Source organism: Ursus arctos, unplaced genomic scaffold (assembly GCF_023065955.2).
Source record: "Ursus arctos isolate Adak ecotype North America unplaced genomic scaffold, UrsArc2.0 scaffold_1, whole genome shotgun sequence".
NCBI classification, from domain to species: Eukaryota; Metazoa; Chordata; class Mammalia; order Carnivora; family Ursidae; genus Ursus; species Ursus arctos.
In genome coordinates, this window is record NW_026622763.1 from 91467616 (window position 1) to 91602519 (window position 134904).

General features: G+C 51.5%; 10 protein-coding genes and 1 pseudogene across 48 annotated transcripts; 5 read left to right on the top strand and 6 right to left on the bottom strand.

Moving 5' to 3' along the window:
• The first annotated feature begins 9426 nt into the window (after positions 1 to 9426).
• On the top strand, positions 9427 to 17443 carry ZFAND2B (zinc finger AN1-type containing 2B). 3 transcript variants are annotated; one of them, XM_044381146.3, is made up of 11 exons: positions 9427 to 9512; positions 9635 to 9707; positions 9987 to 10081; positions 10322 to 10453; positions 10585 to 10736; positions 10990 to 11082; positions 11161 to 11221; positions 11319 to 11386; positions 11709 to 11781; positions 11987 to 15199; positions 15668 to 17443. In XM_044381146.3, the coding sequence occupies exons 2-10, from the start codon at positions 9653 to 9655 to the stop codon at positions 12029 to 12031; spliced, it is 774 nt and encodes a 257-aa protein (XP_044237081.1). In that variant the 5' UTR covers positions 9427 to 9512; positions 9635 to 9652; the 3' UTR covers positions 12032 to 15199; positions 15668 to 17443. The 3 variants fall into 3 exon arrangements, with proteins under 3 accessions (XP_044237081.1, XP_026347691.1, XP_026347690.1); XM_026491905.4 differs by having other exon boundaries at positions 9429 to 9512; positions 9632 to 9707; XM_026491906.4 differs by lacking the exon at positions 15668 to 17443 and having other exon boundaries at positions 12091 to 12378.
• ABCB6 (ATP binding cassette subfamily B member 6 (Langereis blood group)) lies at positions 12515 to 19962 on the bottom strand. Its single transcript, XM_026491894.4, has 19 exons — positions 19064 to 19962; positions 18612 to 18749; positions 18176 to 18362; positions 17922 to 18023; positions 17548 to 17731; positions 16805 to 16926; positions 16169 to 16278; positions 15749 to 15814; positions 15444 to 15569; positions 15223 to 15299; positions 15070 to 15133; positions 14868 to 14953; positions 14618 to 14675; positions 14308 to 14412; positions 13707 to 13881; positions 13469 to 13581; positions 13130 to 13224; positions 12987 to 13055; positions 12515 to 12795 (listed from the first exon to the last, which is right to left on the bottom strand). Exons 1-19 carry the CDS (start codon positions 19610 to 19612, stop codon positions 12693 to 12695), a joined length of 2529 nt encoding a protein of 842 aa, XP_026347679.1. The 5' UTR covers positions 19613 to 19962; the 3' UTR covers positions 12515 to 12692.
• A 354-nt stretch (positions 19963 to 20316) lies between these two features.
• On the bottom strand, positions 20317 to 29602 carry ATG9A (autophagy related 9A). Of its 26 annotated transcripts, none has more exons than XM_048214082.2 (17): positions 29416 to 29582; positions 29078 to 29138; positions 28367 to 28421; positions 27846 to 27977; positions 27681 to 27724; positions 27082 to 27146; positions 26123 to 26284; positions 25786 to 25927; positions 24783 to 25531; positions 24539 to 24692; positions 24254 to 24433; positions 23597 to 23845; positions 23206 to 23384; positions 22981 to 23098; positions 22005 to 22227; positions 21663 to 21808; positions 20317 to 21370 (listed from the first exon to the last, which is right to left on the bottom strand). In XM_048214082.2, the coding sequence occupies exons 4-17, from the start codon at positions 27946 to 27948 to the stop codon at positions 21365 to 21367; spliced, it is 2520 nt and encodes an 839-aa protein (XP_048070039.1). In that variant the 5' UTR covers positions 27949 to 27977; positions 28367 to 28421; positions 29078 to 29138; positions 29416 to 29582; the 3' UTR covers positions 20317 to 21364. The 26 variants fall into 26 exon arrangements, with proteins under 26 accessions (XP_048070039.1, XP_026347672.1, XP_048070036.1 ...); XM_026491887.4 differs by having other exon boundaries at positions 22981 to 23104; XM_048214079.2 differs by having other exon boundaries at positions 28367 to 28424.
• A 169-nt stretch (positions 29603 to 29771) lies between these two features.
• Positions 29772 to 35940, top strand: ANKZF1 (ankyrin repeat and zinc finger peptidyl tRNA hydrolase 1). 3 transcript variants are annotated; one of them, XM_026491895.4, is made up of 13 exons: positions 29772 to 30360; positions 31110 to 31222; positions 31449 to 31551; positions 31674 to 31867; positions 32248 to 32360; positions 32456 to 32603; positions 32893 to 33121; positions 33281 to 33427; positions 34116 to 34605; positions 34769 to 34880; positions 35012 to 35179; positions 35314 to 35399; positions 35610 to 35940. In XM_026491895.4, the coding sequence occupies exons 1-13, from the start codon at positions 30213 to 30215 to the stop codon at positions 35731 to 35733; spliced, it is 2175 nt and encodes a 724-aa protein (XP_026347680.2). In that variant the 5' UTR covers positions 29772 to 30212; the 3' UTR covers positions 35734 to 35940. The 3 variants fall into 3 exon arrangements, with proteins under 3 accessions (XP_026347680.2, XP_044237074.2, XP_057160946.1); XM_044381139.3 differs by having other exon boundaries at positions 33063 to 33121; positions 33281 to 33372; XM_057304963.1 differs by lacking the exons at positions 29772 to 30360; positions 31110 to 31222 and having other exon boundaries at positions 31463 to 31561.
• GLB1L (galactosidase beta 1 like) lies at positions 35883 to 45725 on the bottom strand. 4 transcript variants are annotated; one of them, XM_044381141.3, is made up of 17 exons: positions 45495 to 45725; positions 44180 to 44306; positions 43842 to 44008; positions 43449 to 43599; positions 43218 to 43278; positions 39430 to 39524; positions 39152 to 39326; positions 39009 to 39067; positions 38785 to 38906; positions 38649 to 38689; positions 38337 to 38455; positions 37919 to 37993; positions 37714 to 37803; positions 37458 to 37571; positions 37028 to 37159; positions 36683 to 36898; positions 35883 to 36323 (listed from the first exon to the last, which is right to left on the bottom strand). In XM_044381141.3, the coding sequence occupies exons 2-17, from the start codon at positions 44246 to 44248 to the stop codon at positions 36054 to 36056; spliced, it is 1956 nt and encodes a 651-aa protein (XP_044237076.2). In that variant the 5' UTR covers positions 44249 to 44306; positions 45495 to 45725; the 3' UTR covers positions 35883 to 36053. The 4 variants fall into 4 exon arrangements, with proteins under 4 accessions (XP_044237076.2, XP_044237075.2, XP_026347685.2 ...); XM_044381140.3 differs by having other exon boundaries at positions 44180 to 44448; XM_026491900.4 differs by lacking the exon at positions 45495 to 45725 and having other exon boundaries at positions 44180 to 45468.
• Positions 45726 to 45734: 9 nt separating this feature from the next.
• On the top strand, positions 45735 to 49218 carry STK16 (serine/threonine kinase 16). Of its 2 annotated transcripts, none has more exons than XM_026491879.4 (8): positions 45735 to 45788; positions 46162 to 46351; positions 46941 to 47160; positions 47425 to 47558; positions 47721 to 47841; positions 47969 to 48064; positions 48483 to 48604; positions 48720 to 49218. In XM_026491879.4, exons 2-8 carry the CDS (start codon positions 46266 to 46268, stop codon positions 48856 to 48858), a joined length of 918 nt encoding a protein of 305 aa, XP_026347664.1. In that variant the 5' UTR covers positions 45735 to 45788; positions 46162 to 46265; the 3' UTR covers positions 48859 to 49218. The 2 variants fall into 2 exon arrangements, with proteins under 2 accessions (XP_026347664.1, XP_026347665.1); XM_026491880.4 differs by having other exon boundaries at positions 45782 to 45956.
• A 1459-nt stretch (positions 49219 to 50677) lies between these two features.
• On the bottom strand, positions 50678 to 54499 carry LOC113250431 (tubulin alpha-4A chain). The gene is made up of 4 exons (XM_026491878.4): positions 54409 to 54499; positions 52426 to 52648; positions 51969 to 52117; positions 50678 to 51722 (listed from the first exon to the last, which is right to left on the bottom strand). The coding sequence occupies exons 1-4, from the start codon at positions 54409 to 54411 to the stop codon at positions 50751 to 50753; spliced, it is 1347 nt and encodes a 448-aa protein (XP_026347663.1). The 5' UTR covers positions 54412 to 54499; the 3' UTR covers positions 50678 to 50750.
• Positions 54500 to 67493: 12994 nt separating this feature from the next.
• On the top strand, positions 67494 to 69882 carry LOC113248004 (tubulin alpha-1B chain-like; annotated as a pseudogene).
• A 6181-nt stretch (positions 69883 to 76063) lies between these two features.
• On the top strand, positions 76064 to 83941 carry DNAJB2 (DnaJ heat shock protein family (Hsp40) member B2). Of its 6 annotated transcripts, none has more exons than XM_044381134.3 (10): positions 76405 to 76576; positions 76843 to 76943; positions 77596 to 77705; positions 79045 to 79098; positions 79271 to 79393; positions 80093 to 80185; positions 80418 to 80520; positions 80711 to 80781; positions 81641 to 81847; positions 82978 to 83941. In XM_044381134.3, the coding sequence occupies exons 2-10, from the start codon at positions 76879 to 76881 to the stop codon at positions 82986 to 82988; spliced, it is 837 nt and encodes a 278-aa protein (XP_044237069.1). In that variant the 5' UTR covers positions 76405 to 76576; positions 76843 to 76878; the 3' UTR covers positions 82989 to 83941. The 6 variants fall into 6 exon arrangements, with proteins under 6 accessions (XP_044237067.1, XP_026347658.1, XP_044237069.1 ...); XM_057305008.1 differs by lacking the exon at positions 76405 to 76576 and adding an exon at positions 82740 to 82768; XM_044381132.3 differs by lacking the exon at positions 76405 to 76576 and adding an exon at positions 76064 to 76131 and having other exon boundaries at positions 81641 to 83941.
• Positions 83942 to 85588: 1647 nt separating this feature from the next.
• On the bottom strand, positions 85589 to 104137 carry PTPRN (protein tyrosine phosphatase receptor type N). The gene is made up of 23 exons (XM_026491871.4): positions 104008 to 104137; positions 102515 to 102565; positions 102171 to 102284; positions 98981 to 99077; positions 97791 to 98052; positions 97350 to 97704; positions 96790 to 96921; positions 96153 to 96187; positions 95197 to 95471; positions 94887 to 94973; positions 94446 to 94525; positions 94206 to 94270; positions 93257 to 93475; positions 92633 to 92833; positions 92384 to 92531; positions 92150 to 92223; positions 91833 to 91910; positions 91628 to 91747; positions 90530 to 90696; positions 87461 to 87514; positions 86728 to 86792; positions 86447 to 86520; positions 85589 to 86231 (listed from the first exon to the last, which is right to left on the bottom strand). The coding sequence occupies exons 1-23, from the start codon at positions 104120 to 104122 to the stop codon at positions 86160 to 86162; spliced, it is 2940 nt and encodes a 979-aa protein (XP_026347656.1). The 5' UTR covers positions 104123 to 104137; the 3' UTR covers positions 85589 to 86159.
• A 10320-nt stretch (positions 104138 to 114457) lies between these two features.
• Positions 114458 to 120505, bottom strand: RESP18 (regulated endocrine specific protein 18). The gene is made up of 6 exons (XM_044381646.1): positions 120469 to 120505; positions 119894 to 120028; positions 118058 to 118162; positions 116719 to 116845; positions 116237 to 116324; positions 114458 to 114508 (listed from the first exon to the last, which is right to left on the bottom strand). The coding sequence occupies exons 1-6, from the start codon at positions 120503 to 120505 to the stop codon at positions 114458 to 114460; spliced, it is 543 nt and encodes a 180-aa protein (XP_044237581.1).
• Positions 120506 to 134904: the final 14399 nt, after the last annotated feature.

Here is a 134904-nt window from a genome sequence, read left to right on the forward strand (position 1 = left end):
AGGCACGAGCAGGACTCAGCTTGGCATCTTCCCTGTAGGGTGGTTTGGTGGGGACAACCATTTTGTTGGGAACCCCCAAGTGCCTCTATTTGTGGATCTTTTCTCTTAGGCTGGTCAGTTGCCCTACAGAAGACTGCAATTTCCAGGCTCGGGAATATAAACTCGGCTGCCAGTGCTCTGGAAGGGAGATATAATCAGGGTGCAGTTTCTGCTCTCCCCCATCAGCTGCCTCTGATGACCCTAATCCCAGAATCCCTCTGGTCTATTCCCAGGAGAGCACACCGCCTGCCTTCTGTCGGGGTGAGAGGGCCGATCATCCGGCTGCCCGGGTCAGAGGAGGGAATCAGGAAATCTAAATGCTCCTTATACAGATCTTCAACTCCTCCTTCTGTTTTCAGCCTCAGCCTTCCATCCTCCCTTCAGAGTTACCTGCTGCTTCCCGTCCCAAGCCTTTCCAAGGCCCTGCAGCCCAAAGTGGCTTGTTCCCTAATCATTCCTCTTTTGTAACCTTTCCATTTGCCAAGATGTTTTTTTTTTTAAGTAGGCTCCACGCCCAATGTGTGGCTTGAACTCACCACCTTGAGAGCAAGAGTCCCACATTCTGCCGACTGAGCCAGCCAGCTGCCCCCATTCTGAGATTTTTTTTCCCAAGATTTATCTATTTATTTTTAGAGAGAGAGAAAAGTGTGGAAAGGGACAGAGGGAGAGAGAGTCTTAAACAGACTGCATGCTGAGCACGGAGCCTGATGTGGGGCTCGATCTAACCACCCTGAGATCACAACCTGAGCCGAAACCAAGAGTCGGATGGTCAAGATGGTTTTTTAAATTCATATCTCCATGTATTCTTTCTTCCGCTCTCTTTATGTCTTTATTGTTATTTTAGTGGAGTTTGAGAAGGGAACAAACATAAAGCGTGTGTGCTCAATCTATCATATTTAACAGAAAGTCTCTTTTCCACCTCCCTAGACTCTTGTGCACTCAGTCTCCTCCTTTCCCTGCTCGTGGGGGTGGTCTGTAACATTTGCAATGCCCTTCCCATGCCCTTCCTGTGGCTGGAATACCTTTGGCTTGTCTGCCTGGAGAATCCTCACCGTCCCTCCCCAGCCCTGCTCCTGAGCATTACTGGCACCCTTCTCGGTGTTCTAGAGCCTATGCACATTCATTGGAGCATGGCTACGTTAAGGGAATCTTAAATAGCATTTATTTTATATTTCTATCTATCGGGATGAGGCATAAAATATATTTCTTGGTGTAGGTCAAGACTGAATAAGTTTGAAAGCCACTGTATTGGGGCACTTTTCACTTTGAATTAGTTGTTTATGTGTCATTACTACTAGACATTGAACAGCTAGGGGGTAGAGACCATGAGTTAGTTATTCACCTTCTTTATGCCCAGGGTATTATTAAGATCCGACCAATAATGCTGGTCAATATTTAGTGGACTGGATCAAATATATATAAGATCGCTGTGCAACCCATAAAGTCATATGAATTTGAACTGGGAGTCTCATTAGCTTACAGGAGAGCCAGGGCACTCGAAGAAGACAAGTGACGGTATTGTCACAAAGATTGTATGTATGTCACACACCTGAGGCAGGGAGGCCAACCTCAGTGAAGGCAGAGCCGTGCTGCTCTACGGATCTCCTGGGATCTGAAGCCCATTCCAAAGAGGTTCCCCATCCTGGTTATCTCACTTAGATATTTAAATCCCTTGCTATGATAGGGCGTTTGATTGTTAATAACCCATGAGGAGATGTGGGATTTCCCACAAACATTCTGAGAAAACCACCACTTAAGATTCCTCTTTTTTAGTTGTTCAGAAGGTCACAGAGTAGATTTCAGGGCGGCCATGTTGTATCATGATTGAGACAGCATGGGACTTAAGGCAAGACAAAAATCTGGCTCCAGATCCCATCTCCATAAGCAAATAACTTACCTCACACTCAGTTTGCTCATCTGCGAAATGGGAACACGTAAGATCTACTTCAGAAGGTTTTCATGCAGGATTAAATAAACTAACACATGAGTAAGAGCAGGACAGTTAACAGAACAGTTTCCCTTTCCCTTCGTGTATGCCCTCCTTCTCTAAGAGTCGATTGAGGAGCAGGAAAACCACTGAGCAGATACCACTGAGCTAATATTTGAGCCAAATTGGGCCGCAGACATCCTTGCTGACATTCTCACTTTGACCTTGTCTGCTTTAAACCTGCTGACCCTGCAATAAGAGGTATCTGGTCCCGACCCCACCTGCTCAGCTGTAGAGTTGCTGATTTCTGCTGTTCCAGGGTGGAGGCTGTGGCTCAGTTACTCACTGATCGGGTCCATGTGGGCTTTGTTGGGTTACAATAAGAGAGACGTAGGCAGTGCTCAGACTGTTAACCCCTAGCTTCTGACGCAGCTTGGTCAAGGTAGAAATGTTATTGGATTTCTCTGCTTTATTCCTTTATTCAGGAAGCAAGGAACCTACATCCAAACTCTGCATCAGGGAGTGGTGACTTTGATCTGCTCATCACCCTTTTTAGGTCTCGGTGAGCTCCTGGCCGTTGATCTGCACGAATAGCTTAATCTAGACTGTCACCCATCATTTAGGAGAAGTCTTGCCCGAGAAAAGAGAAGACCCAGAGCTTCACTATTTCTTGTGGTCTCTGCGGTGTCTGAAGTAAGTCTTGTGGCGGTTAAAACATTTTGGCTCATGCCCAAGTAAGAGTTCCAAAGATTTTATTTTTAGGGTTCTCTAAGCCTTTGGTTATCTGAGCATCGTGGAGCAGGAGCAGGGAGAGAGACAGTGTTTATCTTTGTTTAGTCTGTTCCAAACAAGGTCCCAAAAACTGAAAGCCTACAATTCTAAATCCACCGATGAATGTAGAGAGAGAAAAAAAAATTCTTGAAACCAAATGATTATGGTTTAATATGAAGAGGGTGATTTACAATCTGACAGTTGTATGTTAAAATAAAAGCACTTATAAAGGGGCACGTGGGTGGCACAGCGGTTAAGCGTCTGCCTTCGGCTCAGGGCGTGATCCCGGCGTTGTGGGATCGAGCCCCACATCAGGCTCCTCCGCTATGAGCCTGCTTCTTCCTCTCCCACTCCCCCTGCTTGTGTTTCCTCTCTCGCTGGCTGTCTCTATCTCTGTCAAATAAATAAATAAAATCTTTTTAAAAAAAAAGCACTTATAAAGCCCTAGAAATTATTTGAAATTAAAAATTAGGAAACAATATTAACGTACAGATTATAATGTCAGTCTATCGCGGAGTCCTACCAGAGCGGTGAGGGGAGGGGCTGTAAGGTTGGTTCGGGTGCTCAGAAATCACTCTACTGCTACCACCACAGCCAACACCATAAATAGACAATACACCAGCAGAAAGTTCCAAGTGAAGGCATCAAATGTTCATTTTTATTAATATCAGCTTCCATAACAGGTACATCACAAAGGAAGCTTTGGGCTTCAAGATGCGGAAAACTTTGGGGGCGCCTGGGTGGCACAGCGGTTAGGCATCTGCCTTCAGCTCAGGGCGTGATCCCGGCGTTATGGGATCGAGCCCCACATCAGGCTCCTCCACTATGAGCCTGCTTCTTCCTCTCCCACTCCCCCTGCTTGTGTTCCCTCTCTCACTGGCTGTCTCTATCTCTGTCAAATAAATAAATAAAATCTTAAAAAAAAAAAAAGATGCGGAAAACTTTGTTTACAGGAACACTTACTCTCATATAACAAAAGGCCAGATGTGGTGCTCAGGGTAGTTAATTTACCAATGACCCCGGGTCTTTTCCATCTCTCTTCTCTGCAGTCTTCAACATGTTGGCTCGTCCTCTCTGCTTGCTCCACTCACGGTCACAAAATGGCTGCATAAGTCCTGCATGTCACAGGTCAGGTTTAGAGCAGAAATAAAGTGTCATCTGAATAGATAGTATAGGGACACCTGGGTGGCTCGGTTGAGTATCTGCCTTTGGCTCAGGTCACGATCCTAGGGTCCTGGGATTGAGTCCTGCATCGGGCTCCTTGCTTAGCAGGGAGACAGCTTCTCCCTCTGCCTGCCGCTCTCCCTGCTTGTGCTCTCTCTCTGACAAAAAAAAAAAAAAAAGGGAAAAAGAATAGATAGCGTGTGTGGGGCGCTTGGGTGGCTCAGTAGATTAAGCGTCTGCCTTCAGCTCGGGTCATGATCCTGGGTCCTGGGATTGAGCCCCGTGGCTGACTCGCCGCTCGGAAGTCTGCTTCTCCCTCTGCCACTCCCCCTACTTGTGCTCTCTCTGTCAAATAAATACAATCTTTAAAAAAAAAATAGTATATGCATATAAAGGTTTTATTTAAATCATGAAGGAAGGAACTGGTAAAGAATACAAAATTTGGTGTTTTCAAGGAAGAAATATGTATATCAATAAATGAACAAAATTACTAGGTTGGTTACAAACTGATTAACATTCCACAGGGCAAAAAAATAATGCTTTGGGGGTTAGTTTCTTCAAGGCTATATATGAACAACACCTTATCAATTTCCACAGGTCAATGCTACAAACCGTAAACTGTGCTTTTATCAGTAGTGGGTTGTCAGCGAAATATAACAACAGTTATATTTCCAAGAGCAATAGGTGAAAGTCAAGTAGGCTTCTTAGAAAAACTCCAGCATTATATATTTTTAAGAACATGATAACCATTTTGTCTTTTTCAAAGTTAAGGATACATTTTTCTTTCAGATACAAATTGTGTTACGTGCTTTAACCAAGGGGAATGAAGGCAGCTTAATTGGCTTAGAGCAGTTGGGCTTCCCCCACCCCCACCAAAGTTTGCAAACCATTAATGGGATGGTGGGATGGGAATCAACATAGTGAATGGGCAACCAGATTTTTAAAAAATGAAATAGAATAGAATATCAGAGTGTATCCAACATAATAAGGTCAAGTATCAGTTTTGGCCTCTGTGAGTGTGTGTTGGGTTATAAAATGGGTATTAAATGTTGGTAGTAGTTAAAATTTTGCAAAACATTGACTTAGGCCATTTAAGACTCATCCTGGGGGCTGCAAAGGGATCCATGTAAAACACAACTGTTTGGAAAAGGGTGATTAAAATCATGGCTTTGTCCTCAAGGAGGGAGACGGGGAGAGGCTGCTGGGTAGGCAGCGACAGAGTGGGCTACAACAGGAGACTGGCCGAGTGGTGCTCAATCCCGTCGTTCTCATCCTCAAACCACAGGAGCTGAGAAACCTTCTGCCACGCGGGTGTAGCTTTTGACCCAGGCCCTTTAGAAAGAACATGTTGAGCCTGCCGTTGGTGAGCTCCCAAACTCCGTATCTGTGAAATCCAGCTTCAGTTCTGCGAGATTTGTGACGTTAAGTGACCCACCCCCTGCTTCACTACTTCAAGCTCAAGATGGTCCACATATCGTAAAATGTATCCTTTATTTCCCCCTTGTGACACTACACTTCTCCCAAATACCTGTTTTCCTTCACTGACATAATAACTGAAATGTGATCTGGGCACGTGGCCATCCAGCTAAGGACTACATTTCCCAGCCAGGGAATGAGCGTGACGGAGCCAGGTATGATCACGTGACTAGGTGCTGGTCAATCCCAAGTGCACAGAAGTGATGTATGCAAATTCAGGGTCATACCTTCACATCACTGGGGGTGCCCTTTTCCTCTCCCTCATTCTGCTGCCTGGAGCAAGGACTCATTTGGGACCACATGGACAAAGGCAACAGCTTAGGATGGGGGAGCCACAAAATAGGAGATCACTAGGTCCTTGACAGGTGCTTTCATACCAGCCCTGGGTTTTACACAAACAAGAAATTAAACTTCTTTCTTGTTTATGCCACTGGTTTTGAGTCTCTGTTATGGAAGCATAACTTGTTTCCTATCTAATATCCTCTTCTTACATATGATTAGTAGAAAATAGAAGTTTGAAGGGCAGGGGTACATAGACATTTGGCACATCTGTTTTTAAGGTGTGTGGACTTAAACCATACTCTCAGACAGTAACTGTTTGCCTTCACGTCTGGGTTCAAAAACCCAGCAGGCTAAGGATTAGATAGAAGGTCAGAGAAAAACAATTCTTGCCCATGATGTATGCTGCTTAGATTAGATGAAATCATATCCAAAAAATTTTTTTAAAGATTTTATTTTTTTAAGTAATCTCTGCACCCAATGTGGGGCTCAAACTCACAACCCCAAAATCAAGAGTCACGTGCTCTACCAACTGAGCCAGCTAGGCGCCCCATATGAAAAAATTTTAAGTAAAAAAAAAATAGTCAAATATTAGCCCTTTCATAAGTGTAAATCTCGCAGAACTGAAGCTGGATTTCACAGATACGGAGTTTGGGAGCTCACCAACGGCAGGCTCAACATGCTCTTTCTAAAGGGCCCGGGTCAAAAGCTACACCCGCGTGGCAGAGGGCCCTTACGTGTATACCTGTATCAGAAGCCTCCGCACCGTCATCAGCCTGACTCCAGGTTGTGATCAGAAATGCTGACAAGGGGCACCTGGCTGGCTCAGTTACTAAGCTTCTGCCTTCGGCTCAGGGCGTGATCCCGGAGTTCTGGGATCGAGACCCACATCGGGCTTCTCTGCTGGGAGCCTGCTTCTTCCTCTCCCATTCCCCCTGCCTGTGTTCCCTCTCTCGCTGGCTATCTCTGTCACATAAATAAATAAAATCTTAAAAAAAAAAAGAAATTCTGACAAAGTCTTGAGAAATATCCTGAATCTAATGGGATGACTTATAACTATCTCAAAACAGACAAAGTGAAATCAAAGAATAATAGCAGTTAGCCATAGTTCTGTTGGGGTGTAGACTTCGGGAGGAGGCAAAAGAATTAGGTAATGAGATGACTTAAGCCCATATATGTGAGCTACAAGATCAACCTCTTTTTATGAAGTTCACTGTGTCCCACCGCGGAAAACAGAGTATTGCAGATAACAATCTCTTTTCCTGTCCCCCAGTCAGTATGACAGTACGGAAGCCTGGCAGATGGCCAAACTGTAGGTTATATGTTACTGGATCCGTGGTTTTATGAACACTGATTCTCTTGGCCTCGATTCCAAATTCTTGGGAAAGAAACTGATTGGCCAAATATTGCCCAATATATCAGATGCTCCTGGAGCCCTGTGCCATATTTGCCCGGTCCATCTATGACTTCAGCTGCCGCTGTGGACAGTTCATATAAGCCCTAATGGCTTCCCACCTCAAAGCCCAGCCTTGCCATTTCTGCCTCAAGGCAAAGCCTCCATAGCTCAATCAGCTTGCACACGTGTGCAGACTGGATGTGCAAAGTGGGCGTGGAGAGTTATCACCACTGGCAGCTACCCCCAACTCGCGGCAGACAAGAGTCAGCTCCGCCTTCTGTCCTTTAGAAAGACAATTCTGAGGTGCATTCTGTGTGGTTTCTCCTATGGTTCCCGGTGGAATTGAGCTCATATTACCACAGCAGTAACCAGCTCCGTAACATTCTTTATTGGCTTTCCTTCCTTCCTTGTCTCTCTCTCTCTTACTCTGGCTAGGATTACCTCCCACATGAACTACCTGCGCCCAATTCCTTGTGTCAGGCTATGCTTTTGGGGGAACACAAACCTAGACACCCAGTACGTGTCAGATGATTACTCCCAGACCAGTCATCTTTGGAAGGGCAGAAACATGGCTGTCCTGAGCCACCCCAGAGTGACCCAGGGTGTGAGGGTGGGTTGAGGGAAGCAGCTGTCAGAATTTCCCTGAAAGAATGGCCAAAGGTGTTCCATACATGAGCCCAATGTTTGGCTGAACTTTTGCATAGATGTAAGTCAAAGTGTTTCCTGAAGATAAGGTTGGAATTTTTCTTTTAAAAAATTTTGAGTACTTTATAATTGCTCTGGGAATAGAATCACCCCCCGCCTCCATTTTATCCCTTCAGTGATATGTTGGAAAGTGACTTATTTTAAAATATCTATGTCATATCTAAACTCTCTACTGAGTTCTCACTAATTCTAAACATTGCCCCCACTCTGGTTCAGGCCATCATCATCTCCTGCCTGGATTACAACTTCCTACCTGGTCTCCCTTTTTCCAATCTCACACTTCCCCCGATCTCTTCTCCACGCTGAAGCCAAAGTGACTTTCCCAGAATACATACCTGATCATGTCACTACCCCAATCATGTCACTTCCCTGCTTAAACCTATCTCTAGTCTCTTGCTATATTTATGTTGAAATTCTCAATACTGCTGTGGCCTCCACTATCTGAAATAATTTGGCCCCTGCTACGTCTCCAGCTTCACTTCCTGCCAGACTGCTTTTTATACCTAAGATCTGGATGCCCCAAGCTTTCTTTTTGTTTTTATTTAAATTAAATAAATGTTTTTACTTAAATTTTAAAAATTTAAATTTTTATTTAAATTAGCCAACATATAGTACATATTAATTTCAGATGTAGTAGTGTTCAGTAATTTATCAGTTGCCTATGGCCCCAAGCTTTCTTAAAGCTCATCTAAAAGACCTCCTTCTCTCTCTATCTCCAGGTCTTTGTCCCTGCTGATTCCTCTGCCTGGAATACCATCTCCTTCCACTCTGTTGCTTTCTCCCTTGGCCTTCACCTAGCCAACATCCACTCACCCTTCAGGTTTTGACTAAAAGAATACTCGTCCATCCTAGACTAGGGGTACCTGAAAAATATATATATTGCCCTGTAACTCATGTCTTTGCACATAACATCCAGTTGCATCTTCATATGTTTTTATTAATAAGCCCCCAGGGGCCCCTCAGCGCTGAGCTACTGAGTTCTCACCTGTGAGAACAGATGAGATGATGACATCCTGACACAACTTACTTCATTCTTAACGTCAAAACAACTTTACTTGTAAAAACAACCTTTGAAATCACATCAAACCCACATAAAAAACCCCACACAATTCTAGGCCCTGCGCTGGGTGTTAGGGACCCAGAACAAGATAGAGGTAGTCCCTGATGTCCCAGTACATTTATGTGCGCGTGTGTGAACAGCTTATTACAGTAAGGTGATAGGGGCGCTAGTACAGAATCGGGGAGATCATACAGTAGGCGCTCCTAACCCAGACTGGGGAGGGTCTGGGAAGTCTTACAGAAAGGGTATCAGAGGTAAACCCGGAGGAAGGATCAGCAGATTCGGGGAGAAATCTGCACTTGGAGGAAATATGGGAGTCGTCAGCTCGTGGACAGTGAGAGCAGCCGTGGCAGTGAACGAAAGGGCGAGAGCGAGAGAGAGGAGTGGGCGAGGGATCCAACTGTGAAGGACCCCAAGCCACCCCAGGCCTCCTTCCTCGAGATCTCATCTATCCTCGCCCTCGCCGGCGCCTCGGCCACTCTGAAAGCTTAGCCGGCGCCCACCACCCCGCAGCCACTCGCAACCACACCCTCGCCTCACCCAGCAGGGGAGGGCGGGACTCGGCTCTGCAGGGGAGGCTCCTCCCGCCGCCCAGAGACTGCGCGGGACGAGCCCGCCCTGCGCGATGACGTCAGCACGCCCGCGCGCGCCGGGGGAGGAGTGGGAGTCGCTGTCCGGGAAGGGCTGAGGCTCCGGTAACCCCGGCAGGGCGGGGGAGAGGGAGGGGCGGGGCAGGAGCCCCCTGGAGTGCGGGGTCGTGGTCCGGACCCGGAGCGAGAGCCCTAGACGCGCTCAGCACCAATTCTTCTGCCAGCAGGCCCCGCCCGGCCCGGCGATGGAGTTTCCGGACCTCGGGGCTCACTGTTCGGAGCCGAGCTGTCAGCGCTTGGGTGAGGGGCGGAGCGCGTGGGGGCGGGGCCGGGCCGAGCGGGGCTGGGAGCTGCAGGTGGGGCGAAGGGTGGGCTCCGGGGCTGGCAGTGCCAGAGGAGGGCGGGGATCGAAGTTGGGGGCGGTGGCTAAGGGGGCGTGGCTAAGAGATAGTGGCCTAGGACTGGGTGCAGTTTGTTGCAAACCGGGCGGCGTTTTTCCTTCCCCTGAGTGGAAGGCTCGAGTGAGTGGGAGCGACGTCGAGGTCCCGCTGGACCTGCAATCCGACCCGCTCCCTGCAGATTTTCTGCCGCTCAAGTGCGACGCCTGCTCCGGCATCTTCTGCGCAGACCATGTGGCCTACGCCCAGCATCACTGTGGATCTGCTTACCAAAAGGTGAGGGGGCGTTCTGAGGGTGGGAGGGGGCTGGTGGAGGATGCTTGCAGCATCTCCGGAAGCCCTCTGCCTCCCATTTCCTCTCCTTTATTGTTTTTCTGAGGCTCAGTGCTGGAAACATTGTTTCCTTGTGCGTTTATAGGGGGCATATCCAGGTTTTTTCAGGGAGGCTGTTTCAGGACCAGAGATTTGTTTGGACTGGGAGCGGGTCACAGACTGACCCCTACTCCTTAACTCTAGGATATCCAGGTCCCTGTATGCCCACTCTGTAATGTGCCTGTGCCTGTGGCCAGAGGGGAGCCCCCTGACCGCGCTGTGGGGGAACACATCGACCGAGACTGTCGGTCAGATCCAGCACAGCAAAAACGTAAGGTAAGCGTTGGAGGGGTTAGTCATGACCTGGCTGGTACCATGGATGCTTGCAAACCCGAACAGCTGTTATGATGGGATTGGAGAACGGGGTCAGAGTCTCAGCAGAGACAAACCTTCCCTCTGCACCTCAGATCTTCACCAATAAGTGTGAACGTTCTGGCTGCCGGCAGCGGGAAATGATGAAACTGACCTGCGAGCGCTGTGGCCGAAACTTCTGCATCAAGCACCGTCACCCACTGGACCATGATTGCTCTGGGGAGAGTCACCCAACCAGCCGGGCAGGGTAATTGCAACCAGGTCCAGTGCTTGCCTTTGGGATCACCCCATCCTTTTGGAACTGACTCAGCCTCTATCGTTACAAGTTGGGGAGCTTCAAACCTGTTGCATTTGGCTGGAGGAGTCTTTTAGCTTCCTATTCAAGTGTGTATTTTTCCAGACTTGTTTGGAGGAACTCCCCTCCTGACTTCCTGGGTAAGGCCTGGGAGAAGCATGCAAGCTGTTCTTGGAGGCATGCCAAGAGTGTCTCTTCCCTACAGACTTGCCGCCATCTCCAGAGCACAAGGTCTGGCTTCTACAAGCACCGTCTCCAGCCCAAGTCGGACATTGCCTTCATCTACCTCTCCCAGCAGGTAGGCAGGCCTGCCTGTTTCTTCTCTCCCTTTTTTACCTTCGCTCTCTGACGTCAGCCTCTTGAATGTCTGCCGTAGAGCAACAGCCCAGTCTCCATTCCCGACAGCCCCTCCAGTGATTGCCCTGCAGAATGGCTTGGTGAGTTGGGTGGAGCTTGGGCGGACCAAATCAACACCCCCCCCCCCCCCGGAAAATAAGGTCCAAGGCAACTGGTCTTCTTTCTCCTTTTTCGCAGAGTGAGGATGAGGCTCTGCAAAGAGCCCTGGAACTGTCCCTGGCAGAGAACAAACCCCAGGCCCCAAGGTGCGTCTTCTGGTGAAAGGGTGGGACGTGGGCACAGGCTCAGTTTGGAGGGAGGGCAGTGGGACTCCTCCAACCCCATGTAGGATAATAATTAAGAACCTGGGCTCAAAATTCAGCTTATTAACCATACGACCTTTGACAAGTTCTTGAATCCATAAGGGTTAACTTTCTCTAAAATGGAACAGTACTCCTACCTATGTTGTAGGGTTGTGTGAGGACTGAGAGAATACTCAGAAGTGCTCAGCACAGGGATGCCTAACAGGTCAGATGCTCACGTTTTAGACATTATTGTCACCCAACTTGTGCTGTCCCTCCCTCCCAGTTCTCAGGAGGAAGAAGACCTAGCTTTAGCACAAGCACTGTCAGCCAGCGAGGCCGAGTACCGACGGCAGCAGGTATGAGGACTGGGGAGAGCTCAGGTCCTGCACTGGGAGGGGAGGTGGGGAGGGCTTTCTTCAAGTGGTAGAGCGTTTTGGAATGGTGGTGAGCCTTTCGTTTTTGGTGTGACTCCAGCTCACACTGGACTCCGAAGTGAGGACTGGCCCTCATTTCCTTGACGTCGCACCCTGTCTTCCCTTCCTTCCCCTTTCCTTGCTCCAGGCCCAGAGCCGCAGCTTGAAGCCGTCCAACTGCAGCCTGTGCTAGGGCCCTGGGCTTGGGGAGGGAGGCTCAGCTGAGGAGGACTGTGGCCCCCACACCTCTAGGGTACACAGGGAGAGGAGGCTGGGAGCAGCCAGGAGTGAAGACGAGGAGGCCACCTCCAGGGAGCGTCAGGAGCAGCAGCTTGTGGAGCCGAGCCTACAGAGGGCCCTGCTGGCCTCTCCAGCTGCCTGGGAGAGAGCAGCTAGAACCGTCCGGTGGGTGGGCCCTCGGCGAGTGCGGGCCAGGCCCCGTACAGCCCCCTGCATCATGTCATCCCCTTTACACTGAGGCTGCCCCCATGTCTAGGAGGCAAGGAGGGGCCTAGAAGGAATAAAGGATCTTGGCAGTCACTAAGACCTCCAAGTGGTGTGTTTCTTTCTCCTGTCCAACCGAAACCAGAGGAGTCCTGTCAAGAATGCTCCCCTGACCTAAGGGTAGAGGCCCCCCCCCCCCCCGCAATACCCCACACCAAAGTCACAAGGATCCTAGCATAGTCCACACTTTTATTTCCCCAAAAAGTGCTTTTCTGAAAGGTTCTTTTCCCCAGCTATAGCTAGCACCATAACCCAACAGCGGGATGAAATGTGCCAGGAAAAGGGATATGTCTTATTCCCTTCTGAGTTATCCTTCAGGAGGGACGTGGCCACAGCTTTGGTCACTGGTCTCAGTCTGGAGGTTTGGCGTCCTCAGAGACTTCTTCCTGTCCCCGCTGCTGCAGCTGCCACATGTCCGCATACATGCCGCCTCGGGACAACAGAGCCTCGTGCCTGGGGCAAGGAGGAGGAGGAAAGTGCGAGAGTCTCAACTACCCGTTTAACCCCGAGAGTCCTCACCACCAGCCCACAGAGAGGAGAGGGATCGGCAAGGGAGCTCCCTCTCAGACACGCCTCGGATTTCACCTTTTCCTCAGGCCCCCGGTTCCGAGGCCTTGCCCTGTTTATCCTGCGCTGTTCCTTACCGTCCTCTCTCCACAATGCAGCCATCCTTAAAGACGAGGATTTGGTCAGCGTCGACCACAGTTGAGAGCCTGAGAAATCAGAGCTGAGTTATGCACCACACACTGCAAGTGGGTGCCCGCCGCCCGCCACCCCGGTCCCGTACCTGTGCGCGACCACGATGGTGGTGCGGTTGGCACAGACTTTGGCCAGAGAGGCCTGGATGGCCCTCTCGTTAGACGTATCCAGCGCTGACGTTGCCTACAGAAAGGATCTGGGTAAACCTGCCCCTGCCACCCAAAAGCCCCGTGGAAGGAGGAGGATACCAGCTGCTCACTGAGACTTTGAGAATCAAAAAGAACCTTCTCTTCACCTTGAGAACTGGAAGGTGTTTTTATGGAGCACAGATTCATGCTGTCCATCCGCAATGGGACACTGCCCAGCAGCAATGGCCTGGGCATAGGCAAGGGAGGAAGGAGGGGAGCAGGCTGCCCAGGGCCCTCACCTCATCTAGCAGAATGATGTCTGGAGCCTTGAGAATGGTGCGAGCGATGGCCACACGCTGCTTCTCCCCGCCACTCAACTTGAGGCCCCTCTCGCCCACCTGCGTCTCATATCCTGTGAATATTGCCCACCTTCTTCAAGTCACATGTCATACGTTTGGTTTCTGTGGCCAGATGGGCAGGAAGGAATGGCAGGACTGAATCGGGCAGGGGACAGACTCTCTCTGCATGGAAGCTCACCTTCGGGGAAAGTCAAAATGGCCTCGTGGATGCCTGCAGCCTGAGCAGCAGCCATCACCTCCTCGTCCCCAGCTGTGATGCAGCCGTAGCGGATGTTGTTGGCGATGGTGTCATTGAAGAGGACGGTGTCCTGGGGCACGACTCCGATGTGAGACCGGAGGGAGATCTGGGTCACCTGGAGTCAAAAGACCATATGCCCCAGGCTGTGAGACTGCCCCAACGCCCGCTCCCCCAGCCTGGGAGGTAGGATGGGCTGGGGTGGGGGGAGGGGAAGCACATGAGATGAGGTATAGGAATCCTGTCACCACCATCCCAAATCCTAGCTGTGTGGGCAAAGCACTCAACGTCCCTGAGTCTGTTTCTCCATCTATAAAGAAAAAAGATGCTTTTTATGCCCATGACTACTTTACTTGGGTAGGTCACATGGTGCTAGGTAGGCTGAGATCTCCAGCTGCAGCTTTTTGCAGGGGTGACCTCTCCTTCTCTCCCTGGAGAGTGGCCGGCACTTCATAGAGAGCCATTCTTTCACACACTAAATCACCCCTCTCCTAAATCACCTAAATCCGCCCCTAAATCACCATCTCCTCCCTAGCAACCTTACCTGTGAGATGTCCTGCCCGTCTATGCGGATGCAGCCGGAGCTGATGTCATAGAAACGGAACAACAGGCGCAACACTGTGCTCTTCCCTGCTCCCGATGGGCCTACCTGGTGCATTGGAAACGGAGGGAAAACATTTTCAGGCCAACTGGCTTTTTAAGGCTTTGCTCTCCAAGAAGCCACCAGTGTCCACGGAGGCCGCTACATTCAATCCTGTGGCCTGTCGTGACAGGATTCTGACTCCACAGCCTGGGCCACAAACTTCCATGAGCACCGGAGTAGGGAAACTCAAGGAGTCTGGGCCAAGTCTCACCAGGGCCAGCGTCTGTCCCGGCATGACGGTGAAGGACACATCCTGCAGAGTTTCTCGCCTGCAAGGAAGGGTGGGCATGGTCAGCAGGCCTGCTGCACTCCCAGTGACTCCATCCACCAGCAGAGCTACTCCTGGGCCCTGCCCCTCCCCTTCCAGGCAGTGGTGGGCTGAGAAGCAGGGATGGGGGGGTGGCCATGTGTAAATGGATGATGGGACAGGGGGCTGAGAGGTGCCAAAAGGGGAGGCTCACCCACTGGTATAGCTGAAGTGCACATTCTCAAACTCAATCTGGCCCCTCTGGAAGCGCAGGGGCCCTGCTCCGGGGAGGTCCTTCACCTAGGAGAGTGCCATCCCGTGCGTGCTGCCACCATAGGTCTGGTATTCCCCAGACACCGGGAACACCATGCAGACTCCCGCTTCCCACAGCCCCCCACTCGCCACGCCTCACTCACTTCCGGCTTCTCTTTCAGCAGGTCGAACATGTTCTCCATGTCGATGAAGTTTGTCTGGATCATCCTGCAAGAACAGTGCTGGCTGGGGCTCCTCTGAGGAGCTGGGGAAATAACCGCGTGCCCCGGACAGGTGAGGGTCGGAGATCAGGTTACCTGTAGTAGGTGCCAAACCAGTTGAGGGGCATGTACAGCTGGATGATGTAGGTGCCAAACAGCACGAAGTCCCCGACCTGCGGCGATCCGAGGAGGAGGAGGACAGAGTCACAGGAGGCCCGCCCATCTGCTGTCACCTCGCCCACTTCCCACGCAGGCACCTGGGGGCCCAGACACGGACCCCGGGCCCCTCTTCCCTGTCCCCAGTGCGATTCCCTCACCTGTAGCTTCTGCTCACTGACGAAGTATGCGCAAAGCAGGGAGCCAGCAAGGAGCCCGAGTCCAATCACCAGGTTCTGGGTCTGATTTAGTAAAACCAGTGAAGCGGTTGACTTCCACTCCAAATCCTGGGGCAATGATTGGGGGGGGGGGGGGAGGGAATGTCACATACACACTCTCACCAAATCCAAACCTGAGCCAGGCGTCTTCAACTTCACTTTTTCAGCCCAAATTGTACTCCCCTGGGCCCTGGCAATGCCGCAAGCTAGGCCGCCGCTCTCAGCAGACGTCAAACGAGCACGCTCACCTGATACTTGAGGATGGCCTCTCGGTAGCGGTCCACTTCGTAACCTTCGGCGTTGTAATATTTCACCTGACAAAGCCAAGCTACTGTTGTGAGACACGGCTGCAGCTCGAACACCTGGATCATTTCTTCCAGATTCCCAATGCCTCCTTCCTCATTTTGTATTTTCTTTCTTTATTTCTTTAAACTTTTATTTTTAAGTAATCTCTACACCCAACGTGGGGCTTGAACTCACAACACCGAAATTGAGTTGCATGCTCTTCCGACTGAGCCAGCCAGATGTCCCTCTGTCTTCCTTTGAAACAGCACCCGCCCACCCCCCTGCCCTCCCCGCCCCTGCAGCTTCCTGACAGCCCCGCTAGTCCCAGCCCCGCTGCTTCACATCTCCGTGCCTCACACTACTGCCACCAAGGCCTTCATTACCGTCTCAAAGTTTAGCAAAGAGTCCACAGCTCGGGCCCGGGTAGCATTCTCCTGTGTGTTCATTGCACGTCGAAACTTTGTTCTCCACTCAGTGACCACAATGGTCACAACTGTAGAGTGACAGGAGGGGGAGGAAGGAGAAGAAGAGGTCAAGACATCGCTCCCGACAGCAGAGAACACGGGGGGATGTGTGCTGCCTGCCACATACACACAAATCTGGAGCTGTAGACCAGGGACCCAGCTCCCCAAGGGAGAGAGGTGAGCTCCCCGAGGGCAGGGGCTGTGCCCGAGACATGCCCGCAGCCTGCACAAAGCCTCGTGTGTGAAAATGCTCCTGGTGACCAAACGAAGGCCAGCAGCATCTGGTTACACAAATGACGTTTCTCCTTGACTTGAACCCACAGCAGGCCCCTAATGTGACCAGGATGCCCTTCCCTGGCCCTCTAGCCGGGCTGAGCTCTAGCTCCCCTGGCAGAGGAGGAGGCCAACCCATCACGGTGGGGAGCAGCAGGAGCTTATTCAAGTGCACTAATCTACAGCCTCCCCTAGCTGGGCCACCTGAGTCAGAGGCAGGGCTCATGCCCAGGGAAGTCCCCAGAACACTTGGGGGAGACACGTCCACCTGGCAGCACTCACTGAGGTAAAGACTCATGCAGAGAAACACGATGAGGCCAAACCAGGCGTTGAAGAACATGCTGAAGTAGATGATGCCGATGGTGATGTCAGCCAGCGTGGGGAGGATGTTGAACACCAGGTAGCTAGGAAGGCAAGTCAGGCCGCGAAGGAAGGTGTAGGGGCTTGGAGCCAGCAACTCTGCCCCCAGGAGTTTCAGTTGCTGGTGTGTTTCTCAGTAGCAACAGACTAGAAGCAAGCGACACGCCCCTCAACAGGTGGATGGCTAGATAAAGTCAAGCATGCCCCCGGTACAGAATGCGCCGGGTCGGTTATACGGAGCAAGGAGGACCTTCGTGCAGGGCAAGAATGTATCTCCGTACCATTTTTCTCCTAAGGCAATTCTGAGAATGACACCTATGCTATGATCCCATGTGTCTTAGGAAAACCCTCCCCAATACCCCAGGAGTGCCGTGAGTCTGCACAGACATATGTCAAAATGTCTAGGGCAGAACTCAACATCCTAGATGGGGTGGGAACCTCTGGAGAAGTGAGTAGAATTTATAAGGTACTTGTTCCATTTTATTTGTGTTACTATGACAACACGGCTATGTTTATCTTAAAATAAAAAAATAAAAATAAAACAAAAATAAAAATAAAAAAGAGGACGGAGAGGCAGCTGAAGCTGCGTGCTTTCTCCTGCCAGCCCCTTCATTCCTGCTTCTCCAGCCCCACTGTCCCACACTCCATTTCCACTAGCCTGGCACCTGAGCAGCCCTGTGACACTGGATGTGCCCCGGTCCACAATCCGTAGCACCTCCCCTGTACGGCGCCCCAGGTGCCAGCGCAGAGAGAGCTCGTGCAGGTGGGAGAAGAGGCGCAGCTCCACCTGCCGCGACGTGAACTGCTGTACCCGGATCCATAGGAACGTTCTCAGGTTGCTCACAAAGCCTAGGGGGAGGTGGGGGAGGCCTCGGTAGAGCTGGGGGGCCAAATGACATCAGCCCAGTACCCCATATGACAGGTCCAAGAGCACCATATGACAGGTCCAAGAGCACCAAGGGGCCAGGGGAGGGATGCTTCGGGAAGGAAGAGGGGGTGAGGCCAATGCCAACCAGGGTGACAGCAGGGTCCCTCATACCTGTACTGCCAGTGCCACCCCCCTGGAGGAACTTGAGGATGACATAGGTGGTAACGGTCCAGGCCAGGGAGCTCCAAGGTGCCTTCTCAGTCAGCAAGTTCACTACGGAGAAAAAAAGTCAAAGCCCACTTCTGGCCCCTAGGACTCTCTTCAGGACCAACTGTTCCAGGCACCAGCCACAGCCCCTTTCTGATCCTCCAGCTCACATGGCCAATGAAGGACCAGAGAGCTGAGCTGGCACTTCTTCCCCTCACCTATGTCCCTGTAGAAGATGGGGACCAACACATTCAGTCCCCGTTCCAACCCCATGAGCCCCAGGCAGAGGAGCACAACCAGCTGCAGAACTGGACTCCCTCGCGGCCACAGGTAGCCACTCAGGAGGCGGAGCTTCCTGCCAAAGTCTCGCCATGTAGATCTTGGTGGTGCCTCTGTTGACTGAACCTGGGATGGTGAAACACATAGGGGAGGGGAGCTCAGAAATCAAAAAGAAGTGCCCTAGCTGAACCCCTCTGGGGAAAATGGATGGGATTACAGCTCCCAGTTATCTCAGACCCACAAGTGATTCCCAGTGAGGTCAGAAAAGCTCACAGGGCACAAACTGAGATTTGGGAAAGAAATATCATGGTGGGAAAAAATAAGGCCAGGCAAGGAAATTCAGACAGACCCTAAGGTTCAGAAATTCAGGTATACCTCGATCCTCTCTACGTCTTGTTCCTCTTCATTAACCTTCAAGGCATAGGACTGGGGACGAAGTCCGGGGGCCCAGAGTCCCAGGATAAAAAGCCCTCCAGAGACCACATACCGCAGCACCCACAGGCTAAACTGAACCTAGAATAAAACGTGTCCAGAGAGCATCAAAGAAGACCAAAATGCCTTTGTTACCACTTATAACAGGGCTGGGGGTTGGGCTAGGGCACACACACAGGTCAGGGGCCCAGCATCAAGCAGGCTTTAAAAAAATCTAGAGTGACTCAGCACAGACACACCCACCAGCTGGCTATCAGCAACCAGGCCAAGCAGGCCTCCCCCTTCTTCCCTTTCTTAGAGGCATCCCAAAGTGTGGAAGCACTGTGACCAGACATACCATCTTTCTTCCCAGCCCCTGCCACTCATGATTCTCCTCTCCCCACGAGGTCCCTTACCTGCTGGCCCAAGTCTGCCCGCGCCCACCACCACAGTGGGTTGTTCCAAGACACAAGGGCCAAGTTCTCAGCTGTAAATGCCACAGTCCACAGGAGCAGGAGACCCGAGCTGTGCCTGAACTCGATCCAGATGCCCATTGCTAGCTTCTGCCAGGCCTGGTTATGTTCCACCACGAGCAGCCCCAGGCCACAGGCGCCGGCCAGAGTACCCAATATGGAAGCCGGCAGTAGGTAGCCCGGCAGCGGGGCGCCCCCGGCAGTGCCCACCCGGCCAACCAGGGTAGCTAGGGGCAGCGCCACCTGAAGTATGGCCAGGAGCAGCTGCAGCACATAGGGAGCGACAAGAGGGCCGGCGCTCCAGGACACCTCCCGGGCGCCAGCTGGCCGCTCCCGGCGCTTGCAGGGAAGGGCTAGCACCACGGCCAGAGCCCCCAGGGCCATCAGTATCGAGGGCATAAGCGTGAAGAAGAAGCAGGGACTCAGGCCACCCTTCACCCATGCCGGCCCCAAGGGCCCCTCGGCCTCGCAGTAGTTGCCCACAATCACCATGGCGATGCGTGGCCGCCGGCCGAAGCTGCGGGGCCTGCGGGATCTGCAGGAAGGGCAAACGGGACCGGCGGCTCGGGGCGGGGCGCGGATGCTGGGGTGTTTCCGGTCATGGAGCCGAGGGGCGCCAAGCCGCGGGGGTCCCGGGCAGGGACACAGGTGGGCCCGGCCACACTTCCCACTCTTCGCGCACGCGCCACCGCCACGCACTCACGCAGGGCACGCACGCCGTCTTCGCCGTCCGTACGCCCCTCGCTCGAAGCCCGGGACCCTTCTGCCAAGTCGGAGCCCGAAGGAATGCTGGGTGTCTGACGGGAGCAGCTCCCTCGCGCAGCAGCCCCGCCCACCAGGGCGGCCCCAGCTCCTACGTAGGGCCCCCATTGGTCAACCTCCCTGAAGGGGCGGGAGGGGGAGGGTGCACGCGGGAAAGGCAAAATACCAACGCGGAGTCGGCTTGGTCACGCGCTCAGGGCGCGAAATCTGACCGCACGTCCGGCCAGACCCTGACCTCCACGGAACCACAGCTAGGAAATGACCCTTCTGCTAGCAGGCTAGCTCGGTATACCCGAGTGACGGCATAGACCCACTTTCCTACAGGGCCCGGCCGGTGTCCAGCCGTCAGGGAAAATTACACGCACCCCACTCCGCTTGTTCCCAGAATCCTAGCCGCGAGAGACCAGCTAGCGGCGCGAGACAACAAGCCGCGACCTGGTCAAAGTCCCTTTTTTATTAAGGGTTATCAAGCTGTACAGCTCCTACGCCGTCCGCTGGGAGCTCGGGCAACGCAGTTCACCGTACCCGCAGTGGACCAGACCTGGGCGAGGGGTGGGGCGGAGAGTAGGCGCTGGATCCCAGCATGCAATGCGGCAACTCAAAGCCTAGGGCGAAGGCCTCCTGTCGCCCCTCCATCCCCCTCTGGGGAACTGCGGGAGGCAGGCCAGAGCTCTCCTGCTGGGAGGTAGACAGCCGAGGGCACAACCAGCCCAGTCCATCCTATGTGCAGGCGGTAAGGGGTATAATAAGCAGCGATGGGGGCCAGGTCAGCCTCAGTCTCCCAGGGGCCCATCCTAAAAGTTGGGAGAGGGCAACAAAGAATTTCCATCCTGCTCCTGCAATTTAGAAACCGTCCTTCTTAGTGTCAAAAGATAGCATGAGAGAAGCTGGGAGCTAGGGCCTTCGCACCAATGCAAAGCGAAAGCTGAACAGAATGGGGGCAAGCGGCACACATGCCAGTCATGTGCAGGAAGCAAGAGAGAGGTGAGCAGGCTGCAGCACTGGGGAGAACTGGGGGTGAGGTAAGGGCCACAGCCTGAGCTGCTCATCTGCTCAGGGTGAGGGAGGGAGGCGCAGAGGTTGAGGGTCCGGGCCCAACCTCCCCACTCCACAGTTGGCACAGGTTCTCCCTGCTTGGCAGCTTCTGTGGTGGGCAGTCCTCTGGAGACTTGCAGGGGTGGGTGCAAAGGTGGCAGTACTGGGGCTGGGCTGGGGACCAGTTTCTAGCACCACACTCTGAGCCAAGGGGGATCCTGGGGGATGAGGCTAGAGTCCTGTGTGCCTTGGTTCCTAGGCCCCCAATTTCTCTCCTGGGGCTGTGGCAAGCCTAGCATTGGCACCTCCCTTGGCCAGGCACAGACACACAAACACCACACACGTGGAGCCAGGCAACACTCAGAGGAGCCCTCCATGGCGGGCGGACGGGATGGCAGGGCAACAGCGGCCTCCATCCTGGGACATAGCGACCGTCCTCAGCCTTCTCTATACCTGTGGAGAAAAATGCCTTAGTAGTGGAGATAATCTTCTGCTACCTGCTTACCCAAAAAACAGCTTGGGGATAAAGGAAAAGGAAAGCTTGATTTCTGGGGAGGCAAGCGTAGGGAAAATCAAGCCCTGGATTTCAGAGAAGGTGAGGCAAGAAGGGGGAAGTGTATTTTGGAGGGGGAGGAGGAACGGTATCTCTGTACGAGAGGCCTGCCTTCTTTCACATGAGACTTTCATCTCGGCCTGGAAGTTACTACTTCCAGTAGCAGTCGTTCTCCAGTCCTGGAGCCCTTACCTTGTGCACCTGAGGGGGAAGCTCATCCTCCGAGCCCTCCTCGGGCACCGGCTCTGGGTGCCTTGATGCTGACTGCCCGTCTTCAGCCCACCCTCCAAGGGGCAACCGAGAGAAGTGAGAGGGAGCCCGGGGTACTGTGCCAGGATCTAGAGACACAAGTAAACATACTCTTAGAATGAACACAAACACAAATGTGGAGAAAGGTTCCTAGCCTGTTAGGGGTGGGGGTGAGGGTTAGTCTCTTTGGGCTTGATGGCTCTGACCTCTTTCCTCCCCAAGAGGCCCCCCAAAGAGCCACCTCTCCCTGAAGGGTCTGTACCCTCCTGTACTCCCATTGGATACCTGTGATACCCCCATAGCGCCTCTGGAAGCCCCCCTGGAGTGCGGTGGTCTCAGGTGCTCCAGGCCGGGCTGCAGCACATGGATAGCTGGCAGAGCGGGGGATAGGCTGGGAGGCCCGGGAGCCCTCTCCCCCCTCTTCAGGGGCGCTCTCCCCACTCTCATCGCTCTCCCGGCGGTGCCACACGTGCCGCTCAGGTTCGGCCTGGGCCTGCTGTTTGTGGAGCTGAGAAGTGGGGGGGATGAGGGGAGCTCATTAGTTGGGGATAGGCTATCTGAAACAGCTGCCTCCCCCCATGCTACCCTCCAGTTCCCATTTTTACCACCTCACCCGGAATCAACGACCCAGAGTAACTACCACATTAACAGTGTGTACCACACATATGACGTCTTACAGGTTACATTCCCAGCAGACCCCTGGAACCTAGTCGTTTGAGTCAAGACCAAACTGGTTGCACATCTAAGTGCCAGGCAGTCTTTCAAGGTTCTGGAAAGACAGCAGTGAACAAAATAGACAAAAATCCCAAGCTCTGTATGGCTTATATGCTGGGGGTGGAGGCAGGGGATTATAGCCAATAAAATAAAAAAAGGGGAAAATGGAATATGTCAGATAAATCCTGTGGAGAAAAATAAAGCAAGAAGATTCAGGAGGGTGGCCAGGAGAGGCTCTTTTGGTCAGGGTGGCCAGAGACGGTCTCATGGAAGAGGTAAGAACAGACAGGGGAAGAAAGGAGGGAGCCATATGCCTAGCTCAGGAAAGTGGATTCTTGGCAAGGGAAATAACAAATGTGTAAAGGCCCTGGATGACAATAAGCTTGGCTAAAAAAGATGGTAAAAGGGTATATGCGGGAATGGAGATCAGAGTAGGTGAACGGTAGAGAAGAGTTCCGAACCCACGTCTTGCTTTCCCACACCTAAAACCCTCTATTTGTCAGCGGCCACCTTGATTCCGGGGCTCTGCCCCTTCCTGCCCACTCACCTGGTGCATATAGAGGGCATGCAGGCTCATCTCGGTAGACGCGTATTCCGACAGCACCAGGCTCTGCAGCTGTCCTTCCCATACACTGCTCCCGGAGCTGGCAGTCCTGGCATCCACCCTGTCCCTTCCCGCACAGACAGACAGCAGCCGTCAACATTTCTAAGACCCGCAGAAGTTGCTGGGGGCTACTGCCATGCCCTCCCATTGCGGCCCACCTCTACTCACCCAGAGCCTGTCATGGTGCTGGGAGCTCGGCCTGTGGGCACCTGACCGGGGTGCAGGGGGGAGAAGGAACGCAGGGCAGAGGCGACTTCCGCCCTGTGCCTGGAGCCCTGCAGGTCTCTGGGCAGTGGGGGGCCCCGGCAGGACGAGCCGGCTACCACATTTGCAATAAGGCTCAGTGGCTGTGAAAGAAAAGGGGTAGGTGGAATTCCCAGGGCAGGAGAGAGGCCGCAGGATCCCTCAGTATTCTGGATGTCGGGACCCAAGCACAGACTGAACAGACAGAAGGAAACCGAGTGGGTAGGTACGTCCTTCCACCCCAGGCCCAGTCCTCAACTCCCAGCACCTGGAGTCCACTCTGCCCACTGTCCTCTCCCAGTCCCCAGGAACATACCTCAGACTCAGATTGTAAGGACTGGATAGACGTAAAGAGGGCATTTTCAGGGAGCAGACCCCCTTGGGTGAGGCCGGCGGCTGCTCCGTCCCGCTGAACCTGCTCCTTGAGGAAGCCGAGGAAGGCCGTGCTCTCACGTGGCGGCTGCCAGCCGGGGTTGGTGATGGCAAAGTGCATGAGTGACAGCTCTGTCTTCCCGTCCTCAGCCTGCTGGTACACTGAGGCCTCTGTCTGTCCACCGGACAGCCACTGCACAAGGGAGGCTGCAGTGAGCGGGACTGTCCTCTGACAGGAACCCTTTTTGTACCTTTCTTGCTAGCGGGGAGGCCTTGCCTCTGGAGGACAGAGATGGCAACACGCTCCTGTATGTTGTCCGGGGCCCCGGGGCCCACCCCAGGAGCAGTCACTGCTGGGCTAGTTTGTGCTCGGTTTGTGCCTTTCTCAAGGGAACTTGGCCAAAGGTGCAAGCTGAAGGCTAAAATCCAGCCCAAGCTGCTAGGGACCCAAGCAGCGTGTACCCCGGTGCCTGGCTGCCCAGACGCAGGGCTGCCTCTTTGCGATGCGCTGGCTCAGAGGGGTGTCTTTCTGCAGTCTCCCCAAGGACACCGCATGTGCCAGCATCACCCCTGGCCACCTGCCCCCGTCCTCTCCCGGTACCTGGGGATGCCCATGCTGGCGAACATCCATCTGAGCAAAGGAGCAGGTATCCCCAACACCTACGACCTCCACAGTGAAATTGCGGAAGAAGTCTATGATCTCCAGGGCCCGCGGACGCAGGCAGAAGATGAGGATGAGGGGTGTGACAATGGGGCTCAGTAACTCCTCCAAGATGAACACCTAAAAGAGAGGGGCCCCAGGTCATAAGAGAGCAGGAGGGATCCCCGCCCTCACCACCGAGCTATCAGCCAGTCTCTAACAGGCCCTAACTCCAACTCCACTCACTGCCTTGTACTGGAAGAGCTGGGCAAACTCGTCCCGGGTCTGCGAGCGGTGGGCATTACCCTGCCAGTGGTCGGGCATGTAGTGGATGTGAGCGAGGATCACGCGGAGCAGCTGCTCAGGGCAGAACACCATGTGCTGGTCCGGGATGAAGGACCTGGCAGAACCGGGGTCGCCGAGAGGTAAGCCTTCCCCAGGGGCGCTAGTCGGCAGCCCGCCCCCTCCCCCACCTGCCGCCCAGGCCCACCTGCACACGGTCACGGTGACCCCCAGGAGTGTGACGGTGGTGAGGACGTGTTCCACGGCCAGCACGTCTTCGTCGTAGATGGTGAGGGCAATCAGCACGGCCAGGATGGAGCCGGCGAAGAAGGCGCCGTTCTTGGCCAGCAGCGTCAGCAGAGGGGACAAGAAGCAATTCATGTACTTGGAGGCGGGCTTGTAGCCTCGGTTGAGGCGGGACTGCAGCTCGTGCTCCAGCTCGTTGAAGTGGCGGAGGTAGCAGCGACCATAAAGGGACCAGCAACGCGCCCCCAGGGCCCCAGGCTCCCGCTTCAGCACCTCCGCGTAGCTGAAGAAGGCGTAGAGGATCTGCCAGATGAGGATGAGGGGGCACAGCAGGAAGTTGGCGATGCCGATCCACAGGATGCGGTGGCTGAGGCGCTGGGCCAGCTCTAGCCGTTGCCCCCCGCGTTTGTACTCGGCCTTGAGGCTCCATTCGTTGAGAAACAGAGAGCCAGGTCCCCAGAAGAGGATCAGCTCGAAGTTGTACTTGAGGCCGCGGGTGAAGAAGACGGCCTCCCCAAGGCCGGGCAGGCGGAAGCGCAGAGGCAGGAGGGACTTGTTAACCAGGGCGACCATGTAGTTCTGGAAGCGGAGGATGCGGTGGTAGATGTCCAGCTCCGTCAGCTCGCGCTTGTGGATGCAGATCTGGTGCTCCTTCTGAGTCTGCACAATCCGGGCCTGCACTTCCTGCCACGTGCAGTAGGGAAGGGCCGACTGCGGGCAGGAGACAGACACGGTAGGGACGGTGGGCTCGTTGCCCGGACCCCTCCTCACCCTGCGTTAGCTGCAAGGCCCTGTGCTCATTTGGGTGGGGCCTTCGAGCAGAGGCTCCGGGACCTGCCAGGGACGGATGAGGATGCTCGGGGCCCAGCCAGACGCCCCACCCTTCCTAAGCCGAGATGCCCCACCCTTCCTAAACTGCAAGTGTGTCGGGCTGTGGCGCTAACTGCCCACCTTCCCAGTCTCACCATGGGAATACGCAGAGCATGCAGGTAGAAGGAGTGGATCTCCCAGTAGCAGCAAATGTTATAGATGAACTTGATAAGCCGATGGATCCAGAATACACCAGCGATGACCAGGATGGTGATAAGGGAGCCATTTTCCTGAATCCTGGTGGTTTTGGAAAAAGAAGGGGAGCGGGTGGCCCTTGAGGAGTCTTGGCAGACGAGATACTATGCTGAAGGGGACGGCGAGGCTGAGCCCGAGTCTGTGTTCTGGGGAATGTGCTACTGCCTCATGCTCCACTCCATTTCCCACCTGCTAGTGGAACTCTGGCTCTGGTGTCCTCCAAGCTTCGGCCCTTACCTGGCACTACAGACCTGGGCGGGCAAAAAGGCGTCTGGCAGAGTGACCTTGACAGGCTCTGTAGGGTGAAGACTATGGTTCACCATCTTGTTGGCAAAAAGGATGTCGTAGTCCACACAGCTGACCAGGAAGGTGGTAAAGGCAACCACAAAGAGGAACTGCCTGGGGAAGAGGGGCCACAGTCCAAGAGTCAGAGAGGCATCCGTGAAATAGTGTGGGAAAAGGGAAGAGTCTGGAAGCAGCAGAACAAGATTGGAGAGCAGCCTGTGGGGACACAAGGGGGCTGGAGAACTTCCAGTGGGCTCTCCGCAGCTCAGCCCCAGGGACCTTAGGCCCAAACCAGCTCCTCCTTTTTCCTCTCAGCCTTGGGCGTCAACACAATTAGCCTGCTTTCCTCACCTCGTAGTAATCTCTGCCACCACTTACTAGACTAGCTCAAAGATTCTGTTGATTGTGGTCTCTGCTACCCAATCCCTGATTTCCTTTTGAGATAGTATTTAAAAGCCCTAAGGGGATTTACAGTCTTTTCTGATTGAGCGAGGGTTTCCCAATCCCATCCTCTTTGGCAAGGCCTTATGGCTCCTTTTTAGAAAATGCTCCGCCTTCCTCGGTGTAACTAAGGCAGAACACACTTTTCTTAAGTGGCTGGCATCTCTGAGACCTCCTGACCGAACCACGCCCATTCCACCGGAGCTCTGACTGAACTGTCAAGTCTGACTTCTCTTCATGGAAGAGAGAGAATTTGGAAAGAATTCCTTATAAGAGAAATAAAAAAAAAGAGAGAGAGAGAGAGATTGTAAATTTTGGTGCCGCACCCAGTCCCCGAACTCTAAAATTAGTCTACAGGGTTTTGAGCCGGGAACTGAGCCGCATTGGCGGGTATGGCCAGGGCTGAGCTCAAAAAGAGGAAAGACTGAGATGCGGTCCTTCCCCACATCACCGTCCCTTCTTAGACTTACATGAGCTCAAAGATCTCCCCGATGAGCATGCAAGTGAAGCCATTCTTCTGGTGTAGATTATAAACGTACAATTGTCAAGAAAAATGTGGTTGATAGAGACAGCAATTAGAAGCACAGACTGTGGGAGTCACATGCCCCAACTTATGACTCTATGACTTTCTAGCTGTGTGACTTTTGCCAAAGTTACTTAATCTCTCTCAACTTTTGTCTGCAGTGGTACTTTGGAAATAATAGCACCTGTCTCAGAGGATTATTAAGTTGGAGATAATAGGCGTAAAGTATTTAACACAGAGCTGACATAGAGTAAGTCAAAAGATATTAATTATTATAGTTATTAGCGTCCCATCAAAAAGAAAGATCACCTTTAGAGAGGTTCCTTACGAACTGACACCACCAAGTGAAAGGCACGTAGCTCTTGGGAAACGCAGGGTTATCATTATCTATAATGATCATTATTTCCCCAGCCTCTTTCAGCCTTAAGAAGAGTTCCATCTCCCTTCCAGGGATTAAACTCAAACCCACCCCAATTTCCCATCTGGGGTCTGGCTTAGAAAGGGGCTAAAGGTCCCATAGCTCCAACGCAGAGACACAAAGGATATTCGAGAGAAGAAGAGATCAAGGTTTTCGATGTGGTGCCAGGGTGCTGTGGGCACAGGAGCAGAGATGTCAGAGCCCTGAAGGAACAGGAGCCCCTTGCTCCCTCGGTGTTCCTCCACCAGCTCTCTCCCCAGGTCCCGCCTCTGTTGTCGGGTCCGAGAACTCACATTTACTCCCCTCAGGGACGTGCACCAATAGGTCCTCCTCCCCAGGGGGTGAATCACTGTAGGAGGCCTCAAGGCGCTGGTATTCAGTGTCAAACTGCGCCATCACCACCGTCCCCTGTCCACTTTGTCCACCTGCCGGTAATGACGAAGACATCCAGGTTCAGACCTTGGTGCTGCTTGTCTCCTGCCCTGCCTAGTAGACCAGAAAGAATCTCTGGGCTTGATCTCTACTCCCAGTCTTCTGGCTCAAAGGCAGAGGAGTAGTTACCAAAGGAGAGCAGTAAGCTCAGGGCCTGGGAGGTCAGTCATTCCCAGAGCCTTTACTGAGTGTCTACTGAGGTCTTGCTGGTCTGAAGCCAGGCTCTGCCGCTTTGGGGGGGGGGGGGGCGCTGTTTCATCTTCTATTCAGTGGAGATAAGGGGACTTCCCTCTACCCTCCTGGAGAAACCCAGGTCTGCCAAGAGACTAGCAGTCTGGAAGCACTTTGTAAACAAAAGTTTGAGATAAGCACATGGCCCTACCAGCTCCATGGACAGCATCTGCTCCACTCCAGCCCTTGATGCCCTGGCTCTGCAGCTGCTGGAGGAGAAGGTGTCAGGCCCCAGAGAGTGGGGAGCAGGGACAGAAAGAAACCCAACCCTCCTACCCACCCACCCTCCACTAAGAGGAGGCCAAGCATGAGGCAGAGAGGCTGCAGTGGGGAAGGCACTAGGGCTAGATGTACTTCCTCTGGTTGTACTATACAGGGCCACTCATCCAACTCTAGGATCCCAAGAAGTGGCTTGTTGAACCTGTAAAGACTTGAGTCAGTACACGCCTGGAGAAGGTCAGGCAGCTCCTCGGGACTATTTTTCCATCACCTCACCTCAGCTTCAGAAATTAGGCCTCTCGGGGTCCTCAAAGCCCCAAAGGCAAAACCCAAGAAAAGAGGCTTTTCTGAAAAGGACCTTTCTGGTCAACCTTCCCCCCTGGTTCCCCAGCACCAAGGCCCACCAGGCAGGCATAGTTCCTGGATGGGACATCCTGATTGGGTCAGTGCACACCCAGAGCCTGGGCAAACTGTGGGGTCCCGAGGTCCCTGGAGCCAGGCATGTCCAGGCGGCACTCACCCAGTCGGTGCAGACCCTCGGGCCGTGGAACACGACCCAGCCTGGCCCCAGTGGGACTCCCTGGGTTAGCGAGAGCCCTGGGTCCAAAGGAGCTGACAAGCCCTCGGGGAACTCACCACTCACCGGGTCAGTGTGGACCCAGGGTCATGGAGCCCCGGCTGGCCCGGCCTGGGCTCAGGGGTTCCTGCGGATGTTGGAAGAATCGAGCCAGTCCGACAGCCGATCGCCCAGGTGGGCTGGGTTGCCTCCCCACACCCACCGCCAAGACCCGAGCCCAGCGCGCCCGAGGGTCGCCCAGCGCCAGGCCAAGGGCTCGGCTCCCAACAGCGGACAACCTCGCGCGCGGCCCCGTCGCCCGCGCGCGCCCGCGCCCGCGCGCCCCCGCCATCAAAACATTCCGGCTGCGCGCTTTCGCCCCTCCCGCGGCGCCCCTTCCCCCCCGTTACTCGCCGTGAGCTCACTGAGGGCTCCGCAGGCACCCTCCGTCAGGCCCGGCCCGGGCCTTGAGATTCCTGTAACCGATCTCGCGTTTCACCTCAGGAACCGTGACCCGAGTGATTCCAGGGGCTCGGTCGGCTCCGCCGGGTTCGTCCGGACCCAGAGCCCTAGGCCCGGCGCCTGCCACTCACTGTCACCCGCAGCCAGTCTGGCCAATGAGCATGGGGGGTGGAGATACGACGGCCAATTCTTGGCCTCGGGGGCGGGACTAAGGGTTAGAAGTGGGTTTTGGACAGTCAGACGACCAATAGCGCGCGCCATGTGGGGAGGGGCTGAGGTGCGGGAGACGCCGTTTGTCCCCTTCGCTGCTCCGTAGTGACGAGATTGTGGTGTTGCAGAAATCCGGGCTTGGAATTGTAGGCGTGCGTGTCGCTCTGCTCCCCGGGACCTTTGGTGCCGCTTCTGAGGGCAGGGGCGAGTCCACACGGTTTAGTCATTGCTGGAGCTCATCCCACGGGTATCGAGGAGAGGTCAGGGAACCTCAGTGATTTTAGCTCTGCTGAGCTCGATTTGGGAGCTGGACGCTTTCCCCTTTCATTCTATGTGGTCCGAGACGGTCGATTTGAGAAGCGGCCTGGGGTCACGTATTAATCCCCAGAGCGGACTCCTGTACCAGAGCGAGGCCTGAGGTGCCTTGCAGCGTGGAAAAGACCAAGTCAGGCAGGCAGGAGACCGGGCGGTAGGATCGCACTCTGGGGAGCTCTGTTTCTGTCCCCTCTTTCTGCTCCAGGAGCGCCTCCTAAAGAATTTCTGCTCAGCCATGTCGCCGGTTTCAGCTGCAACCCAGGTTCCTGCGTTGGTCTCCCTGTTTGACCTCAACGCGGATGCTCCGGTCCTCCAGGGCCTGAGCCTGGTGAACCACTCTTCTGGGGAGGCTCTGGCCCAGGCCCTGCGGACTTCCTATCCAGGTATCTGGGAAGGTGTGGGGAGGACCCACGAGGAACGTGACAGGCTCTTTAGAGCTTATTGCTCGTCCAGGGAACACATTCTTCCTGATATTCCCCGGTTTAAGAGCCCTTGTTGACATCTCTTTCTACTGGATAAAATTTATCTTAAATTCACTCAGTCTCCGGGCTCTTTCCAGCACAGGCCCCTGGACTGTCTCCAAACAAGCCTCTTGCCATTGGTTATGTCTGGTTACATTTACAGCACTGTCTGCAAAAAACTTCAAAATTCCTAGATACAGTCCAAATTTACCTGGTTTCCAATCAAATCACTCGTTCTTAATGAATGCAAAACAATTTTTTGGGGTTTTTTAAACAATCTTAATTTGTCTCTGGCTGTTTCTCTTGAACTTTTTTTTTTTAAACAAACCCCACTGTAATTGGAAATGCCAGCTAGGGCATTTGGGAAGTGGTTTTTGCAGTTAAAAATAATTAACATTACCAAAAATCACTTTCTACAGGATTCCTTTAAACAATCCCTTTAGTTAAAATGTGTGATATGTACTTGTCTCATCTTTTCAGAAACATATTGATTGTATAAAGTGATTACTGTGCCATTGATCTCATGATTCCTAGATTATAAAGTATTTGAAAGAATGGATGTGCCGTCTTTTTCTTTTGTATCCTCCTTTGTATATTAGATACTGAATGTAATCCCCGGTACTGCAGATTTGGACTCCCTTTCCACCTCTAATCACCCTCCCCTTATTTAGGTTCAGGGGAGGGAACAAGCCCAGAAAGAAAACCACTCCAGGGTGTGCTGGATATTTCAGAGAAGTTATTTTGTTCCACTTGTGACCAGACCTTCCACAACCACCAGGAGCAGGTAAAAGCCTAGGTGCAGAGCTAAGTGGTAGAAGCAAAAGTATAACGGTGGGTGAGGAGAGGCAGACATGTGATTTGTCTTTAGTTAATAAAGGTCCACGTTTTGACTGAGGCAGTTGGTATTACCTAGTCATACTTCCTGGAGTTCTATCACTGGTCTCGGGTACCACAAAGGGCCAGGCTAGGGCATATTTCCACATTCAGCCTCTTTCTTTGCCTCCTACCAGAGGGAACATTATAAGCTTGACTGGCATCGGTTTAACCTAAAGCAACGTCTCAAGGACAAGCCTCTCCTGTCTGCCCTGGATTTTGAAAAGCGGAGCTCCACAGGTGATGGCCGGTAGGAGACCTGTGTTGAGTAGGACATGGGGGTGGAGGAAGGCCCTAGTTTAGGAGCTTGAGGAAAGATCAAAGATGGAACACCAAACTTGTGCGCCTCATGTTGTTTTCAGGAGATCTTTCCAGCATCTCAGGATCAGAGGACTCGGACTCAGCCAGTGAGGAGGATTTGCAGATACCGGATGAGGAGCGGGCTGAGTTTGAGAAGCCCAGCAGACCCCAAGGCTTCCACCCCCATCGGGTTCTCTTCCAGAACGCTCGGGGCCAGTTTCTTTATGCCTATCGCTGTGTGCTAGGCCCTCGCCAGGCAAGTGGCGGCCCAGATTGTGTGGCCAACTGCAGCCTTTGTACACTCAGCCTAGGTCTCCCCTAAGAGGGCCATTTCTTATTTTCTTCCTGTTGGGTGTGGGTATCACCACTGACAGCACAGTCTTGGATTGAATTGGCCAGAATCTGGGGTCAGGTGTAAAGGAATTAGGTTTGGAAACAGACCAATCTAGGTTTGAATTGTTCCACTACTTGATCTTGACTACCTCTACAAGCCTCAGATTTCCTTGTCTGTAGAGACAAGCCTCAGGATGGTTGTGGGAAATGAGGTCACACATGTAAGACACTTGGCACTGGCACTGGGTTTCTTCCTGTCAGTGAGTGCCACGGGCATGTTTGTGCTGTCCCTCTGTCATCCAGATGCCCCCAGAAGAACCCGAACTTCTCCTACACAACCTGCAAAACGGAGGTCCCGGACACTGTGTGGTGCTCATGGCTGCAGCTGGGCACTTTGCTGGAGCCATTTTCCAGGGGTGAGAGGGTGCTGCCTGGGGTATAAGGACGCATTGGGTTCTGTTAGCCTGGGCGTATGGGCTGGTTTCCAGCACTGAGTCTGTGTTGTCTACAGAAGAGACGTGGTGACCCACAAAACATTTCACCGCTACACAGTGCGGGCCAAGCGGGGCACAGCCCAGGGCATTCGGGATGCCCGGGGTGGGGCTTCTCGTTCTGCTGGAGCCAACCTGAGGCGCTATAATGAAGCCACGTTATACAAGGTGAGTTCAGTGTCTCAGATCTGGTGGTCTGCTAATCTACTTTTTTTCCCTCTCATCAAATGTGACAGTGGGGAGCTTGACGCCTGCATCCTCCCAGTCCTTCATTATTTCTGGGAAGGGGAAGGTAGACTAGGGATGGATCCATGAAGAGTCTTCGTCCTCTCATTCTTCCTCCCCTCTACTATCTCCTATTTCCCATTCCTTACACATCATCTGTGGGCCGGTTTTTGGTTGGAGATTGAAAAATAGCAAGAGAAGATACACGGGGCTGAGTTACTCTCTTCTCTAGGATGTTCGTGAGCTGCTGACAGGGCCAGTCTGGGCCAAAGCGCTGGGGGAGGCTGGGACAGTACTGCTGCGTGCTCCCCGCTCTGGCCGGTCCCTGTTCTTCGGAGGCCAGGGGGCGCCCCTGCAACGGGGAGATCCCCGACTTTGGGATATCCCCCTCGCTACCCGCAGACCCACCTTCCGAGAGCTACAGCGTGTGCTCCAGAAGCTGACCACCTTGCATGTCCGTGGTGAGCTTTCGATCCACATGGCCGGTCTCCCTACATCTTCCTGTACCTTCCAGCCCAAGCCTTGGGTTCTCACTTATATATCCAGACATCTTCATTTAGAGAGACCTGGGCTGGCTTCCGCTCAGCTAAACTTGAGAAACGCCTTTTGTTTTATGGCAGGAGAAGACCCCCGGGAGACAATCAAGTTGGACTCACCTCAGACACACTGGAAGATGAGAGGGGGGAAGAAGGCTATGGAGGCAGAAAGAAAGGTCTCCAGTGATGAAAATGAGGCACTTGGGCAGAAAGAGGAATCTCCCAAACAGGGTTTGAGCGCCATCGGGCAACTGTCAACTCTCTTTCTGGGTGTCTATCCTGGAAATGCAGTGTCAAATCTACTGTCGCTTCTCTCTTTATAATGAGCCCTTACACAACACACAGATTGTCACGTACACGTATAGGGCTGTTATGATAAGGGGCATCCGGTAGCAGTTACTGAGACGGGTTTAGTGACCTTTCCAAACGTCCTGTTCTCTTTAGTTCACTGATGTATCCCCAGTACTTAGAAAACATGAAATGGTAAGTGAAAGATGCTTGTGTGGCACGAATCTCACATAATTGCCCTGTCTTACCGGACACTGCGGTTTGGAGCTAAGGCCTGCTTTCCCGGCTGCAGACTCCTAGCCTGCATGGCTGGCACTGCTCCCGTGCCCTCTCCTGTTGTGTACCGTCCTAATGCGACTCAAGGGGAGAGTCTAAGGATGCTTGTCCCTCCATAGCTCCTGCTGGGTCTTTCCCATCTCAGCTGAGAGCCTCATTTCTGCATGGGATACTGATGGATTCAGCTCCTGACATGCTACTTGATTTTGGGTGCTAAAATACAAATACTTATTTTCATTTCAAGACAATCTGGATTCTCTTTTTATGTACATTCTTCTACATCGGGGGCAGCCCACATCCTTCCACCCTCTGCGTATTTCTTCAGATGGACCTAACGTGTCCTATTTTTCCCTAGGTTCAGGGTCAGACGGAGAAGACAGCTTCCAGGTAGAGTTGGAGCTAGTAGAATTGACAGTAGGGACCCTGGATCTTCGTGAGTTTGAGGTACTGCCAAAGCGGAGGAGGAGGAAAAGGAATAAGAAAGAGAGAAGCCGAGACCTGGCAGCCGGGGCGCATGTGACTCTTGCCCAGCAACCTCAAGGAGATGATGAGACCACCTCACAGTCCACCCAGGCACATGCAGGCCCTTTGGGGCCTTCCCTGGATGAGGCTGAGACCCCCGATCAGTCAGAGCTCTGGGATGTGCTTCTAGCCGCTTGCCGAGCCGGAGATGTTGGGACGTTGAGACTGCAGCTAGCTGCTGGCTCCGCAGACCCTGGAGTTCTGTCTCTGCTCAGTGCCCCCTTGGGCTCCAGTGGCTTCACCCTCCTGCATGCAGCAGCTGCAGCTGGGAGAGGCTCAGTGGTTCGCCTGCTGCTGGAGGCAGGTGCCGACCCTACTGTGCAGTAAGTAAGGGTCCCCAAGCCGAGCCCTTTGGGGTATAGAGAGGATCATCTGGAGGCTAACACTGGTACTGGCTACTTGACAGTATTCCCCTTGATCTGTCTGGGTGAGGCTGGGAGATGCAGGAGGCAAGTTGAACCCATATTTGGGGCTTTTCGCACTCAGGGACGCCCGGGCCCGGCCACCATATACGGTTGCAGCTGACAGGTCAACGCGTAATGAGTTCCGAAGGTTCATGGAGAAGAATCCAGATGCTTATGATTACAGCAAGGCTCAGGTCAGCTGGAAAAGGAAGCCGCAGCACAGTAGGAAGGCAGCCTGGATCCTGGCTAAGATCTTTTCTACTTATAGTTTTCTCAAGGACAGTTTGTATGGGTCTTACCTTACACCTCCCCCGAAATCCTCCAGGTACCAGGGCCACTGACGCCAGAAATGGAGGCACGGCAGGCCATGCGGAAAAAGGAGCAGAAGGCGGCCCGGCGGCAACGGGAGCAGCAGCAGCTGAAGCAGCGGGAGCAGGAGGAAAGGGAGCGAGAGGGGCAGCGGCGCTTTGCCGCCCTCAGCGATCGTGAGAAGGTGAGCCTGGAGCTCCTCTCTTCCATGGCCCCGATGTCCTTAGAGGTCTGACTTCCCAGCGTGCAGCTGTCCCTTCTTGGGCACCCTGTCCACCACTGGGGCCTTGCCCTTAACAAGACTTCTCTTCCCCTCAGAGAGCTCTGGCCGCAGAGTGCCGGCTGGCCGCCCAGCTGGGAGCCCCCACCCCACATACCCCTGGCTCTGCAGCCCTCAGTGCTCCGTAAGTGCAGGGGCAGGCATGATGGCTCGGCCTGGCGTGGGCAAGTAGAGTGAATGCTGCAGTGAGCTCAGAAAGGCTGGGGGTGGGGGTGGTTGGAGATGTTCTGGGAACCCTCTGGAGCAAAACCGGAAACAGCTGGAGGGGTGGGGAGAGCTCGGATTGGAAAGTTTCTGGGGTACCTGTTCAGCCATCTGTCTTCCTCTCGTTCAGACGCTGCTGGAGTTGCGGGACATCCCTCCAAGGCCTCACTCCCTTTCACTATCTTGACTTCTCTTTCTGCTCCACACGCTGCCTCCGGGATCACCGCTGCCAGGCCGCCAAGCCCTCTTCCTGATCTCTTACGGCTGCGCCTGGAGCCAGCTCGGCCCTGAGAGGGTGCATTCATGCTAGCCCTAGGTTTCTTCTTTCCCGTGAAACCGGAGTATTTGGAAGATTAGGAAAGACACTCAGGAACCAGGGCAAAGACAGGGCCACAGAGGGGTATGGAGCTGCGACTGTCTCTGGAACTTTAATCACAATAAAGTTTGGCAAGGAAACTGCACTTAGACTTGCATTCAGGCCTGTGGCCTTTGGTTCCTTGTGGTCACCGTGACCAGCACAGCACCAAGGGTTCCTGCCCACTTTATGTCCCAGGTCCAAGGGGTTTCCTTTCTTTCAGTGCCCACTTAACTCCATTGGTTCAGAGGCACTTTGTGTATCAGGCGAGAGGGAATAGATGTATGTCTTATGCAAGGTGCTATTGAGGATAGGCCTGTCCAGAAACTGGATTTGGGGCTGAGGAGGCACGTTTTCTAGCTCCAGCAGTGTGATTTTGTTGAGGGCTCCCCTAGAAAACAACAGGGGTCTTGGCACATAGAGGGTCTCTTGTGGCCCACGCTTTGTCCAGTACCGGCCCAAGTTAAACCCATTGATCCAGACTTGGCCCTGGGAAAGAGAAAAGAGAGCAGAAAATAAAAGGGTCAGCTCTAAGGGAGGTAGAATCATCCCCTTTTGGTTTCCTTCCTCCCTCCCTCCCTTCCTTCCTTCATTTGAGAGAGAAAAAGAGAGAGCACGGGGGGAGGGGCAGAGGGAGAAGGAAAGAGAGAATCCCAAGCAGACTCCCCGTGCTGTGCATGGAACCCATGACCTCGGGATCACAACCTGAGCCGAAATCAAGAGTCAGATGTTCAACCGACTGAGCCACCAGGCACCTCTCCTTTTTGGGTTTCTAATCAGGAATAATTTCTGCTCCCCCTCTTTCCATAATTTTTCTCTCATCCTTCTGACCCCACTGTCAGCAGTACCTTGGTCCATCCAGGTAGAAAGAGAAAAGTGTCCCCGCCTTCTCCTAAAATTGGAAATGTCGTAGAGTAGAAGGTGGGGCCAGAGGGAACTTGAGGGTGTGACCTTTTCATCAACTGGAGGGGAAACCACCACTTTACAAGTTTATCAACTTTGAGAGGGAACATCAGCCACTGGGTGAGGACTCTTTGCCCCAGAATTGGCGGCTCTAATAGGCCCTGTGAAGAAGGCAAATGAAAATTCATCATTATTTAAGCCCTTGTTTGTCCTCCATTAGGCCCCTGTTTGTCCAGGGGAGTTTGGTCAGTAAGAGTCTGGAGGAGAAGGGGTGGGCAAGACTAGCTCACCTTGAAGTCACTGCTGTTAGACCCGAAACTGAGCCTCCCCATGTTCTCCAGTAAGATGTCCAGTTTGGCCCCTACTGTCCCCATCAAAAATAGTTGGTGTTTCATGTTTCGTTCCAAAACACCCTGAAACACCTGTGGACAAGAGGAGCTGTGAGAGGAAGGGCTCAGCATCTAACTCATGGCCGTGACACAGGAAGCTATGTTAGCACACATACTTGGAGAGCAAAGAGAATGCAGCCCATCTGTCAGTTACCCATGCATTCTGGAACCTTAGCCTCAAGTCAAATTCTTCCTCATTCTAGCTTATCCGTGGCCCCCCTGCAAATGTGGGCAGACAGTGGGAAAAGGCAGATAAGGGGAACTTAAGGCTAAAGGGTGCTGGGGAGGAGAAGAGACAGGCTCACGAGGTAGCCTAGAATTAGGTCCTTACCCCATCTACCATCACGTAGGCACGGTCGTGGACTCCATTGTTAGGCACCCAGAACTGTGTTGGCTCAGAAACAGTATAGGTCAGATAGGTCCGGTACAACACAAAGCCACGGTCCTGGGTATGGAAGAGCAAGTACTTAAGATGAACTGAGAGGTTAAGAAAGGATACTATGGGGAAGATCTACAGCTGAGAGACCCTTTGGCTAGGGCTGTTGAGGAAGGCTGGCATGCCTACCGGATGTGGGATTATGCCTTACCTGTTTGACAGCCTCAAAGGACAGTGGCAAGATTGAACGGATGGGCCCTTGGGGGCATAGGAAGTCTAGGAAAGCCAGCAAATCCCCATCCTGTTAGAATAAGGGGAAGGTATTAAAAGGGAAGTTCTGGAATAGAGGGCAGGATGGGCTGGGCCATTTAGAGAACAGGGGGGTAGAATCAGAGAAAAGATAAGGAAGAGCTTACCAGATGCAGGGTCAAAGGTCCAAGCATCATCTTGGGGCTGGGGGGAGGTAAAGGTCCCAAGGGAATTTCCTGGAACTGAGCCCAAATTCTCTCAGGAGCCATAGGAAAACCACACAAACCACCCTTATTCCGATACCCTGGCACATACACTAACAACCCCTATTCCGAGACCCTAGCGCAGGGTTCTCAACCCGGGGTCCAGGGAAGGGCTTCAAGGGGTTACGAAGATCCTGTAATTCTGCACATGCTTGTGTGTCTCCTCCCAGGCAATCCCATCTGCGTAGCTGGGAAATGGTTCTGTGGGCTCCATGGCCCAGACAACACCAGTGATTTATGGGACCCCATTACAAACAACTTAGGTACTCCCTTTCCCCCAAATTAATGAAAGCCTTTGGTGCTTAATGAAGTGGTAGGGCACCTCGCTGATGACGTTTCGAAGAGCAAAAAGCTTAGGTGTGGGGTCCCCTGCTTCGGATATTGGTGCATCGTAGTCATAGCTGGTAGTAATTGGAAGAAAGCGTCCCTTCTCATCAGCACCTGGGGTCAAACCAATTTCCTTAATTCAGTGTCTCAAATGACAGGCACTAAGCAAAGACATTCATGCAGAGAATTTTGCCATGAGAGGGGGCAGTGGTGGCCACATCCAGCTTCTAGACCTAATGTGCCCAGCCCGCGGCTTCTAATTCCTTGATGCCTCCCTGCCTCCACCCCAGGGACCATCTGGACTCACCATTCCAGTATCCAAAGTTGGTACCTCCGTGGAACATGTACCTGGAGCGGGAAAAGGTGGGGGGAAAGGCAAAAGCTGACCCACTGAATCATGTTCATCCCCAACACCCCGTTAACGGCTTCATGTTGGCTCTTACATGTTCACACTGGCTCCCAGCCTCAGCATGTTCTCTAGGCCTGTGGTCACAGCCGAAATGGACCGCGTGGAGTGATTCTGGCCCCAGTAATCCAGCCAGCCTGTGTAGTACTCGGAGTTCACCTAAAATGTGGAGTGAAAGCAGCCATAAGCGGGATGGCAACTGAGCTCAACCCTTCCCAACCGTAACTCCGGCTTTGATTGCCCTCCCCTCCAGCTCCTCACCAGTGGCCCACGGGGTTCATACTTCCGAAGCAGGGCAAAGATTTTGGTCATGTTGTCAGCTGCCAGAAGGAGGCAAAGGTGAAAGATAAACATGGAAGAGATGCCCCCTTCCCCAGACTCCACTCCACCCTCACTCAGGAGACCTGGGCCAAAATCCACAGTGGTATAGAGTCCCTGGAGGGAGCCACATTTGAGTCCTTCAGGCCCATCCGTGGTGAAGAGCAGGATCCTGTCTCCTAGCAGCGCGCGGAAGAGCCCAGCCAGGTGCCTCATGTAGCTGAAGTCACAGGCTCTGTAGCTGCCATATTCATTCTCCACCTGCCCGGGAAAAGGAAAAGTGGAGCTCGGCTCTGCAGCAGACATTAGGACCCCCGGCACCTCCTTTCCCTTGCCCGGTCAACCTGTACCCGGTCACTTGTACCTGAATGCTAATGATGTTGCCCCCATTGTGGTAGAGCCATGGATATAACCTGGGCAGCAAGACCTTGAACCAGGAGTCCACTGCGGCAAGAAAGTCTAAAGGAAGGAGCGGGGGGCGCCTGGGTGGCACAGCGGTTAAGCGTCTGCCTTCGGCTCAGGGCGTGATCCCGGCGTTATGGGATCGAGCCCCACATCAGGCTCCTCCGCTATGAGCCTGCTTCTTCCTCTCCCACTCCCCCTGCTTGTGTTCCCTCTCTTGCTGGCTGTCTCTATCTCTGTCAAATAAATAAATAAAATCTTTTTTAAAAAAATTAAAAAAAATGAAGGAGCGGTGTTCTGCTCATTAGGACACCACCACCTTCGCAGCCCCTACCCATAGCGTCAAGGCCAGCAACCTTTGTGCTGCCTGACCCTGGGCTGCAGTTCGCACCCCACTTGTCCACAAATGAACCTGAGCAGCTGCGACTCTGAACCCTGACCACTGGTGAATTTGCATGGCGAGGACATCTGAGAGCAGGAAACCTTAGAGCGGTGTTCGTAAATTTAATTTTTAAACGTAAGAAAAATGTTAGGGACACCTGGGTGGCTCACTCAGTTAGGTGCCTGCCTTCGGCTGAGGTCATGATCTCAGGGTCCTGAGATCAAGTCCCACATCCGGCTCCTTGCTCAGCAGGGAGCCTGCTTCTCCCTCTGCCTCTGCTCCCCCTGTTTGTGCTCTCTCGCTGACAAATAAATAAAATCTTTAAAAATCAAACAAAAACATTGAATTCCTTTACATTTTGTGTTCGGTATAGTGTCCAGATTTAACTGCCTCCTTTAATGCAAGCACATGCTAAATGTCACTCAACAAAGATCTATGGGTGCTTACTGTGCACCAAGCAACGTTCTAGGTGTTAGGGGTACAGAGTAGAACAAAACTGATAAAAATCTCTGCCCTTGTACAACTTCCTTCCCACTGAGGAAGGCAGACAATAAACAAACAGTTAAAATATATAGTATGTTCGTGCCAAGGAGAAAAAATAAAGCAGGGAAGAAGGATATAAAATGTGGGGGAGCTTAAATTTTAGAGAGTAGCCCAGGGCAAGTCTCACTGAGAAGGTTATTCTGCAGGAAGATAGCGAGAGCACAGAGTGCAAAGGCCTCAAAGGAATGTGCCTGGTGGGTTTGAAAAACAGCAATGAGGCCAGCGTGAACAATGAGGAAAGGAGTAGAGGTCAGGGAGGTGACAGGGCCAATTAGGTAGGACCTAATAGGCCATTTTAAGGAATCCATGGTTCATATTCTGAATGAGATGAGAACCTACTGGAGAGGTTTAAACAGTGAAATGGCATGATCTGAGATATGTATTTAAACTTCTGTGTTAACAGGATCACCCTGTACTGAGAACAAAGGGGTAGGAGCAAAGGGAAACCAGTAAGTTCTTAAGACAGTCCAGGTGGGAGAGGCGGTTTGGATTAGTGAGGGTGATGAAAAGTAGCTGAATTCAATATATTTTGAGAGTAAAGCTGCAGGGTTTTCTGATAGGTTGAATATGAGGTGGGAAAGAGAGGCATGAAGAATTAAACCACAGTGCTTAGCCTGATCGGCTGGAAAATGGAGTCACCATTAACTGAGGGGATCATAGGAATAGCTGGGGGAGCGGCAGGCAGGGGGAGAAGCAGGCTCCCTGCTGAGCAAGGAGCAGCCTTGATCCCAGGATCATGACCTGAGCAGAAGGCAGACGCTTAACCAACTGAGCCACCCAGGTGTCCCCTGACTGGAGATTCCTATTTCAGAGTCGTTAGCTATTAGATGGGATTGAAAGCCATGAGAATGGATGAGATTATCTAAGGAGTGAACACATAGAAGAGAAGCTTCCGAGGACTGAGACCAGCAACACCCCAGCATTTAGCAGAAAGAGAAAGGGAGCAGAACCAGCATGAGACTAAGTAGGAGCGCACCTGCGTGGCTCAGTTGGTTAAGCGTCTGCCTTCGGCTCAGGTCATGGACCCAGGGTCCTGGGATGGAGTCCTGCTTCAGGTTCCCTGCTCAGCTGGGAGTCTGCTTCTCCCTCTGCCCCTCCCCACCCCGCTCATGATCTCTCTCTCTCTCTCAGGCTCTCCCTCTCTCTCTCAAATGAATAAATAAAATGTTTAAAACAAACAAAAGAGACTAAGGAGTGGTCAGCAAGGCTGGAGCGCGGGGAAGGAGCTGGGACCAGATAAAGGTGGTTATATTGGAAGCCAAGAGAAGAGGGGTGGGGAGGAGAGAGACCTGGAAAGGCGCTGTGGACTCAGCAGTGAAGAGGTCACTGGCTTTCTTGAGAAAAGCGGACACCGCATGCTGGTGTTCCAGCATGACTTTACCATTTCAAATGTATTTCATGGCCAGCTGAGTTGGGGAATTGTTCTGAGGGGCATAAAGCTCTTCAGCGCCTTCAGAAGCGGGACAGTCCCTGCAGGGTCCCCAGAAGATACAGAGCATTTTCACCAGAGTGATCTTTTTAAAAGATATACATCAGACAAAATCACTCCCCTGCTCTGATGACTTCCTAGTTACACCTGAAGTAAAATCCAAACTCCTTGAAATGTTGGGCATTTCAGAGCTTCATCTTGAATTCTCATCTTTTCTCTCCCTGTGCTCTTTCCTCAGGCAATGTCTCAATAGCCATGGATCTACATGCCATCTTTAGACTGATGGGCCCCAAATTTATCTCTCGCTCAGACCTCCCCGTGAGTGCCACACTCACACAGCCTGTGGCTTACTTAACATCCTCACTGGAGTGTGATGGGACAGAAATTTAACATGACCAGAAAAACTGTTTTTCCCCCAAAAAGGTGGTCCTTTGCCACCCCTAGTCTCCTCCACCTTCCCTATGTCAGTAAATGGCACCGCCATCTGGACTGGCAAGAAAGGGGACCCCTTTCTTTCCAGACCCTACCCGTGCTGCCCCCCACTTCTCCTTCCCATCAAAATCTATCAACAAGTCCTGGTGATCTGGATCTCCAACCTACATCTCACTTCTGCCCTCTTCTTCCTGTCTCCACCTCCGTCATCTTAGTCCGGGAGCCACTGCCTCCCTCCTCAACTACAGTGAGAGTCTCAACTACAGCCAATTAGTTTCTCCACCTCCACCCTTGCCCCCCTCCCTCCATTCTCCACATCCAGGCTAAAGTAATCTGAAAACAAATCAAACCTGTCTGGTTAGGCTCTTTCAATGGCTTTCTACTGTGCTTAGAATCAAATGCAAACTCTTACAGTGGCCTACCAGGTCCTGCATGAACAGTCCCTATCTATCTCCAATTTCCCATCACATTCCTCTCTCCCTTACCCACTAGGCTCCAGCCAAGCTGGCCTCAAGCAGGCCATGTTCCTTCCCACTTCTGGGCTTTATAATATACTGTTCCCTCTACCTGGTCATTGTCACCTTTCCCTTCCCTAGAGTCAAGTGAAATGTCATCATCTCAGAAAGCCTTTTCTGACCTCCCTACCCCCAAATACGCCTTCTCTGTTACTCACAATCTCAACTCCTTGTCTATTTTCATGTGTGGTATTTTTACACCTTGCACTAATCTTACAGGTCTTGGGTTTTTAAAAAACTGTTTCTTTCACCATAAGCTCCACGGCACAAGGGCTGGGTCTGTCTGGTCCGCCAGTTTGTAGCATCTTGCTAGGCATGAAGGAAACACTCAAATATCTGCATGAATGATCTCCAGTTTGGGGATGGTCTTTTCGGTTTTGAGCACTCAAAAGACCCATTTTGTTGCTGTTGGTTGCTTTTTTTCTGTTAAAAATGTTGTCTCAACTCACCTGGATCTGAGGTTCTCAGATGTATATCAGGTTTTTGAAGCAACCAGGCTGGGAGGCCCCCCTGAGACAAACATAAAGACAGCAGGTTTTGTTGTTTGGGAGTGGGGAAGGGGAGATTAGAAGGGAGTATGTTTAGTCTAGCACTGGACGTGGCCCTATAGTGCGGGCAGATGGGAGGAGTGGAGGAACTGCACAGGAGTGGCTCTGGGTCTGTCCCTTCTCCTAACTCACCATGTCCCACTCTGCACAGATGTAAGGTCCTGGTCTCAGTATGACCAACAGGTTCGCTACAGATGCCTCGTTCAGAAATGCAAAGAGGTCCCGGCTGCCATTAAAGTTATAGACCCCAGGCTCTGGCTCATGGTAGTTCCAGGGCACATAACTGAGAAAGAAAGAGGTTAACAGGGCACAAGGCAGAGAGGTGCTAGAGAGGCCTAAGGGCTCAGGCCTTGCAGGGCATCTCCGGGAAGCTGTCGGAAGGAGGTCCTGGCCCACCCTTCCCCACCCTTGGCCTGACAGCCCTGGAGCTCTCATACCCAGCTAGGCTTCCTGTCCCAATCCTTCTTACGGGGGTGGTAGGAAGGGTAAATCCCACCCTCCATGGCTCTCCTGAGCACTTCTTACAACTGTACAGTGTTGAGGCCACTCATTCGCATCTTGAAAAGCCGGTCTGCCCAAAGCACCCGTGGTACCCGAAAGTAGTGCAGGCTGCCAGACACGTAGCGGAACGGGGCCCCATCCAGGAGGAATCTGTCATTTTCCCGATCCACTACGAACGACCGAGTGCCTGCCTGCAAAAGAGACTATGCTCAGCAAAGGTCTGGAGTGGGGGCTCAGTGTCCGTTGAGGAGATGGAACTAGCCCTGCCCACTGTTCTGTGAGTTTCACTTTCTTTCTCTCCTGGGCTAGATCTCGTCCCGCCTCACCACACCCAGCCTGCTGATTAAATCCTGTCATTTTACCTGGGGCAGCAGCAGCGTCAGAAGTGGCAACAGCAGGGCAGGAAGGCAAAGCGGCTTCTTGGGAGCCATGGCGCTAACAGGGCTCCTCTAGTCTGAGAGGGCGGTCCGATTGTCACGTGGCGGATTCCTGGGAGGGAACCTCAGCGAGCAAGGGGGCGGGGACCACCGCAAGTTGCCTGGCGGGTAGCCTGGACTTGTCCACCCGCTACTCTACTAGTTTGTAAAAATCCTCTACATGTTGAATCCGCTTCATCAGTGTTACCTAGGAGCTTGTTAGAAATGCAGAGTCTCAGGTCCTACCTCAGACCTATAGAATCAGAATTTGCATTTTAACAAGATTCCCAGGCGATCCCCAAGACATTCAAGATTGAGAAGCACTGTCCTACTAAACTGAGCTCCCTGAGGGTGGAGAGTACCTTGTCCATCTTGAATCCTCAGCTTCTAGCACAGGGCCCGGCACATAGCGGGTTAAATCTAGATGAATGAATGTCAGAACCAGGGGGCTAAAACAGGTTCAGAACCAACGGAAACCAGATCTTCCCAGTGGTGTGAAAGTGGGGGACCAAGTTATAAGAGGGATCTTTTTCCTGGTGGCCCTGTTATAGCAAAAGAGACCACCTCAGCCATTCTGTCTTCTTTGGATGTGCACTGCTCAATTTATCCCTGCCTACCTGTGTGACAGATGTCAAAGACAACTACTTGGTGCCAGGGCTTGGGAATTTGTGAATTTCCATGGCTCCTGCCTTCACAGTCCCAAGCCCGGGATGTAAGGACCAGAATAAGAAAAATAAAATAATAATAAAAATAACAGTAATTTGTTTATTGACACTAACTGATGGCTATGTCAGATATTGTGCTTAGCACGTTACATCTCATTTAATCTTCAAAAAACTCCGTACAGATAATTATCATTCCCACTTTACAGATGAGGAAATTGAGACAGAAATTTTAAATAACCTGTTCGAGGTCACACAACTAGTTTAGCAGAGCTGGGATTTGAACTAAGCAGTCTGGCCTCACAGTACATGCACTTAATTTTAGGTACTATTATATCTTGTTTACAATTAGGGAAACTGAGGCTCTGAGACGTTAAGCGGTCCAAGGCCACACGGCTAGTAACTATGCTATTAAGACAGGATTTAGAACCTAGTCCGGTCCCAGAGCCCAAGCTCTTAACCACTGAAACTAGGGTAGTGGAATACAGGCCAGAGCCCCCAAGGTTGTACTGATCAGAGCTGTAGGGGGTAGGGGTCCAGGCAGCCAGCACGCGCCCCAGCACCCGCCCCTCGGGGCTGGACTGTTGTCAGCTTCCTACCTCCGGCATTGGGAGATGGAGGTCCTGGGGGCCTCGGGCCGAGCCCGGCTTTGCTCCCCTTTGGCGTGGGTGCCTGCGTCTTGACCACTACTGAAGGACAGGTGTGGAACCCTCACCCGGGTCCTGGGACCCGTCCTCCCCCAGGCTTAGCCCGCCCCCGGCCTCTCAGCTCCGCGCCCCCACATTATCCTGATGCCCAGCGGTTGCTAGGATAACGCGGGCCGTTACGCCGGCGCGGCCTGATGACGTAGCCACTTCTTCCGGTTCCCGGCGCTTCTCTCCAGCCCGAGCCAGGTCAGTGGGGAGTCCCGGCTGGCTGTCCGGGGGCTTCTGCGCGCCGAGGCGGGGGGTGGGCTCTCCCAGGGGTGGGCCCTGCCAGGGGTGGGCCCGGACCTCGCATCCCGCGGAACTACCCTCTGCCCTGCAGGCGGCCCGACGGCCGTGGGAGCGGGCGGCTCAAAGGTGGGCTGGGGTTGGAGGAAGCGGCCTTGCAGTCTCTGCGTGGCTGGAGGCTTCAAGGCACCTGACCCCAGCCTTCTTGGAGCTGGCGTCGCTAAGTCCCGTTTTCTCTACGTTCCGAGACCCGGGCGCCAGCCCACCACATTGGTACTTAAGGGGTCGTCTGGATCATGCCTGACCCACGACCCTGCTGTTCTTTTCCTTCCAGCATGATCCGCTGGGCCCCCAGCTCATCGCCTGGAAGAGACCACCCAACCTGGACGAAGCCGTCGGCAGCCTCAGACCGCCCTTGAGGAGGATGACTGAGACACTATGGGCCACGCGCTGTGTGTCTGCTCTCGGGGAACTGTCATCATTGACAATAAGCGCTACCTCTTCATCCAGAAACTGGGGGAGGGGTGAGTGTTTGGAAATCACTAAGTTAGTCCCCAGGGTTCTGGTGATTGAAGGACAACCGTCTGCACATGATAGGGACACAAACGTTTTATTCTCTTAACCTATCCTTTAGCTCATCTGACAGAGCCTAGTGACATGGTAGTCAAGAAAGTGGATTCCGGAGCCAGGCCTCCTGGATCCACCTTGTGTGACTTTGAAAAGCCCTGATTTCTTCATCTGCTTAATGGAGATAATTGTCTTTTGTCGCTGCTGGAGTTGTGAGGATTAAATGAGATAATGCGTATAAAAAACATCTCACCCAGTGCCTGGTTCCCAGCACTTGGTAAAAGTTGACTGTTACTCATGTAATATTTATGGAACATTTGCCATGTGTAGAGCAGTGGTTATGACCAAAGTACCTCAAAGATTATTGTGTACCTACTCTTGAACTCAAAGTGTAAAATCTTCAGCCTTCTCTTGAAGCCACATCTTGGGAGGGTTTCTTGCTAACTGGGAAAGATACCCCCCTCCCCTTCTCCCCCAGGGAGTTCCTCTGGGTCCAAGCAGTGTGGGAGATGACCGTGGTCCTTCACTGACCCCTTTGGCCCACAGTGGGTTCAGCTATGTGGACCTAGTGGAGGGGTTACATGATGGACACTTCTACGCCCTGAAGCGGATCCTGTGTCACGAGCAGCAGGATCGGGAGGAGGCCCAACGAGAAGCAGACATGCATCGCCTCTTCCATCACCCCAACATCCTTCGCCTTGTGGCTTATTGTCTGAGGGAGCGGGGCACTAAACATGAGGCCTGGCTGCTGCTACCCTTCTTCAAGGTCAGAAAGTCTCCTAGCAATGGAGGGGCTTGCAACAGAGTCATCTACCAAGGGCTGTGTGAGTAGTCAAGCATGTTAGGAAGCAGAGACCATGTCCTGGGTTTGACCGCTTCAGATTTGGAATTTAGGGGAACCCAAGGAGGACTGTGAGGTGTGTAGTGTGGGGGGGGAAAGAGTTGCTAGGCTGTGATGCAGGGAAGGGATCAGGCCAAGGGAGGAGAGACTTAGAAAACATGTCCAACCGTGGGGAAACTTGTGTTGCAGAGGGGTACGCTGTGGAACGAGATAGAAAGGCTGAAGGACAAAGGCAACTTCTTGACTGAAGAGAAAATCCTTCAGCTGCTGCTGGGTATCTGCAGAGGCCTTGAGGCCATTCATGCCAGAGGTTATGCACACAGGTCAGTGGGAGGGGCCCTGTATGCTTATGGGGTAGAAAGGAAGAGCCTCAGGAAAAGGAATGAGAGGTCTCTGCTCTCCTCCCAAGGAACAGTCCCCATGATTCTTTTGCCCCCAGGGGTTCTAGCCTCCCTTGCTCATGAGCCATTTCCACTTCCCTACAGGGACCTGAAGCCCACCAATATCTTGCTTGGAGATGAAGGGCAGCCGGTTTTAATGGACTTGGGTTCCATGAATCAAGCTTGCATCCATGTGGAGGGCTCCCGCCAGGCTCTGGCCCTGCAGGTAAAAGAGTGTCCAGGTTCCTTTGCCCTCCTGTTCCCCGTCCTCAGCCTTTTCTCTTGCATCCCCCAATTTGGTCACATGAGTATGACCTGTGCCCCTCGTTTGAGCTGTGGGGCCACTGTTCCAGGACTGGGCAGCCCAGCGATGTACCATCTCCTACCGGGCCCCAGAGCTCTTCTCCGTGCAGAGCCACTGTGTCATCGACGAGCGGACTGACGTCTGGGTGAGGAGCGTGTGGCTGGGCACGTGGGTGGGGAGGAGCACTGCTCTGCACCTGCTGCGCGGCAGAGGAGCAGGCCTTTGGTTTCCTGGGCATGGGGCCCAGGAACCGTGTATGTCCCCATCCCCCTCAACTTCCTGCCTGGGAACTGTCACTGACACTGTACTCAGTTGTTCAGGAAGTGGTATAATCCTGCCCTGTGAACAGAGCGAGTACAGCTAAGTGTCAGGGCTGAAGGCAGTGGCTAAGCAAGGGGTGCAGAAGCCTCCAGCCAACTGGTGGTTGCTCTGGACCCTAGTGGTGGTGTGTGGCCGAGGTCAGTGTACTCTTTAGCTTATGTAGTCACCTGTCACTACAGAATGAAGAGGAGCGCTATCCCCTCCATTGGTGTCCTGTCAAGGAATAACCAAGTTATGCTCAGTCCCTAGGCTGCGTGCTATATGCCATGATGTTTGGGGAAGGCCCATATGACATGGTGTTCCAGAAGGGTGACAGCGTGGCCCTTGCTGTGCAGAACCAACTCAGCATTCCGCAGAGCCCCAGGTGAGCAATCAAAGGGGCACCAAACATTTCAGACTCCTCCCTGACATTCGTGGACTTGGAACCTTAGCACGGGGAATGGGGATCCTCCAGTCACCCTGCCCGTCTCCTTCCACAGGCATTCTTCAGCCTTGCGGCAGCTGCTGACCTCAATGATGACCGTAGACCCCCAGCAGCGCCCTCCCATTTCTCTCCTCCTCAGTCAGTTGGAGGCACTGCAACCCCCAGCTTCAGACCAGCACACCACCCAGATCTGAACAAACCAGTGGCGGCGTTGGGAAGGTGGCCCTTGTGCCTTGGAAGGAGGCCCCCGTCCCTCATTAGAATCTCCATCCAGTCTCTCCAGGACTGCTGTCTTGTCGTTGGGGACAGGTGGATGGGGACAGTCAACTCAGTCTTATTTCTCTGCTTCTTCTCTCTTCCCTCCAAGAGCAACAACTGGACAGGGGAACTGACTGAGTTGGGGTGGACGAGGGTGGGAGATGGGGAATGGGAAACTGATAGAATCTAGAAAGGCTCTGAGCAGGACTGCTGAGCTTACATCATGGTCTGCCTTCACATCTGGGAGCAGGAGAATGTATAAATAGAAGAATAAAGTGAAAGCAGCTTGGTGTGGATCTTAGTCTCATCGTTCCTGGAGTGAGAGAGAAGAGGTGCCAGGGGCCCGAGGTCTGGTTGCCATTTCCAAGGGAACAGACTGGGAAGAGGGACTGGTGTAGTGAGGAATGGCATGACATCGGCAGTCCGCCTAAGGAGGCAGGTGTCTTTACCTTCGATCTGGCTAGCTGGGAGGAGGCAGTTCTGCTCTAGCTTGTCTTAGTCAAAGACTTAAAGCTGTTCTGGATCATCCTGGCTTCTATGCTAAGAATTGGGACCAGGGCCCCCCCGAAGCACATCCAATTTGTTCTTTCCTTCATTCCCAGGAGTGGGTCGCTGAGTCAAAGCAGCCCAGCCGGTTTGCCAGGCAAGGGCTTCTGGGTGGAGACACCTGAGGAAGCTTTTGGACAGCAACTTCACAAGTCTCTCCCAGCCTCAGCCTGGGGGCAAGGGGAGTGGCAGTGGCAGCCATTTGGCCCACAGTTTCTCCCAGAGGGTTCTAGCACACACATGGTTAATGATTAATGAGGCCAGTGTGGTGTGGCAGTATCCAGCTGCCACTTCCTGCCCTACTCTGCTGAGTAAACAGGGGCCCTGCCTTTGCTGGGCTTGAAACCTGTTCCCTAGGGAAGGGCACTGCGTCCCTGAATCACCAGGGAGGGGAAGGGAAGGGCAGGGCTGACATCTCCTGCTCCCAAGTTTGAAGCTTCTTCCCCCCCTCCCCCACCCCAGCCACGCTCACCCCCATGTGCTGACGTCGATGTGGGTCCTGGGGTGCCTATTAGCAATGTTGGAATTTTCCCGAGGGCCCCGGCGGGAGGCTCCCCCCGCTAGCATAGAAGCTGAGGCCAGAAAGAAAGAACAAACAGAGGGGAGACGACCTGACTTTTAATGGCACAGCCCTAGGCCCCAGCAATGCAGCAGGAGAGACAGCTGTGCGAAGCTACTCAGAGGTGCGGTGACACAAACAACTCTAGGAGATGGCCCTTGTCCCCTCCCATCCCCCAAGCTCATGACTAGGCTCCATGCCCAGGAACTGTGGGCCAGCCCAGCCCCACTCCCAGGCCCTCATCTCACACAGAGGTGCCCGGGCCAAGCTTCCAGAGTCAGTGAATGCAGAAGCAGCAGGAAAAACAGAGTAGCAGTCTCACTCAAATACAGAAACTGCTGGGCTTAAACTCCTACTTGGAAAGGAAGTGAGAACTTGTATCTTTCAACAGCTTGTGGCTGGACGACAGGTCCGGGAGTCAGTCCTCATTTCCTCTCTACCATCCTGGGCACCCCTGGGGTCTTACATCAAGGTCCCTGGGGTCACGTTTCCTCCGGCCTGGCAAGGACCCCTTGGCAGGTCTCACCTTCAGCCACGGAAGGGAAAAGGGTCATAGGCAGCAAAGAATGAGGGCAGCAGCAGAAGCAGCGGGCGGCAGCAGCACAGAGAGGAAGGCAGCAGAAGCTCAAGCACTCACAGAGGGGACAAGAAACCGTGCAAGGAGACTGTTTATTTCGAAAGGATTTTGCAATAAACATAGTGAGTGGGCTCCAGGCAGCTGCTCTATTCTTCTCCCTCATCCTCGTCCTCATAGGAGTCGATGCCCACCTCCTCGTAATCCTTCTCCAGGGCAGCCATATCCTCCCGGGCCTCTGAGAACTCCCCCTCCTCCATGCCCTCGCCCACGTACCAGTGCACAAAGGCCCTCTTGGCATACATCAGGTCGAACTTGTGGTCCAGGCGGGCCCAGGCCTCGGCGATGGCCGTCGTGTTGCTCAGCATGCACACGGCGCGCTGCACCTTGGCCAGGTCGCCCCCGGGCACCACGGTGGGGGGCTGGTAGTTGATCCCCACCTTGAAGCCCGTGGGGCACCAGTCCACAAACTGAATACTGCGCTTGGTCTTGATGGCGGCGATGGCGGCGTTGACGTCCTTGGGCACCACGTCGCCCCGGTACAGCAGGCAGCAGGCCATGTACTTGCCATGACGGGGGTCACACTTCACCATCTGGTTGGCAGGCTCGAAGCAGGCGTTGGTGATCTCTGCCACCGACAGCTGCTCGTGGTAGGCCTTCTCCGCTGAGATGACCGGCGCGTAGGTGGCCAGGGGGAAGTGGATGCGAGGGTAGGGCACCAGGTTGGTCTGGAACTCGGTCAGGTCCACGTTGAGGGCCCCGTCGAAGCGCAGGGAGGCCGTGATGGAGGACACAATCTGGCTGATGAGCCGGTTGAGGTTGGTGTAGGTGGGGCGCTCGATGTCCAGGTTGCGGCGGCAGATGTCATAGATGGCCTCATTGTCCACCATGAAGGCACAGTCCGAGTGCTCCAGGGTGGTGTGGGTGGTCAGGATGGAGTTGTAGGGCTCCACCACAGCTGTGGACACCTGCGGGGCAGGGTAGATGGAGAACTCCAGCTTGGATTTCTTGCCATAGTCAACGGAGAGCCGCTCCATCAGGAGTGAGGTGAAGCCCGAGCCGGTGCCCCCTCCGAAGCTGTGGAAGACCAGGAAGCCCTGAAGTCCTGTGCACTGGTCAGACTGAAAGGCAGGAAAGAGAAAGAACAGTGTAGGTAGGCCAGGGGCCTGAGGAACTCTACCTTCTGGCTCCACAAAGCCTAAAATCTTTCAGGAGTCAGGGCAGAGACTAGTAAGTATCTCATAGCAGCAGCATGCTCTGGAACCCATAAAATTAGAGATGACTCCCCAAAATGGATCCTGAAAAAAACTGTTCCTGACCATTAGCATCATCTCAAAAGCCCCCTCCCTTCCATCCCAAGTTCTCACCAGTTTGCGGATCCGGTCCAGTACTGGGTCAATGATCTCCTTGCCGATGGTGTAGTGACCACGGGCATAGTTGTTAGCAGCGTCCTCCTTCCCAGTGATGAGCTGCTCTGGGTGAAAGAGCTGCCGGTACGGGCCATTTCGGATCTCATCTGGAAGGGCACAAACACATCATTAGGGCACAAACCACAAGGCTGCACTCAGCAGGGATCTCCCTCCCCCAGTGCGGTAGCTGCGGTCAGATGTATGGAAGAGCTCGTCCTTCTGCAAGCCTGTGATACCAGTGTGTGAGAAACCCCGACCCACCACCCAGGCTAGCCCACAGTCAGCCTCCCTTCCTCATCTGCAAACAGGGCAAAGAGTTTGTAGGGCCAGGAAAGCTGGTCTAGACACGAACTCTCCAGAGAGAAGCTTAGAGTCACTGTCTGCTCCCTTCAATTCCACCCCATCTTCAACTCACCAATTACAGTGGGCTCCAGGTCTACAAACACGGCCCGGGGCACATGCTTCCCAGCACCGGTTTCACAGAAAAAGGTGGTAAAGGAGTCGTCCCCTCCACCGATGGTCTTGTCGCTGGGCATCTGCCCATCAGGCTGGATCCCATGTTCTAGACAGTAGAGCTCCCAACAGGCATTGCCCATCTGGACACCTGCCTGCCCCACATGGACTGAGATGCATTCGCGCTGAGGGATAAAGAGAGGGGACACAGCATAAGCACCACATCTGCAGTCCTCCCCTCCTGAGCCTCTCTTCCACCCTATCACCTACCAGCTAGGATGGCAAAAGTGGAGGCCTGGGGCTGGGCAGAGGTCAGAGGAGGCTGGCAGCCTGCCCAGGCTCCCCCACATAGGACTTAACGACTGGAGGCACCCAGTAGGGCAAACCAATCCCTTATTAGTCCCCTTCTCTGTGCAGACCTTGTCAGGTAAGAGCTGTGGCTCCACATGACCCTGCCACACTCACAAGACACTCAGGGAGGACAGAGAGGGCAAGTGCCTATGAAAGACAGGCAGACACTGCAGTAACAGACAAGGACACGACTTCTCGGCTGTTTCCAGCTTTCTACTCCCAAAGCCACCTTCTCAAGCCTGAAAAGGAGCAGGTTTTCCAGAAGCATGAGTTTATAGCTAGAAGCCCTCTTTGAAGGTGAACGACTAGAATTTCTTATAACCCTCTCCCCCTTTCTTTCCAGTGGGCTGCAGGGATGTCTCAGCCTTCTGGTCTGGCATCAACTGACCACACACACTGGCCATCAGGATGCCCTCTCCCCCACCTTTAAATCCCATCTGGCTCTGGGGATCAATCCCAGCTGGCTCCTCTCCCCGCCTCCACCCCCGCACTCTGGGTGTCTTCACCACCTTCATCCACCGTGCAGCCCTCACAGAAATAGCAGAGAGTGCAGATGGCAGGCGCAGGCAATAAGGGTTGTGGGCACTGGGGCACTCGCTGCCTTAGGCTCATCCCTGCCAGTGTGAAATTAACCCCTAAAGAGCCAAAGTGGTGCTGCGCAGGGGCCGCGCAGCCTCCCTTCCCAACACCGAAATGGCGGGGTGACGGTTTCCAAATACCCAGAAAAGGAAGCGGAACCTGCGGTGAGGCCCCAGAGGTAACCCGCCTTGCCCTGCAGAGGGTGAGCGCCATCCTGCACCCGGGCCCTGCAGTCGCCCCCCTTCTAGATTCTTTCCAGTTACATCCCAGCCGAAAGTGAAGATTGGATTTCGGCCCCCGTTCCTGGGCTATAAATACCACCCCCCTACACACACCTCTTTCCCCTCCCCCCAACCTGGCCTGGGCCCGCGCTCTCGCTCAGCGCCAGCTGTCTCTGCCCGTCCGTTCACTCGGCTCCGGCTGGAGAGCGGCCGGCTCGCCTCACAACTCCGAACCCCATTCCCGCCACCCCTCCCGGCTCAGAAGCGGGGTGCTGAGTCACTGGGGGGGTGCTGTGAGTAGGAGGGATGCACACACAGTCGGAGGAAAAGGGGACGCTGGACCAAGTAATCTGACCCCCTACCACCTTCTTGGGCTAAGCACGTGTTCGCTCAGATCCAGGGAGCGGGGGTCGGGGTCGGGGTCGGCTAGGGGCGGAGGGCAGCCCAGCAGGTCTCCCTCATCCGCGGAAAGGACTGGGCGCGGGATCGCGACTCCCCTTCAGGAGGGTTAGGGCACAAATGCCTGGTGGAGCAGGAGGCGATTTCCAGAAGGATTCCTCTCAGCTAAGCGAAGAATCCCACCCCACTCCATCCCCCTTCCCCAGCCTCCAAAAGTGGACAGCACTGCTCGGCCAAAGTCACCAGAAGAGAGTGGGGGTGGGGGAATGCACAAACCCTCGCACCTCCTCCAGACCCGGAACGTCGGACGTGGGGTCCAAGCATCCCGGGATGGAGGGTCCCGAAGGAGAAGAGCAATAAGGGGAGGGGCGCGATGCCCGCGGGACCGCACTCACCATGGTGAGTCCGGGCGGTGGGTCTCACGTAGAGTCCGGGTGACGGGTCTCAGTGAGAACTGCGCTAGCTGCAGTGCCGCACCGCTCTTATAGGCGGGGGGCGGGGCCCGCGCGCTGCGCTCGCCCACTAGGGGCTGAGCGGGCCCGGAGGCCACGCCCCCGAATGGTTGGCAGCCTCCCACCCCCCCGAGGGGTGGGGCCAGGGCGGGTCCCCTCCCCCTGCCCTGTCCTGGTCTCTCACCTGTCGGACTTGGGTTAGGTGTAGCAATCCGGCCCTAACCCCTTCGCTCCAGATTTTGAGCCGACACCCTGGGCTCCCGATCTCCACTGCAGGGGCGCAGGGAGCGGTGCCAGGGCGCATCTCGCCTGCACCTGAGTCATGGAAGTGCCCATCGCCCAGGTGTTCTGATTTAGGCCGGGTGCTGTAGAAGCTGTCCTTGCGAGGTGGCAGCAGCGGGCCTTCGCCCGTCCCCCCCTCCCCTCCCTGACTCCCTGGAGGCTCCGGCCAGTCCCGGGGGAACCCCTTACAACGGCACACGGCCTGCTGGTCCTCGGCCGGGACGGCTGGCCTTCGCCAATGCCTGTGGGCGGCCGAGGACCAGGAGCTGCACAGTCTGAGCCCCCCGGTGCCGATCCCTCAGAATATCCCACAGAGCCAAGCCCCGCAGCCTGTCTGCCAGGACCGACCCCAGGAATCTGGCACGGCTCGCTGGCTGCACGCGGGTCAGTGGCCCCGTCATCAACGCCGTCACTATTAGAGAGCCCTCGCCACCGCCACCTGCCCGCTTCCCCGCTGCCAGAACCACCAGAGCTCTGGGCGAAAGCCCTCGGGACTAGGATTCGCATCCGGCCTGCCCTATGTGACCTTGGGCAGGTGACCTAACCTCATCGAGTCCTTGGCATATTCATCGGTGAAAAGGAGACGATGATTCCATACTGAAAGCATTGTTGTGAGGTATCAAAATGTGTGTTGACTCTGAAGAAGAAAAAAGAAAGTGGAGATTCTGATATGATAGCTGATTTTGACTTTTCCATCTTCTGTTCGCCGGCATGGCCAGGATCTGCGACCTGCATCTTAACGCCCTTAGCGCTCAGGCAGAGGCCTCCACAGCAGTTATTCCTTCTTTCCACATTTCATTTCCATTTCTTGCAAGAATGGGCTTTTCCCTATACTTTTTAAAAAAAAATATGTTATTCATTTATTTATTTGAGGGAAAGAGAGGGAGAGAAAGCACAGAGGGAGAAGGAGAAGCAGACTCCCTGCTGAGGAGGGAGCGTGATATGGGGCTGAATCCCAGGACCCTGAGATCATGACCCCAGCGGAAGGAAGCCGCTTAACCAACTGAGCCATAAAGATGCCCCTTTTCCATCTACTTCTGCTTTCCCTTACACGCCTTAAATTTTCTAGCTGTCTCCCTCCCTTCGCTGGAGAAATCATCAAGAAGTGCCCCGTGAGCCCATTGGCATACCCTGAAGAAACCTGTCTCCCAGGCTAGTCCCTTGGAAAAGATTCACCTGCCTCTCCTACCATAGTGTTTCCTAGGACCAGGTTGTCTGACATGACAACACAGTAGGCTAAAATAATTAGCAATGGCAACTTCCTACCAACAAAATAGCTAATTGACACCTTACTTGGGCAAGGAAGGCATGGAAAGGAACACAGTGAAGCATGACAAGGTCTCTCTTCCCTATGCACTTGCCATATGGTTGGGAGAACAAGACTCATGCATAAACACGGAAAGGGGCAAGGACATAGAGTGAGGCTGCTTTGGGAAATGGGGTCATGGTCTCTACAGAGCAAGGACCCTCCGTGATTATAGAACCTATGGTCTCTTGCACACCTTCCGGGGCCCTCCTTTTCCCTTGTGCACCCCCAATCCCAGCAGAATGAGTATGGTAAAAAGACCTGAGCTCTTTCAGGCAAAATCCTAAACTCTTTTGACCTTCAGGCTCAGGTTCTCCCTTTGTGAAACAGGGATAACTTCAGAGTGTGAGGACCAGATGAATTTAGGGATGTGCACATACACATCAAAGTGCCGCGTAAGCAGCTGAATGGATTCTTAGAGCACCTTACTCATCTGCTTTAGCGCGCTAGCACTCCAGGCTGCAGTTATTCGTGTACACATCCGTCTTAGAAACTGCAAACTCATTCCAGGTAAGGACTGGATCTTATTCATCTTTGCGTCCCTAGATCCTAGCATAGTGCTTCGCGCACAGTGAGCATTTGCTAAATGTGTGTCAGAAGAATTGTTTCACTTCAGAGATGGGAATAAAATTAGAGTAGAACTCTAGGAAGCCAGAAGTTGCAAACTGGCAGCCTAGAGGTCAAGTTCCTTCTCAGAATTGTGTTGTTTGACCCACACAGTGTTCACCCCCATAGTGTGTAGAATATGAGAAAAAGCAGGAACTACCTCTTGTGCTGGGGCATCCCCAAGACCCCACCCCCCCGCCATGTCAGGAGATTTACTAGAAGCACTCAGCATAAAGTTGCTAAATAAACCCCCAGTTAAGGTTTATTACAGTGATATAGGAACGCTGCCCAGCTGGATTATAAGGGGAAAAGACACCAGGAGAATCTGAAGGAATCTAAGCCCTCTCCCTCCCAGGAGGGCTCACACAGCATTCTCTTCCTCCAAATTGAAAATGGAGCAACATTTCCCTGCAGTGGTTCCGCCCAAGGAAGCCTGTTCGAGACTCAGCACCCAAGGTTTATAGTGAAGGCTGGTCATGTAGACACCCCTGCCTTGCACACACCCAAATTCCAGACTCCTAGAAGAAAAGCAGCTGTTCAGCATAAACCATATTCTTTTTTTTTTTTAAGATTTATTTATTTATTTGAGAGAGAGGGAGGGGCAGAGAGAAAGGGAGAGAGAGAATCTTAAGCAGGCTCCATGCCCAGCATGGAGCCCAATGCGGGGCTCCATCTCACAACCCTGAGATCATGACCTGAGATGAAATCAAGAGTCAGATGCTTAACCGACTGAGCCACCCAGGGGCCCCACAACATCAACCATATTCTTTACACACACAGTCCAGGCACAACAAACCACTCTGATCCTTTGACCATTGACTGAAAACCCTCTAAGAACCAAGTTCTCGGATGCCAGCCAAGGGCCAATCTTACAAGCAGATCTTTCTAAGGAGCAGTCTCAAGCTGCTGTGTTAACTTTTTCTGCATGGTCATATAAAAATCCAGATTTCTAGCTTATCTTGAAAGAATTGGAAGATCTGGCTGTATTTCAGGCCTCCATTCCCATTTAGCAACTGTGATAGGCAGAGTTAATAGTCCCCCAAAGATGTCCGCCTTTAATCCCTGGACCCCGTGACTACGTTATCTTACCTGGCAGAAGACTGCAGATGTGACTAAGGTAAAGATCTTGAGGTGAGATTATTCTACATTTTCTGGGTGGGCCCAGTATAATCACAAAGGTCTTCATAAGTGGAAGAGGGAGACAGGAGAGCCAGAGTCAGGAAAGGAGAGGTCAGAAGCAGAGGTCAAAGTGATGTGATTATTGGCTTTCAAGATGGAAGGAAGCCATGAGTCAAGGAATATGGGCAGCCTCTAGAAGAAGGAAAAGGCAAGGAACAGATTCTCCTCTAGAGTCTCTAGAAGGAAGGCAACTCTGCCAACACCTCGAGGTTATTTATACCTGAATAGGTTCTGGTATTAATTCCAGTGGGGGTGGTGTGGGGAGGACTTCCACAAACGCCACCAAACAATGCTCAGACACCAGCAGGGTGTCTTAAGAATTCAACTCAATTCTGCCACTACCTACCCAGAGATAGCTTCAGATTCCACAATTTGAGGGTATGGTCCTATATGACTGCCTCTCCAGCATCCCTGTTGTTCCCTGGGCTTCTGACCAACTGGCTATAAATTAGAGGTTCCCATGATCTCCTCTTGGGTTCGATTAATTTTCTGGAGTGGCTGACAGAAATCAGAGAGACGTTTCACTTACTGTATCATTGGTTTGTTATAAAAGGATATAAATCAGGAATGGCCAGATGGAAGAGATGCATAGGACAAGATGTGGGGAAAGAACAAGGAATTTCTATACCCTTTCCAGGCATGCCACTCTCCCAGTATTTCCACATGTTCACCAACCTAGAAACTCTCCAAACCCCATCCTTTTGGGTTTCTATGGAGGCTTCACTACATACATGCCTATGGAGGCATGGTTGATGGAATCATTGACCATGGTGTTTGCATTCACTCTCCAGCCCCTCTCGCCTCTCTGAAGGTGAAGACGGGATTGAAAGTTCCAACCCTCTAACACTTGGTTGGCTCTACTGGCACCCAGCCCCCAACCTTAGGTGCTTTCCAAACGTCACCTCATTAGCATAACAGAAGATATCTTTATCACCCTCAACGCTGATGAAATTCCAAGGGTTTTAGCAGCTGTGAGCCAGGAATCCTAGACAAAGACCAAATATATATGAGGAATATATTTTGGTCATCTGAATAACTACATAAATATTTTTCTTATAAAACAGAGTGTTATAATCCCCATAAGACCTATTTCTGACTTCTGATCTCCAGAACTATAAGATAATAAATTTGTATTGTTTTAAGTTTCTAAATCTGTAGCAACTTGATACAACAGCAGTAGGACACCAGTAGGGCAACAAATGGAGCCGGGTGGTGGCTACTCTTTAGGAAGGACAGCAAGCTGCTCCAAATTATCCAGTCTACCATTTACCATCATATGGTCAACTGTAACATATGTGTGTTACCCTGACCCTTAGCAAGGAGTTTATAACCCCTTCTGTCAGGCAAGATGGAGAAGACAAGGGTGCAGGGAGAAAAGTCCAAGTTATGTTAGTGGAATACAGATTCTGCCTCTGTCTGTGTGTGTGTGTGTGTGTGTGTGTGTGTACGCTGGTGCATGTGTGCACATGACCATGAGTGTGTATGTATCTCCTGAATTAGGGCCATAATGTCTGGTTGGGTGTACAGGTAGCAATCCATATTACCAGATTGAAAACTTGGACATTTTTTTTTAAGATTTTATTTATTTATTTGACAGAGAGAGAGAGAGAGAGAGCTCGTGTGTGTGCACAGGTGAGAAAGCACAAGGAGGGGGCGGGGCAGAGGGAGAAGCAGACTTCTCGCTGAGCAGGAAGCCTGATGCCGGGCTCCATGCCAGGACCCTGGGATCATGATCTGAGCTGAAGGCAGACGTTTAACCAACTGAGCCACCCAGGCATCCCAAAAACTTGGACATTCGTGTAAATGTACAGCATCTAGCAGATAATGCCAGACACTTCTTCATTTTTCCAGTTGAATCACCACTTAGTCTGTCTACCCTACAAGGGTGTCCAGCAGACCACTCTCTTTGGATCTCTCTCCCTCTTCCCCTTGCCCTTGGTTTTCTCCATCTTTTCTAACCTCTTCCCAGAGTCTCACCTCTGTCTTGGAGCCGTGCAGCAAGGTCCTCAAAATTTAAACTGTCTCCACTGATTCCATCTGGGAAAGGTGGAGCTGAGCCTTAGTGCACATCCTTCCATTTTTTTTTTTTTTTTAGACTGAAGCATCTACCAGCTGTTCTCCTTCTCACAGCACAATCTTTCCAACAGGATATCTTCACATCTTCTGTCCTCCTCACTGTCCACATAGGCTTGGTTCACATGCTCTACTGAGATGTTCTTGCCAAAATCTCTAGTAATTCCCAACTGGCCAAAGTCAAAGGTCATGTTTTTACCTCTTTTTCAGCCTTTCACCAATGTTTGAGGAAGCTGACCTTCCTCCTTGAAACACTTCCTTCTTGGCTTCAGTGACATACTCCGCTCTCCGTCCCAGCCACTCCTTCTTGATGGTCTTTGATGGCTTACCCCTAATGGGTGTTTTTCATAGCTTAGTCCCAAGCTCTCTCTTTTCTTCCACTTGTTTTTCTCCCTGAAGGAGCAGTTGTTGAAGGTAAGTGAGGAGTATATGGGGTTTTATTATATTATCTCTACCTTTTGGTGTATTTTTAAATGTCCTTAATAAAAAGTTACTGTAACATTTTAGGGTTATTAAAAAATGAATAGAACTAGAGTGTATACATTCACAAACCAAACAGAAAGAATAAAATAGAAAGAAATATCAACTATGTGCTGATAAGTCTCAAATTTATATGTCCTTTAGGACTTCTCTGAATATCAGACTCACATGCTTATTTGCTTTTTTGACATTCCCACTTGAAAGCCTGTGAGACATCTCAAACATCACACATTCAAAGTAAAACTCCCAATGTCCCACTCTCACCCTGCTCCCTGCCAAAAATGCTTCTGTCCTAAGGCTTCCAAGTCTTCTACCCACGTGCTTACGTTAAAAACTTAGAAGCATCCTACATTCCTCTTTCCCTTTCTCCTTCTTCTCTTTTTTGGTTAGAATTTTCTTGGCTGCAAATAACGGAAAGCCTAACTAACAGAGGCTTAAACAATGAGGATATTTATTATCCTGCAAGAAATCCTAGTGTAGGGCAGTTCCGGGGTTGACTCAGTGATGTCACCGACAACTCCAGTTTTTCCAGCTGTCTGCTCAGACATCCTCAATGGGCTGGTGGCATCTTCCCTTATGATCACAAGATGACTGCAACACCTCTAAGTGTCATGTCCTCATTTACTAAGGCTGGAAAGGTGGATGTCCTCCCACGGTCTCTTTTTATCAGGGAGAAAAACCTTGCCTTCAAGCACCCTTGTAGATTTTCCTTATATCTCACTAGCCCCTTGCCTAAACCAGTCATTGGAAAGAGGGACTGGAATTACCATGAATGGTTTAGACTAATTTATACTCACACGTAGGTCTGGGGGAAGGCCATCTTCCTTGAGCAAGTGGAAGGGTAAATAATTATATAAATTCAGGACCCTGCCAGCAAAGACAAGATAGAGGCAGGGGGCAGGTAAAGCTGTTGGATGGATCTGCACACCCCACATTAGCATGTCCTATAACTTTATTTCAAACCTAGTTACTTCCCACAATCCCTGCCTCAGTCCAAGCCACCACCCCTCATTCCTGGATGCTAAAAGTAGCCTCCCAACTGGCTTCCTGCTTCGACTTTTGAACCCCTGGGCTTGCTTACCCTTATAATGCTTCCTCCACACAACAGCGGCAATAATCTCTCTAAAACACGAAGTAGAAAATGATGCTTGCTTAAACCCTCCCCTTGCCCCAGTAATGGCAGCCATTCTTCCAAGACTCCTTTACCTCTGTGTTCTCATCTTGCAGAGCTCCCTCCCTCCCTGCCTGCCTCCTTCTCCTTGAACACACCAGGCTGGCTCCTTGGGCCTCACTCTTCTTTCGACCTGGAGCATTATGATCTAAATCTTGTTATGGCTGACTCCTTGGCATTCGGCCTCAGTTCAAACATCAGCTTCTTTCTCTCTCCTTTCTTCTCTTCCTCTCTTCATCCATCTTCCTTTCTTTCTTTCTTTCTTTCTTTCTTTCTTTCTTTCTTTCTTTCTTTCCCCTCTCTTTTTCTTTCTTCCTTCCTTTCTTCAAACATCAGCTTCTTAGAGAGCTGTTCCCTCTCAATAGTAGCCTTCCATCTCTTTTTGTGCCATTATCCTGGTTTATTTTCTTCATGTGCTTGTTTCTATCTGAAATTTCCTTGATTATTTATTATCTGTCTTCCCCATGAAAATATAAGCTCCTTAAGACAGACTCTTTGTCCACTACTGTATCCTTGGCACCTGGAGCAGTGCTTGGCACATAGCAGACACTCAATAAATATTTGTTGAAGAAATTAAGATATGGATTTCCTCTCATTTTATAACTGAGATACATTAATATGCTTTAAAAACCTCAGTCTCTTTACTCTGTTGTACATAAGACGCTCCCCTGAGCCTACCTTTAGGATAGTTTTCTTTCCAGAGTTGGTGATGTCTACATTGACTCTTGAGATGCCCAACTTTGAAGGCCAGTTAGGAAGTTGAAGTGCCGGACAAGAGGGTTTTGGGCCCAGTGGGCCCTCTGGACCCCAAATCTCTCCATCTGGATAATAATTCCTGAGGTCTATGGCTTCGTGGATCAACCCAATATAGGCTGGGCTTGCTTACCTTTGAAGTTTTGGTTGACTGTGTCTTCTCTCTGTGGATCTCAGCCTCTTAATTCCAGTTGGGAGAGTGATGACTGCAGTCCACAGTCAAAACCAGAGTTAACCATCTTGATATTCTGGGTCACTCCCTGGCATACTGTGTTGAGAAGGGCTCTGAAAAAAGCCCCCAACCTCAAAATAACTCCCCCACCATTTGGTCCAGTGACTGAAATTTTATATTAGCAACTGCTTCGTGGATAGCGTTGCTAGATAAAATTCCTTTATTTGCTAAATCTGGCATGCCTATTCCTGGTCATGGTTGCTAATTGGAAGAATGACTGGAGAGGCGTAGTGTGGTTTCCAGGAAGCATTAGAGTCCATTTGAGGTTAGTGGTCATACATTTGAAGTCAGGTCAGTCAGCCCGGTTCTGGGTTTTTCTGTAGCCACTGTTTAGCTGGGTCAGTACAGGCGAAGAGTTGGTGAAGAGCCAGGGTTGTGGTTTAGTCAAACGAAGATGCTAAAGCTGGAGGGAGGCAAGGCAGTGATCATGACCGCTGTGGAATTTAGGCTGGAAAGGAAGGAGATAAAGACCCAGGAGGGAGATGAGGGACAGTGAAAGCTCTGCCTTGTGGAAAAGGGGGAAGCACTGAGCCTGAGTCCCAGGAGAATTTCAATTCCACCACTAATGAGCCCCCATGTGACCTTCGCTCAGACGCAAGATGCTTCCATTTCCTTTTCTTCCTCAGGGGAAAGGAGGCCCCGCCTTGCCTACCTCACGAAGCTGTTGAGAGACTCAAAAGAAATAAGGGGTGTAGCCACCTCAAGAGCTGCAAAGTGGGATACAAATGTGAAAGATTCACATTTGTATTTCATAAGTTTGCCTAAGGCCATAGGGAGACTCCTGTGGGGAAATAAGGCCAGGTGAGGTCCTCAGCCACTTGCTTAGAATAGGGAGAGACCATGACAAGTGGCCCTGAGCCCCTGTTCCTCATTTTGCTTTCCCTGTGGAGAACAACAGCAATTCTAGACTAAGCACTCTTAGTTTACCTCATTTCACCCTCACCATGCTACTTCTCCCCATTCTACAGATCAGCAACCTGAGGTAGGAAAAGAATTTAAATGCCAGAGCTGGCCCTAAGACTGAGCTCTAGTTCCCTATGTCCTATAATATTCTGAGTTTCCACCCCGAGGGCCCTGAGGCTTGATCTCTTGCCCTAGGACGCGTTATTTCCAGTGCAGTGCGCTCTTCTTAATGCCACCCACATTCCACTGGGGGTGGCCTTGCAGCTGGAGCTCAGGGGGTTTGATTTCTTTTTTTTTTTTTTTTAAAGATTTTATTTATTTATTCGACAGAGATAGAGACAGCCAGCGAGAGAGGGAACACAAGCAGGGGGAGTGGGAGAGGAAGAAGCAGGCTCATAGCGGAAGAGCCTGATGTGGGGCTCGATCCCATAACGCCAGGATCATGCCCTGAGCCGAAGGCAGACGCTTAACCGCTGTGCCACCCAGGCGCCCCAGGGGGTTTGATTTCTGAATCCTCTCCCACCTGCGAGAGACGGCTGAGCCACCAGGAAATGGGATTGTGTGACTGAGCAGCAGTCACCGTGTACCCGGTACATAGTGGGGGGTACCCGTGGGGGGTGACCAGCAGAGGCCTTCCTCTACCCACCCCACTTTGCTGCCTGTTAGAGCCCAGGCCCAGTGCTTGGTAACCAAGTCAGCAGGTCTGCCCTCCTGGGGCTGTTTCTAACAACATTTTCCCCGCTGAGAGCAGACCAGAGAGTATAAGGAGGCCGGTGGCTGTGGGTCTCTCACAGACCCACTGCCTCTCACTGAGCAGCAGACAGACAGACAGACAGACAGACAGACAGACAGACAACCCTAGCCAGCCACAAGCCAAGCAGCATGGTGAGCTGGAGTGGGGGGCTGGGCACGCTAGTGAGGGTCCTAGTGGGCCGGGCTGGTGGTGTGAGGGACCCTTGGGAGTCCAAGTGTTCCTGGGGCTAGTGTGTGTGGGTAGGTGAGGTGGGCAGAGGGAAGGACTTCCAGATGTGAGTGCAGCCTACCAAGCGTGCCGGTATGTGAGAGCACGTGCAGGGCAGGAGGACAGGGTGACGGTAACCAGGATGTGGGTCTGAGTCTCTGCTCAGGAGCCAGGCTGCTGAGGGGTTCTGGATTTAGGGGTAGGGAGTAGGGAGTAAGCAGGACTGGAGCAGGAAGCATCGGCACTTTACAAACCCTGGTCCCCACAGCAGATTCACTGTTGGCCTCTGGTCCTCCCTCCCAGCTGTGGGGACGCATCCTCACAGCCCTGCCCAGCTGATTCATCTGATCTGACCCCTTATTTCGATAGAGAGAGAGTGAGGAGGAGGAGGAGGGAAAGGGAGGGTGCTCCGTCTTATCGAGAGGTGGCTGTGTGTGGGGCTCATTTGATATCTTTTGCCAGGCTCCCCACCAGAAGGGACAGAAAAGAGCAGTGAAGAGCATGGTTGCAGCCAAGCTGTTCCCACTCTGAATATTACTGGTTCTGCTCGTAACCTTGAGCTAGCTGCTTAACCTCTCTGAGGGTCAGTTTCCTCATGTGCAAAATGGCGTCATGAAAGTACCTACCTACGGGGTTGTGGTGAACATGAAATGGGATAATATCTGTGCACTGCTTAGCACAGTGCCTGGCCCCTAATTAATGCTTAGCACAGGGGAACTAAATGACATAATGACAAAGCCCACCAGATACGAGATCATATTATTTTTACATTCAAGGTAAGGGCACTAGAGCAGCTGGAGAGAAGTAACTTGTCTGAGGTCATAGCAGGATGGAGGTTTGACACTAAAGCTATGGGATTCCAGGAGTTGAGTTCTTTGCTCCAAACCTGTTGTCCCACAGTAAGGGGCATCATTTCTAGCATCTCAAGTATACCCAAGAGTTCAGAGACGCCTTGGTGTGGACTGGCGGTCATGGGGCCCACGATGGTGTCTGGCTTTGTAGACAGAGCGTGGGCAGGCTTGACATTACAACAGCAGGTGCTGACCTTGCCAGTGGACTGGTAAGCCGTGTCAGTCCTCCCTGTGGGATATGGGGATTTCTGGAGTCCTTGTGTCCCTAAGCACCCCCAGCTTAATTCATTACCTTCCCTTACTATGACAGCAGGGGTTGGGGGATGGAAGATGGTAAGGGAACCCAACATGTACGGTACGCCCAATATGTGTCATGCCGTGAGCCAGGCAACTTTTTTCGTTCTTTCATTTAATCCCCATTGTAATTCTAGGAGGGGGCTCTTATTATTGCCCCAGTTCATGGGATGGAGGGAGGCCCACAGAGAGGTTAACACTTTTGCTCAAGGCAAGTAGAGAAGTAATGACGATGTATAATTTAATCCCAGTCATCCCAAAGTCATAAGTCTAGGTTCTTGTGTCATATTTAAAAAGTCAGACAAGTGTTAAACTTATGGAGAAAGCATCCTCATTAAAATTTATGAAATATTCCAGGCAGGAGAGTGTAAAGAATAATATAATAAACACCTGCTACCCAGCTTAAGAAATAGAATCTCTCTCCAACTGCATTCACCTCCCTCTTCTACCAGAGAGAACCATTGTTCCAAATTTAGTGTTAATATTTTCTCTTGCTTTCTTTATTTTTGTAATACACACATGCTACAAGAATATATAGCAAAATATAAATTTATCTGTAAATGACGCATGGCATTGTTTTACAAGCTAAAGATTTTTATAAACGGTATCCTACTGTACGATTATTCTTCCTTAATTTGCTTTTGTTTCCGGTAAGAATTTTTTGGTAAGATTCTTTCTTGTAGTTCATCCATTTCTACTTCTGAATCATTCTCCATCCATTTTCTCCTGTTGAAGGACATTTAATTGGCTTCCGTTGCTATGGCGCCGTGACTCTTCTTGCACCTGTTCTTGTTTACCTGGGTGAGAACTTCTCTAGAGCAAGAGTGTCATCAGCTCTCCTAGATCTTGCCCAATTTTTCTCCAAAAGAGATACGTCCAACTTAGGCTTCTACCAACTGTGTGAGGATTCCCATTTCTCCACATCCTCTACATGGTTAAGCCTGAAAGCTGGGGGAAACCTGATGGGAAACCTGATTTTGTTTTCAAGGTCTGTGGTAATTACTTCTCAAGCAGAATGAGAAGGCCTACTCTGGTATCCCACTTACCACGCTGTCCCACATCTGTTAACACCGGAGAGTCTGCCTTCCCTGCCCAGTGGGCTGCTGGAGAGCAGGGATCGGGTATTAGGTGCTGTGTCTCCAGTGCCAGCACAACAGCGTCAGGCACAGAGCAGAGGCTCAGAATGTTTGAGGAAGCAAGAGGGTCCGACCTTCTTGATTCTCATGGGGTTCCCCAGGAAGGACATTGCAAGGGTTCTTTGACAACCAGCCTTGAATCATATGGGGAAGACCTTTTTCCCAGCCCCACTCCACTCCAGTCCAAGACTTATGCACACCCAAGAGAGGAAAGAACAGCACATCTCCTGCCATTCCAGGCCCACTCTTCCCTTCCTTGCTGGCATTTCTAGCTCCACCACGAATCTAGAGTTATTCCTGCTTTCAAAACCTCTCCCTTGTCTCTGGTCCCTGAAACCTCACTTGGGTCTTGCTCCTCTCACCAATGGCCCTTCATTTCCTTCTGAACATAGGTGGATTGATTATCAAGCTCCGCCAGACTCATCTGATCCCCTCAACACTCCTTAAGACGCTTAGTCACTGAGCAAGACTCTATAATCTTAGAACTGCCCACATCTGCTTACTCTGAGGCTTTTGGCCTAGCCCCCAGAACCACTCTCTGTGGATCCTCCAAGCCACCAGTAAATCCTTAGACATGGGAAGTGGGGAAAGGAGAGCAGGAACCTTTGCTCTCAGCCAGAGAACCACTCAAGGAAGGATTGCAAGGCAGGAACCGTGTCCAGGCATGACAGGCTTCCCTTTGCTCAAAGCGTTCTCTGCACTTCGCCTGCTCAGCGTGAGTGCATTTCAGTGCACGTGGGGCAGGCCGGTGTGCAAATTGGCAATGCCTGCTGGGAGCTCTACTGCTTGGAACATGGGATCCAACCAGATGGACAGATGTCTAGTGACAAGACCATCGGTAGAGGGGACGACTCCTTCAACACCTTCTTTAGTGAAACCGGGGCTGGGAAGCACGTGCCCCGGGCTGTGTTTGTGGACCTGGAGCCCACTGTGCCTGGTGAGTGATGATCAGTCCCTGTCACATATGTCACCTTGTTCCGGGCACCACAGCAAGTCCTTCCCCATCCCTGGCGCACTAGAATTTGTAGTTCTCAGGAACATCAGCCAATTAAACCACAGATCAATCCACTGCCGCTCAGCTCCAGAGTCTCAGGGTCACTCCATCTCGCTTTCCTTTTCATTGAAGAACACAAAAGTCAAGGGCCATAGCCCAGCATGAATGGGGCTCCTCTAGGGTAGGACTAGGGGCCTGGTGACCGCGCCCCTTCTGGGTAACTTGGGGAGCCAGGCTGCAAGGGGAGGAGGGTGTCTAAAACCCTGCCCATTGCAGATGAGGTTCGGACGGGCACGTACCGCCAGCTCTTCCATCCATAGCAGCTCATCACTGGCAAGGAAGACGCTGCCAATAATTATGCCTGAGGTCACTACACCATCGGAAAGGAGCTCATCGACCTGGTACTGGATCGAATTCGGAAGCTGGTGAGTGGTGGTGGCTGAGGGCTGGGGAAGGGGGAGTCTGGATTCCTGCAGTGAAGAAGTCTGGACACCAGACAGGAAGAGAGCTTCCTGGATGAGTTTTATTTACTTTATTTTATCTGTGGATGAGTTTTAAAGATGCAGGATCAGGACCAGTGAGGAGGGGCCCTGCATACTGATCAGGGGAGGCAGAGTGTACGCTCTGGCCTGGAGCTGGGTGTCCTCTTTACCTCCTAGAGCAACTGGCCCGAGGCTGGGCAGAGTGGCCACCAGGACAAACATGACCATGGGCTGTCTGGCCAAGCTATGGAGGTCCATAGGCATTCCCAGAATATCACCTTGCATTGCAGGGACGTGGGCAGAAGGCCCTGTGAAAAACAGGGATCCGAATAATCCTGACCCAAGGCTCTGTGATTGAATTTGGCTTCCACTGAGGATGGAGATCAGGTTCCTGGATTGTTGACCTCAATAGGGAAGCCCTCCAGAAACACGTGAAATTAAGTCAGGGGTAAGCAGGTATGGAGCTGGGTGGGTTATGATGTTTCGATGACAAAAGTGACTATGTCACGAGATTCTAGAGAGCTGTGTGTAAGAGACCTCAGGAGGGTTTAGAGAGGAAGAGGAACAAGAGGAGAGAGAATGGGTCCTCCCTATGAGGACCTGCTTTGTGCTCTTGGAAAAGTCTTCCAAAGATTTAATGAAATTTTGGGGGAATTTGAAAGAGCACGAGCTGGTTCTTTCCTTTTCCTCAGCTGTGCTTCATATCCCACATTTCCCTTCACCTTCCACTTTCTAGGCTGACCAGCGCACGGGACTCCAAGGATTCCTCATCTTCCACAGCTTCGGAGGGGGCACCGGCTCGGGCTTCACCTCACTCCTGATGGAGCGGCTCTCCGTTGACTACAGCAAGAAATCCAAGCTGGAGTTCTCCATCTACCCCGCCCCGCAGGTGTCCACAGCCGTGGTGGAGCCCTACAACTCCATCCTGACCACCCACATCACCCTGGAGCACTCGGACTGTGCCTTCATGGTGGACAACGAGGCCATCTATGACATCTGCCGCCGCAACCTGGACATCGAGCGCCCCACCTACACCAACCGCAACCGGCTCATCAGCCAGATTGTGTCCTCCATCACGGCCTCCCTGCGCTTCGACGGGGCCCTCAACGTGGACCTGACCGAGTTCCAGACCAACCTGGTGCCCTACCCTCGCATCCACTTCCCCGTGGCCACCTACGCGCCGGTCATCTCAGAGGAGAAGGCCTACCACGAGCAGCTGTCGGTGGCAGAGATCACCAACGCCTGCTTCGAGCCTGCCAACCAGATGGTGAAGTGTGACCCCCGTCATGGCAAGTACATGGCCTGCTGCCTGCTGTACCGGGGCGACGTGGTGCCCAAGGACGTCAACGCCGCCATCGCCGCCATCAAGACCAAGCGCAGTATTCAGTTTGTGGACTGGTGCCCCACGGGCTTCAAGGTGGGGATCAACTACCAGCCCCCCACCGTGGTGCCCGGGGGCGACCTGGCCAAGGTGCAGCGCGCCGTGTGCATGCTGAGCAACACGACGGCCATCGCCGAGGCCTGGGCCCGCCTGGACCACAAGTTCGACCTGATGTATGCCAAGAGGGCCTTTGTGCACTGGTACGTGGGCGAGGGCATGGAGGAGGGGGAGTTTTCAGAGGCCCGGGAGGATATGGCTGTCCTGGAGGATTACGAGGAGGTGGGCATGGATAGTGTGGAGGGGGAGGGAGAAGAGGAGGGCAATGAGTACTAGGGGAATCCCATGTGTCGGTCCTAAATAAAGTGCTGTAGCCTTACCAGCTCGCAAGTGTCTTTTTCTCTTGGGAAAATTTGCGGAGCAGGGGTTTCTCCTTCAAAGAGAGATAGGAAGATTGGGATCTCAGCCTGGGTGCCCCAGAAACCAGATCTGGTTCCAGATTTTATTAAAGCCTGCGATTCCAGGTAGCAGAATGGGGATCCAGGAGGGTACAGCAGAGAAGGAGACGGAATTCACCCTAGAGAAGAGGCAGCCGAATAAATGGCATCTCAGAATCAGCCCTTGGTGAGGGGGCACGAGAGGAGGTGGGGTCGGGGAAATGGATGCCCCAGCTCCATTCTGCCATCGTGGAAGCCTTCACCCCATGAAGCAGGAACTCCCCTGCACGTCTGGGTGGCACCCACTTAGGCTGCAGCGTCAACAGGGAAACCCCGGGGGGCAAGGAGGTGAGTGATGTCAGTCCCAGCCACACAGGGCTGCAGCAAGAGCCGGACTCTCACAGGAGGTCTCAAGGGCGTCTTTGAGTAGCTAGTGCTCTCTAGCCCCACCCTACAGATCACAGATGGGAGGTTTGGGTATAAAGAGTCCAGAAGCTGGCATTAAGGAGGCACAGTGGCAGCAACAATGGAGAAAAGGCTGGGGCAGCGTGGGAAGGGGGGCGCTGACCTCCCTGCAATCTCCATCAATACTCACCACTTTTTGATAAGGACAATTGACCCTTATTTCAATCCCATGCCTCAGGCTATGCAAGCACAGTTTCCAAGCCCCCACTTCCAACCATTTGGTTGGCCCTAAAATCCTTATATATGGATTTTCTGTAGCCTCTGCTGGGCTGGAAGGATGATTTAACCACTGGAGGGATTGAAACTAGGTCAATCCCCCCGCCCCTGCCCCCAAGAGATTCAATGCTCAGCGTTGCCCTCAACTCTCTCCTTCCTGCAGCTTCCCTTTCCCAGGATTGGATGCTGGGAAGGCAACCGAAAAGCCAGCAACACCCGGAAGTTGCTAGCAACCCTAGGGCTGGAGGAGCCAAGGGGTGCGTTGGTGATGGAGCTGGGATGCCAGGTGGGAGCCGGAGCTACCGCAGAGCTGCCCAGAGGTGTGAGGAGGAGCCAAGGAGGGAGGGATATTTGGCAGGATCGAGAAACACTGCCCGAGGTGCCCCCTGATTTAGAGAGAGGGGGAGGAAAACCCTGGCTTCTCCTTCTTCCCACCTTCCATCTCTGACTAGTGGCTCCCACTGTCTGAACCTGGACAGGAGCAGTTGGCAAGGGGGCCTAGGTACATGGTGTGCAGCCAGTGAGATATACAGAGCAGGGCCGGGAAGGTGGGGGAATGGATCTCAGAGCAAACACACACCCACACCAGGTCTAGCACTCAGGGCCTGTGGTGGGTCACACCGGAAAAGAAGTGACTCCTAGCACCCATCCCCTGTCCCTGTCTTGTCCTGATAACTGCTCTCTAGGAAGCAGAGGATGGAGTGAAAGCAGCAGGATGGCAAGGGTGAGGGTGGGGGGTTTAGAGAAGGAAATGGGCACGCCCAGCTCAGCAGTGTGCTCCTTCCCTTTTGTCACGATGTGCCCAGGGAGAGCAAGCATTCTCAACTCCTCTTTGAGGATTTAAGCTTACAGGGCAGCTCTGTCCTGGGACGAGAGAGGCCTGCAGTTTTGCGTATCTGTGTGTGTGGTGGTGGGATTGATTTAATTCCGTGGGAGTACTTAGAAGCCCATTTGGGCTGAAGAGCTCAGCTATCCCCTCAAATCCACTTTTTCCCCCCACTAAAAGGGCTGACTTTCAAATCTCTATTTGACTCTTACGTCTTTCTCTCTCAGCTGGTTTCAAACTTGGGAAGGGAAGAGGGGTCATTTTGGGAGCCCTTCAAATCCCAAGAAACATTGTCATTTATTGAGTACCTACTATGTACTAAGCCTTGTACCCATATTGCCTTGTTTAATCCTGAGGTAAGTACAGTTATACACACTGGACTGGAAGCTTCATGGGAACAAGCCTTGTTCTATTCTCAGCAGCTAGAATGTTGCTGGGTGAACATATTAGGCAACATATGTGTTGAATATTTATTCAATAGACTCACTGAATGAATGCCTATTTTACAGATGTGGAGACTGAGGCTCAGGGAAGTTATGGCACTCACCCAAGGTTACTTAGTTATAAATGGAGGAGTTGGGATTCAAACCCAGGTCAGCCTGGACAGAAGCTTCTGCTGCTGTCCTCCCCTCCCTCAGATACCCTTCCCACTCCTGCCATAGCGGTTCTAGGCGCCCCTCCAGATGCCACCTCTCTGAACCTGCCAGTTCTCTCATGCCCAGACAGTGACTCAGGTACCTCAAAGGCAAGGAGGGAGTGACGCCTGACACTCCCTTGCCCAGGTGCTGTGGTGGAGGGCTTGGAAGTGGGGGGGGAGGGAGATGTACAGCTTCTGCGACTGAATGAGGGCAGAAGCATCTTTGGGGCCAGGTCTGGGGGCTATCAGTGCCCTCTGGAAAGGGCCCCCAGCCCCTACCTCTCATAGGAGGTGAGGTAAGGGCTTGGGAGAGGCCAGAAGGATGTGAGGTCTTCACCTGTCCGGGTGTCTGGGCATCCAGAGACGGGGCCAGGTGCCCCTCCTGTCTGCTGCACCAGCCCCCCACCCCCACCCCGCCCCGGACAGCTGTGTGGCCATCTCCTCTCAAACCCTGCAAGGCCTTCCCAGCTAGTAACTCTGCTGGCAGGCACTGGCAGGCCTCGCTTGGGCTAGGTGTGGGTGTGGGGAGGTGGCCACCCAGCCCTCCGTGGGGAAGCCAGGAGTGCCACCCAGCCTGGCTGCTGGGGACTCCCTCAATGCAGGGAATGCTTTTATCCCAGGGTACAATTACCTCCTGCAGGCAGACACAAGAGACAGATTCCCAGCTTGGATTCCACCCAACACGTTTATTCCTTCATCTCTGGTGTGTCAAGAACATGCCTGCTCCCAAAGCTGGGTTCTCACCCTTCCCTCCTTCTGGAATGCCACCTCCCCCTGCTTGTCTCAGTGTTGCCATTCCTTCCAGCTTAGGTCACAGTCACCCAGAACCATCCAGCCCTGGGAAGCTCCCTGCTCTGAGATTCTCCCAGCACCTCCTGTCTGTCTCTACCACTATTTCAGCACTTGGCATGGACTGCCTTGTATGGTGGGACTCTGCTTCTTGCCAATATCCTATTTCTCCAACTAGATTTTTAAAAATTCTGTATATAGTCAAACAGTTATTATGTGAATATGCTTCCAAATTGAAAAGGTACAGAAAAGATTTCCAAACAGCAAAAATAAGTCTGTAAGCGAAAATAAGTCTCCTTCCTTTGTTCCGCTCTTGACAGCCTTCACTATTAACTTTTTTGTTCGTGTTTCTTTCCAGAAACATCTACAGATATATTAATGTGTATATAGTAGTCCCCCTTGATGCATGGGGGTATGTTCAAGACCCCCATGGATGCCTGAAACCATGGATAGTACCGGACTCCATATATACTATGTCTTTTGCTATACAGGCATCCCTATGCTAAATTTACTTTGTAAATTAGGCACAGTAAGAGATTAACAATAACAATAAATGAAAGAGTCTAATAATATACCGTAACAAAAGTTATGCGAATGTGATCTCTCTCAAAATGTCTCGTGCGGTACTCCTCTCTTTCTTGTGATGAGGTGAGATGCTAAAAAACCTAGGGATGAGATAAAGGGAGATGAATGACGTAGGTATTGTGATGTAGTGTTTGGCTACTGTTGACTTTCTGATGATACATCAGAGGGAGGGTCATCTGCTTCCAGACTGTGGTTGACCTCGGGTAACTGAAACCGTGGATAAGGGGGACTGCTGTACACACACTTAGATACACTTCGTTTTACCCTCGTTTTTTCATTTAACAAGAAATCCGGAAGATGGTCCTTATCAGTCCGTAGAGATATGCCTCATTCTTTTTGGTAACAATGTACAATTCCATTGGATAATGTGCCCTTGCTTATTTAACCAGTCTGCTATTAGGGAGTATGTAGGTTGTTTCCAATTCTTTGCTTTGGAAACACATTCTGGAACCCTTGTACATACTTCTTTGCTCACATGTGCAACCATAAACTCTTAGAATCGGAATTGCTGGGTCAAAGGCTGTGCACCTTTAACTTGGATATGCACCATATTGCTCTCCCACTACCAATGTACCAGCATGCCTGTGCCCACAGTCTTGCCCACACAATGTATAAAACTTTTTTATCTTTGTCAATCACCTGATAAGTGAAACAAAGTATTTTATTGCAGCTTTCCTTTATAATTCTCGTTATGAATAAGATGGAGCATCTTTTCATATGTTTAAAAGTCAGCATTTTCTCTTCTGTGAACTGTCTTGTCTGTGCCTTTTGCCCGTTTAAAAAACTGCATTGTTTGTCTTTTCTTGTGAACAAAGGAAATTAACCCATTGTTTGCTACATGTGCTCGATATAATTTCCCTCGGCTGTTATTTGTCAATGTCCCAACTAGATTTTTATTGCCTTGAGTACGAGGACTGGGACTTAAACCCCTTTGCATTCCCAATTCTTAATATAATATCACATACACCATAGGTACTAGAGAAATGTTTGTTGAGATAAGAGAAGTAAGAAGAAAGAGATTTGGGAGTGACCTAACCTATTCCTTCCTCTTATACTAGGGCCAGTCAGGACTTCTGTTGTACATGGCAGAAATTAGCTCTGGCAAATTGAAACAAAGATAAAAGACACACACACCCCTTCCCGCATACACACGTATTGGAGAGACACTGGGTAGCACACAGAATTAATACGAGGGCTGCCAGATGAGACTTCGCAAACAGGTAGGCACCAAAGGAAGCTGAGCATCCAACACCATAGTCAAAGTCAGGGCACAGGACAGCCTGCCTAAAAGACCCCAGTGCTCTATAGAACAGGGGCCTGCAATGAGGCTTCTTCCCAACCAGGCACTGAGACCGACATTTCCTCCTTCAGACACTAGAGGCCGCTGCTGGCTCCGCTGTCACAATGTACAATCAACTGCCCCCGCTTCTCTGCGACTTGCTCCACATTCAAAGTCCCAGTTGGAGTTTTCAATTGGCAGAGCAGATGGCTGTGTACCCTTAGGGGCGAGAAGTCTGGGAGAGCACGTGTCAGGGCTTTGTGACAGGGGGTGGCCTGCCTCCCATCAAGGCCTACACATTGGGAATTCCCCAAAGGTAGTCAGAAGGTTCAGACTGTGGGCAGCCAGGGAAAGTGGACAAATGCGCACCACCTTCTTCCCTCGTGCCTGGCTCAAGCCCTTCTCTTGAGTGAAGCATTTCTGGGTCACCCATCCGAAAACACCCTTCTGGACTCACATAAGCATGACTGCTTGGGCCAATCATGATGCCAGCGAGGTATGTACTAAGACCCAGATGTACTATGTACCACACCTCATTTGACTTTCAAACAGCCCTAGGCATTACCTGTATTTAGGTAGGAAAAACTGAGTCCTCAGAGGTTTTGCCAAGTCACATGATAGTGCGAGGTTGCAACAGACGAACCTAGGTCTGTCTGTTTTTAAAACCTTGGGATTTCCCAGTGGGCTATACTGTTGGGCTGGAATCTTATCATATTGGAGCTCTGTGAAGCACGGGGCTGGGGTCATAGTCTTCATTTTACATCCTGGCTTCACTGTGTAGATGTTCAATTAATACTTGTGGATTAGCCTGGATGATATCAAGCAGGAGCCAATTCTGGAAAGTTCTCTAACTCTCCCATGAGGGCTGAACCCAGGAAAAATTTTGAGGTAGACGAGGTTTATCTAGGATCACTCTGGGGTGGGGGGTGGGGGGCACAAAACCAAAAAACCTTGAATCTGGGGAATTTCCTTTTCTTTTTCTTGTTTTCCTATTACCCTTTAACCCCACCTTCTCCAAATGCGTCAAAACTGTCAGCAAGAGGTCCCAGTCTGTTCATTATTTAATCATCCAAAGGCTGTTTTTGAACCCCACAACTGCCTTAAATACTCTACTGCAAAAAAAGACACCATCTCTGTCCCGTGGAATGTACATTCTAATGGGGGAGGTGAATGTCCATCAAAGAATCAAACAAGTAAGGGCTGATTGGTAGCTCAGACGAGTGTGATGGTGTCACGAGACGCTGACAGGCAGGTCTGACCTCCTCAGGGAGGTTGGGGCAGCCTCTTTTCAGGACCTGGGGCGGGAGCAGAGCTCTGAAGGGGGAGGATTTAGGCCCAGAGTGGGGAGTCTGTGAGTTCTTGAGATGGGGGATTTTTTTTCCGGAGTGAGTAGCCATCGATCATCGAGCCCGTTTATAGGAAAGGGGCAGAGGGACCAGGGGCGGGAGAGGGCTCGCTGGTCCGCGGGTGCGTCACGCCGGGACAGAGCGGGCCGCAGTCTCCCAGGTCCCGTGTGGGGATGACGTTGCCCGGGTGCAAGCCCAAAATAGCCGGCTCCGCCCCCATCTCCCGGCAGCCCCTGCAGCAGTCCCCCAACCCCCGCCCCCTGGGTGACAGGCCGAGCCGGCCTCCTCTGGGTCTCTAGTAGTTTCCGTGCCGCTGACGCATGCTTGCGCGCACAGCTGGGCCGGGCGCGTCCTACGCAGCAGCCGCGAGCCGGGCGGCCGGTGCCAGACGGTTCCGGCGGGGGGCAGGGGCGGGGCGCTGCAGGAGGCCAGGGACTCCCAACGGAGGAGGTGCGGGCGGGGGGCCCGGGCAGGCTGGGAGGCCCTGGAGTCAGGGGGCTGCGATAGGGCTCCCCGGGCCTGGGCGCAGAGATAGCCCGCGGCACCGGCCTGCGGGGGGCCGATAAGGCTGCCGGAGGGAGCCTCGTCACCGGCCCCAAGCAGAGCCCAGTGGGCGCAGCTGCCCTCTGGGAGCGCCTCCCGCTCCCCCGGGGGGTCTCCAGCCCCAGGGAGGGACCTTGGGTTCTTGCTGCCTGACTCCCCCTCCTCTCCTGCAGCCCCACGGAGGCCCATCTGACTCCTGCCGAGTTGCCATGGCATCCTACTACGACATCCTAGACGTGCCGCGAAGTGCGTCCGCTGATGACATCAAGAAGGCGTAAGTGCCTCCGCCGCGCATCAGAAAGCCTCTCACCCCCCCAGTTCCCCACCACCACCACCACCACCAGCATGGGGTCCCTCAGAGGCCTCGCCAGGGAACTAGGTCCTTGGAAAGGATTGGGGGGCTCCCTCTACAGGAAGGAAGAAGACCCCTGGAAGAGTGGGAGAAAGTCGTTAGTGTGAAGAAGTTCTGCTGGGAGCTGCTCTGTGGGTCCTTCTCCAGTGGACCCCCCCCTTCCCTTCACTCCTGCCCCAAGCCTCAGCCCCTAGGTGTGGGCTCTCTCAGGATGCCTGCAAAAATGTCCAGGCCCTGTGACCAGGAGGGGCCAGTGACCCGTACACTCCACGGCCACACATATTTCCAACTTGTGCAGCCCCAGTGAGCTGCAGGGAGGGCTAAGGCCTGGGGCTTTCTCCTGCTTACGTTATCATCTGCTACTACAGGTAGTCCTATCACGGCTGCAGAGGGGAGACATAGGGACGCCATTAAAACAGGGCAGCAGAGGCAGCCCCCCAGCAGCTGGGGTGGACAGAGATGTGAGTGGGGAAGGGACAATGGCAGGCTAATGGGCAAGTGGGTCGTTCTGTTTCATGGTGAGAGGTGCTTGCTTTTGTCCTTTGACCTGCCCCTCTGGACCCACTTCCTGCAGGTATCGGCGGAAGGCTCTTCAGTGGCACCCAGACAAGAACCCGGATAATAAAGAATTTGCTGAGAGGAAGTTCAAGGAGGTGGCCGAGGCATATGAAGTGCTGTCAGACAGTAAGGGCCAGGGGGGCAGGGCAGGGCAGCACCTATTGCCCCCATTTCATGCCCCATCCTACTCCTTCCCAAAGCCATGCTGCCACCTCCCGTCTCCTCCCTGCCTATTTCCAGCCTGGCATTTAAGTGCCTCCTCCCACAGGGGACTCTGCGACTTTGTTTTGCTTCAATTCAAGTGGGCACCTACTATATGCAAAGCACCCTTTTATTCTTTCCCTGATCCCCTGTGCTCAGTGTCTGCTCCCCGGGATCTGGTATGGTAGTTGCAGCATGGGTCTTGACAAGGGGATGGAAGCAGGGCAGGTAACCTATGTGTGCTGAGCCTTCTCTGTGCCAAGCATTGGTGGGTGTAATCCCCAAGAGTCCTCACAGCCATCCTGTGAGGCAGGATTTATCATCCCCACTTTATAGGCAGGGAAACTGAAGCTGAGAGAGGTGAAGTAATTTGCTCAAGGTCACATAGAGCTAGAATAGGAATCCAGGTCTGTTGCGGGTTTTTTTTTTTTTAAAGAATTTATTTATTTATTTATTTTAGAGGGAAAGCGAGAGTGCGAGGGGGTGGGGGGGGACAGTGGGGGAGGGAGAAGGAGGGGGAAAGAATCTCAAGCAGACTCCGCGCTGAGCGTGGAGCCCTATGCTGGGCTCAGTCTCATGACCCTGAGATCATGACCTGAGCTGAAATCAAGTCGGACACTTAACCGACTGAGCCACCCAGGCGCCCCTCCAGGTCTGTCATTTATTTATTCATTCATTCAAAACATAATCATTGAGTCTTTATGATGCTGGGCCCTTGCTGGGTGCTGGGGAATGACAAAGGACAAGCAGACACTGTCCTGGTCATCACGGGTTTATTACATTTTGGCCTGGGAAGCCCGACATTAACCAAGGAAATACATAGACAAGAGTATTCTGCAGGGAAGTAGCACGGTGATGTCGATGGGGAATAACGGGCACCCTTTTTGTTACAGTGGTCACAGAAGGCCTCTCCGAGGAGGTGACATTTAGGCTAAGCCCTGATTAATAGCATAGTAATAATTAGGTGATATTTGTTGAACACTTACTGTGTTCTCACGCACTCTGCTAAGCAGTTTACGTGGACTGTCTTAGTTCATCCTTGCAATGACCCTTTGGGGTTGGTGCTGTTAATTGTGCCCATTCTACAGATAAGAGGGAGCCACACTGCGAAGAGCTGGCACTGCTAAAACCTGTAGCCTGTGTCCCCTGTGCACCCTGCTGCCCCCCTAGCCTCAGTCCCTGGACGATCCTCTGAGGGTCCTAGCCTGGAAGGGGAGGCCGTCATCCCAGAGGGAGGGAGAAATGATTGGATCTCTTTTTCCAGAGCATAAGCGGGAGATCTACGACCGTTATGGCCGGGAAGGGCTGACTGGGGCAGGTAGGTGGAGCAGCGGGGCCCAGGGATGGAAGTGGGTCACGGAGGCGTGGGGGAGGGCAGCTTAGTGCTGCAGAAGCTCTCGCGAGGCTCCTGGCGATGCCTTCTGTGGGGTCCCCTGGCTCAGGGCAAGATGCATGCCCTAGGCCCCCTCTTCATCCTGCCTCTCCTCCAGGAACTGGCCCGTCCCGGGCGGAACCTGGTGGCGGTGGGCCTGGCTTCACCTTCACCTTCCGCAGCCCCGAGGAGGTCTTCCGGGAGTTCTTCGGGAGTGGAGACCCTTTTGCGGAGCTCTTTGGTGAGTGGGCTCAGGAGACCTCTGACTGGTTTGACTCCCGCTCCAGGCCTGCCCTCCCATCAGCCGGGAGCCCCTGAGGCAGGAGGCTGAGAGGGCAGCAGAATTCCGCAGACAGAAGATTTTGTGGGGGTGGGTCCAGGGACAGCGGGGACAGAACCTGACACAGGCCTGAACCCACAGAGACTCGCCTTATGAAACGAGGGCAACAATGGTACATTGTTAGGCCTGCACAATAGCAGCCGTGAAAGCAAGACTCAGAGCGCCGTGTGACAATCACAGTGACATCACACATGACAGATAGCATGTTTGCAGTGATGACTGTGAACCGTGAGGTGGATAATTTTCTCCCCACTTACAGATGAGAACACAAAGGTACTTCCAGATAACTTGCTTAGAGTGACCCGGCAAACGGGAGAGTCGGGCCACCTGGTTTACCTGCCTGTGCTGAAGGAGCTAGCCGTCCTCCCTTCCTCTTTCCCCTCCCTCCTCCATTATCTACTGTGGATAGAATTTACCAGGGATCTTTTTCATATCTAATACTAAAAAGAAATTTAATTTGTAAATAAGTCCACACTCAGAAAAGAAAAAAAAAGCAGAAATGCTTAGCAGGTCATATTTCTAGGCTGAAAGGTAGGGTTCACACATTTTTGGGGGACAGTTCTCTTTGCCAGATGACTGTTAACTGCTTGCTTGTTGCAGATGACCTGGGCCCCTTCTCAGAGCTTCAGAGCCGGGGTTCCCGACACTCGGGCCCCTTCTTCACCTTCTCTTCCTCCTTCCCTGGGCACTCTGGTATGTGCTGTCCCTTCACGTTTTTGCAAGCTCTGGGTCCTGGAACCCCCCCCCCCCCAGTCCAGGCTCGTTCCTTTTCCAAGCCTTCTCTCCTGAGTATCTGGAGCCCTGCCTTTAGGGAGCTCGGCCGGGAGACCCCACAGAGGTTCCTGGCCCCCCGTCGTGACTGCGGCATGCCGGCTCTGTCCTCCCTCTGACAACCTCTCCACCTCTTCCCTTGTCTCCATGCCAGATTTCTCCTCCTCATCTTTCTCCTTCAGTCCTGGGGCTGGTGCTTTTCGCTCTGTTTCTACGTCCACCACCTTTGTCCAAGGACGCCGCATCACAACACGCAGGTGAGGGCTCCTTTGGGATCATCCTGGGTGCAGGGGTGTGGAGGGGGGGAGGGAGGGGAAGCAGCATACAACTAGAAGGTCAGCTCCTTGTGGGCAGAGTCTGCCCTGTTGGCTGCGGCATCCCAGAGCGTGGACAGCCACCTGCAGGATTTGCGCGTGCTCGCTGAGTGAACCGTGCTGTCCCCCACAGAATCATGGAGAATGGGCAGGAACGGGTGGAAGTGGAAGAAGACGGACAGCTGAAGTCAGTGACAATCAATGGTGAGGAGTGGCTCTGCCACCCAGTCCCCGGCAGGAAGCCCCAGCCCCAAGCCCCAAGGCCCCCTCCAGACTGCTCCTCTCTGAACTCCTTTGGGGCAGGGAAGGAATGGCGGCCCTAGGCCCCGCTGGCAGAATCAGAGATGGGGCTCCGCGGGAAGGGGCCAGGGCAGGGAACTGAGGAGTCTCAGAGGGCCAGCTAAGCCCCGTCGTCCTTAGTGGGTGCCCGGTGTTTGCAGAGCATGGACTGTTTTGGAAGCAGTGCATGGAACATTGAGCTCTGTGTGGAAGCAGGCAGGGGGAAGGCAGGGCTTTGGTATTCGCCCTATTTTTCCTGTGAGGAGACTGAACCGCAGCATAGTTAAATAGCCCTAACTCCCAAGGAGCCCCAGGCCCAAGGCTTTGTCCTGCTTAGGAAGGGGTAAAGCCAGGAGTGACACTCAGGACAAAGGATTCCTGGGGCGGAACCCTTCCCACAGCGTCACCCTGCCTGGGATGGTCAGCGTGGCACCCCTTCCATGCCTGTCGGGTCTGGGGGCATTGCACCCCAAGTGCACTTCCTGGGCTGTCTTCTTTAGTCATTGGAACAATTTGACAATGTAGGCGCTCCCACCGTTTCTATTTTATAGATGAGGAAAGGGAGGCTTAGGGAGGTTGAGTGACTTGCCCAAGGAGACAGCTCATACCTGCTGGAGCTGGGTACCTGCCCACGTGTGTGACCACCATGCTAGATGCCAGAATGCATGCGTGCCAGTTCCCAAGGAGGGGCTGTAAGCGGTCAGAGTTGCCGCCGCATGAGGCAGCGTGGCAGGATTCCCCTGGCCTGGGTCAGAGGGCTTCATGGCAGCCGTGACTCCTACAGGTGTCCCAGATGACCTGGCGCTGGGCTTGGAGCTGAGCCGTCGAGAGCAGCAACAGTCTGTCACCTCCAGGTCCGGGGGCACGCAGGTCCGGCAGACTCCTGCCTCCCGCCCCTCTGACAGCGATCTCTCCGAGGATGATGAGGACCTGCAGCTCGCCATGGCCTACAGCCTGTCAGAGATGGAGGCGGCTGGGAAGAAACCAGCAGGTGGGCGGGGGGCGCAGCGTCGACGGCAGGGGCGGCCCAAGGCCCAGGACCAAGATCCCGGCGTGGGGGGGACCCCTGAGGCTGCAAGGGGGGATGCGGCCAAACCCAGCCCATCCCCAGAGGAGAAGGCCTCTCGCTGCCTCATCCTCTGATCACCAGGCCCAAACCACCCTGATTCAGGGCGACCGGGGGTCCTGCTCACTGTTGGGAGCAGAGGGGCAGGGCCTGAGTTGCAGGAGCCCTTCTCCAACTCAGTGCTCCCCCAACAGGTTTCCCTCCCATGTCCACTCGCACTCCAGTGTGGACTCGGGATTTGCTCTGCTCAGCCCACAGCTGATAGGTCCCTGGCGAAGCCCAGGGTGGGGAGCCTCCGGGCAGTGGGAGGGCCTCCCAGGAGCTAGGATGCACTTACTCCTACTAGATGGGGAGTTTCTAAGGGGCATTAGTGGTTTGGGTCGGGCCTTTTGTGCCCAGGTCTTTTGCCACCTGTGTTGCTGATGACGTCAAGGAAAGAGGACTTGGCCTGGGGTTCTCTGAGCCGGAGTCGGCAGCTGCAGCAGGGAGTCTCCGTGCTCCTTGTCCAGCTGCGGATATCCCACCCTGGTTTCTGTGCAGCGCTGAGCTCTGACGTCTCTGTTGCTTCCCTTCTGCTGCTGCTGCTCCCTCGCTCTCTTCTCTCTGCACTTCCCCGCGGTCCGCATCGCTTGCTTTCACTGCCATCTGGCTAGGACTCCCTTCTTCCTTCCCCAAGAAAGCCTCAGTGTGCCCAGGAAGATGCTGTGGCCGGTAGGGCCATAAGGTCTTCTGGGGAGGCTAGCTGGGTGGGGCGGGAGCCTCTCATCCAGATTCGGAACCGGAACCCACTCCTCCTCCCTTCCTCTTGCTGCCTCAGCCTGCCCCAGGCCTCGGGACTAGGCAGAGGTGAGGCCGGCTATCCCTGGAGAGGTGGGATAAGGCCAGGGTGCCCCAGGAGGGAGGCCTAGGAGGGGACTGTACCCCGTCCTATTTCACCATGCATCAGGGCTCAGGGAGAGGCCACAGGGCTAGCCCAGGTCTGCATGCTCGGCTCCATCCTCCATGGCTTGCCGCTGACCCAGTCTCCTGTCACCCCGCCCCCGCTCTCTCCTCAGATGTGTTCTGAGCTCGATGTCCCGGATCCAGAGCCGCCACACAGTTCCAACAGGACAGCGCCCTCCCCTGTGCGCTGGGAGGGGACCCTCCATTCCTCTCCCAAACCCATGCTGAGTGTAGAGCTGGGCCTGGGTGGTGGGTGGGCTCCGGGTGGGAGGCATCCGTAGTCTTAGCCTGTGAACTCTTCCCTGGGTGTTTGGTGCTGTCTCTTGGGGACTACAAGTCCCAGAATGCAACACACCCTGCCTCATTTCTGATTGATCATGCTAGGGGAAGCGGTGCGTGGTTGTGGAGCTGTGCATCTTGGGACATGTAGTTCCAGCCTAGGTCGGCTTGTCACTCCCTATGAGAAGGGGAGATCTTGTCGTCTGATTTGACTCTGGCAGGGGTGGCAAGAATGTGGATGAAGGGGTCGTGGACCAAGCTTCGGTTCCCCTGACACCTCTTGCTTGTGCCGGGCTTACAGTGTACAAATCAAAGCCCTGCGGCATCTGGGAGAGGCTTTTTTCCTGTGGGCAGTCCTGGGATCCAAGGAACGGGCCTGGATGGGATGGACAAGCAGGGTGTGGCCCCAGAAGGCTGATTGATGGGCATGGGCGGGCGGAGAGCTTGGAAGGGGAGGCCACCAGTGAGACAGAGTGTGTGTGTGTATGTGTGTGTGAGAGAACACGCACCCACGCGTGTGGCCGGGATTGGTGTGTAATGGGTGCTCCGGGCATGTTGCTGCTTGTATGGCTTTGGCCTCTGACCCTGCTGCCCATTCTTTTTCTCCAACACCACATTTGAGCTACCTCTCCTCCTCCCTGCCTGGGGAGCCCCGTGGCCAGGAAGGGGAGTGGTGGAGCCAGGGTGTTGCTAGCCCTGTGACATTGCATCTCAGAGACCTATCAAAGCCAGCTGGGCTGAGCTCAGACCGAGAGAGAAACACTGGAAGTCAATAAATAAAGCTGTTTTGAGAGCTTGGTGGTGTGCTGCGTTCCCTTGTTCTTTCTTTCCAGGGTGGCCCCAAAGGGGACCCAATGGGACCAGTGGGTGACGTAGCCCCCCCAAATACCCAGAGATCACAAAGCCACCTCAGATGACAGCAGAAGTCCCCCCTTTGACCAGGCTGCCCTCTCCAAGTACATTGTTGAGTCCCGAGAAATGCTTGCATTCCTCTGCCCTCACCTCTTGTGGCCCTGCAACTGGCCTTCCCCAGGCAGCTGCTGCTCCCCTTAGCAGGCACCCACCGTCCACTGCTCTGCCCCACAGTTAGGGCCAGACTAAGTTATGACTCGACTGCAAGTATGGGAATGACAGAAAGTAGGGAACACGTGGTGGAAACTTGTAAAAACTGCTAAGGCCCACAGACTGAGCCCCTCCACAGGTTCCCTTACCTCAAGGCCAGTGGCCATTCTCAGAGGCCTGCCTTTACCACATGGAGCCGTCTAAGTCCACCCCACCCAGGGCCCAGGCCCCAAACTCCTCAGGACCTAGGTTGGAAAAAGCCAGGGACCTCCCCCCCCTTCTCTCTGGACAACTTTGGAGATGCCCTTCCAGCCACAGGACAAACAACAACGTTCCATTGTCAAGCAGAGTGCTGTGGCTCCCCAGCGACTCTTCCATTCCAGGATAAGTGCCTAGCTTTATCTTCAACAGCCAAAGGGCCTGTATTGTACTTTCCTCAAAGCAAGGAAGCAGCCTGCCCTGAAACAGTAACTTCGAGCTTCTACCTTGAAAGAATTTGCTGGAAGATTGTGAAATGGCTGTTTCACCTACTTCTAGTCTTTGACATGTCAAACATTAGAGCTAAGCCTCAGCAGAACACAGGTGAGGTGTAGGAGGGCCTGCAGTCTACTCGCAGGTGCCTCTGCTCCCCGTGTTGGGCAGATGGCGGTACCCCCCCCCCCACCGTTTTTCATGTGAGGGGATAGCCTTGGCAAGGTTAAGTGTTCCTAATTCCCAAGTGGCTCCAGGCCCAAGGCTCTTTTTGCCTCATTTCTACGTTCATCCCCTTTGTCCAAGGATGCCCCCTGACATGCAGGCGAGGGCTCCCCTGGGACCCTACGGGGAGGGGCGCCGGCCAAGGGGAGAAGGTGCCCCCTGCCCCTAGGTGGATGGACGCTTGCTGTGATGTCTCACAGGCCTGGTGTCCAAGCTGCTATGGGAGTCGAGCTGGGTTCGCTTGCGGTGTGCCAGGCACTTTGCCTGCAGGAGGTACCCCATCCTGCGGGGGAAGGGCACGAAGCAGCTGCTCAAGAACCAAGAGGAGAGGCAGTGAAGAGGTTAAGCATGCCCGGGTTCAAATCCAAACTCCAGTATATACCATTGGCGTTACCTCGGGAGAATGTTCTTCAGGGCTAGTGATGCGGTAGCATCTTTGTGAAGCTGTGTGTGTGAGCACCTTGGAGACTGCAAGCCACAGGGAGGCGCAGCAGAGAGAGACAACCGCCTCCTACTGGCTACCAGTCAAGCCTCGGAGAGCCAGACTCTGTGGCCTGGCTCAGCCGTCCCTGTCTGCACTGCCTGAGGAAATGCAGCAGGGCCCGGCTCCTCATGGAGTCCGGAGATGAAGTCTGGAAGCAGAGACGACGCAAAACCGTAGGAATCCGGGTTGCAGCTGCACGCAGGACACACTAACTTTATTCACATTGATACAAAAGTAGATTTTTCTAGAAATGTTCTCTTGTGCCAGAGGGCGAGAGTGGAGTGGCACGTGGCAGGAGCGCAGGGGAGGAGGCCTGAGGGAGGCAGGGAGGGCGGGGGGCCAGTGTACAGGCGCCGCAGAGGCAGGGCAGCAGGCAGCAGGGGCTGGGCAAGCAAGAAGGGCCGGGTGCGGCAGCCCCTCCATCCGGTTCCATCCACACAGACATTCTGGGAGCTCTCAGAAGAACGGGAGCTGGGGGCCAGGGAACTCAGGCAGGAGAAGGCTCTGGGTGGAGGACTTTCCTCTGCTCCTGGCTGGCTGCCAAGCCCTCCCCCACCCCACCGTGGGACTTCCCGGGGCTCCAACAGGTGAGAGGCTGGGTAGGTCTGCCCCTTCCCACATCCCCTTCTTTACATTTCTCTTGGACAACTGGCCAGGCCCAAGAGGGACCGAGGCGGTGGGGTTGGGGGGTGAGGAGGGGGGTACACAGACAGATGCTCACACTGGCAAAGAGGGAGCAGAGGCTGGTCTGCTCACCGAGGGGCCCCAGGGGTCTCACTGGGGCAGAGCCTTGAGGATGGCATTCACCTCCTCCGCCACGGCTGTCAGAGCAAATTCAAACTGGTCCTGGGGAAGGGGGGGGAGGACGGTCATGGAGAGGACTGACCTCTGCTCCTGCCCCGGTGGGGGTGGGAGGGTGGGGTTGGGAGGGGGACCTGGGGAGGTCAAGGGGTGAGGCAGAGTCGTCTTGGGGAAGGTGGGGGCAGGTGGGAGAGGCAGGCTGTTGCTGGTTTCCCTGGGGGAGGCCGGCAGCTCAGGTCAGTGCGGGGAGGAACAGTCACCTTAGAGCGGACGAGGCCAGGCCGCTGGTCACGGACATGCTCCAGGGTGGCAGCGATGTCGATCTCCTTTACTCCTGGAGGTTGGAGAGAGCACAGGGCTGCTCAGGGGCTGTCCAGAGGAGGCTAGGACCCAGAAAGCCTGGAGCATCCTGGGCTGGGAGGCTTGGAGGACTGGGCAAAGCCTGGGGTGTGATAACCAGTCCCTCCAGGAGGCCTGCGACCTGGGTGCTGGGACATCTCCTTGGGGGCGGGGCTGCGGGCGCTGTGGGGAAGGTCCTCACCTTTTGCCATGCGGTTCAGTACCATGTCAATGAGGATGTAAGTGCCAGTCCTCCCCGCGCCATCGCTGAAATGGGAGATGATGACAAGCTCAGCTCAGGACCCAGCAGAAAGGGGAAGGGGCAGAAGAGACACGGAGGCTTGAGGTGTGGAAGACACTGGTGGGGCCATTGGGCTTGGTTGGGGGAGGGCGTGAGTGAGCTGAGGAAGCAGCAGTCACAGCCCCTGGGCCCTGGGAACTGGGCCTGGAGTGGGGAGCCTGGGACCCATGGGGTGACACTGGGGTAGTGGACCAGCCTCCAAGGAGAGCCCTGGCTCAGTCCTAAGGTGGAAGCAGCTGGAGGGGACGGGAATGGCCCTTTCCAGCCTCTGGCCAGGCTTCTGTTTAGCCAACTTTTGGCATAAATGGCCAGAGGGTAAATATTCTCAACTTTTTGGGCCACACATAGTCTCTATCACACATTCTTTCTTTTTTTCTTCAGCCATTTAAAAATGTGAACACCATTCTTAGCTCATGGGCCATTAAAGAAAACCAGATGGTATGTTGAACTTGGCCCATGGGCTGTCGTTGGCCAGCACCAAGGGGACAGGCAGGCAGCATGCGTGGGAGATGTGCCAAGGGAGGAGGACCAGAGAGAGGGCGCAGGAATCAGAAATTCCCCCCTCAGGGCCCTCTGGCCTGGGCTGTCCTGGCCCCCGTGACCCCGCCCCTGCCCACAGCCCGTTCGCACGCACCTGCAGTGCACAACGACGGGGCAGGAGCGGCCCCGGTAGCACTTGTTCACTTTCCTGCAACAAGAAGTGGGTGTGAGCGCGGGGGGGGCACCAGCACACACCCGGGGACCTCTCTTTCGTCCTGTTCTCCCCCCATGCCCAGGGCAGAGGAGGGAAGAGGGCTGGAGAAATGAGTCAGGGCAGGAGGCAAAGAACCAGAGATGGTGTGGGTGGCCCTGGGCTTGCCTTGTCACTTAATGAGCTAGGTGCCCAAGCCATGCACCTGAGAACAACTGACTTGGCCTCTTTGAGCCTCAGTTTTCTTATCTGTAAAATGCGGGTGATACAATAGTAAGCTTCTTCTTAGGGTTCACACCATAATTGCATGAGATAATCCACGTAAAGAAGTAAGTGTAAGGTTTGACATACAGTAGGTGCTCAATAAATGGTAGTACTATTAAGGATACTGTATAATACCTGTTAGAAGTCTAGAGAGAATAGGCTTTCTGGTGACTTCAAGAGTGTCAGTCTCTTCCCATTCCTGCTCTGTACCTCTACCCTCCTTTACAATTGCCCAGGCTGTTCCCCTCCCCACTCAGGCTTCTGGAAGTCCTCACTAGCAATGAGGTCAGGTAGCCCCAGGCACAAAGTTCTTTTGACCAGGAGAGGACAACCTCTCAGCTCTGAATGTTAGGCGGCTGTCTGTCTCCCTGACAGACAGACAGAATCAGCCTCATCTCAGCACAGGTGCTCTGTGGTTGGGTCTTACTTAGACCTGGGGTCCACTTGGACCTCAGACTCTTTTCCACTACCCTGACTGCTGCCCTCTCAGCAGGGAGCAGGGGATTTCTTCCTTCCTCAGTGGCCCAGTCTAACCTGCCCTTATCCCTGATGACTTTCTTGCTTGGAGAGTCACCTGCAGAATCCTGAACCCCCAGTGGGCCAGGACGAGGGACGACCACCTGAGGAGTTATTAGATTGTTTCAGGGGAAGCTTGGAACTTAATGGTCTTCCAGTGGGATTCCCCCAGACTTGCCCTGGCCAGGCGCCTCTGAATGATGTTACAGGAGTCCACATGGGTTTCTAGCAAGTTGGCTCACGTGTTAGGGAGCTGGGGTCAAACAGACGTCTCTGCGGTAGCTCCCAATAGTTTAATAATAATGACAATGAATCTTGTCTAGAATTCATCGAGCCTTTGCTGTGTGCCAGGCACTTAAACTAGATTTTACAGACTTTATCCCATGGACTCTTGTAACAGCCCCCTAAAGTATGGGTCCTCATCCTCATTTCACAGGTAAGGAAACAGAGATCAAGAAACTTGTTCAGAGTCACTTTTTAGCACTTAAAAAAAAATTCATTTCATTTGCCTTCCCTCTGGTAGACCTTCCGCAAGCCGTATTTATTAAGCAGCAGTTAATTTGTTCTGGGTGTCTAATGCCAACTGAGTTTACATAATTCTGGCCTAAAGCAAAGAAATGTAATCTTTTGGCTTACCTGTGCAGTCTTAAAAAAACGGTCCATGCACTAATTCTATAAGGATTTTTTTAAATGTGGAAAACAGGAAATAGCTCTATGAGCCCCTGGCATTGCTTTTGAGAAGCCTGTGTCTCAGGCTCCAGGGAGCCCAGTTAGAAACCATTATCCTGAGGCTCAGAAACTATCCCCAGCTGGGACACCTGGCTGGCTCAGTGGGAAGAGCATGCGATCTCGGGGTCCTGAGTTCAAGCCCCACGCTGGGTGGAGAGATTACTTAAATACACTTGAAAAGAAAAGAAAAGAAAAGAAAAGAAAAGAAAAGAAAAGAAAAAAGAAAAAAGAAAAGAAACGAAACTATCCCCAGCTTCCCACCCCAGCTCCACTCCTCTGCTCTCTGCCCAGCGCCTTGAGACCTCAGGCCAGCCTGGCAAGAGGCAGAGAAGCCGGAAGGCTGCAGGGTGGGCGAGGGGGAAGACTGGGGATGCTGGAGGACTGGCCAGGTGGGGGTTTTGTGGTCGGAACAGGGAAAGTCCCTAGTTAGCTTCCTGTCCCAGCCCCCACGGAGGCCCCAGGAATCCTGAGATCCTCCGCACTGACTTTGATAGTGTTGGTCTCCTCCAAGCACCGCCGCCCCCTGCCCCCAGCTGTCCCAGCAGCCTTCAAAGGGCCCCTGGGCCCACAAGTCCTGATTGGATTGTCCTGTCCATGCAGCGGCCACGCCTGCCAATGATCACTTTTGTGACTATGCAACTGGAGAGAGAACACTAGCTGCAGATCACAAAAATGACACTGGCAGCCGTGAGAGGGAGAGAGACAGAGGAGGAAGGGGGAAGACGGACAGAGGACAGAGCGGGGAGACAGAGGGAGGGAGAGACACAGGCAGGGAGGGCAGGGAGGTGGAGATAGCGGGGAGAGAAGGGACGGAACAGGGAAGAGGAGCAGGGCAGGAAAGATGGAGATAGAAAGTGGGACAGACTCAGAGACAGTGGGAGAGGCAAAGAGATGAGGGGAGAGGCAGGGGGAGGGGAGAGAGACGGAAAGGAAGGCAAGACAGACGGGGGAGAAATAACAGAGGCAAAGAAACAGCGAGGGATGCAGAAGGACAGATGTGCAGGAGGGAGTGAGAGACAAGGGAACAGCAGACACACAGAATATGCTGGAGATCGCAAAGAGCAGCCCTGGAGGCGACGAACAGGAGAGACGGGAGCCGGGACCCAGGAGAGGGAGAGAAGGCGAGAGGGAGGGAGCTTGAACTAAAAGGTGGGTCCTTCTTGGGGGCGGGGGTAATGCAGGAGCCGGACGCGGGGAGGCAGGGAGAGACAGGGGGCGAGGGGGACCCAGCGGGCAGTAGAGCAGAGCGAGAGCAGCGCGGGAGCGGGAGCGCGGGGTGGACGGACGCACACAGCCAGCCTGAGCAGCCGTCCGGGCTTGCGGGGTCTGGAAGGGGGTGGCTGGAGGTCCGAGGCGGACGCTCCAGGCCGGGCTGGAGGGCCCCCCTCACAAGACCAGGGCCCCCGGAGAGGGGGCTGGTGGTCTGCGGCGCCGCGGGGACGCCCAGCTCCCGGGCCCCCCGCTCGCCGGCCGCTCTCTCCCCGCCCTCCCCCCGCCCCTCACCTGCGGAAGTCCAGCAGCGGCCGGGTGGACGCCGGAGTGCCCTCTGCCGGCCAGCTGAGGAAGTGGAACTGCGTGAGCGTGCGCGTCTCCTGCGTCTGCACGTTCTTCAGGTAGAAGCTGCGCACCAGGAAGTCCTCGCACCAGATGTGCTCCGACACCAGGTTCACCTGCCGAGGGGCGGGCCGAGGCCTGAGCACGGCGGCGCCCTTCCAGAGCCCCCCAGCCTCCGGGGCCGGCTCCAACTCTAAATCCTCCCGCAGCCTACCCAGCTGCCCGCTTCTACTGCCCCAGCTGTCCCCAAGACCCCTAGCTGTCTGTGTCACTTATGGGCTGCTGCTCGGGACAAGGGCGGGGCGGGGGGGGGGCTTTTCCACCCAGACACAGCTATTGTGGGCTTCCTGAGGTCAGAGTTCCTCGTTCCTCTTCCTCAGAGAGTCTAGCAAAGTGTCTGTGCTACACGCACCATAAACCTTGATGAGATTCTATATTTTTATTCGTTTTTTTTTCTTTGACCATGAGCAACACCAATTTTAAAAAGAAAAGCTTTTTTAAAAAGACTGCTGAGTGCTCATCTGATGATGAAAAACTACTATCCGGTGCTCCCCTGGTGATGAGAAGCTTCTGTTGTCTCTGAGTGTGACGGGGTGGGGGGGGGTCACCTTCCATGTGTCAGGAATCTGTTCCTCTTTCCTCCGCTTTGCCTCTCCCCAGTCCCCGCCCCCCACTACCTATCCTCTCACCTGACAAAGGTTGTTTCTATTCTATTTGTCACTGATGGTTATTTCTTTCTTCGCTTTGGAAACTTAGAGCTAAACGAGGCTCGGTTAATGTAGGTCTTAATGTTGGTCTTTGGTTTTACTTCTCTTCCCTGTCTCATATACTCTCGGCTCCCAGCTTCCTACCTCAGTTTTGGTGGTTTTATAGTTTTATTTCTGTACGTTTCATCATAGGTCCCGCTTCTGGGCCTGGACATTTACATTTATCATGTAAATGTATAGTACATGTATGTGTGTGTGCGTATGCATTCATACATGTATGAATGGTTCACCATCCACTGCCTCCATTCCCATCGTCCCCCGGCCATGGGGTCTGGCTGACCTCATATACGTGGTAGAGGGAGGACCCCTCATCTGGCCAGTAGCGGTCACACTGCTTGACACCATCCTCCACCAGCGGGGTCAGCATGACGATGACGGTGCAGCCACTCTCCCACACCATCTAGGGACAAAGACTCCATTCTAACCTCTCTGGCTGCCATCAAAGATCACTGATCCCTGGAGAAGCCCTCCTTCCAAGAACTAACCTGCCAGAAGTCTGCGATGGTATGGGACAGTGGGCCCTGTGTGGCTATGTAGGCTGGCATCCGAGGGTCATGCTCAATCTGGGGCAGGGAAGATGCATCATGAGCCAGAATGGCAAATGCCACTATGGAGAGGCTTGGTCGAAGGGAGTGGGTCAGGATCTGGGACAGCTGGAGAACCGCCCATTTCCATGCCAGGATATCAGGCACCATAATTCCAGGGCCTCAGTTGGGGTGGATGGTGACCGTAAGGAAATGGGAGTGTATGCAGGCAGGATAAAAATGGAGTGGAGGAGGGGCCTGGAGCCAGGGCCACTTACAATGGGGCTGGCGTTGATGTAATCACTCCGAGAAGGGCTGCTCTCCACCTTCAGCTTGATGCGAGCGTGATCATCTGCACAGACCCCATATCCCACCTCAGATGCCCCTCCAGTTATCGGGGTCCTTGTACCTCTGCCACTTGGCCTGAGCCAGGAGCCCAGCCCCTCCCCCAAGCCTCTGGAGCACCCAGCGGAGAGAGGGCTGGGCCAGGTTGGCCAGCAGGACTCACTCACAGGGCAGGAAGTCAGGATGGCGGTTCTTTTTGATGTTGCCCTCCCCCTGGGCCGTGGCACAGGTGTTGGGCTCTGCCTGGTAGGCACACAGGGCCTGCCACTCCTTGGCCAAGCGGTCCCGGTTCCGCAGGTGGTCCTCCATGTACGCCTGCAGGGATCCCACAGCCTGGCTCTGGCCCACACCACCGGGCCCCGCCTCTTTTACCATCCCGTCCCTTCACCCCCTCTGGGCCCCGGCCCTGTCCTGACCAGAATCATGTGTCCCGTGGAGATGTCCATGTTGGCCTGGGCGGGCTCCTCGCACCAGGACGGTGTGCTGCTGTGGGAGCTGGGGCTGGCCTGGGCTGCGTCACTAAACTGGGAGGACACGCTGCTCACCCGAGAAGGCTCCGGCGGACCCTCTGCCCGGTTGAACAGAGACTTTGTGGCCATGTGCTGGCGGCACAGGTCCTGCAGAAGAAAGATCAGGCAGGGCCCCAGGGCCCCTGAAGCCCTTTCAACAATGTCCTGGGCTCCATTCTAGGCTCATTCCTGACTGATTTGGTATGAAACCCATCTTCCCTGGGGGAGGCTCTGCTGCTCTGGCCCCCGTTCTTTTCAAGGCTGTTCTGTTTTGGGTGGTGCCTCTGACAACCTCAGAGATTAGAGTGGAATCCCAGAAGTCTTGCACCGGGAAGAACCTTAGGAAGCATCTGCTCCCAATTCCCCTCCATTCACAATGTCCCTACAACACCCCTGCCTGGGTTTCTGTAGCCCCAGCCGGGGTATTCCCAGGGATGGGTGCTCACTCCCCATCCAACACCCCACCCTCACCCCATGTGAGACCCAGACTCCCAGATCCCCTCTCATCAACAAGCTTCTGGGGCCACACACCTGGTACTCAAAGGTAGTGTCACCATGGGCCCCCTCGGGCCCTAGGGCTGCCAGGCGCTCCTTGTCCCGCTGCCGTGCATGCTGCCGCACACACAAAGCCACTGCCAAAGCCACCAGCAGCCCGGCCACACCTGCCAGGGCCACCAGAGTGAGTAGCACTGAGCGCATGGGAGAGGTGCTGTGGGCTGGTCGGGGAAGGACTGCAGCTGCTTCCTCCCTCTGTGGGAACAAGGCTAGAATCAAGGCGGGCAGTGGCGGGGGAGATTTAGGAGCTGTTCCTCAACCCCTGTCCCCCTCCCCATGCCACACTCCCTGTTAGGGTATCTCCAAGGGCAAAGCTGGGAGGGCAAGGGCACAGTGGCCCAGGCAGAAGGGCTCAGATAGACCCCAAATCCTCCTTCTCCATCCCCATCAGACCAACTCGACCATACTGCACTGTCTGAAACTTAGTGGATGACCCCCCACTAGGAGTTTTTGCATTTAAAAAATGAATGTAGAGAAGTTTGGAAGAGTGGCATGGAATCGAATAGTAGAATGTGAGGCATCAGTGCTGGATGCAGAATAGAAATGTATTTTGAGTTTAACGTCCTTACTGCATAGGGTGTTCCCTCGGAAATTAAAACCTTTGCTCCAGAAGGCTATGGACACTTGAGGTGGTTCTTCCAAGCGGGAGGCCTTCCTATGGAAGGCTGGTCGTGCCCTTCAGGAGGAAGAGGTAGGGGAGAAAGAGGGAGAGGGGAGGGGAGGGGAGGAGGAGCAGCCGCCGCCACTGGTGCCATCTGCTGGCCAGAAAGAGAACTGCAAGGGGAGGGCTGCTAGGCAAAGCCTGTGGGCCAGCCAGGTAAGTACAAGAGGTTTCAGCTCCGGTTTTCCTGCCAAGTTTGCCCCCATCTCTTGTGGGCAGTGTCAGCCCTTCGGGATTTCAGCTGATTCTTCCGTTAACTCATACCTGTCCCACTCCTGTCTGCAAGATCTGGAGCCCTGTCTGTGCTTCCAGTTCCGACTTCACCAGCCCTGCAGGGAAGATGTGGGTCTGACTCTCTCCAGCTCCAGGTGGTCTCCACCCCACGTCATGCTATGCTAGGTGGCAGGCAGGGCCCGTGTGTGTTGGGAATATTTCAAGGGGGGCATCAGCCACAGGCCTGGGTGTGTCCTACTAAGGCTGGGGCTGGGACCAGGCAGTATTTACCGGCTTGCTGGGTCACATCAGCCAAAGACAGGTTCTGTTCATTGTGTCGGATGCGGAAGGTGAGGGCCGGTCCCACCACACTGCCAAACAGGAGCTACATTAATGCCTCACCCATCACAGACCCCAGACTAACAGAGAGGCCAGCTCTGGCCCTCTCCCCACAAGAGGATGAAGCTGAGGCTGATCAGAGATGCCTTACAGGGATGTTTGAGGGAAACGCTGGGTGAGGCCAGCATCCAGAGTGTGTGAGTGTGAGTGTGAATGTGTGTGTGTGTGTGTGTGTTGTGGGGGGTATCTTCAATGCAGCTGTGAGCATCTCTGACCCCACCTTGGCCACTTACCCAAGACTTTGTCCTCCCTTCCTTCCTGAGCCCCTCCAGCCACCTGTCCCCTCAAGCTACCTTCTAGATCCTTGCCACCCCGGCTAGATAGCAGCCCCACCTGATGTTGATGAAGCTGCCCGAGGACACGTGCACGTGCTCAGCTAGGATCTCCAGCAGCTTCACTCCTGCAGCCAGACTCAGGGGCCTGGAGGTGGGGAGCAGGGAGAGGAAGGAAAGTGGGGATCCTCTTGGCCACTTTCTTGAAACAAGCTACCTCCAGGGGTGTAGAGGAGCCTACCCTGTGTCCACTTCTCATCTGGATTTCTGCTCTCTTTTTCTTGCCAGGCAGGCCAGCCCACATAACACCCCCCTCCCCAGAGGGCAGAGGTGGGGCGGGCTGGAAGGCTTCCCCAGGCTGAAGCCCTTACTTCTGGTCAGTGACAATGTAGCCATACTCCTCTGCCAATGGCTGGGCTGATGGCTGCCTCACCACTGTGGGCTGGCTCTGGCCCAGTGGACTTTTCTTCTCTAGCAGGACAGGCGCGTCAAGGTGGTTAGCAGCTTTGGGGGGCTTGGAGGATCCAGAGCTCAGCACCTCCTGGGCTTTACTGGAAGTGGGGCTGGCAGTGGGGTATCCAGGCAGGGAGGGCGTGGGGGCTGGAGGCTCCGCCGTGTTTTCACCCTGCACCCGCTCCTCCACTGTCTGTTTAGAAAAGAGGACAGAGGTGTGGTCTCTGGATAGTATAGGGGATGGGGGGGGGGGCTTCCATATCTTAGGGACTCTGAGGTCCCTAAAGAGGACCTTGGGACTTGTTTCTTTCTACCCCCAGGGCCCAAGGCAGCACTGGGCACAGGGAGGTCACCCAGAAAAGTGAGTCAGATGGATGAATGAATGAATAAACAAATGATTGAATGAATGCAACATGGTCAGTAATGATCCACCAGATGGAGCTAGAGTGGGGAGAACCTCTGGAATGAGGGAAGGTGGTGTTTGGAGAGATGAACAGGTAGGTAATGGTTTTTAGATTTCTGCTTAGCCACAAAATCTCAGAAGTTGAACATGTGAAAAAGATAGAGCTCCTCAGGCTACAGGGGGGTCAGGAGGCTGCATGCAAATCCCCTCTTCACCTAGGGATCTTCAGAGCAGGGTCTGACATGACTGTAGTGAAAAAAGCAGCGAACTGCGAATTCTAGCGTCTAGACCCAGCTCTACCATCAACTTGAGGTGAGATCTTAAGGCAAGGACTTGCAGTCTCGGGGCCTTGGTTTCCCCCCATATGAGGGTTGGAGAATACAGATCTGGGTCTGAACGCTGAGATTCAAATTTTGACAAGGGGGTTGGCTACTAGGGGCACTATGGACCAGGGAGGTGCCGCAAACTCACTTTCTTGACGTCAGCTCCAACATTTCCAACCCCTCCTGTAGAGACAGGAAAAACAAGACTCTGGGCAAAGGGCCAAGGTGAAGGTCCATATAACACAGGTAGAGGAAAGGGCCAGAGGCCCTGAGCCTGTTGCACCTGCTGTGGCCTCCTTTCCCTCAGTCAGTGACCCAGCCCTGTCTTTGGTCTCATCCTAAGCATGGTCTCGTGCCTGTTTGCTTCTACCTTGTAATGGTTTTATCTGCTCCTTCTGGAGTTATTGGCCTCTCAAAACTATTCTTTGTTCAGTCCTCCCCCTATCCATCAATTATTGGCTTCACTTGGCATTGGCCATTCTCTTCCTTAGAGGCTGTTATCATCCACCCACCTTCCTTGGTGCCTCCTGATCCCTGCTCATACCCCCTGTTGGCTTCTTCTTCTATTACTCCCACCCCCCAGTTCTTTACCGCTCTAACTCAGCTCACCACCTCACTCCCTTGCTTCCTGCCCTTGGGAGGCAAAGACCCTGTGCTCGTGTCTCAAAGGAACTCCCTTCTCTGCCCCTGACCTTCCCCTCTAGGCTGCTCCCTGTGGTCTGGGAGGTGGGGCAAGAGGCCATCGTGGCGCTGGTGGTTGCTAGTCTCTCTGCCCGGACACTCACCCAGATTTCGTGCTGCGCCCTTGGGCAGTAGCTGCAGCAGGGTTGAGAGGGTGGAGAGCTGCTCAGGGGTCAGCTGACGCAGCTCTACCCCATAGCCCGCCAGCACCGCTGCCAGTCTCTGCAGAGTCACGTCTGCTGGGAGCCAGACACAGAGCTTATGGCGAGATGGTGGCGGTGAGATGAACTTGTGGGGTGCACTTGGGGGTGGGAGGGTACTAGCACACTTAAGAGCTTCTTCTCAAACACCAGGACACTGATGCCCTCCACCTTCCAGCCCTTGTCCACACTTTGGGGGAAAGGCCTTCTTAGGGCCAAGACCAAACGTCAGGCCCACCATGGACATCTTGACTCTCCAGCTGAAGAAGAGTTATGTCATCTCCACCATCCCCCACCGTATCCCCACTGCCTACCTAGTGCCTGGCACAGATCAGGTTGTCAGTAGACATTAGTTAAATAGATGAAGGACTTTAAGGACAAATTAACAAACGCATGGATCGTTAGGAAGGAGCCCCCGAATGCAGCCCCCACAGGAAGGGAACCAACGCTGAGAACTCTGTTACCTGGCTGCTCTGCTGAAGAAGGGGGTTTCTCCCTGCGACCTTCTAGCCCTTCCTCCTCATAGCCCTCTGAGGAGTCCTTTGCCCGGCTGCTGCCCCCTTGCTCTGGCAGCCTTGGTGCCCTGGCCCTGCTGGGCACTGGCAGCTCCTGGGCCAGGTAGAGAAGCCCTGACTCCTGGAAAAGTTGACCAGGGGAAGGCCCTGGAGGGTCCCCATAGGAGTGGTCAGAGTGAGCCCCAAACATGCCTTTGGAGGCAGTTCTGCTGAAGGGAGTAGAGGGTTCGGCTTTGGGCAGGGGGCCGACACTGACCATCCCTGGAGAGCCCTCTGAGCCCCGGGAGCCATCGCGGGAGCCAAACTGTGGGGGAAATCAGAGATCCAGGTAAGAGCAGATATCAGGGCTCGGGGATAGGTGTTGGGGTGGGGCCAGTGTTTAAGGCTCACCTGATGGAACAAGTAGGGCTGCAGCAGGGCAGGTTCATAACTCAGAGCAGGGTGGGGGGCCTGCGGGGGTAGCAGCAGGTGCTCCAAGAGAGGGGGCAGCAGTTCAGCCTGCAGAGGGGAGAGTGGAGAGCCCACCCCAGCTCCACCCCCACCCACTGGAGGTTGAGGAAGCCGGTGCTGGGCTGCAGGGGTGGAGCCAGTAGGGATGCCCTGTAAAAGCAGCTCCCCAGCGGGACCAGGTCTCCTGGGCACCAAGCCAGATCTGGGGAAGAAAGCAAAGTGTATGTGTGTGTGTGTGTGTGTGTGTGTTGGTTGTGGGGGGCAAGGGCCTACAGAGCCTACAGGAGGCAGAGATGGTGGGACCAGATAGGCTCAGCAGTTTAGAGTAAATGTGACCTTTTAAGAAAGGAGATAGGCTCGGGGGAAGAGAGAGTAGCATGGGGCAGGGCCAGAAAGCCAAGCCTGGGCACAGGTCATTGCCTCCCTGGTAAGCATGCCTAGGTCCCCGAAACACAGTGGTGGAAGTTAGGGGAGTGTGAGATGAGGAAAGGAGGAGAGAATGGGTGCAGAGGAAGGCAGCCAGGTACCTTTATAGATAAACTGTGGCTGCAGTTTGCCCTGCTCCCCACTGTATTTATATCCCCACACTTGGCTCTCCAAGTGTGAGTTCAAGCTTTCAGTTCAAACATTCAGTACTGTTCCCCCCCAGCTCTCCCCTCCTACCCCATTCTGCCTTTTTCATCCTGCTATCATCATTGGAGCCCCTGGCCCTCGTTGACTTTCCTCTGCTTGCAGGGTCTGAACAATGCCTTCAGAGGCCCTAACCACAGAAAGACGATGGTCTCCCCACATACACTTCCACATAGTAATGAAATGGAACATTAAACTTTTTCTGTATGACAAAATTCTCATTTGTCCATGCTGACTCCTTTGATGCTTCTTTTAAATTATGAAATGTCCAAGTTTTTCAAAATTTTTTTTTTCTTTCTGTTTGGGTGGAGCCCTGGGGGTGAGCTCAGCTCATACCGAGCATGTGAACATGTCAGATGACCACTCCTGAACCTCTTTTACCCATGCCTGAGGCTGCTGACCTTGGTGCCCACTTCCCTCCCGCTTCCCTCTGTCCATCAGGACAGGACCACAGACCCACCAGCCTTGCCACGCTAGACCTATTGAGAAAGGATGCCTACCTGTCCCTTGGACGGGGCTCTGGGGGGTGAAGCCTAGGGATGCGTTCCATCTCCTGGGAGATCACATACTGGGTGAGGTCATCATGCCAGGACAATCCTGCCAGGGGACAGGATAGGGTGAGGTTGGCTCGAAACAGACTGAGGACCCAGTAACAGGGACCAGTGGAAATCAAAACCATACTCCCTACCCTGCAGCATACTGAGTTTGGCAGAGCAGAGGCGCAGTGGAGGTGGTCCAGAGACCTGGTGGGTGATCTGAGCTGTCCTCTTCCCACACTCAGGTGTAGATTTTGGAGTCAGACTGACTCCAGTGAGACTAAGTTTGAATCCTCTGCTATTTACTTATTGTGCAACTTTGGGCAAATTGCTGAACCTATCTGAGCCTCAATTCTCTCATCTGTAAAATGGGGGTTTATACCTCCTAAGATTGTGATAATTAAAATAACCCAATGTAACATGGTAAGAACAGTACCTGTCATATAGTGTACTTTGAACAGCTGCTATCATCACCATCATCATCATCATCATCATCATTTCTATTCTGAACCTTACTTTTCTTTGGAAAGTGGGAATAATGCATACTTTGTATGGCTATTGTGAAGATCAAATGCAATCAGAGAAATGAAAGTGCTTACAAAACTCAAAAGCACTACACACATTTTAAACCTTCACCACCACTACCACCACCACCACCACCACCACCATTAATCACCTTATGCTGGGGCAGATCTCCTGTCTGACTCTTTCCTTTCATGAAACTGCTCTCAGGAAAGGTCAGTTACCTATTCTAAAGGCATAATCTCCCACTTTCCACCCCCATTCCTTCTTCCTTTCTTCTGAGTTAACGGTCTGTACTGCTCCTAACTCACATTCTAAGATTGACTAGCATCCCTACCTGCCTTCTTGCCTCTGAACATTAGATAACTCATCCTATCTAAAGCCAATTCCTCCACTTGAGCACTGGATTTCATCCCACACTACCTACTTAAGAACATCTTTTCCGCAATTTCCCCCTATTTCCTACATGATCATTTTCCTCTGTTCTCTACTGAATTATTCCCTTTAGCTTACAAACATGATAGAATTCCTTTCATTTTAAAAAGTTACTGCATGAGGATGCCTGTGTGGCTCAGTCGGTTGAGTGTCTGCCTTCAGCTCTGGTCCTGGACTCGAGTCCCTCATCGATTCCTTGCTCAGCGGGGAGCCTACTTCTCCCTCTGCCTGAGGCTCCCCCTGCTTGTGCTCTCTCTCTCTGACAAATAAAGGAATAAAACCTTAAAAAAAAAGTTAATGCATGACCCCACATTCCTCTCCAGTCATCACTCCATTTCTTTTGTTTTCTTTGCGGCAAGACTCCTTGAAAGTGTTATCTCTGCTGGATGTATCCAGTTCTTTTCCTCTTCCTCCCTCTTAATCCACTCTATTCAGGATTATACTCCCACCTATTCTACCAAAACTATTTTCACACAAATCACCAGTGGCTTCTGCTTATCTAAAGCCAGTGGCTAATTCTCCGATCTCATCTTCACCTACCATCATTATTTGACACTATTGATCACCCCTTCCTCTGTGATACACTTCCACTTGGCCTCTAGGACACTGAACATTCTTGTTTTTCCTCCTACCTCCTTGGCTTCCCCTTCTCGGTCTCCCTTGTTGGTTCCACTCCTTGTCCTGGTACCCTTAATATTATAATTCTCTAGGCTTCTTCTTCATATACACTAAATTGTTTGGTTATCTCATTTACTTCATGAGTTTAATTGTCATTAATATGCCAAAAAATTCCAAATTCCTATCTCCACTCCAGAATTCTCCATCTCTCTTTCAAAATCCAATCTCATACTCTTAACTTCCCACTCTACTTGAATGAACATCTTAAATTCAGTATATTCAAAACTAAACACCCCCTTCCCCAAGTTGATCCTTTGATAGTTAATGACATCCCCATTAACCCAATTATTCAGGCAATAAAACCTGGTGTCATCCTTGACACTTCCCTTTCTTTCACAGCATTGTCCAATATTTCATGAATTCATGCTTATTACCTTTAAAATATATGCAGAATTCTGTCATTCCTTTCAACCTCCCCACAACCACCTGGTCCATACCACATTCATCTCTTACATGAATTATTGTGGTAGCTTTTAATGATCTCCCTGCTCTACCCTTGACTCCTTTCCATCTATTCTCAACAGCAACAAGCATGATCCTTTTGAAGAAGAGGTGAGATTATGCACCCCTACGCTCAAAACCTTGTCATGGGTTCCTCTTTTACTCACAGTAAAGACAACATCCATCCATACATTCTCTTATAAGTCCCTACGATGTTCTGCATCCCTTACCCCAACACCTACCTGACTGCATCTTCTACTTTCCTATCACTCCTCTACAGCCAGACCATAGAGATGTTCTCCATGGTATTCCTCAAACTCATGCTCCTGCTTTAGTAAAGGCTTTTGTTCTAGCTCTTTGATCAAGTTGAAACACTGCCCCCAGATAACCTTCAGGAAAACACCTGCACTTCCTTGATGTCTTTGTTCAAATTTCATAGTCTCAATAAGGTCTACCTTTACCACTCAATTTGATACTGAAGCTTTGTACCCTACCATTTCTGACCTCTCTATCATGCTGTAATATCTGTTTTTTCCATGGCACTTATCACCTTATAATATACTATATATTTTCTAATTTATATATTGTATTCCCCTTACCCTCCAAAATGTAAGCCCCAGTAGACAGAGATCTTTGTCTGTTTTACTCCCTGATACATCCCAAGCACCTAAAACTAAGTTTGCCAAATAGTAAATACTCAATAAATAGTTTCTGAATGAGTGAATTTGATGGGTGGGGAGCCAGCCAACCAGAATTCATGGTTCTGGAGCACTCAGACAGTTCCAGGGAGTGGGCTGGTCCTAAGGAGATGGACACTGGCCTCTTCCAGTGGCTCCTTCTGTGGAGGACTCCTCTAGACAACTCCAAAGAGTCCAAGTGTGAACAGTCCATCTCTATGGTTCTACTCCCACTTCTGTCTTGCCCCCTTCTCCAGCAAGGTCTAGGAAGGTGAGACTCTAAAAGTAGGTGTGATAAGAATGTTTCATGAAGATAAATTCTTGAGTCAGGTGGCCCCTCACTTCCCCACCCTTATTTAACCAAGTTCCAGTGTCTTTCCTTCAGTGCAGCTAGACCTCACCTTGGGACATGAGCTGTCGGAGCACACTTTGTAAGCGCTGAAGAACTGGGGAGGTGACTTGCAAAAGGGGCCGGGCCTGCCCCACTCCCACCTGGCACTGTCCAAACAAGCCATCTAAGAGCACAAAAGTGGTGTCAGCAGGGGGCTTGGACAAGAGGCTTTCCAAAATCCAGGTTGCAAATGGGCATCACTCTCTCCATCTTCTCTCTTGGCTTCAGAGAACTCTGCTCTTTCAGGCCATTCCCTCTTCTCCCGTAGTACCCCTTTCCCCTTCCAGATCTCCCCCACACTTCTTTCTTGTTGTGTCCCCTGTCTTGTAAATCTTATGCCTGGGCCTCACTCACCCTGAATACAGACTTCAAGGTGAGAGCAGAGTCTGCGGTCAAACAGACAGCCTGTAGAGGGAAAACCAAGCAGAGGCTCAGACACCCACACACATAGAATGGTCAGAGGATGGACAGGCTGGGAAAGGGGGAAACAGATGGGGTTCATTCTTTCATCCTAAGAAAGGTTTTAAGCTGGGAGAAGAGTAGGGAAGAGGCCTAGAATTCTTAAGAGAAGGAAGCACAAAATCTGGCTTTGGATTTTTAAGGATCTGAGAATCTGGATCCTTTCCCTAAATGCCTCAGTTTGCCTAACTGAGTGATGGGGAGAAGGCTTCCAGGTGCAGGAAGTAGTGGAGGATCATATACTTCTACTTTCATAGAATTACTATGGGGGGAATTTTTAGCCAAATTCTGAGGAAAACAGGACTCCCCCCACCCCAAATCTCCAAAAGCATTCTAACTATAATGGTCTGGGACTCGAAAGAGATGGAAACCCTAGCACACCTTCCCTCCGTGTGGGAAAGGGGTATGGTTGGGGTGTCTCTAAAGCAATGTTCCCCACAATGTCCCTACTGTCAGCGGCCCCAGAGCCACTACCGCTCTCCGCGGTCCTGAAGCTCTGAGTCGGGCGCTGCCGAGGGCTAGCTAGCCTGGAAGCAGTTATGGGGGAGGGAAGGGCGCTAGGGTCAGGAGTCTCCTCAAGACCTGACCCCTCCGCCGTTCCAGACTTCATTTGCCACCCTACCAACCCACAGCGCCACAGGAAGTACCCCGCATTGGCCTCCAAGCCAGGTGGGGAAGGAGAGCGTCAGACGATGAGGCTGCGCCCCTTCCCCCACGCGCCCCACCACCCCACCCTCCCCCGGCCCATGAGTCAGCGCTGACTGTCTCTGTCCGCTCAGATGTGAGTCAGCACCAGCCTGGCTGTGGGGAGGGGGACAGGAAAGGACCCTTCTCTCTTCACCCTCTTTTGCCGCCTCCCCAAGCCGTCCTCCTCTTATTGGAGATCAGATCGCAGCAATCTGCCTCTCTAAGCTTAAAGAGAAACCCTGACCCCTCCTTCGGCCTGATCCTTTCCTGGGAGCTAGGACCCCCAACTCCTACTGCCCGGACATCAGGACATCCTACCCCTACCTCCCACTCCCAATCCCTCAGCTCGTCACCACTTCTTTGGCGCCTCAGCGCGACTTCTCCCGTGGTCTTGTGGCCAGTCTTTAAAGCCTTCTGTCCATATGCACCCCATTCCTCCTCCCAAACCCGCAATCTTGCCCTGAGCCTGCTTCTCTTAGGTCCCGCCCCCGTATTCCCAGCCCCACCTCCAGGCCTACGCCCCTTTCCTCTCAGACGCCCTCTCATCTTCCTCACCTCCCAGTGCTTCCCCCTACTCTGCTCCAGACATATATTCTACCTGAGCTTCCGACCTTCGTGACACCCCTCCCCACCCCCCCACCGAGTTTTGCTCTCGGCACCACACTCCACCCCCCACCCCACCCCCCGCATTTCCTCCTGACCGTGGGCACTAATGGCGCTGCAGCCTCCCGGGCGGCTGCTCAGCAGCAGGAGGCAGAGGAGCACCCGGAGACCCCCGGATCCCCCGGGACCCCCAGGCCGCAGCGGGCGCCGCATCCTTCTGGGTTCGGCGCTCTCGCTCCCCTGCCACAACCGCAGCGACGCTGGCCGGAGCCAGCCACAGGGGCGAGGCGGGGCCTGCCACTCCCCACCCACCTACGAGGCGGGGTCTATACGCCCCTCTCGCGGCAACTCGGCCAACCCTGGGCTGGTGGTGACGGCATCTCCACCCCCGGCTCTTACGCTTATTTGCGTCATACATGGCGTAAGAGCTCTGTCTTACGGAGGTTTCTACCCGCCCTCTTCTTTACCAAATAGTAGGCGCTTCACTAACATTCCCACTTGGCCCCACCCCCTTCTGACATATGTTTCTCCCCAAGGACTACCACCTCTATCCACCCAATCCCAAGGTCGGAGAAAAGGGCTACAGTTGGGTGGGGGCCAGGAAATATATGTGAGTCGGTTAGTATAAACCCTGGATGAGCATAAAAGTGAGTAGAATAGGTAATGTTACTCATCTCAATTAATGGTACTGGTATCATCCTTAACAGCAGGGATGGTTATGCATGTGTGCCTGGATTCCAGGTCTAGCAATGCCACCTGCTAAGAGTATAACTTTGGGCAAGTTGCTGAACCTCTCTGTAGCCAAATTCCTAATCTGTAAAATAAATGTGCTAATAATTCCTACCTTGCAAGGTGGTTGTGGGGATTACACGAGTAATCACGTGGATCACCTAGAACAATGACTGCACTGGCATGTACTAAACACATGTACGTACTCACTTTTCTTATTAGCTTTGACCCTCTTTTCTTTAAACCTCTCCTGCCTCAAACCTATCAACAATCTTATGGTTTCTACCTGCAAAATGTATCTCCCATCTGTCTATTTCTCCTTTCCTCCATATTCACTACTTGAAACCACTGTGCTCTTTCATCACGAATATTACTGTAATCATCTAGTCTTTTGCTTTCACTCTTCTCACCCAGTAAGCTAGGGAGTAAGCTTTCTAAAGTTCAAATCTGATCACTTTATTCTCTTGCTTTTCTTAAGAAGTTTCCAAAATACAAGAAAAGATAGAGTGCATAGTAAATATCCATATACTCATCATCTAGATGTAAGTTATTGCTATTTTGCCAAATTTGCTTCTTTTAATAAAAACCAATTAAAGACATCATATTTCCCTTATAAATGTTTCAATATGCATCTCCAAGAAATAAGGATATTTTCCCACATAGTCCAAATGCCATTATGACCTCTAACAAAATTTACAGTAACTCTCTAATATCATTTAATACTCAGTTCTTATTCAATTTCTCAAATTGTTTCCAAATATGCCTTTTTCCATCTGTTTTGTTCAAACTAGGAGTAAAAAAAATAGGAGTCAAAAGACCATCATTGCATGTGGTTATGTTTCTTACTTCTCTTTAAATTAACATGGACACCCCCCCATTTTTGACATTGTCTTGTTGAATAGACCAGGTTAGTTTTTCTTTACAACACCCCATTTTCTGAATTTGTCTGATTGTTTCCTTATGATGGATTTCCCTGTATTTCCCCTGTATCTATCCTGTATATTCCCCTCATTTACTGTAAACTAGAAGTTATATCTAAAGTCTTGAATGGATCAGGTTAAATTTTTTTTTCAGCAAAATGCTTTATAGGTGATGCTTATGCCTTCAATTGTGTCATTTTAAGAAGTGCGTAATGTCTGCCTGTCTTACTATTAGTGATGTTAAAATTGATCACTGGTTTAAGGTAAAGACAGATCACTGTACGTTAACTTATGTTTCCCTCTTGTGACTAATATGGAGTCGTGGGATGATATTTTGGCACTGTGAAAATATTTAGCTCCCATCAACTTTTCACCTAACGGATTTGCTCTTCCTTGATGGACTTCGACCAAATTATTTCATTAGAGGCCACAAAATGGTGACTTTTCTAATTCTATCATTCTTTTAACATTTATTAGCTGATAATTATTTTATAAAGAAAAGCTTTCTTCATCAACTGGGGTTATTTACCCTGAAATACAATTCCAACTGGAAAGGTAGCATACATTCTTGTTTTTCTGGTTTACAATTTGCAGTGTAATGAATTTAGATGTAGTAGTTACCTTCAACAGTGACAAATTTTTAAAAAATATTTTAATGATTTTCTTGTTTGAACATTACTATGGAAGTATGGATTTTCATATATTCAATGTGCATCAGTCAATTACAGTAATTATATTACTATTTAATATATTTTTTAATATTCAAATTGCCTCAGAATAAGTCAGTGAAAGCTCCTTTGAACTGGCTCTGGTGTCCTTTTGAAACATCCCACTAACATCCCACTGACAGTTCTCTTGCTTTTTATCACTCAGGAGGTACCAGGTTCATCTTTTTTATTCCCTGCCCTAGACATAGAAGCAGCCATTCTTCCAAAGAGACTTGGTAGCTTTTAGTAAGGACTGATTTTAAAGATCACAGTCTGGGATTTAAGGGTGATAATAGGAACTGGGATGACATTGCTTATAGGCCCTTTCAGTGCACAGAGCTAGAATATTAAGACACACACACACACACACACACACGTTCACATACACTCATATTTCCAATTAAAATTTAACTGTGATTTTTACTGAACTCTTTTGATTTTGTGCTTGTATCTCTTTATTCTTACACTGAAAACTTTGGTTTCTTATAACATTAAAATAATCACTTATATGTGTAATCCTACAATATGCATACAATAATTTACAAATAATAATGCAAATATTACTCTACTAATAAAACAATAAAGATATTTAAGGTGTGTGGTAGTTTATTTTGTCCTTGGAATATAATTCCTTAGAGTATACCATCAAAATACTGCATTCAAGGTCATTTGAAATAGTTCTTTTGTTTGTGTAATTATTTTTACCAATTTGATATGTAATTCAGTTTGCTTGTTTCAGTCTGTTCTCAATTTTTGTTTTTTTTACTTTGTATATAATTTATTTTTTTGAAAGTGTAAAATATTTACATTTTTCAAAAATCGAAACTATATAATAAAATATGCTCAGGGAATTCTCTGCACCTTCCACAATTTCTCTTGCCATCTTTTCTTTTTTAAAGATTTGTTTATTTATTTTAGAGAGAGAGAGAGTGAGTGAGCACAAGCGAGGGCGGGGGGAGATGCAGAGGGAGAGGGAGGGAATCTTCAAGCAGACTCCCCACCGAGCACGAGCCCAATGTGGGGCTTGATCCCACGACCCCAAGAGCATGACCTGAGCCAAAACCAAGAGTTGGACACTCAGCCAACTGAGCCACCCAGGTGCCCCCCTCCTCCCATCTTTATCACTTTATTCATTTATTTTCTTTTTAAAAACCTTGTAAATTGTGAAATAAAACAGAAAATGCATAAAACAAAAATGAACAACTCAATAAATTATCACAAAGTGAACACCCATGTAATCCAGGTCAAGAAATAGAACATTTCTAGCACCCTAGAAACCTTATTGTGTCCCCCAGTCATTACCCCTTCCCAAAGGTAACCATTAAAAAAAAAAGATTTTATTTATTTATTTATTTATTTATTTATTTATTTATTTGACAGAGAGAGAGAGAGCACAAGCAGGAGAAGTGGCAGGCTGAAGCAGGCAGAGGCAGGCTCTCTGCCGAGCAGAGAGCCTGACTCGAGCTCCATCCCAGGACCCTAGGATCATGAGCTGAGCCAAAGGCAGGTGCTTAACTGACTGACCCACCCAGGCAATCCCCAAAGGTGACCATTATTCATTCTTTTTTTTGACCATATTTATTTGCTTTTCTTTACAATTTTATAACCTAAGGATGCATGGTTAGGTTATGAAACCGTAAAAAAAAGTAAAGATATATAGACTTTGGGTTATCCCCAGTATTGGTTTATCATGAGTAGTGTGACTATGTATACTATTATACATGTTTCCTGTTGCAGATGTGTGTCAGGAGGAGCTGACAGCCTGTAACAACCTTAAAGGGAGGAAGATGAGGGGAAAAACACACCCTGTTCTCATTCTCCTCATTCCCTCCCTCTGATCTCTCCTAGGTATTCCCATTGTCCTAACCTAACAAGAATACAGAGGAAGAGGGAGCTCATTGAAGTAGTCCATACAGGCTAGCTTGTTGGGAGAGAAAATAGGGTGAAGTCAAGTAGAGAGTAAATCCTAGCGGCAAACTTGAGGTATCTGGGTGTCTGCTTTTGATCCCCTTTTCCCTCTCTCTTTCTCTCTCTCTTTCTTTTTGAGAAATTATCTGTCAGTATGATTGTTACTCTTCTGTAGGTAACTTGTCTTTGATTGTCAACAGTTTTTCTAGGCTGTGATTAGAGAGACATTTCTTTTCATTTATTCTCCTTGAGATTCAAAGAGCTTCTTGAATACATGGCTTGATGTCTTTCAACAATTTTGAGGCATTCTCAGACATTATCTCCTTGAATATTGATTCTACCCCATTTTCTTGTTCCCTTCTTTCTGGAACTCCAAGTAAAAGTATATTAGACTGTCATGTGGTATCTTTTATGGTTCTACCTTATCTTTTGTATTTTCCATTCTTTTGTCTCTCTATACAAAATGTACTTCATTTTGTATATTTTCTTTTGAACTACAGTCCAGTTTACTAATTTTCTCTTCATATGTGTACAGTCTGATGCCTTGAACTCAGCCAGAAACCATGGTACACTCAATCAAAGTAAATCCAAAGAGTTTAATTATAGAACTATTTATAAGTGTATGGATAGGTAAAGAAATATAGAACTTTGTCAACTCATAGTCAGTCAGGGATGAAGCCAGAGGGATGCATACCCTGAATTTTTTCCCTTTTTGGACCCTGATATCTTGCCAATACCTTCTCTTGGCCAAATCCAACCATAAGCCAGTGAGCAAGGACCTGGAGTTGATTCAGTTCATAGACATTAACCTGGGGCCATAAAGCAGGGTGAAGAAAGATGGAACACGAATGTGATGGAAAAATGGGGAATATCTAGCTTAATCCTAGCTTCTACTCTTGTCCTTTATTTGAATGAAAACCATGTACTCTTATGACAATTGACACACATATCCCTTAATTCAGGTGTACTCTCATATGAAACCTAAAACAAAGTGCAGTGCCATTGTTCCTGATACAAAGTAGCAGGGAAGAGAAATGGGAGAAAAAAACTTCTGTCTCAAGTTATTTTAAACACAGCTGCTACAATCCCTTCTCCTGTAGGGGATCCTGAAGCCTAAATTGACAGTTACAACTTCCTTATGCTCCCACTGATGTCATGGCTTTCTTACTGTGATCAGCACCTTGACTGGATCAGACTGGGTTGAGCCCAATCTTTATTTCTGCAGGATCTGAATCTTTGATGTTCCTGGTTTTGTTTGGTTTCTACAGGGTTTTTTGTTGGACCAATACTACTGGGAAGAAGAACACAAAGAACCCAGGTTAATTCCTCTGGCTTCAATAATAATCTTTTTTTGTCCTCATTTTGTAGCAGCAACTCAACTTCTCCCTGGTAACTGGAGTCAATCACTGCGGTTAATTTAGTGATACCCATATCTGTCTACGGTTCAGTGGCATGAGGAATCCAAAGTGACCAGGTGGTAGTCTCAGCTTCCAATTCAACTCTGACTATGACTGTGGTGTAAATATTCCTCTCTTGGGCACTAGCACGTGCAAACTCATCATTCAGAAGATGGGAAGCAAAGATTCCTTCAAAGATTTTGAGGTATAATAGTGAGGGGGCCACTCTGACCTTTACCTTTTGGTTCCAAAACTCTTGGAGATGAATAAAACAACCACTCTGTAAGTTCACTAATGGCGAGTGAGTGTTGTCAGAAGTATTGTGGACAGAAAGGGCAAATCCAAATTATATCCAGAATATAATTCACTGCATTTTTTCATGGTGAAAGGGGTTTGAAATAAAAATCTGTCACCAGGTGTGCCATATTGGGAGCCCAATATTATCCTCTGCTGCTGGCAAACTGGTATTCAGAGGTGGCTGTAATCATACCATTCATGAGGACGGAAATTCACATTAGTAAGCCTATGCATAGCCTCATTTCTTGCCACCACATCCATTGATATATGGGCCCATTAAGAAAGCACCAGGGTGGCTGGAGAAAGAGGATGACTGATATCCACAGAATTGGCCGTTTCCTAACCTGATTACTGACAAGCTTTTCTATAGTCTATATCTTCTCATGGTTATTTACACAGGAAACCATGACTATCTTCAAACTCTGTATTCATCCCAAGTGATCCCTCTCAGACTTTCTTGCCACAGATTTTCTTATCTTGTTCTATTCAAACCCCAGATCAGCCAACCAACCTGTTAATCATGAATATTGTTATCAGTATAGACACCTCAATTCTTTTCTTCTTCAATTCCAAGTGGACCACCAGATCTACCAACAAAACTTCCCACAAAGGAATTGGTCTTCACCAATGTAGTCCACAGACACTTCTGAATTGTGCTGTAATGTAGCACCCTTCCACTTCTAGCTGATGCCTGCATTTTGTGCAAACATCCATAAATTGGCTCTGTGCTTTCCCCCAGTCTGTTAGCTGGTCATAGAGAATTCCCCGTAAGGCAATAATAAGGTTATGGGAAAGGCAGTGAAGCAAGGAAGCTACCTTCTCATGCAACTTTTTTCATCCAGGTCTTCTTGGGCCCGGTCTTGTATACACCATTTCCATTTAACCTCCAATGCTATGGTTTAGTGGACTGGATAATACCCAATGCATAATTATTGGTTGTCCCATGGCCAGGTGTTCAGTATACCAGGACCTGGTAGGAAACTAAGCTGCTCTTCAAATGGAGAATAGCTGATGGCCTAAAAGGGCACCACCTTCCTTTAAAATCCTAGGGATCTACACTATACTAATCTTACTGGGGTTTGCCAGAGGATTCATATGACATTACAGTCTGCAGACACTTCCAGCGCTACTGAGATCACTGGTCATAATTATCAAGTAAAAGGACAGCTTGCATTGCAACCTGGAATTCCTGCAGAATGTTTCTTTGCTTCAGGCCATACTAAAAGCCTAGTGGGTTACTGGTAAGTGGGTCAGAGTAGCACATTTAAATGTGTTTTATGTTGCCTCAAATGCCAAAGAGGCTCATTCTTCCATAAAAAGTATTGTCTCTTTTTTATTGTGGTAGATGTTCAAGGTTAATTAATTTGTCTCACTTTACAGAGGGCATCTTGACATGCCACAGATAATTGGACCATAGAAACTTCATTAATGTGGCAGGACTCTGAACTTTCTTGACATTCTTCTTCTGTGCATGTGTCTTATGACATCTAGGGTACATGCTATTCTGTCCACCATATTCAATTGCCACAATATCATCAAAATAATGGACCAGTGTGATTTCCTGTTTCCTCTGATGTCTTGGGTTGAGATTTGAAATGATGAGGGTCTTTGGCTTGTTTGGAGGACTCCTCATGCTTTTTGTGTTGATTTGTGGTTTTGAAGATGTGTTTCTAAGCTGTAATGAGCACTGGCTTCAGGTCAGAATTAAACAAAAACCTTATTTGTGTTACCAGCAACCCCCACACTATGAAATATATCTGGGACCCGGCTGTCCTACAACCCGATGGCTGTTGGATTTCTTTGAGTTCCTTTACCCTCTCTCTTCTTGTGGAATCAAAGCTGAAGGGTGCCCATTGGGGATTCTCATTGAAAGTTCAATCACTTAGAAGCCAGCAAATTTAAATATTCCTGGTTATCTCCCAATATCATACTATAATCAAAGTTTTTGTTCACCTTTGGGCAAAAAGAGATAAAGAATAATAGTTGTACATATGGGGAAACATTCCAAGGGCCAGTGGGACAGGAAAAGTCAATATCACTTCAAATGGAAAATGTGGGGACTCATCAACAATTGTCTTTTAGGTATAATTTTCCCCCTTGGGACCATATAAATTTTATCCTTTCCTGTTAAGTGTGGGAATTAACCTATAAATTCTAGATGGTGAGGCAACCTTGTTGACCTTGGCATGGTGACTGTCTGAGGATTGTACTATGTATCAGAAGCTGTGTGGTGTCCGTGGATATCATCTTTTACCAATTTATAAATGTTACCTTTTTAAAAAGATTTTATTTATTTATTTGACAGAGAGCACAAACAGGGTCTGGGGAGCAGCAGGCGGGGGGAGAGGGAGAAGCAGGCTCCCCACCAAGTGGAGATCCTGGTGTGGGGCTTGATCCTAGGACCCTGGGATCATGACCTGAGCTGAAGGCAGATGCTTAACTAACTGAGCCACCCAGGCGCCCCATAAATGTTACCTTTCAATGAAGTACTTACTCCAATGTCTGTATTTATGAACTCTTTGGGTAGAGGAAAAAGGAGCTTCCCTAGATTTCAAATTTGTAATAAAGGCCATTTTAAAAGAAAAATGACGACAATGACAACAACAACAACTAATGGACCAGTGTGATTTTCTGCAGGGTAGCAAAGTAAAAAATACCTTTCCAAGCCACATTTTTACAGAGAACAGGAGATTTGGTAGAGCCTTGTTTCTTTTTTGCTTTTTAAAAAGTGTGACTACTAGAAATTTTTATTTTTTTGAAAATTTTAAATTACGTATATAATTATAAATTATATTTCTACTTAACAGCACTGACTTAGAAAATTCTTTCTTTTTCATTCTTTTTTTTTTTTTTAAGATTTTATTTATTTATTCGACAGAGATGGAGACAGCCAGCGAGAGAGGGAACACAGGCAGGGGGAGTGGGAGAGGAAGAAGCAGGCTCATAGCGGAGGAGCTCGATCCCATAACGCCGGGATCACGCCCTGAGCCGAAGGCAGAAGCTTAACGACTGCGCCACCCAGGCGCCCCTCTTTTTCATTCCTATCAGGGAAGATAGCTGGAAGAAGTTTGCATTCACATTGCAGAGATAATAGTATATCCTAAAACTGTCTTACTTCAGTTGTAAGAATTTATAGATATTCCTTTTAAAATTTTATTTATTTATTTATTTATTTTAGAGAAAGAGAGAGCGAGAGAGAGAGAGAGAGAGAGAGCGTGTGCACAAGCATGGGGAGGGGCAGAGGGAGAGAGACTCCCCACCCAGCATGGAGCCCCATGAAGGGCTCAATCCCATGGCCCTGAGATCATGACCTGAGCCGAAATCAAAAGTTGGAGGCTTGACCAAGTAAGCCATCCAGACGCTCCTAAAGTTTGTAGATATTCTTAATTTAATGTACTGAATGTACTGCGTTTTCCTTTATTTTTTGCACTTTCATTTCCTCTTTAAAAATCTTTTCTAACCATTAAGACATGAAGTTATTCTTATACTATCTTCTATTTTTAAAGAAGATTTTATTTATTTGAGAGAGAAACAGAGAGAGAGCATGAGTGGGGTGGAGGGGCAGTGGGAGAAGGAGAGTGGGCTCAATCCCAGGACCCTGGGATCATGACCTGAGCCAAGACAGATGCCCAACCCACCAAGTCACCCAGGTGTCCCAATACCACACTTTCTTAATTACTACAGCTTCATACTGAGTATTGATAGCAGGTAGAGCAAATCATCCCATCTTCTTCTTTTCAGAAACATCTTTTCTCCTATTCATTTTTTACATTTTTTACTTTGAGAAGTTCATAGTTGTTATTATTTATTATTGAAGTATAACTTATAACCAAGAAAGTCTATAAACTTAGGTTTGTAGCTACATGATCATTAGTATATGTACACAACTCCATAAATTCGTAGAAAAATCAAATCCTGATACCTGCCCATTTGCTTACACTGAGTATCCAATGAGTGTGAGAGGACTTGAAAAGTATAAAGCTCTGCAAACAGGATATTCTGGTGTTCAGCTGGGCTGAGCATAGGTGGTCAGATTACCCACTCCCTTGAAGCTACCAGGAGCAAACTGGCAAGAGCCATCAAAATGTTTAATGTGTGTACACTTTGGTTATAGCACTTCTCTCTTGATTCTTGGGAGCAAGATGAGTGGGAGATGGCTGGCAGGTGTGGTAATGCTGGAGAAGGAGACCCTCATAAAATAGCAGGGTCCAGGCGTGTCTGACATGGAAGGGATGCAACTAGGCCACACAGCGCTGGTAGATATGGGTAGGGAAGGCTGCATTCCCGCTGTGGTCCTTCTCTCACTTTCCCCACTTCAGGTCACTGGAGGGAAGACAAGACAAAAACCAGCCTTCTACCAGCACCAAAGAGCTGTGCTCTCTTCCTTGCATCCCTGTTCTGGTCCACCCCTATTCTTTCACTTCAGGGGCTCTGGCTGTATCCAAACCCCACCCATCCTGCCTCAAGACAAATCACAGAAAGCGTTTGCATGAAAGTCCACTTTAATGATCCAGATTAGGGACATCCTAGGACTGCCCCTCTGGAGGGCAAACAGGAGGGCACTGGGGCAGAGGGGATTCACATGAGGTCTCAGTCAGCAACAAGGTTGCGGCCCACAGTTGGGGGTGGCTCAAAGAAGCCCTAAAACAAGAAGAAACAAAGGACCGGAATCATTATATGGGAAGGTGGCCTCTTCCTTACCTACTCTCCTTCACAAAATGCTTCAATGAGAGCCTGATTTATGTAAGCTACAATGACTCAGCCCACCCATTGTCTATCCCCTTGGCTCCCACGGATAGTTCACCCTCCCTCCCATGCTTTTCCTTTGGGCTCTGGGCTGGGGAAGAACGGCAGCACCTTGTTTGCATTCACAGAAGCACCATGGCAACCATTCCTCACAAGTGGGTCTGTCACTTAGCTCTGAATGCCTCGACCCAGCAACCAATCCAGGTTTAGGAAGACCAGCTGTCACTTGATGGGGTGGGAACTGGTTTCCCAGGAGAGCCTGAGGGGCTGGAAGCCCCCTGAAGTACAGGTTCCTTGCAGGCTCTCAGTTTTCATGCTTGCTCTCCTCAAAGATATTATACCCCAATATCATAAGAGGGACCTTTTGAAATTGTGTATCACATTATGACATCCCCTTCCTTGAAACTTCCCAGTGAAGTTGTCACTACACTTAAAATCCAAACTTTTCACTACGATCCATGAGCCCCTGTATGGTCATTCTGGGGCCTACTTCTGCCACTGACTTTTCCATCCATAAAGTGAATGGTATACCTGCCTCAGGGCACTTTTGTCACTGCAAGCCTCTCTGCCTGGGATGCCCCTCCCTTATACCTTCCTCTCACTGCCACTTTCTTGCAATTTAGGTCTTAGTCCAAAAAAAAAAAAAAAAAAGACTTTCATCAGTGTGGAGGAGTCTGAAGTTTGGAACAGTCTAATTCTCACTGCAGTCCCTGAGAGGAAGGGCAGGGGCTATGCAAGGGAAAGGTTTAGGAATCAGGAGACCTGGGTCCAGTCTTGGCTCTGCCATGAACCTGCTGTGCAGCTCTGAGTAAGTCCCTTGACCAGCCTGGGCCCCAATGTCTCAACTACAAAGACAGATGGGGGTGCCAGTTGGGTGTTTTATTTTGTTTTAAGATTTTATTTATTTATTTAGAGCATGACTGGGGGAGAGGCAAAGGGAGAGGAAGAGAGAGAATCCCAAGCAGATTTCACGCTGAGCGAGGAGCCCAATGCAGAGCTCGATCCCACAACCCTAAGTTCATGACCTGAGCTGACATCAAGAGTTGGATGCTTAACTGACTGAGCCACCCAGGCACCCCTTGATGAGTGTTTTAAATCTGGATTCTGAAGAGTTCAAGCATCTCAAGGAGATAACCCAGAGCCTTGCCCAGGTCACTTTGCCCAGGCCATGGAGTAGAGCAAGGAGAGGAGGGAGTGTTGAATGTAAAGGTCTCTGGGCTACCTCTCCCACTGATCCAAAGGAGCTTTGCTACCCTTTGTTATATGCAAAGGACAGTATGGAGAAAAAAAGGACTTTTAATTTAATCTTTTTTAATTTGGCAATTTTCAATGCCTATTTGGGACTCAATGTCTATGCACAATCCTTTAGATCATTTCATCCTTAGAGGGTCCCAGTATCTGCCCTCCCAACCTCTCATACTGATACCCACTGGTGTTTCTGTGAGAGAGAAGGAGGATCCCTCCTTTGATTGGGAAAGGAATCACTTTGATTGGGAAAGGAAAGAACTTTTCTTCAGCTTATCTGTTCACACCTCAGTCTCCAATCCCTTCTTCATAGGGACCTCCCTCATTTAAACAGCTTGTTGGTGATTCCAACCTCCGGAGAAAAAGTAAGCCCCTTACCTTGACAGGGTTGGCAGCCTCTCTTTTAAGGGTCTTCAGATACACTTTGGAAGTAAAGCACTGCTCGCTGTTCACTTTGGCCATTGGGCTCTGGGAAGGGGGAAGCCAGGAGTCAAGACGAAGGCAGAAAATGATGACAGGGCTCCAGAAGGGAAAGGTATAGGACCCAAAAGTCAGGGATTGAAAATTCTTGAGAAGACATGTAAGACTTACCTTGGGAAATAGGAGTCGAAGTTTCTCCTTTTGCTTGCCCCTAAAGAGACAGGGATGACATATGGAAGCTACACTTGTAACACCCATCTCCTCTCCCTTTGCAGATATCACTAATGGCTAATGGATTTGTTTTTCATGGATCCCAGGCAGAACCTCTCAAAGATCATTCTCATACTCCTGCCAGCAGCTCTTACCTACAGTTTTAACATCTGTTCCCTCCCTGCTGTCTGTCTGATAGACAGCATGGACCGGCCATAGGCCTCACGCACCTTATCCCAGTGGTTTTGGTGGGAAAGGCTGCCTGCCCATGCCTCAGACATGGATCTTGGGGGTGGAATCTGCTAATGTGCTTCTGGGCCATCACATCCTGGGTAATGCCATCCTTCCAGAACAAACCTGCAGGGTAAAAGGATGTGGTGAATTGACACCTGGGACACACTGACTGGTCCACTCCAGGAACCATAGTGAGATCAGCAATCCCCCTCTCCCTCAAGTAGATAAAGAATCACAACTCGTGCAGAGAACTAAATGAACTGGTGTATACATGTTGCTTAACATAGTGCCTGGTGTGTAGTAAACCTTCAACTAGGATTGTATGCTGTTTGCTGATTCATTTGATGCTATTGTGAGGGTTTAAATGACATTAGGGTATAAAAAATGCCTAGAAAACTTAGGCAGTGATTCCTAAACTTTAGTGTGCATTAGAATTCCCAAATTCTGGAATTTCCAATTCCAACAAATTAGGGTCATCTGCGTGGCTCAGTCGGTTAAGTGTCTGCCTTCAGCTCAGGCCGGGCTCCCTGCTCAGCAGGGAATCTGTTTCTCCCTCACCCTCTCTCCCGCCCCCTGCCCTGCCCTTGCTCTCTCTCTTTCTCTCTCTCTCAAGTAAATAAATAAAATCTTTAAAAAAAAAAGCCACAAATTACTGTTCCTCACCCCCAGAGTTTTTGATTCAGTAGGTCTGGGGTGAAGCTCAAGAGTGATCATTTCTAACAAGTTCTCTGGTGATGCTGATGCTGCTGGTCCTGGGATGCACTTTGAGAACCACTGCTCTAAGGCCTTATGCACATATTAGACATTGGTAGTAGTAGCAGTTATATGAACTCAAGGTAGATTTCCTTTCTGACCCTTTCCTCCATCCATGAAATTCTGCTCTAAGGAAGGTCAGCCATCTGTCTCCAAGGGATTTTTCACTCCCTTTCATTCCTCCTGTCTACTCATCATGCCATTTCCTCTGCTTCCTATTCAGAAGCTGAGGGATGTGTATGTGTGTTTTCCTAACTGAGAACCTAAGGACTGCTGGCTATGGAAAAACTCAGATAACTCTAGGGGTTGGGATTGATCAGAAGGAATTGGATGCTGGCCTCTTCCAGGGGTTTCTTCTAGAGGCCCCTGCTGGGCTCTTCTAGGGTGTTCAAGAACAAACAGCCCACCTGTCCAACTCCACCCCCATTCCAGTCATACCCCCTTCTCCATGAGGTGAGCATGACAGGAAAGTTTCAAGCAGAGACATCTGGGGAAGAAAGCCCATCCTCAGATCAAACAGCCCCTCACTCTTTCCAACTTTTTTGATCAGGTCCCAGCCTCTCTTCCCCAGCCCTTACTCACCTTGGGGCACAATATGCTGGAATACAACTTGTACGTGCTGGAAGACTGGAGTAGCAAATCCTTGGAGGGTCCAGAGCTGCCCCGCTCCCACTTGGCCCTGACCATCTAAGAGACAGAATGGTGGCATCAGCAAGGAGCTTGGCCAGAAAGCTTTCAAATCCCAGCTGAAGAAAATCAGCTTTCTTCCACTATTACCTCTTTGTTCCCTGGTCTCTGTCCCCCTCACCACATCCCTTCCTCCTCTCAAGTCCCCCTTCTTTTCATTTTTCCCTTCCCCCATCACCACCTGCCCTGTTCTTCAGAACCTCATTCACCTTTGATGCCAACTTCCAGATAAGAACCAAGCTTACAAGCAAAGAGCAGCCTTGGAGGGTGAAGTAAGCAGAGACTCAGAAAGCTACACACATGGAATTGATAATCAGGTGAACAAATGGGGCGTGGGAATCAGGTGACCTGCATCTCAAAGGCTTGGAAGCCTGGAAAGGATTAGAAAGGAGGCCTGGAATCCTCTGAGGAAGAAAGTATTGGTGTGTATAGGGTTTGTGTGTCTGGATCTTTGTCCTGAGAGCCACAGTTTATCTAACTGTGCATAGAGGAATGACAGAGTGTGGGGGAGGATAATCCCTAATGCTCTAACACCTTCATTATTCCAAGTAGATGGGGTAGACTTGGCCGAGAGTCCATTTTTTTATGTGGTGGAATTACCATGAGTCATTATGGACAGGCGTTAAGAAAAGGGACTGGTCCTCCGAAATCAAAAGGATTCCCATACCAATTTCCTGGCTTTCGGAAGGAGCAGCACCTCCAGCACCCTCATGAGAAAGAAAAGAGCTTCTTCTGGAAGGGGAAATTGTTGTCTGAGGCATCGCTCCAGGACGGATAGGAAAAGTGGTGACCTGGACACCCTCTGCCAGAGCCAAAGGCTCCTGGCGCTGTCCGTGGTGCTGAGGGAGCGACCAAAGCCTGGCTTGGAAGAGGCGTCTGGGCGGCAAAGAAGGCGAGGTATCCCTACAGGAACATCCCCTTCCCCCGCCACACACACACCTTTCCTGTCTTCCGCCACCAGGCCTCCTCCCACAGTTCTTCGCGAGCCCTCCGCACTGGCCTCTAAAACCCAAGAATCTGGGGGGGAAACTTGGCGTCAGACTAGGACTTTGAGCGCTCTTCCCCACGCGCCTGGCCCTGGAATCCTCGAGTATGCGCAGTCGGTCTCTGGCTGCTCAGACGTGAGTCAGCGCTGGTCTACCCCAAAGGCTCAGAGAGGAGGGAGAGGAAGAAGGATGGACTCGTTCCCCCTCCATTCTCTTTTACCCCAGCCTAACCTACCCCTTCTTATCAGAAATCAGAGAGCAGATACCAGCCTCTGAGGGCTTGTGATGAAATCCTAGCTCGTTTCTCTGCCCAGCTTTCTCTCTGGAGCCAGGACCCCGTAGTGCGTCCCTGCTCCTATTGTCCAAAAATCCGGGTCCCCTGCCTATCCCTCAGCCCTGGGCATCTCTTCCTTGGCCCCTCAGTGCGTCTTACTTCTCTTATGGCGACATAGGCGGGGCTTACTTCCCTCTGCCCACTCGTCTTTCCGTCCTCCTCCTGGATCCCCAATCTTCCTCTGAGGTCGCTTCTCTTAAGGCCAGATCCCATATGCCGAGGGCCACCTCAAGCCTGCGTCTCTTTCTACAAGATGCTCACTACATTTATCTCTTTTCACGGCCCCCCAATACATCCTTTTCCTCCTGAGTTCCAAACCTTGAGGTTCCCTCAGCCACTTCTCTCAGGAGCGCTCTCTGGCCTGCCCGCACCTCCCGTCCTCCCCCCCTCCCCCGCAGGTTTCCTCCTGACCGTGGCCACTAATGTCGCCGCAGCCCCCTGGGCGGCTGTTCAGCAGCAGGAAGGAGAGGAGCAGCCAGAGCCCCCTGGAGCTCCTAGGCCACAGCAGGTGCTGCATCCTCCCCATCTCGGCGCGCTCGCCCCCTCCTAAGTCGCAGAGAAAGTAGAGATAGCAGCTGGAGGAGCTGAGCGGGACTGTAGCTTCCCACACACAACATGCGCTGGATCTGCACAACCCTCTTTCGGCAGCTTGGCCAATCGCGGTTGGTCCCTGCCCCTGCGGACGCGTAGCCAACTCCTCCTTCCCTTTACCGCAGGCAGAAGCATTCCAACTCACCCCTAGGCGCCCGCTTTTTTACGTAAACCAGGTCGCAAGGACTACTGCTTCTACTCCCAGAAAAAAACGATTGCACGTAAGATGCGGGTGAGAATTGTACCTACCTCATAAGCTTGTTATGAGGATTAAATATGAATAGCGACTGGACAGTAGACAATGTAATTAGTCAATTTTTATTATCTTTGTTGCTTACTTTACCCTCACCTCTTAAAAATCTTCAACGTGCATGAGTTCAACCTGCAAAATATACCGTATATCCATCCACTTCTCTCCACATCCACTGCCATCGCCTTGGTTCAAACCACTGTACTCTTTGATAATTAGCTAACAAGCTAACTGATCTCTTGTGTCCATTCTTGTTTAGTTATAAGCTACTGTGTGAACTTTCTAAACCATAATCTGGTATTTCAACATTTTTTTTTACATTTAAAAAATTTTAAAAGTAATCTCTACCTCCAGCGTGGGGCTCAAACTCATGACCTCAAGATCAAGAGTCACATGCCCTACCACATCTACCACAGATGTCTGGTAGGCTGAATAATGGCCCCTCAAGATGTCCATGTCAGAGTCCCTGGAACCTATGCATATGTTACTTTATATGGTAAAAGGGACTTTGCAGTGTGATTAATCTTAGAAGGTGATTAACCTCAGATGAGATTAGCTTGGATTTTCCAGGTATGTGCCATACAATCACGAGGGTCTTTATAAGAGAAAAGCAGGAGTGTCAGAGTCAGTGGTGGGAGATGTGACATTGGAAGAGGTTAGAGAGATGCCAGGAAGAGGCCACAAGCCAAGGAATGCAAACAGCATCTATAAGCTGAAAAAGGCAAGAAAATGATTCTCCATTTAAGACTCCAGAGGGGTTGCCTGGGTGACTCAGTGGGTTAAGCCCCTGCTTTCAGCTCAGGTCATGATCCCAGAGTCCTGGAATCGAGCCTCACATCAGGCTCCCTGCTCAGTGGGGAGTCTGCTTCTCCCTCTCCCTCCACCATTCCCCCTGCTTCTCTCGTTCTCTCTCTATCAAATAAACAAATAAGATCTTTAAAAATCAATAAATAAAAGGTAGTTAAGTATTTGAGGGAAATTTGTATTTGGATTTTGGGTTCACCTCTCTGTAGCTCACTCATTTCCCAGATTTCTTCCTCAATTTCCAGTTGCTCTGGTGTTTCTGTGCTGCAGCCTATGTTTCTGAGGCCACTTTCTGCCTGAGCTCTATTACCCCAGGTGCTGCAGGAAACTGTGAAGTGTCCTTAGGAGGAAAGCCTGTTAAACGTAGGACTCACCTGTAGACTTCCCTTTTTTCAAGGATTATATTCCTTCTAGCTTTTCTTGCTTTTGGTTGGTCTCCATGCTTTCAAACAGTTATTTTTATATTTTGGGTAGGGCATTTATATTCAATGTTAGAAAGAGACTAACACAAGCTATTTTGTTACACCAGGAACTGGAGGGTTATTTGGTTATCATTGACTTGTGTTATACATATTTGAAAGTTGTTTACAGAAATAATTTGAGGCCTAAGAACAAATGAGTCTGAATCTGCTCTGAGATACATAATGCTATAGGAAAAATGAACATTCTGGGTTTTGGGTAGTTGAGCAGAGGTGGCACTGCTTCTCTCTCCCTTCTAAAATTTCAAACTGCCAGGGAAATAGCTAGCAGAATAATAACTTATGCATGCACAGATACTGCTCTTCTTTTTGCTATCTGTTGGAGGACACCTTAATGCTGGAAGTAATAACCCCAGAAGACCAAGCAGGTTCTCAGGCCTATGGGACCTGGAGTTCAAAGGGAAGAAGTTCTTTTCCCAGGAGTAAAAAGATCACCAGAACGTGTTGTGGGTGGGTGGAGGAAGTGGGTGAGGAAGGATTGCAATTCAGCTGTGGTCCTACCCTGCCTTGCATTCATGTTATGATTGATGTCTGGAAGGAGAAAGGGATTAGAAACCAAGCTACCATCTGCACTGTCACCATCCCAAACGTCTTCTCTGTTATGGCCCTACATGTTTTACTCCAGAAGCTCTGGTTGAAGCCCACCTCCCCTGCCACCAGACAAGCCCACAGAAAGAGCTTTGATAAAAACCCACTTTAAAAATACAGAAGCAGGTTGTCCTAGAACTTCCCCTCTAGATGGCAATGCAGGGCATGGGGGATAAGGATGCCTCGATCAGCTACAAAATTTTGCTCAGAGAAGGAAACAGCTTAAAAAGCTTTGAAGTGTAGGGGCGCCTGGGTGGTTCAGTCGTTAAGTGTCTGCCTTTGGCTCAGGGCGTGATCCTGGCGTTCTGGGATCGAACCCCACATCGGGCTCCTCCGCTGGGAGCCTGCTTCTCCCTCTCCTACTCCCCCTGCTTGTGTTCCCTCTCTTGCTGGCTCTCTCTCTCTCTGTCAAATAAATAAATAAATAAATAAAATCTTTAAAAAAAAGCTTTGAAGTGTAAGGAAACATGAGATGTGGAATTTGTGTGTATATATGCTGGAGGACTTCCCACCTCCAACATAAACCACCTCTCCCCCAGTAAATAATAGGCTCTAATAGCAGTCCTGATTTGGGCAAGTCCTGGAGCATAGGGACTTAGCAACTGCCTGACAGCTGGCAACCCCTTGGGTCTGGCATCTGATCTTCTCTTCCCTCCCCTGATATCCCCATAGTTTCAGAGCTAGTCAAGGACCTTGACTTGGAGAAAAGTGGCAGATTCTTTTATGCATTCTTTAGCACCATGGCAACAGTTCTCATTGTGGGATCAGTCACGTAGTGCTGGTGATGTCACCACAGCGACCAATCCCTGGCAGATGAAGCACAGTTGCCATGGTGACAGGAGGCAGAAGACGTTTCCTTGGAGAGGTGAGGGTCTGGAATCCCCCCTGAGGTTCAGGCTGTCTCTCCGTAGAGTGCATGGCCAGCTGGAAGTACTCAGCTCTATATAATTGCCCAGTGCAAGCTATCACAGTGTCCCCTAGACCAAAACAATACTTCCTAACAGGCCTGTGGGTTCCACTCTGGCCCTTTATCTATACCTTATCCAGCAGTGCTAGGGTGGTCTTTTTATTTTTTATTTTTTAAAGATTTTATTTATTTATTTGACAGAGAGAGGGCACAAGCAGGGGGAGCAGCAGGCAGAGGGAGAGGGAGCAGACTCCCCACTGAGCAGGAAGCTGGAAGTGGGGCTTGATCCCAGGTTCCTGGGATCATGACCTGAGCCAAAGGCAGACGCTTAGCCGACTGAGCCACCCAGATGTCCCTAGGATTGTACATCACGTAATTCTAGTAATTTCCTTAAAATCCCTAGTGATTTTCTTCTGCTCTTTGTATAAAATCTAGACTCGTTGTTACTAACTGCAAGGCCCCAAATAACCAGTTCTGGGCGACTTCTCCAACAGCATTTCCTACCACTGGATGTTCTGTTTGTTCCTCTAATGTGTTTGTTTGTTTGTTTGTTTTATTGTGCTATTTTGGAACCAAAAATACGATAACCAGGATAAAAAACCCACTGCTCAATAATATAATAGGAATACAGAAGAAACTATCAGTTAACTTGAAGATGGAATAATAGAAGTGATCCAATCAGAACAACAGAAAAACATTGGGGAAAAAAGCAAACAGCCTCAGGGACCTGTAGGACAATGCTAAAAGTTTAACATGCATGTCTCTGGAGTTCCAGAAGAAGAGGAGAAAAAGGGTAGTTCACTAAAAATATTTGAAGAAATAATGGCTGAAAACGTCCCAAATTTGTCAAAAGCCACAAACCTACAGACCCAATAAGTTCAGTGAACTCCCAATGAAACCTGCAACCAAAGGGTTAAGAGGGCAGATAAGCACAGCTGCAACTTTTTAACCCAAATCTGCTTGTTCTGAGAATGCTGTCTGCCACCCTGTTTCTATAAGATAATATCCTTGCCTGACACCATGGTAACCCAGTGTTGATTTCGTCTTGCAGAGACCTAAGGTTTCAGCAAGAAGCTAGCCAGAACCAGTCAGGACCAATGGCCCCCTCTTTGAAATGAAAGAGCAAAATGAAATTAACTGTCTCTTACTTAGTAACTGCCTTTATTTATTTATTTTTCTTTTTCATGTTTTATTTAAATCCATTAGTTAACATACAGTGTAGTATTAGTTTCAGGTGTAGAATTTAGTGATTTAGCACTTATATACAACATCCAGTGCTCATCACAACAAGTGCCCTCCTTAATACCCATCACCCATTTAGCCCATGCCCCCACCCACTGCCCCTCCAGCCACCCTCAGTTTGTTCTCTATAGTTAAGAGTCTGTTTTCCAGTTTGCTTCTCTCTTTTCCCCCCTCTATGTTCATCTGTTTTGTTTCTTAAATCCCACATATGAGTGAAATCATATGGTATTTGTCTTTCTCTGACTGACTTATTTTGCTTCACATAATACTCTCTAACTTCATTTTGGGGTCATGGAAGCTTCTTTCTCCTTTACCCAGACCCTTTTCTGCTTGCCTTTAAAAATTCCTGACTCTCTCTCTTTGGGGAGGCAAATTTGAGGCTTGTCCTTCCATCTCCTCACTTGTCTGCCTCTTGAATAAACCTTCTCCTTGCTGTATATTCAATGTCTCAGTGATTGGCCTTTGCCTTGTGTCAGGCAATGAACTTGGGTTTGGTTACACAAACAGGAGAAACTTGAAGAAATCCATGCCCTGATGCATCATAATCAAACTTCTAAAAACTAAAACCAAAGACAAAATCTTGAAAACAACCAGAGAAAAACAACATATCACTTACAGGAGAACAATAATCCAAATGACAGTGGATTTTTCATTATGAACTATGGGGGCCTGAAGGGAATGGAATAGCATTTTGAAAGTGGTGAAAGAAAAGAGTTGTCAATCCAGCATTCTATATCCAGCAAAATATACTTCAGGAATGAAGGTGAAACAAAGATAAAGAAAAACTAATCTGTAGCCGGCAGACCTGTTCTAAATGAGTTGCTAAAGGAAGTTCTTCAGATAAAAGGGAAATGGTATCAGAAGGAAACCCAGAACATCAAGAATGGAGAAAGTAATAGAAATGGGAGCTATCTGGGTAAACAATATAGGCTATTCTTCCCCTTTTGAATGGTTTACAATGCATTTGATAGCTCAAAGCAAAAATTCTAACATTCTCTGATAGAGTTTCCAATGTATGTAGATGTAATTGATTCTAATCAACAGCTATGACATAAATGGAGAAAAGGGAAGAAATATATTCTGGCAAGACTTCGGCATTCCACTTAAAATGGTAAAACAGCAATTATTTTTCTTTTAAGCTTTTATTTTTAAGCAAACTCTACACCCAACGTGGGGCTCAAACTCACAACCCTGAGATCAAGAGTCACACACTCTACTGATGGAGCTGGCCAGGTGCCCCATAAAACAGCAATTACAAGCAGACTATGGAAAGTTAAATATGTATACTCAGATGCCTAGAGCAACCACTTAAAAAGTATAGGAAGATAATTTAAAAAAACATAACTGATACATTAAAATCAAATACTGAAAAGCATTTCGATAATCCCAAATGAGGAAGTAAAGGATGCACGCAATGATGGAGGCTGAGAAATCCCATGGTTTGCCTCTGCAAGGAGAGAACCGGGAAACTTACGTCCCAGGATCTGAGAATCAGGGGAGCTGATGATATAAGTTCCAATCCGAGTCCAACGGCCTGAAAACCAGAAACACTGATGTCCAGGGACAGGAGAAGATGGATGTCCCAGCTCAAGCAGAGAGCAGATTCACCCTCCCTCCACGTTTTTGTTCTGTTTGGGCCCTCGGTGGATTGGATGATGCCCGCCCACATTAGGGAAGGCATCTTCTGTATTCAATCTACTTATTTGAATGCTGATCTCTTCCAGAGACATCCACACAGACATACTCAGATACAATGTTTTACCATCTGTCTGGGCATCCCTTCACCCAGTCACACTGACACATAAAATTAACCATCACCATGGGCAACTGGAAATGAACTCTGCTGGGGACCCCTGAGGATCTGCATAGAACTTGTCTCAGATTTACCCCACCAGGGACGGATCTGCTGGAATATCTATCCACTAAACTCGGTCCTTAACTGGTTGAGAGCTGCTTCTGGGGATATTTAGTCCCAGACACCTCAAAGCTGTCTTGAGCACATGTAGGCAAGATCCCCTGGCATTCCAGAAAACCCACAGGACGAGAAGCAGAGTCCTAGCTTGAGATGGGAAGCTGTCAGCATGTACAGACACAGTCTCCCTGCAGCTACGGGGAACTCAGAGATGGACCAGAGGATATGAAGCAGGGAATCTATCAATCTGCTGTGCAAGTGTTCAATAAATATCTATCGCACACATAGGCCATATGTATAACTTACTTCCCTGACTAAGCTTCGGTTGCCTTGAGGCAGGAACCATGTGCTGTGGTGGCCAGACACAGTGAATGCATGACGGGGAAAAGTAGGATAGGTGGTAGGGATCAACCTAATAAAAACCAGGTATAGAAAAATATGATGAGTTGAGCTTATGTTTAGCTATATCCTTAGATGCACAGATGCAGGGGTTAGGACATGGCATTGGCAGCATGGTTAAGCCTGGATTATCAGAGGAGTGTCTCTTAATTCCCCTGGGTTCTATAAGTAGGTAGGTGTGATGGTCTGAATATTGTGTCCATCGCAAAATTCATATGTTGAAATCCTAACCCTCAAGGTGATAAGACAGTATTTGCAAGTAGGGCCTTTGTGGGGATGGACCCCTCATGAATGGGATTAGTGCCCTTATAAAAAAAGATCCCAGAGAGATGTGTTGCCTCTTCCTCCATGTGAGGACGTGTTGAAAAGACACCATCTATGAACCAGAAGGCAGGTCTCACCAGACACCAATTCTGCCAGAGCCTCATATTGGCTTTCCAGCCTCTCGAACTATGAGAAAGAAATTTCTGTTGTTTATAAGCCACCCGGTTTATAGTATTTTGTTACAGCAGTCTGAACAGACAGTAGGCTTGGTACTTTCCCATGTGCTCCCATTTGTGAGGATCAAATGAGCTAAGTGATTCGAGAAATACTAAGCTTGAGGCATGGGATGTCTGGAGTTTGGTTGGACTGAGCAATGCTGGCTGGTCCCCTTCTCCCAGGGGCAAAGTGACCACAGGCATCAGAATGTTAAATGTGCAAAGACTGCAGTCACAGAATTCTCTGTATGGGTTCTTGGGTTTGGGGCTGGCATGACTGCTCTGTAGGGGACCCTAATGCTCAGAGAGTACTGTGAACCTCAAAGGTAGAGCGAGGTCCCAGGCCTGCCAGATCCGAGGTCTGGAGGAAAGACTTTCCTTCCACAGATGGAAGAGACCCAGAAGACACGTTTGAAGGCTGTGGGTGGGGATGGCTGTCTCTCCAGCTGTGATTCCATCTTGCCTTTCATCTGCCTTAGAAATGATCGGTGAGGGGAGGAAGGGATCGGAACCCAGGCACTGGGGGCAACCGAGGCTGTGCTCTCCGAATCCCACACCCCAAACTTCCCTGTGTTTCGATCCCACCTCTCTCACCTCAGATGCTCTGGTCAGATCCAAATCCTACCCTCCTGCCTCCAGACAAGTCTGTAGAAAGTTTGCTTGAAAATCAGCTTTCATGATCCACATTTGGATCAGCCTGAAATTGTCCTTCCTGGGAGCACCAGGAAGGTGTGGGGGATGGGAGGCTTCCCCTGAGGCCTCAATCAGCTGCGAGGTTGTGACTCGTGACTCGTGACTCAGACTAGGGAATGGCTCAAAGTCACCCTAGAATAGGAAGAAACAAGGAATTTTCAATGAATGCTCTGAGGCAGGGGTTGCAACTCCTTTCCCCACCCCTCCCCACCAAATTCAGAGCAAGTCTCCATAGCAGTCTTGATGTGAATAAGGCCTGAGACAAGGGACTCAGGTGCTGTCAGACCTACAGCCCTTTCCCTGGTCCCCATCTCTAATCTTATCTCCTTCCAGGGATTTTCCATTAGACACAGGGCTTGCCGGTCCCCTGGGCCTGCTCCTTGTTTGCACACTTGATAGAACCATGGCAACCAGTCCCCATCGTGGGGTCAGGCACAGGACCAACGATGTGGTCCATCAACCAATCCAAGCTAAGGAGGCCTGGCTGCCATGGTGACAGAGAGGAGGACCAGTTTCTTTGAAAGGGGTAAAAGGCTGGAGCATCTCTGAGGTACAGGCTGCCTGTGGATGGAGTCCAGCTTGGAGCTTCCCAGCAATGCTGCCTCGACCTTTGTCCAAGGTACCACCAGATCCTACCTGGACAACTCAATAGCCCCAAACAGTCCGACTTGGTTTTACTCTTGTCCATTTCATAATCCATCTTCCAGCAGCATCACTGTATCTTTATACAATATTTATCACATTGCCTTTCCCTCGCTGATGATTTCCACCGCACTTTGAATAAAACCCAAATCCTGCCTTACAGACGATGAGCGATGAGCGCTGAGTTCTCTGAAGGAGCCCTGCAGTCTCACCTAAGGGCGATTGTATTTGTAATTCTCTCTGCCTTGGGGATTTTTCTTCCAGATCTTCCCCTGGCTGCTTCCTTGTGTCATTTAGGTCAAAGTTCAAATGTCACCTCCTTAGGCTATCATGAGTGTGAAGAAGTCTGATGTGTGAAACAGCCCAGCTTCTACCGGGGCCCTGGAGAGAAACGGTGGGGCTGGGGTGGGGGAAAGTCGGGTCAGGAGACCAGGTCTGGCCCTGCTCCAGGTCTGCCCAGTCAGTTTCTCAGCTGTAAAGACGGATGATAACTAAGAGGTGAGTCATTTTATACCTGGGCTCCCAAGAGCTCAAGGGTCCCAGGGGATGCCCAAGGGCTTTTTCCCCAGGTGACTTCTTCCACACCACAGAGAAGAGCAAGGGGGAGGCTGAATGTGAGGGGTTCTGGGTACTCCTGTCCCATTTAAGGAGAGTAGCTTTAGATCTATATAGAGAGATGTATGTGTACGTGTGTGTGTGTGTGTGTGTGTGTGTGTGTGTAGAGAAAGAGAAATTTATATAGATATATAGATATGGATGGATGGGCAAGGTAAGGATTAGGGTCATGTCATACTCAAGATTTTCTTAGAAAAACAGAGACCCATATATATTTTTTAAGTTGTAAAGCCCCCCAAGTAGGTTTCTGCAGGCCCTTCAAGCTCTGTGCCTCTGCTTGATCATGTAAGAGGCCAATGGAGGCCCCCAGCCCCTGCATCCCACAGTTGCCAAAATCGGTGAAAAGTTCTGTGAGAGAGAAAGTGGGCGTGCCCTCCAGTGGGGAAAGGGAGAATTTCCCCTCAATCCAGCAACCAGTGGCATTTTCGTATATTGTCTTTAATCCACACAGCAACACCAGAGGGGTCGCCTTTATTACCATCCCCATGTTACAGATGTGGAAGAAAGGACTTAAAGAGCCTAGGGAATGTGTCCAAGGTCACAGCCGGGCAGCGGTAGAGCCCGGATTGGGCTGGCTTTGTACTGAAAACTCTGTTCTTTTCCATCCTCCAGGAGCTCTCTTCCAGAAGGTTCTCCATCAGCCCCAGTGAAGTCTTGTCATTCCTTATCAACCAATGTCTATTCCCTCCTTCACCCTGCCTCCCTCTATAAACAGGCCCTGGGTGGGTTCAGCATTCCCAGACAAGGCCAGGCCCTCACCTACAGTGGGGCCTGGCCATGGGTGGTCATCTCTTGGTTCACGACCTCTGAAACCATTTCAGAGCTCAAGCATTGCTCCTTGTTCACCTTGGTCACTGGGCTCTGAGGGGAAGGAAGGCAGGAGTCAAAGATGAAGAGAAGATGTGAAAAGGCCCAGAGGAAAAGAGATGGGATCCAAATGAAGAATTTCAAAATCCCTGAAGGCCCCTCACCCTAGCGAACAGCAAACAACGAAGAGTTTCTCTTTGCACTTGTCCCTAGAAGACAAAGATTAAGCCAGAGATACCAAGTAGTAGCCTTGCGTCCCAATCCCCTCCCTTTGCAGACATCACCACTGTATCATGGGATTGCTTCGGGCTGAAATCAGACAGGTGCTCTCTTCATTCTATTCCCTGGACTTCTGACAGCTCCTACCTGCAGCCCTGACACTCCTTCCCTTCCCACTGTTCTGTCTACCGGTCATGCGCAGTGTGGACAGACCACAGGCCTCCCACACCTTGCCGTGGTGGTTTTGGTGGAAAAGGCTGTCTACTCATCTCTCATGCAGGTCTCTGAGGCATGGAGCCTGGGCATGTGCTCCATCTTCTTGGTCTTCACAGCTTGAGTGACATCATCCTTCCAGAACAGTCCTATGGGGAGAGAGGGAGGAGTGTGAGGTGACACTTGGGAGAGCTGGATTGACCCACCCCAGAAACCAGAGTGTGATTAGAATTTCTGCTTTCCCCCAAGTGCATAAGGACCACAGTGCATTGGAGGGATCCAGAGACTGACTGGGGTACAGGAGTTTGTCTTCTGCCCACCTCAGCATTGGAATCCCTGCTCTTACTAGTTCTTTGGCCCTGGGAAACGTCATTAGATTGGCTGAGCTTCAGTTTTCCCATCCATGAAATGATGAACCGTTGCTGAGAGAATTACAGGAGATAGTCCATGTAAGGTTCTTCGCACGGTGCTTGGTGTGCAGGAAGTGGTCAAATGTGAACTTAACAGTGCTGTTATGAGAACTGAATGAAGTTGAAGATGTACACAGTGCTTTTAAAACTCTAAGGCATTCCGTGCACATTAGACACTATGATCATTAGTAGCAGTCATTTGAACTCCAAGCAGATCTCCCTTATGAACCCTGCAACCACGAAACCCTGCTTTCAAGAAGGGTCAGACACCTTTCCCCAAGGAATCGCCTCCCACTCTCCACCCCCATCTGTCATGCTTCTATTTGCCATATGCTCTGAACTGCCTACTCCCCCCAGTTCAGAGTTTGGAATATATGTGGGGGGGGGGGAGGGGGAGGGTCTGACTGGAGATCCCATAAGTCCTGGCTCTGAGCACTAGGATAGCACAGTGGGGAGAAGTACAGGGCTGGTCCCAAGGAGATGGATGCCAACCTCTTCCTGGGACTTCTAATCGCCTCTACTGTGCTCCTCTAAAGAAACTAAGTGAGAACAGTTTCCCCACAAAGGCTGGGAGACCACCACCCCTCTCTTGCTCAGGGTCTGGGCAGGTGAGGCTCCAAAGGTGAATATGATGAGAAAGTTTCAGGCAGAGAAATTTCTGGAAAGTGCTTTTCATGTCAAGTTGGGGATCCCTCCCCCACCTTTACATCTGACAGCCTAGTCTCTCTCTTTCAGCTCTTCTGCTCTCACCTTGAGGCACGAGCTGCTGGAGCACACCTTGCCAGTATCCGAAGACCAGGGTGATGACTTCTCGCCGGGACCTGGCCCGCTGCATTCCCACCTGGCTCTGTCCTTCTAAGGGCACAGAAAGGCATTAGCAGGGACGTTGGCCAAAAGCCTTCGGGAGGTCTGGTCCCAGAGAAGCAGCACCCTCTCCACCATCACTCTCAGATCCCTCCCCCTTCCTGGTTATCAGCTCTCCCTTCATCTCCACGCTTTGCTCTTTATCGTCTGGGTCTCACTCACCTTTGGCACAGACTTCCAGGTAAGAGCAGAGTCTGCGGGCCAAGAGACAGCCTGTGGATGGACAGGTGAGCAGAGCCTCAGAGGGCTACAGAAATTGAATGGACAGACAGGGGGACAGGCTAGGGATGGGGGAAGAAGTTTGGCTGCTTCCTGGGTGGAGAGCTGAAAAGAGTTCTGGAATCTTTGGAAGAATAAACCTGGAACCTGGGTTCAGACTATTAGGGCTGGCAGCCCAGGTTCTCATCCTGGAAGCTGCAGTATACCCAGCTACACGATGTGGGGAATAACCTTTCTACCATATACACCCTCCTCTGTCCAGGTAGACGGGGTGGGGTGGGGGAGAATCCAGAAGGTGAAAGGGTTCAGGCATCTGCACAGGGCCTGCCGTCCCTTAGTGCCCATCCAGCCCTCCACAAAGCGCCGGCATTGAGTCCTCCGCACTGGTCTCCAAGTTCAAGGACCGTGGAGGACAAGTGGAGGGGGAGGGACACGAGTGCAGGGAAGGCTAGGCGTCCTCTAACAGCCCCCCCCACCCCACCCCGGACCTGCGTCCCCAGGCTAGAGGGTAAGTGGAGGCGCCTGGCTGGGCCCAGTCATCTCCCCAGGTCGTCGGGACCGGATGCCTGAGGGCCCGGCTCTTTCAGCCTACCCCTCGGCTCCAGGCACCTCCGCCCTGGCCCTCAGCGCGTGTTTCTTCTCTCGTGGCCTCGTGGCCCGGATCTGTGTCCCCTGGCCCACTCTGGGGTCCTCTCCGTTCCTCCTGCTGAACCCTCAATCTCCCCTGGGGCCCGCTTCTCTTCTGTCCTACCTCCACCTTCCGGTTTTTAACGCCCCCTTCTACCCCCGTGCCTGCAAGACGCGCTCGATTTTCCCCACCCCACGCAGTTCCCCGAGCTTCGAACATCCGCCGCTCCCGCAGCCCCCGTTTCCCGGCCCTTCCCCCAGCTTTCCTCCTGACCGTGGGGACAAACGGGGTCCCAGCCCCCCGGGCAGCTGCTCAACAGCAGGAAGCAAAGAATCAGACGCATCCCCACAGGTCCCCGGGCCCCCCGCGCCCGCCGCGCCGGCTGCTGCATGGTCGCCGCGGACCGTAAGCTCCAGCGCGGGCCCCGCCGCGGCGAGGCCAGACCCCGGCGGCAGCTGCGAGCGCCCCCCTCCGGCAGCTCGGCCAACCGCGGCGGCTGGTAACGAGGCCCCCAACCCCTGCTCTTCCGGGTCTTGGCGTCAGAGTCCTCCTTTTAAGAGTGGGCTGCTCCTAAATATAGTTGACCCTCGCTCTAGAACCCCCTCCGGACACCCCCATCTCACACACACACACACACACACACACACACACACACACACACACACACACGAGAATCGCCTCCATCTCCTTATTTCCAAGGATTAAGGATGGGGGTTGGGAGAGGTGGATATCCTGTGTCATTGAAAATCTGTAAACGGAGACTGGGCATAGTTCTTGAGAAGTAGGGTCCCCTATCTGGATACCCCTTAAGACCATGCTGGGTAACGTTGCCTGGGGTCAAACCCAAGCACCTGCAGGCAGCCCTTTAACTTCGCTGGGGCCTCGTTCACCTCCAAGATGAGGATGATAATAGTATTTAGCTCACAGTGTTCCTAGGAGGATTGATTCTTTTAATACCCTGTGAAGCACTTAGAAGTAGGACCGGACTGGCACATAGCAAGTGCTCAGTTAACATTGGCCATGACTGCCCCACCTTTCTATCGCTGCCTCCCGCCGCCCCAGTCCTCGACAAGCTTTCTCCCTGCAAAAATGTCCTCCTGTCAGTCTGTATCTTTTCCAGACCCCATACCACCAACCTTGTTCAAACCACATCATCTCTTACCTGCTACTGAAGTTGCTTCTCATCTGGTTGCCTGGAGTAGCTGATACATCGGGGTGTGTTCCAGGAGCCTAGAATTTGTGCTGTTCCACTCTTGCCTCCCAATAATCTCTTTTATAAGCACCAAGAGGAGCTTTCTAAAATAGAAATTGAAGCATGTTTCACCGTTGCTTCCCCTGCTTCCGTGGCTTTCCTTTACACTTCAGACTAATCGCTGACACACCCCACCCCATGGCTATAAGGCGCGACAAGACCCAGCCTCCCCTTCCTCTCCAGTCTGTTTCCTTCTCTCCCTCTCCCTGCTCCAGCCACACCAGCTTCCTCTCCATTCGTGAATCCCTGAGCTCTTGTTGCAGACTGTTTCCTCCTCTCCCTGTCCTCACGGTTGTCCCTTTGTTTCAGCATAAATACCACCCTTTCAGAGATGTGTTTCTTCTCCCTACGCATCATTACCGCCTCATTTCTATCCCTCTTCTCCACAACACACACCACTGTTTATAATGATTTTTTCGTTTCTACCTCTTCATTGGAGTGTAGTTGTGAGAGGGAGCGGGGGACATGTCAGCGTCCAGCTCCAGACCGATCTCACAGCAGATGCTCAGTACACATTTGTTGAACAAATGAAAGGCACTCTGGGTCCAGAGACAGGTAAGAAATGTCTCTGCCTCAGTGTCCTCATCCGTGAGATGGGCACGATGTGAGGGAGCCGTGAGAATGGAATGGCGATGACGGATGTGAGAACAGCGCGTGCTATACAGACACCGTAGGAGCGGAATTCTTCTCCACGTCAGCGTCAGCCTCCCTGGGATTCTCCGACCACAGCCCAAGCCCCATGGGTGGGTGGGAAACCTTGAAACCCAGAAGGGCAGGCCTGGTCTGGAGTAGTATCAGAAGCAGAACTCAGGAGTCCTGCTTCACAGCTCATCAGGGAGATGGGAGAGACCCCAGCTAGTCCTGAGCACAGAAGCTGCTCCCCCTGATGGGAAGAGGGGGAGCCCTGAGACAACCTCACTAAAAGCCAGACTCAGCCTTGGAGGCTCCCCAGGAACTTCTTGTCTGTGGGTTATTTGGGGAGGGGGTGGAGGAAGGGGGCAATGAGCAAAGCATGGGCCTCCATTACTGCGCCTCCTCATGGATCTCCAGGGAAGGAGATAATATCGTTGCGTTGAGGTCTGCAAGACCCTTTGTCGGGGAACAGGGTCTTCCCTCGAGGACGTGATCATCCCTGGTGGAAATCTCCTGGAAAAGAGGCTGTGCGCTAGGGAGCTAAGGAAGGGCGGCCTCCAGGCCCCAGAAGCTGAG

Coding starts and splice junctions, on each gene's coding strand:
- PTPRN (XM_026491871.4), bottom strand. CDS start 104,122: ATGCGGCGCCCGCTGCGGCCTGGGGGTCCCGGGGGATCCGGGGGTCTC. Junction 92,834..93,256: donor ACACTACCTTTGAGTACCAG/GTGTGTGGCCCC, acceptor TTTCTTCTGCAG/GACCTGTGCCGCCAGCACAT. Junction 92,224..92,383: donor CCATCCTGACTTCCTGCCCT/GTGAGTGAGTCC, acceptor GGGTCTGTGCAG/ATGATCACGCTCGCATCAAG.
- ZFAND2B (XM_044381146.3), top strand. CDS start 9,653: ATGGAGTTTCCGGACCTCGGGGCTCACTGTTCGGAGCCGAGCTGTCAG. Junction 11,222..11,318: donor TTGCCCTGCAGAATGGCTTG/GTGAGTTGGGTG, acceptor CCTTTTTCGCAG/AGTGAGGATGAGGCTCTGCA. Junction 11,782..11,986: donor CCGAGTACCGACGGCAGCAG/GTATGAGGACTG, acceptor TCCTTGCTCCAG/GCCCAGAGCCGCAGCTTGAA.
- DNAJB2 (XM_044381132.3), top strand. CDS start 76,879: ATGGCATCCTACTACGACATCCTAGACGTGCCGCGAAGTGCGTCCGCT. Junction 76,944..77,595: donor GCTGATGACATCAAGAAGGC/GTAAGTGCCTCC, acceptor CACTTCCTGCAG/GTATCGGCGGAAGGCTCTTC. Junction 80,186..80,417: donor CTCCTTCCCTGGGCACTCTG/GTATGTGCTGTC, acceptor TCTCCATGCCAG/ATTTCTCCTCCTCATCTTTC.
- GLB1L (XM_044381141.3), bottom strand. CDS start 44,248: ATGGCTCCCAAGAAGCCGCTTTGCCTTCCTGCCCTGCTGTTGCCACTT. Junction 37,160..37,457: donor CCTACGTGATGGTAGATGGG/GTAAGGACCTAA, acceptor TCTTGTCCACAG/GTGTTTCAGGGTGTTTTGGA. Junction 36,899..37,027: donor CTAACAGCAGTGACTTCAAG/GTGAGCTAGTCT, acceptor CCTTCTTCACAG/GGCCTATTAGAGCCGCCAAT.
- STK16 (XM_026491879.4), top strand. CDS start 46,266: ATGGGCCACGCGCTGTGTGTCTGCTCTCGGGGAACTGTCATCATTGAC. Junction 47,559..47,720: donor GCCAGAGGTTATGCACACAG/GTCAGTGGGAGG, acceptor ACTTCCCTACAG/GGACCTGAAGCCCACCAATA. Junction 47,842..47,968: donor GCCAGGCTCTGGCCCTGCAG/GTAAAAGAGTGT, acceptor CCACTGTTCCAG/GACTGGGCAGCCCAGCGATG.
- LOC113250431 (XM_026491878.4), bottom strand. Junction 52,118..52,425: donor CCTGGAGCCCACTGTAATTG/GTGAGTTGAAGA, acceptor GTGCCCTTCCAG/ATGAGATCCGAAATGGCCCG. Junction 51,723..51,968: donor TGGACCGGATCCGCAAACTG/GTGAGAACTTGG, acceptor CCTGCCTTTCAG/TCTGACCAGTGCACAGGACT.
- ANKZF1 (XM_026491895.4), top strand. CDS start 30,213: ATGTCGCCGGTTTCAGCTGCAACCCAGGTTCCTGCGTTGGTCTCCCTG. Junction 30,361..31,109: donor CCTGCGGACTTCCTATCCAG/GTATCTGGGAAG, acceptor CCCCTTATTTAG/GTTCAGGGGAGGGAACAAGC. Junction 34,606..34,768: donor GGTGCCGACCCTACTGTGCA/GTAAGTAAGGGT, acceptor TTTCGCACTCAG/GGACGCCCGGGCCCGGCCAC.
- RESP18 (XM_044381646.1), bottom strand. CDS start 120,505: ATGGCAGTGGATGTGGAGAGAAGTGGATGGATATACG. Junction 120,029..120,468: donor GAGAAGTGGATGGATATACG/GTATATTTTGCA, acceptor TCTGCGACTTAG/GAGGGGGCGAGCGCGCCGAG. Junction 116,325..116,718: donor ACCAAAACCACTGGGATAAG/GTGCGTGAGGCC, acceptor CCCTTCCCAGAG/CCCAATGGCCAAAGTGAACA.
- ATG9A (XM_026491892.4), bottom strand. CDS start 27,948: ATGGCGCAGTTTGACACTGAATACCAGCGCCTTGAGGCCTCCTACAGT. Junction 23,846..24,253: donor GCCAGCATGGGCATCCCCAG/GTACCGGGAGAG, acceptor TCCCTTGTGCAG/TGGCTGTCCGGTGGACAGAC. Junction 21,809..22,004: donor GCGCTATGGGGGTATCACAG/GTATCCAATGGG, acceptor TTGTGTCTCTAG/ATCCTGGCACAGTACCCCGG.
- ABCB6 (XM_026491894.4), bottom strand. CDS start 19,612: ATGGTGATTGTGGGCAACTACTGCGAGGCCGAGGGGCCCTTGGGGCCG. Junction 14,413..14,617: donor CGGGACAGACGCTGGCCCTG/GTGAGACTTGGC, acceptor CCAATGCACCAG/GTAGGCCCATCGGGAGCAGG. Junction 13,056..13,129: donor ACCATCGTGGTCGCGCACAG/GTACGGGACCGG, acceptor CTGATTTCTCAG/GCTCTCAACTGTGGTCGACG.